The 108,569-nt window shown below is 42.3% G+C and overlaps 2 protein-coding genes and 1 long non-coding RNA gene across 9 annotated transcripts; 1 reads left to right on the top strand and 2 right to left on the bottom strand.

Annotated features, from left to right (window-relative positions):
- Window positions 1–20,470: 20,470 nt before the first annotated feature.
- Window positions 20,471–58,428, top strand: ANKRD10 (ankyrin repeat domain 10). Of its 5 annotated transcripts, XR_005102362.1 has the most exons (9): window positions 20,655–20,817; window positions 26,607–26,759; window positions 27,812–29,697; window positions 35,053–35,144; window positions 37,814–37,939; window positions 43,436–43,600; window positions 49,944–50,179; window positions 53,748–53,843; window positions 56,780–57,215. XR_005102362.1 is itself a non-coding variant. In XM_037375747.1 (6 exons), the coding sequence occupies exons 1-6, from the start codon at window positions 20,617–20,619 to the stop codon at window positions 57,238–57,240; spliced, it is 1,257 nt and encodes a 418-aa protein (XP_037231644.1). In that variant the 5' UTR covers window positions 20,471–20,616; the 3' UTR covers window positions 57,241–58,428. The 5 variants fall into 5 exon arrangements, 2 of the variants coding, with proteins under 2 accessions (XP_037231644.1, XP_037231645.1); XR_005102361.1 differs by having other exon boundaries at window positions 27,812–35,144; window positions 43,469–43,600; XM_037375747.1 differs by lacking the exons at window positions 27,812–29,697; window positions 37,814–37,939; window positions 43,436–43,600 and having other exon boundaries at window positions 20,471–20,817; window positions 56,762–58,428.
- On the bottom strand, window positions 58,141–61,691 carry LOC119142635. The gene is made up of 2 exons (XR_005102364.1): window positions 61,347–61,691; window positions 58,141–60,939 (listed from the first exon to the last, which is right to left on the bottom strand). It is a non-coding gene; the product is annotated as an uncharacterized LOC119142635 (long non-coding RNA).
- A 33,883-nt stretch (window positions 61,692–95,574) lies between these two features.
- ING1 (inhibitor of growth family member 1) lies at window positions 95,575–103,028 on the bottom strand. 3 transcript variants are annotated; one of them, XM_037377855.1, is made up of 3 exons: window positions 102,908–103,028; window positions 101,986–102,677; window positions 95,575–97,205 (listed from the first exon to the last, which is right to left on the bottom strand). In XM_037377855.1, the coding sequence occupies exons 2-3, from the start codon at window positions 102,125–102,127 to the stop codon at window positions 96,502–96,504; spliced, it is 846 nt and encodes a 281-aa protein (XP_037233752.1). In that variant the 5' UTR covers window positions 102,128–102,677; window positions 102,908–103,028; the 3' UTR covers window positions 95,575–96,501. The 3 variants fall into 3 exon arrangements, with proteins under 3 accessions (XP_037233752.1, XP_037233751.1, XP_037233753.1); XM_037377854.1 differs by lacking the exon at window positions 102,908–103,028 and having other exon boundaries at window positions 101,986–102,859; XM_037377856.1 differs by lacking the exons at window positions 101,986–102,677; window positions 102,908–103,028 and adding an exon at window positions 100,392–100,560.
- Window positions 103,029–108,569: the final 5,541 nt, after the last annotated feature.

Raw genomic sequence — 108,569 nt, 5'->3', positions numbered from 1 at the left:
ATGCTGCAATAGAATCATGGAAGTTAGCAACCCTGCATTTTCTGACCTCAGCATTAACTCGAGACCAAACTGACATGAGACGACAGTGCCTGTTGGCTCTCAAGTTTGCCCTGAATCCCAACAGTTCTGTTTACAAATAAGGAAGCAAAATTCTCTATTATGCATAACATGTGGAATACAAATTAACCATGCCAATAATCTTTTCATTTTCCCAGTAGCTCTGTGATAAGTATGTAGAATTAGCCACGGTAACATGCGTAAGTATATTCAATTTAGTATTTGTTCACTGACATGACACATTTGCTAACTGGATGACTATATGATAACTTAATAGGCTAGGAGCTTCTGAGTGGGGAAAACAGGCAGGGTCCTGTGAGCACTGCTCTTACATATTCAGACTTAGAGATGGTCACTTTATTCCCTATGCAGAATTCATGCAAATCTGAATGCACACATTATAAAAATGGCCATTTTTCCTGCTGTCCCCATTTTTCCTGCCGTCCCCAAGTTGAAGATATAGTGTTTCAGATTCTCCTCAAGCTTCCCATGTCACACAGTGGCTAAGCTTCAACAAGAATGATGAATACTTTTGCCCTGAATTTGGCCTAAAGCCCATTCCTATAGGCAGTAGATGGACATCTGACTTCTCATTGTGCACGTGCACCTGCACCTTGTGATGTGTGTGCTGTTACTACCAAAAATCAATGTAGTGAGATTCCTTCTAACGACCTGGATATAGTATTTTATACAATATTATATATATATCAATAGAATTGAATAGATTGATTTTTCCCTAACTTAAACCTGCTGATTTCTCTATTAATGAAAGTAGGATTTAACTTAGGTCAGTAAATGAGGATGAAAACTCCTCCTTTCTTGCATAACATGAAAAAATAAAAATTCAACACCCCCTTAAAAACTAGATAGATTCATATCTGTTAGCAGGTGATTGTTGAATTCTGAAATACAACTCCCTGGTCATAAGATTTAAGTCACTGAGCCCTCACCTGGGTAACACTCCCATAGATTTGTTCTGGGGATTTACTTAAGTGCTCAGTTTGGTATTTGTGTAGACACACTTTACCGTGCAAAGCCATGCTTTCAAGCAGGCTGGAACACAGCCAGATTTCTTCATACGATATGGAAACATGGATTTCCCAAGGGAGAAAATCTATTGCCCAGAGTCTGACAAACTGTTCCAGATGCATGAAGCAGTTCAAAAGCACAGGTGTGGCAGAGGGGCTGGGAGAGAATGACAAACAAAGGATGATGAAAATATCATGGCAGAGACGTGGTCAGGAAACAAGCCCACGTGACGGTAGGACTTCAGAGTACATGGCAAATGGCTAACAGACTCTCACACAGAAAAAAATTAACAGGAACTGGCATTGGTTCCCATTTTCCCATTCATACCCTGTGCAGGGCTCCATCAGAATAGCAAACACAATGCCTCAGCTCTAAAACAGTACACAATAGCCCCATACCAGGCCTGTCGATCTCAGAGAGCCTTTAGCTTCTGCAGTGTCTTGATTATGTCCCTGATTAGGCATTTTTCACAGTGCTAACACAAAGACGTACTTTTCTACCCAGCGAGTTAGGCTATGTCCTCCTCTTCCTTATACCCACGGCATGTGCTTTAAATATTAAAAAGACAAAGAGCCTGAAAACACTTCTGAAGCGAGCACCATAATTCAACACCATTGTGAATTTCATTATTTAAATAAAATACTATTAATAAGCAATTCTCACGTTGCTCATGAGACTATGCACCAGCTAGTATTTAGTCAAGGTAATTTTTAGCTGAGCTGAAAGAGAATAGAAAACAGGCTGGTAAATACCAGAAAGCTGGTACCGAGTTCACAGGGCACTTCACACCAGTACAATATACAAAGAACTAAAAACCTATGCTTTTATGAACCAGCTAATGAGGAGTGCTACTGAACGCACACTGCTAGTGAGCTCACTTCGTGATTGACCTTATAATCATCAACTGTAGAAACACGTGTATGCAGTCAAATAACGCATCCATAAAGAATCAAATTTTAAAAAAAACCCAGGGCATACAATTTTGGCCACTCTAAAAAATGACAGAATTTTAAATACTCAGGAATTATAGTGAAAAGGTTAAGGGGGAACTGATGTGAAAGCAAGATGGAACTGGATCCAAAAGGTGTAAGTGAATGACAATGAGAGAGATGACTTTTCAGTCATCAGTCACCAAAACAGTCTTGGTAGTGAGTGAAAATAATGATTACCTGACAGCTGTTTATTACGACTTGTAAGCGAACCACCCCAGCAGTGTCTAGCCAAGCCTCCACGGGAAGGTGCATACACTACCACGTTCTTGTAACATTTGGTATCGTTGCTGCCAGAGCATCAACTACCTAAAGATGAACTTTCCCGTTTGCCACAGAAAAGGCAATCTTCAGAAGCTGTCTGAATGTGCTGATGATGCAGAGTGAAGACTGACTGTTGCCTCTGTTTTGTACTGGCTCATGCTGAGGGCATGCAAGCACCTGTAACATTCTTCTCAGGACATGGCAACTAACAAGCCAGTTCCTTCAGTTTCTCATCTCACACAAAAATACTCCATCCCTCTCTCAGTTCATTAATTCCTGCCTCTCTTTTCCTTCAAAGCCAAACTCCTCCTTTACTCTCATGCAAGAACCATACAAATTCTGCAGATGAGTTGCCTTAACTCATAAAAATCTCCATTTCTCAATTTCTTAATATTATCCAGTAGATTTCTTGTGTTTATCACAGTTTGCTATGCCCTTATCTAACACACTAGCACTGATTTAAACCTGCTTGATTTTTAAGTTCAGATGGATAAGAGTTCAACAGATACATGCAAAGGCAGATGATGTGTAAAGTACAGACTGTATATTAGCAAGCATTTCTAGCTGTAGAAAAATGCAGGACAAAAGTCTTGGTCTAATTATACATATTTCTCTCTCCTTGTTGCAGTACACATTTCCTTGCCAGCTATAGTAGCCTAGGCCACTGCCTTTCCCCTAAAAAGCTAGTAAGAACTAGTCAGGTTCCTAAACATGACTATAAGAAGCCATACAAACTGTTCTCACTCAGCCATGTGATGACTTCTGTATTCCGTAAGATGCATTTGTGACAATAAAAACACCTATGATTCTTACAGTTGTTGGCAAATATGTCAAAGCCTTAAGAAAACAAGTTCAATTTTCTACTAAAATACATATGAAATTCTGGTCTAAGATTATATAGGTTTATCTGAGCAACTGCATTGCAGATTTCTCCAACTTCCTGAATTAATTTTGTGAAACCCAGCTGAACCAGAAGAACTGTGTTTTAGTCTCTTACTAGATATTCCCAATAGAAAAAAAAAAAAAATAAATGGAGTGATTCTTCTAATATGCTGATTACTTTGTGATCTCTCCCTCCTCAAACCTCTCATAACTATCTGAACACCAAAGCAGCCATATGTTGATGCAGAATGTTCCTTTATTAAAAAGCTGTCCTTTCCTCTAGATTGACTGCAGGCACAGAAGTTCAGCCTAAAAAGCTCATTCAACATTTGTGTCTAGACATACACTTTTCAACATATTCCGCATCCATAGATGGGCTTTTGGCTCTCCACACTTCTGAACATCTGTTGGGAGGGCAGGATGCCCACTGATAAGTTAGCCAGAATCTGTGTCAGTTGCCAAAGGAAGGGGATATATGGTCCTGCAAGTGACATCTGTTTCACCAGAAGCCCTTTTCTCTCTGAACAATGTTTCTGTTTAATCTCAGCCACACTTGTTAAGAAGTGTTTGAAAGACAAACTAATGAAAAACCCTGGGAAGTATTGGAAGGGAAGGGAAATGTTACAATGGTCAGCATAAGGGTACATTTCACAGACCTATGGAGAATCCTTTCAGTAATAAAATGATGGGAATATTGGAAGAAAATTGTAGGTGCTCTGGCTATGCAGGCAACTTCATGGCAGATGAAGTCACTGAGGGATAAAACGAACCACAAAGGACTCACTATAACTTAGCCCAAGACAACAGCTGTGCTCTTAAAGAGAACACTGGAGGGAAAGGCACAACTGAATGATTAATAATGCCTTTTCACGTGGATGAAAGATAGAAAATAGAGCAAGCCATTATGTACTCTTAGAAAAATGTTACTGATTCAGTGAGACACTTGATAGTTTGTGTGTGGGAGGAGGGATACCAAGTGATGCCGGCTGCCTGTCTTCTTCTGCTCATAGCCTTAGCACGTTGAGCCAAACCAGCACATCTAGAAGTTGAATCCATAATGTAAAGCAAAAACTATTCAATCCATTCACATTCATGAGGTTCCTGCAAGAGAACATGAAGTCTCTGACAGTTATGTCCCAAACAGACCTGAGAAGTATTACCCACAAATGGGAAAGAGAAACAACGACAAAGGAAGAAAAGAGGCAGAGATCACCGCGTACTCATTAGTACTTACAGAAATAAAGAGATGAGTATGATTCATTGACTGTTATTCCCAGAACGGTCAATGAAAGGAGAGAATATAACCCAACAAGGTACAAAATTGGTCTCAAAGCACCATTGACTGTATTTACTCAATCTTTTGCACATTAAGCACATATCTTGCATGTAGAAATATCTACACTATAGACATCTAAAACCTAGCTCTGAATCTGGAGCTGACTCCCACTCTAAGAGTTCCGATTCATGATCAGAGGTGACTTGTCCTGGATGTATGTTTCATCCGAATCTGTAGCTGGGTTAAGGCTAGGACATGTACTCACACCAAAGAGCCTGGAAATGCTCCTGAGCTTCTCAGCCCAGAATACAATATAACTTTTCCCATCCAACACCGTGACTCTTTTGGGTCATTGATAAAAGTCCTGTTTCTCCTCCCCCAGAGATTTTTGATCCTGTTGCAACCATGTCTTGGTCAGAGCACCACTGCTGAAGTACTACAGCTGGAAGAACAATGTTTTAAGGTAAGCCAAAAATTATTTGGGGTTACTTTAATATGCTTGGCAGCAAATCATAGAAGTTCAGCAGCTGTTACATGAGCAGATGAACTACCTCTGCACTGAGGGTGGGAAACTGCATGTCATGGGATGGAAAGGACAGCTGGGAGCAGAAAGTGTCACAGCCATCACTAGGTGAGCATTACCACTTGTGAGTCAGCACCCTCACTGCTCCTATTCTTGACATACTGCTCTTATAAATACATAGTTCTGAGTGATAGGGTTTCCCACTTACATTTCCAGCAGTACCTCATCTGTAGAACAGCAACTCTAAAGTCTAGGTAACACTCTAACACATATATTGTGCAAGAATTACATCAGTATTGCACAAAAATAAAAATCATAAAGCATTTTACAAACTCCTGGCAGTTATGGGTTCTTTCTCATAATATAAGACACAGGGGAAAACTGAGTTACTCTCAGTTAAAGTGCCTGGCAGTAAAACCATGGAAATCCTGAATAAAACTTCTTTTAAAACTTCTTTTAAAAAACACTTCTCAGAAACAGCTATGTATGTCCCAAATCTAGACTGTTAAATTAAACTCAAAAAATCGAACTTACTACACAAGGCCTGCCCTGGCAGAGCTCTTTAGTATTTGGTCAGAACAGTCCAAACAGGTGGCTAGAGGTGAGAAACATAAAGCTAGGCTCAAATAAGCATTAGCATTTTCCTTCCTGATTCTCATTTCCAGGGGACATCCCATTCATTTGAGACTCTAGCACTGTGCCCATTCCCAAACCGTCTGCAAGCCGCAGCTCCCTTCAGAAGCTCTTCTCCTACATTCACTATAGGCCTGATCCCTAATTATCCTTACAATTCTCCAGTGAATTTTTTAATTCATTTTCCTATTTTAGTTAAGCTTTTTCCCGAAACTGAAAAGTTTAAATATATTCTCTTCACATCCCAAGCCCTATACACTTTGGAAAGTAAGCAGATTCCCTGGTAAGGTTCCAGATACACATGGTATGTGCATAACTTCTGAGGTCACACACCTTAACACATTTAGTCAAGAATCTTTAAAAACATCAAGAGCAGCATGCATCCTTTTTTCTTTCTAGCATTTTCAGTGAAAGCTGAAGGTTGAACAGACATTGGCAATGAACTGTGAAGATTTTAGTCTTTGGTCCAGGCTGAGACAGACTAGCAGGGCAGTGATTCTCAACACTGTGGTCCAGCTGCTTTCTGCCATTTCTGTTATACAAGGGATGAACTTGATTCCTCAGTCTGGTACCATCAAAAACCTTAGACACTAGTTCTACAAACTGAATTAGAGGGAGGACTACAACATAGAAGCTCGGATGTTTTTAAAACAAATAGGTGCCTTGGCTCCTATACACTGCAGCTTGGAGTGGAAACCCAAGTCAGAGCGAGCAGTTTCAAACAGCAGATTTTCTCCTTGCCCTCACTCAAGAGTGGATATGGATCCACTTGATCCATGGTAGTGGCAGCTGGACAAGAGCAACCTGGATATAGACTGGAAGAGTGCCACAGTATAAATCTGTTTACATTGGAATTCAAAACAGACAGTAAGCTGAATTTGGACTGCCTGAACTAGCCAGTAGTGATGCCGGGGGAAAAAGCGTCACATACATTTTACACCATACGTACGTCTGACATTGATGGGCCTTAATCTGAGCTCCTGTGAGGTGAGTGCCAGTAATTAGTCACCTACATTGTTCCTTTAAAAAGGCCGCAGAAATACTTTTAGAAGAGGAGAAAATGCAGCATACTGTTTTTCCTTTGGAAAATAGCTATCACCTGGTGAGAGAGCAGGAAGCCACTACTTCCAGGTCACACATTTAAAAAAAATTATCCAGACACATGATTTTTTAAACTGAAAAATATTCCTGCTTTATTCTGAAATACAGGTGAACAAATAATTGTTTAGGTTATGATTTATGAAACTTGAATACAAATCATACATTATATTAAGTTACGAAAACACATTAATAAATTCCATGTAATGTTGCACTTGTGGAAATCAAACAACTATTGTTTTGTATAACTGCATATATCACAGCTGCCTGTAATTCTTTCAATACCAATTTGTTTATAGCACCAAATTTTGGGGTTATTTGAGCCAAATGGCTCTTATCCACACACGGGTCTTTATTTTCCTAGCATTTCATTGAGAAAAAAAGCAAAACATTTCCCAAACATACAACAGATTTATCGCTTGTACTTTGTTCTTTTTTTGTGGTAATATGCCTTATGATATGAATATATTAGAGTACCAGTATCAAAGACTTTTCATGGTTGATATATTAGAGAAACTTGTAAGCTTTTGCTTGTGTATTTCTACGCCTCTGGCTTTTGCAGTAGCTGAGCACTTCACATAAATTATACTTAGCCTCACAAAGCCTGGGGAATGATGGAGTCCCAGCAGCTCTCCTAGTCTTTATATTCTGAATGACTATGGACCTAGGTGCAGACCCACAAAAGTTTTCAGGAAAGTAACTGCTATTTGAAGGGGTTTCAACTGCTGTCAATAGGAACAAGAAGCCTTTGTGGATCTGGACCAGTATGGCTTATCCAGGGTAACATAAGAAACCTGTAACAGTGGATGAACCAAACCTGTTCTACCATAAGGCAGGCTGGTATCCTAACTACTTGGATATTCCTCAGCTTCTCAAATGTTGGAAAGTCAAGGCTGATTTGCAAGTTTGGTCATCCATTTCATTACAGTGATAAGCAGAAAATTATTCCCCACGCAGGGAGAAAATTACGTGTTTCAAAAAAAGGTAACACATTTTAGACATGGTACTGTCATTTTAAAATCTGGCATGGCTAAAGATTTCAGTAACTTTCATGCCAACATGTGATATCAGACAGTCTCTCATGTCCTGTCTGATTGCTTAAAATAACACATTGCCATTCCTTTGGGGTTACACAATTACTTTATGTTGATATAAAAATGGCTGTGGTTTAAGCTTCCTTGTAAGATGCTCCATAAAACTTGCTAGGTCTGATTTCCCAAACTTCTTCAGAATGGCAGCACCAAAACTAAATAAAGCACACCTTCTTTTCTCTCTAAAATGTCTGTGTATCTGTCAGAGAAAGTCTGGTCAATAAAAAAAATATCTGCATGTTAGGCTACCAGATTTTGATAGAAGAATGTCTCTACTGCAGCTGGAGTGAGAGCATCTGCTAGAATAAAAAATACTATGTGGAGATGCTTCCAGGTTCACATGCTGGTTTGCGCTGCCTTAAGTTTTTGCTTTCAGGCCAGCACTTACTTTTGGTTGTTTCTGCTCAGAACTGTGTTATTTCAGAAAGTATTCTAATATGCCTAGCAGACAGAGGAAAATGTACTGAAGTTGCATATAAGGCAAGGTCTTCACGATAACAGACAACATAGCTGAATCGGGGCTGTAACCATCTCTTCAGTCCAGCCAGCTAGTTATTGCTGACATAGATTTATCTAGTAAAAATACCAATCTAGTTAACAAAGTAGCATTTTAGTTTAAAGCTCTTCTATTATTTTGGTGAGGTCAGTGAAAATTCATCTCATTCCAACTAGATCAGAACCTGGACTTGGATACTGCAGAAGACATGGCACTGGTGAAGGACAGGCTGGTGTCTGCAAGAACCGAGGGCGTTCAATAGGCTTTTAGCAGTGCTTAGCTGGTTTAAATGTTGTCTAGCGTCTACTGGACATGGTAAAAAATATGCTGTGCTTCCTAAGATCAAATTTAAAGTCTTATAAAAAAGAAAAAGGAACAAAAATTTACTTGTTAGAATCTAATACCAAAGCAGATGACAAAACGAGAAAACACTCATCTGGAGGTGAATTCACAAGAAATATCACCGGTGAACTTGCACCACTCTCACACTGTATATTCAGTACTATGCACGTGACATCTGAGAGCTTTTCAGAGTACAAAAGGATTTCATATTCCTGCATAGATGTATGAAAAGTCTCTCTGTATCACAAGGATTTTATTTTTAGCAAATCAGTAGTTTACTACAGTTGTAGCAAAAGGTTTCAGTTAAGTAAATTAGACATTCATTCAATATGCCAAAACGGAAAAAGAAGCAGGGAGACAAATAGTTTCTCGTTTGGATGAATTTCCTGATAACAGCATTATAACATTCTCTTCCAGATTCTGCCATTTAACTATTTCACAATATAGTTTAAAAATGCTTTCCTTACTGTTTCTAATAAAACAATTTCTGATTGCAAATTCAGTGCAATCCTAGTTAATAGGAACAAAAATATATATACAAAGTACAAAGGTAGCTTTAAGGCTGATCTGCTATAAGCTTCCATAAACAGTGGATGGCAGTGATTCATACCTAGGGAAAATCTTACCCTGATTCTTGTTTATTAATATGGAAGTGCTGACCTAAGTAAAAAAAATGTATCTATGACTACAAATTCACTTAGCAACAAGAAATTTCTGGAAGTTGAATCCAGGTAATTATAATAAACTCAGTTCAGTTCTGTTAAGTGAGGATACACTGATACTTTTCAACAGTTCTTGTAAGAGTTTAGACATTAGAGGGAATGTAATATTTTAAAAATGTATTCTCTCCCAAAAAGTCCATTCTCATTTGAACCTCTTTTAACATCATTAAATTCCACATTTCTTAGAATGCATATTTATTCCCCTCAGAATATAATACATATGCCAAAATTCTTCACTTGTACATTTCTTAACATCAAAAAATTGCGCAATTGCATCAGCCTGGGATCTATGTCTGATTTCAGTTTCACCAGAGTAAATCCATGTTTTTGCAGAAACATAAAAAAAAATAAGCTTTTGCTTCAAGTCCCACTTAAATATGTAAAGACAGAAGTCAGGCTGTAGTTCTTGATAACTGGGGTGGCTCTCTTCATAGAGACCTGCTTTTTTAAAGGAGACTTTTTGCATCCTAACAGGTAGGGAAATGAGGCAGGTTAACTACGCAAGCAACTGCTATTATTTTAATTGGTATATTTAATCCATTAACTTTCAGGATCCGGTACATTTAAGGACTTACTTTCCTATATAGCAGATTAATTGTATCAAAAATAAGCCCGTATACATTTTGTCTCTCTTATGCCATTGCACCGAATAATCATCACTGTCATACTAGCATCACTTTTGGAGGGAAGATACTTTAATTTACTTGCTTTTAACTGATTTCCCAAGCAAGAATCCTTTCCTATTTCTTTTATTACAGAGGCTGTCTCTCATTTACTAGATGCAAGACAGAGAACGCTGATTAAAATAGAAAATAAACATCTATGATTATGTCTGAGAATTATTGTTGTTCACATCAGTTCAAATATAACCTTACAGAAAGAATATGTCAAAATCTGACACGGTATGATACCTTTGATTTCCATACTTATGTTCTCTACTACCATGGTGTTTTGTTCAATGAAGTGATTTTCTCAAACAGTGAGATGCCATCTGACTTTTTGAGCTTATTTAGAGTGACACTGGAAAGAATTTTTCCATCTCAAGAAAAATGTCCTTTTTCAAAGTCTTCTTTATTTTGGGAAAAAAAAAGTAAAAATACCAGTAAAAGCTTAAAAAATGAAAACCAATTTTAGCAACTTCTTTAACAATTTAAAAACATTTCATTTTGATGTTTTGAACTATTTTAATAATTTTAAAGAAATCAGATTTTCACGAAAAAATGTTACATTCCCAGTTTTAAAGCAAAGAAAGCATATTCTGAATGAACCCACACACACATTTTCAGTTAAAAAGTTGGATTTTTCCCCAGTTAATTGGTATTCTCTGACTGAAAATTCTATCAGGTCCAATTTTAATCCAATGGCTCAAATACTTTCCCAAAATATATTTTTACATTGTCTTCCCAAACTAGCTGTAGTTAAAACTATTAGTAATCCTGCCTCTCCTTTTCTCAAAGTTTACCTCCCACCCCAGCAGGAGTAAGTATTAGTCTCATTTCAAACCCCAATTTCAAATTTTCCTAGAACAGCCTTTTCTTCAACTCCAAGAAATACAGTAAACCTCAAACGGCACGTTCTAAAGTAAGACTTTGCTTATCTGTTAGTTGTAACATGTGAATGAATTTAACTATAGATCTCATACATTTTTGCATTCAATCAATATTCTAGACAAACAGCAATCAAATCAAATTTGTAACATTTTTCTATACTTTCAGCAAATGATGGTGATCCTTGGCCTTGATGTTATGTTTAGTTACAAACAAGTGTAGTAGATACGTGGCTACCCAAGTTAAATCATACATAAACTTATTCAGCATTATTAAGGAAATAGAACAAAAATTATGATTGAGGCTTGTGTTTATAGATAACTTTTGGTTTAAGTTTTTTTTTTTTAATATACTTAATTAAATTGATACAAGCATCAGTGCAGTGAGCTAATCTATATAAAATAAAATTGCTGACATCTACTCAGGATTGTGTGCATTAATCAAACTCTAATACTGGTAAATGCCATTGTGTATCAGCAAAGAGGTGAAGAAATCAGAGTGATGTATCACCTAAACGTTGTCTCTCCAAGTCAAGTTTGAAATCCAGGAGCAAAGGATGGGGATGCTTCAGTTCTGTGCCTGGAATGCACAGAGTTCCCAGGGATCCCATTTTAGTGAAGATCATTAAAAAAATAAAAAAAAATATCACTTGGCATTCATGTAGAAAGCAATTCTACCAAGAGTCACATTTCAGAGGATATCCTGTTGATTGCAGCCTAAAGCAAAATTACGAGTGTAGATTGAAGGTCTAACCGAGAGCTCAGATGACTAGCAAATATTGGGGCAGGCCGACTAGTAAGGGACATAGACTGAACATACAAAGTTTAATGCTGCATGAATAAATAGATGGGCTATTTCAGTTCTGAAGATTTGATAGAATCAGAAATCTAATAGAATGAAAAAAATCCTGTGAGTGAAAACATGTATAAGGTCAAGTTTTACTCAAAAGGTAACACTTCTTCAAAAGTAGAAGAAAAATTATCACAGAAGTATAGACACATCTTTAACTTCAGATTTTCAAGGCAATGTTGCAGCAGCATCTTATTTGCAAAAGAGACAACCACAAGATGGCTCCTTTCATATAATCCCAGCTAAAATAGAAACCTGTTCTGATAACATACGCTGCTCAGTCTTTTAATGAACAACTGAAACACCAGACACCATCCTCTTCGACAAAAAGATAGTGCAACAATTGCTTTATTATATCATGGTTTGGGGAGGAGCATGGTTTTTCTTAATTAAACACCTAAGGACTAAAATCCTCAAAAACAAGCACCTAATCTCACTGAACAGGGTGTAGGTTTCAAGAACACTTGTCAGGCTCAGACACAGACATTTCACACTCTTCACCTTTCTCAAGATTTTTTGTTTGTTCTTTTTGTAAGCAGATATGGCATTTTCCCCTTTATTAAATATTTTTCCATGGAATGATTTCCAGATTATCAAACTGTAAAATTATTACATGATTCATTTACTCCACATCCATGTAGATGCAATCGAGATATGCATTTGGTTGTTGTTTCATTTAACATTTGAATAAATATTACATAAATGTACCACTTCAGGGTTCCAACCCAGTGCAACACAAAATAGTACACAGAGTAATTACAGGGAATATGGTTCTTAGCATAAGAAAGTCTGGTTTGGTCTGAAAGGTTTGTTGTGCTGAATTACATAGATTCCATACCAGCAGCCATGAATTCCCAGAGTCACAACGTGCAGTGCCCCATGGCAGCCCTTCCTGGCGTGCGAAAGCGCTGACACTTCTGCAGTATCCTTTGCATTCCTCACATCTCAGAATTCCTCAGAGCATAACACCAATGACATGTGGCCCTTGCCCTGGTGGCCAAGCAGGCCAGTGGGATCCCGGGGTGCATCAGGGGGACTGTGGCCAGCAGGTTGAGGGAGGTGATCCTGCCCCTCTGTTCTGCCCTGGTGAGGCCCCACCTGGAGTGCTGGGTCCAGTGCTGGGCTGCCCAGTTCAGGAGAGACAGGGAGCTACTGGAAAGGGAGCAGCACAGGGCTGTAAAGATGACGAGGGCACTGGAGCATCTCCCTTGTGAGGAAAGGCTGAGGGAGCTGGGCCTGTGTAGCCTGGAGAAGACTGAGAGGGGATCTTACCAATGCGTACAAGTATCTTAAGGGCAAGCTGTAGGAGAATGGGACAAGGCTCTTCAGTGATGCCCTGCAACAGGACAAGGGGTAACGGGCACAAACTGCTACACAAGAAGTTCCTTCTGAATATGAGAAAGACCTTCTTTACCTTGAGGGTGACAGAGCCCTGGGACAGGCTGCCCAGAGGGGCTGAGCAGCCTCCTCTGGAGATATTCAGAACCCACCTGGACACAGCTCTGTGCAGCCTACTCTAGGAGAACCTGCTTTAGCAGGGAGTTGGACTAGATGATCTCCAGAGGTCCCTTCCAAACCCAACCATTCGGTCATTCTGTGACATGAACAAGGATCTTCCCCCATTGCTGAAGAGCAGGCTACAACATGGCAACTACTTACTGCTGCATGACAGTTCAAGATGACAGCATCTCTAACGAAGTATCTATCATGAGGAATTCAAGAAGTCACGGTGTGAATTATTTAAACAGGAACTTGAGACAGACTCCCCCACACATTTGTGCACTTCTTCACGTAAAAATTATTTACTGAATGCAAGTAGTCAGCAAGTCAGATTTACATTCAACTTAAATGTAAAGCTAAGTGGAGAGATATCATGAACTTCTGGCAGTCCTGCAACTCTGTTGAGAACTCCTACTTCTTTTTCTTTTTTTCCTTTTTCTTTTTTTACAATCAGAACACAATTTGAGATGAGGATGTTGAAGGATGTTTTTATTACTGTGGTTCAGGCTCAATATAAATGGAAAATGGAAATGGTTTGTTATTGATTTCTTACAGAACTGTTTTTTACCACAATGCTGGCCTTTTGCCTCTCAAGAAATGTTAATTTTCAGTAAAAACTGGTAAGAGATGTGGGAAAAAGAAGGGTAGTTTGTAAAAAAGCCAACAACTATTAATTCATTTCCTTACTTTTTAGGTACGAGACCTCTCGGATAAGCATGGCCCAGATGACTCACATGTATCAAGAAGAGCTGCATGGATGCATAATTGACAAAACCTTATGATGAATACAGTCACTCTTCCCAGGCTCATGAACGACGGCAGCTTTACAGCTGTAGTGTAACAAATCTGTTTTTATTTACTACGCACAAAGTCGCATCGTTTCCTAAGTAGTGAAGTTTTTAAAGAGGGCTTCTTTATGCATGAGTAAATATTTTTCTAATGAAATCTTGGTTTGTCTTGCAACCCAACCCTAGTTTATTTAGTAGTGAGATAGCTTTCTCCAGAAAAGGCAGTCAGAAATGGGGGATGGAAAAGGGAGAAGTTGGCTCTGGCTACAGGGCGCAGCTGCTCTTTGCTACTAGCCTGCAATGGGGTAATACATCAGTAATTATTTGAAAGTCAGACAGATTCCCTGCTTTCCTTGCCAGACAAAACTCTGAGAACTGAGGACTGGAAAGGAGGATAAAGGGCTTTCAGTTTACTGTTTTTCCACTCACAGCTTTTTTTCCATGTTAACAGCTACTGCTGCTATTAATTTTCTGATCTTTGTGCCTTCAGAGGCCTCACATACTAGGCAAACAGTGTTAGCACTTCAGCAGCAATGCTTTTAAGTTTATTAAATTAATTTTTACAAAACATTACAGTTGTTTCTTCCAACAACTTCCATCTAAAAGAACAGCATTTATTTCCTGTTCTGTTTTAGGAGGGATTGCAACAGAAACCTTGGTTGTCACTGAAGAAAGGTGAAAACAGCAAAAAATCCAGGTAAGAACAACATACTTCAAGTGGTTCACCACTCAGTTGTGGTTAATTTAATAAAAAATAGGAAGTAAAGCTAATCTTTGAACTAGTCCCTGAAAATGATGAGTCAGCCTCTATTTACACTAGGAAAATGATAGACCGTTCCCACGATTGCTGAAGTAAATTCATGGCATCTAAAGAAATGTTGTTTTCAGTTCACCGAGAGTTTCAGGAAAAAAAAAAAAAAAGAATAATGTTTGAATAAGTTCGCCCTTTTGCAAAATCCTCCTCAAAGATTTTAGACAGAAAAACAAAATGAAACACAAATAGCTTGTATAAAGCCCCACAGACCCAGAACTGGATTCAGGCATAATACAGGAGGCAGCCAGCAACTCTGCAATAAGCTCCTCCAAAGGCAAGAGGGTTTATGGGATTCAGGCCTGGACAAAGAGTGAGGAACTCCTTATGTGACTGGGCACATCAATGCAAAAGACATCTATGGAGGATTCATGTATCAGAACGTAGGTGCACGCAGCAGCCTAAGCAGCCTTCAGCCTCCCAAGGCATCTGTTACCTCTGTGTAGGCAAGGCAGAGGACCGCCGTAAACTGATACCTTTCTGCGCCAGCAGCTGGCAACAGGGAAGAATATCACTGGGCATCTCAAATGGCACTAGACATGCATGTATATATGGGCAACTAAATAAAGCCCTAAGCGTTAACCAATGCAAGCTTGCTTCAGGAAGAACGGAAGGATTGGAATGAATTATGCATTCAATGAAATTCTACCATATATTTTTACAAAACCAAGAAAATCCTGACTTTGTTCTGCACAAGGTATTATAAAATGCTCCATATTCGACCTGTCTGAAAGGAAAAATGGGAAAATACTATTTATTTATATCAGAATGGCACTGAGAGGAAGCTGAGTACATTACAGTTATGCAGGCCAGCAAATACTTTTTCACAAAACACAGTTTTAAAACAATGTATTTATTTTCTAAATTTATACTTATTAGACTCTATTGAATATTCAAGTCTTCATTTGCAGACAATTTTATCAACCTTTAGCCAAAAGAGAACATAAAAGCAAACTTAGCTGAAATAAAACCAATCTCTTCTTCTACCCTGCTTTGCTTATAAACTCTTCTGTGTCTTCTTCTGTTTCTTTCTTAGGGGAAATCCAGTTCTGTTAAATGCCCCCCCAAAAATGAAGTCTACCTCTTTGATATAGCAGAAACAGAAACAAAGCCTCTGACTTCCCTTAAAAGATCAGGATCAGAACTGAGGACAAACTTAATGCAAATAGGCCTGCAAATAACTATATTTTTCAAATATGCAAAAATGTGGGCTACTAAATTTCGTAAATGAACTGGGTGAACTTTCTGAGTCATAAAAAATCGAGAATTTATTTTTTGTGTAAACAATACTGTAAGCATACTACGTATTGCATGCCATTAAAGACTTTCAGTTTATAGAACATATTAAATGCTAAAATCTGTCTTCATATAAACCAGACAATGCAAAGAACGTGAGATGTTATGTATTAATGCTTCCCTTTTTTCATAAAAGGTTGTAAATTATAGTTAAACCCATGACTGTCAATTTCCTGAATTATGCTATGTGCAAACAGACCATAATAGCAAGCTATGTTTGGCTGGGAAACCAAATTATAATCTAGAAAGAAGGCAAAATCCCCTAACAGATTTATATTGTATGTATCTGGTCTTTTGGACAGAAAGGTTGTTGAAAATACCTTTAAGATTTGTATTGTTCCATATAGAAACTAACTATAATAATGACAGAGAAGTACAAAAGATGAATTGTAATGTAATTGTAAGGAAATGTTTAAAAAGTTAAAACCAGAATTCCCATGTTCCCAGTTTCACAACATATGAAAGCAGTTTAAAAATCCCCAGCATTTTAAATGAAAATTTAATTTGATTTCTAGTAAAAGTAATTAACTTCTAAAGCCCATTGCCAAAATATATTAAGGAAGTCAATGGAAAAGCAAAATATTAAAACATACATACTTTTATATTTATCTGTACAATGATTCACAATTTAAAAAATAGAAACGAACGTGACTCTCCAAGTCATATGCCAACTAGAGACTGATTAAGGAATCACTCTCATATGGAGAGCACTGTGCTTGTCTATTTTGGAACTTTTGGTGTAGACCACTAGCAAGGAAATAAAAAAGGTTGACCTCATAATGAGGAGTCTAGTTATGAAACTGAAGATACCAAGGTTCAGTTCCACATGCAGCATTCCTGCACAGCATTGTTAAAGCCTCTTCCCTTATCTGCATTCTGCTTCCCCCTTTCTAAAAGGAATACAACAGCACTTTTCTATCTTGCAGGGAGCGCTAAAAGGTAAATAAGAAATGTGTCTGTAATACGTACAGATGTCTATAAGGAAAGTAGATAGACAGCTGCCATTATTTGATATGGCATTTTCTATACCCCAGTAAGAGATAAAAACCATGCAAATCTTGAGTATTAATCTTCTCAAGTTCAGGAATATTAAATTCTTGTTTATCTTGACTACAACCCACATGTTTTTGATATTTATTCCTTGTTATGCTAGTTATAAACAAGTAAGCAACCATTGTCAATGCTTATACACAACACCATAAGAAACAGTGCGCCTGTTTTCAACCTAAGAAACTGTATTCTTTAATACCAGGTGTTCTGGTAATGACCATTTTTATAACATATGTTGTGGGTTTGGGTGTTGTTTTTTGTTGTTTATTTATTTGTTTGGGATTTTCTCCTTTTCTTGTTTCAACTGTTCTGTCATGTGGGACCTTTATTATTTCATCCCAAAACGAGGCATACTGATGTAAAGCATTAGCATCTGCCTAGCTGTGTGTGGGGCAAAAAATGCCATATAACCCGGAATCATAAGTGCACATAGGATAGGAAACTCTTAGAACTTGTGAAAACAAAGGCCAGAACCAACATAATACGAACGTTTTTGTAAGGCAAAGGCCAAGGCACTGAACCGAAAGTTGCTGTAGCTGAAAGTACTCCCTCCCCTGGCCAAAGTATTTAGCTCTCCCGTGCTTCAGTGTCACCATCTATGTAAGGGTTTATTTGTAATTCATCCTCCTTTATACATTATTCTGAGATCTACAACCTAGTAGCCTTCTAGAAATCCAAGTATTATTTTATTTTGGGGAAGATACAATAATATCTAGAGGATACAAATATTAGCTGTAGTAACTCCTAGCGTTGAAATTCCTCGTCTTTATGTTCATATCATAGTGTTACGTTTTTCCTCAAAGCACTTTGATAAATTGAGCTTCTTACCACCACTCAGGACATAATTTTATTATTCCCATTTTGCCAATAAAAAAACCGAATGAAATGAGCCTCTACAGTTTAAATAATGCCACAATGAAAAAAGCAGCTGAGGTCAAAACAAAAGTTTGTGAAAGCAAGCTTTCTATCTTCATATTCTCTGACTTGATACTGCTATAAAAATACATCTATATATAAAGTTAATAATTCTTACAAATTTCTAGTTAAATGTGATAGTTCTTGTTACCAGACTTGTGCTGCTTTTCTTAAGTACAGACAGCCGTATGTTATTACTTGACTGTCCAGATCAAAACAGGACTTTGAGAACACAAGTGTTTTGTTTTGCTGTAATTTTTACAGTCTAAATCCACTGTTTCTAGCTCAGGCCATCACTGTGATATTTTAAGGAAGACCTTAAGACAAATACCCTGTTGGCTGCTGCAAGAGCATCCTGGAAAGCAAGCACCTCCTCCTACATGAGAGCAGTACAATCCAACCACGCACCCACTCAGTATCAGTACCTTTCCACAGTGAATGAATTCCCTAATCACCTCCTTGAAGACTACAAACCTACCCCATATGATGTCTGTCTAATTCCCTTTCTAAGATTTTTGCATATGTATGAAAAGACTATTTGCTATGGGATATGTCAAAAGGGCGTATTCTAGGATGCAGGTCTTTCTGTTTGCAGGTAGGTGGTTTTGTTTGTATTGGAATCTTATCTCTGAGGACTGGATATCATATATACACAGTTTAAGCTATGCCAAAATCCAAAGAAGCCAAATAAATGTGAAGAACACCTATGTGTTCTGTCACTATACATACTTGCTGTGAGTAGTATACAAAACCATTATCAGGGACACTTCCTTCAAAAGCTGAAAACATTGACATGTCAGCCCAACAGTCCAGAGATCTCCTTCAAAGAGTATATGGAATAAATAAAAAAAAATATATTAAAAAATTAAAAACAAAACCCCACCATCTTTATACATTTAACTACTAGTTCAATCAGAAAAGTAATTAAAAAATCCATTTAAACCAAATAATTTCAGATGTTAGCTTCTACCCACCACAATACAAAATCAACATTTCCCATGCACAAAATCTAATCCAAAACAGTTACAAACGTTTTGATTATTTTTCCTAATTATTGGGGTTTGCTTCCATAAGAGAGAAAAACAACATACTTTCTGAGAAATCAGAACTCTTACATTAAGAAAAAGTAATTTCACAATACCTTGATGATCAATTTAACCTGATGTTAAAGAAAAGCTTTCAAAATTCTAAGGTCTCTTGGTACTTTTAACAGAAATTGATACTTTCTTTGCCCCCAAACATAATTCCTGGCTTGCATCGCTTAATATACTGAAAAAGGAACAGCCCTTGATTTTCAGGGGCAGATGAATGTACTTAAACAAACATATTATCGATTTAATTTACTACGGTCAGAAAATTAGTACACAAATACTTTGGACAGAAGGCAATTAGCTACATGGGAAAAGTAACTTTGGACAGAAGACAAAAGTTACATGAAGTTTCTCTGCAGTCATCACTCAAGGACTGGGTTTTAGTTGCAATTAAAAATTCGGCATCGTCACTTTAGTCAGACACTAAGATCATCCTTTGGTTTGCAGTACATCATGCGGCACAAACCCATAGAGACCTCCCCGTGCTGAAGTCCGCCTGAGAGCACTTACACAGAGTATGCGAGCACCACCGCTGAATACTGGGGTGCTGGGTCAGGGCCCCAGCGAGGGAGCGTGCTACACGCACACCAACCGGCCCTGGGAGCTGAGGGCTGCCTGCTCAGAGGAACGAGGTCCCTTGGTGTCTGGGGAAGGGTTTGATCAGGGATGGTTTGTTTCCATCAACCCTGCTTCCCTGTGTGCTTTTACACAAACATCCTGCCTGCCTACCTACCGCTGCTAACCGCACAGGCGCTCTGGGGAGCGAAAACCCCCGTAAAATGGCAATTCCCATCTACACCCATACTACATCCCCGAGGGAGGCCGATCCCGCTACCCACAGCAAAGGCGAAGGCTGGGGAACGCTCCGTGCCCCGCGGCTGAGCCCTCTCGCCGGCCGGAACCACGGGCCCCTCCCCTGGCCCCGCGGCGCAGGGAGAGCGAGCAGCACGGCCGCGCCGGCTGGCTTTCCCGGGCGGGGAGGCCGCTCCCGCCCTGCGCCGCCGAACCGGCCTCCTCAGGCGGCCGCGAGCACCCCGCCGCCTCAGGCCGCGGAAAAAACGGGCGGCAAGGAGTGGGGGGGGCGGCCGCCGCGCGCCTCCCGCCGCCCCCCGCCCTGCCCCGCCGGCGCTGCCCCCTCCTCGCCCCCGCCGGCGCCCCGCGGGAACCCCGGCCCCGCCCGCGAGGGGCGGAGCGGCGCGCTCGGCCCCGCCCCGCTTCCTTTGTGTTCGGGCAGCGAGCGGCAGCCGCAGTCGCCGCCGCTTCCAGCCTGGGCAGCGCGCCTCTGCCTGATTCTTCTCTGTCCCGCCTTCCTATTCCCCCTCCCCTCTCGCCGCTTTCCCCTCGTCCTGCCCGCTCTCCCGCTCGCCATGTCGCTGGGAGCCGGCCCCGAGGCGGGTTTCTCCAGCGAGGAGCTGCTGACCCTGCGCTTCCCGCTGCACCGCGCCTGCCGCGACGGGGACCTGCCCGCCTTGTGCGCGCTGCTCCAGAGCTCGCCCTGCTCCGACTTGGCGGCCGAGGATTCCTTCTACGGCTGGACGCCCATCCACTGGGCCGCGCACTTCGGCAAGGTGGGGCCCGGCCCGGCTCGGCTCGGCCGGCGGAGCGAGGGAGGCGGCGGCGGCAGCGGGGGGGTGAAGGGGAAGGAGGGCGCCAGCGCCGCTCGCTCGCAACGCGGCGCCATCTTTGCCCCTTGCGCGCGCTCTGCCGGGAGGCGCCCGCCGCGCCCCCACCCCCTCCGGTCGCCGCTCCTGAGGGGATCGAGGAGCCGCGGCCCTTGGCTTCTGTCCTGTCGCCGCGGTCAGAGCGGCAGCGGTGGGGCACATCACCGGGCCGGTGGCACCTGCCGCCCCCGAATCACTCATCCTCGCCGCCGGCCGGAGCGGCCTCTGGTCCCGCTGCCCGCCCGGCAGGCTGCCTGGCTTGCTGACAGGGGTGGCCCTGGGTCGCGCAGCCGGGCTTTCAAAAAGGCGCCCGGGTCGCCGGCACAGTGCGGCGGGAGCCAATGGGCAGGAGGAGGGGCAGGGGGCTCCTCCCACGCCGATCCCCTCGGGGCTTGCCTGGCGGGCGCCGGCCGGGGCGGGAGGGAGCGCCGGGGTCGCCACCCCCTGCGCCCGCTGCCTCGCCCGTCCCCTGGCCGCGCTTCGTGCTTTGTGTGCAGTCTAGTCATGGCCCTTATCGCCCTCTGACTCCGCACCTGGAGACTGTTCTGTTGTGGTGCCTGTGTTATGACTACCGGCTCATTAGGAGCTTCGGAAGAAGGTGCTTGGGCTTATAAAGCGCTCCTCTGTTGCCTTCAGAATGAAAAATAACTTTTTTCACGTTTATACGTGAAATTATACGGGGGTTTTTTTTGCACGGTTTATATGCGTGCAGATACGAGAACAGAATTAACTGCGTTGGCATCGCTGCAACGCAGAAATGATTGACATAAGTAGCCACGCTAACTTCAAGTGTAAAGATGAGTGGTATCTTGATTTCTTGATTTTATGTAGGTAATGTGGTGAGTGTTCTAGCCTGTGCAGAATTCTGGGCTAGAGGGTTGGGGTTTGGGGGTTTTCCTCATTGTTTGTCTGGGTTTGGATTTTGAGGGACTTGTTGTTCTCCCTCGCGTTGCAATATTTTTCTCTTTGTGTGTTGATTGTGTGCCAGGGGAAGAATATAAATGCAGTTAGGCAGTTGTCATTGTTCATAAAAGTACATTAAGAGATGGTTTCTATATGTTATGTGATCTTAACCTGCAGTGCTTGTTTGAGAAACATAGCTAAGAAACAACAACAAAAAAAAGCGCCCCACCCTCAAAACCTCCGAAACTAAATGCTAAATCGGTCTTTTTTTGTTTCAGAAAGAAGGTAATAATCTACACTCAAAAAAAAAAAGTGGAGCGCCTTAAATTTTATCATGAAGCACATTCATAGAAATGTGGAGATACTAATTTGGCACTAGAGTTCTGTTTCCTTTTACCATCTTGTAATTTCTCTCCAGTGCATGCTTGTGGCAGCCTTGCTTTTGTCTTGGAAGTGTGTGTGGTGGTCTGTGTTTTTCTTTCAGCATCTTCAGCTTTCTACTAACCATCCTAGTTTATGTGAGATTTCTGTGTACATTCTAGTGCTAGTTCCTGTTGAAGAGACTATTGCAGAAACAGCTAACAAAGGGAATAAGTTAATCTACAAGATACTGTTTATACTTGCCATCTGCATTCTTGGGTGTCAGCAAAATTTGATACATGTTTTTGTGGAGGTTGCTGCATGTGAGGGGGAAAAATCTGGCAAGAAAAATGAGACTTGTGAAAATGACATAGGCTATAAATGGGTTTTATACAACTTTTTATATATGTACTTTCCTAAAAGCCTTGTGACGAGAGTCAAGGCAATTTCAATTTACAGAAGTTACCCATGTGTTTTATAGTCTTGTTGGCTAGTATTCCTTTCTCTGAGCCAGACAGGGTAGAATACACTTGAAAAAGTTACAGTAATGTATTTGGAACCCAAACTCAAGTGACGCTGTGTTTGTGTGGTATAGTTATACTTTTATCTTTTACCAGTTAATAGATGTTTGCCAGCAGTGGAGTAGCTGCTCTTAGGGGACATTCATATGTATGTTTTATCTTCTTGTTTATGTTGGGATTTTTTTCCAAATACAGATACATCAAAACTTCAAATGGAGGGTTCTATTTCTCAAGTATCAGAGTTTTAAAACATTAATTTTTGAAATGTTCATCAGTAGTTACCAAACAAGATTCTTTTCACTTCTCTTTTTCTGGATTGTGTGGGATTGTCATTGCATTTGTATTTCTTTTCTTGAAAGAAATTAAATGGTGACAGAACTTCTTGGCTGCCCTTCTGATACAGGGCCATTTAGCAACAGGGTCCACTATACATGTATTGTTTCTAACTGCAGCTCTGTAGGAGGCTGAAATGACAAAACTGATTTAGTTCCATTCTGGAAGAAGTCCTTGCAGACCAACTTCTTTAGAGTGAAATCTACAACAGTTCATACGTGTATATATGCGTCTGCATGTACATACAGTATCAGCCTAGGGCTGGTTAACTTCAGCAGCACAGAGGTGTTTCTTTCCCTTTACCTGTTGCACAATTTGAACGCAGAACAAAGAACTCATCTCAAAGGAGAGTACAAAATCATTTTAGAATAAAGCTATGTATGACTACATTCTTGCATGCAGTTGTAGATGTGCTGCAGTAAGGAAGTAGTAGCAGCAGTCAGGTTCCATTATGAATTAATATGTGAAAGAGAAAAGGGGGGGGGGCATGATATTGATGTAATACTAGTACCAATAAAAATGAAAACACAGTATTTTTTAATAGTTTAGTCTGAAACATACTTCTACAGCTTGCAATGAATAAAATACTAGCAAAGTCGATTGCAAGTGATACTACAATTTGTGTTTCTGGTTGTAATACCTGTTTTATTAATGACAGCATGGACCTCCTTTTAGAGAAAGCAGTAAGTTCAAATTGCTGTGTTGAGTATCTGTGGTAGAGTTTGTGTTTTCAGGACATTACCTGACTGCAGAGAAGTGCTCATATCCCGAGATGTAAACTAATTCCCATTAGAGTTGCTGTATTCCAATAAGAGTTAATTATATAGTGCCCTAAATTACCCTGGCATTCTGTACATTCCTGAGAAGATGGGTTGGAATGTAAAATTGTTAACAATCTAAAAAGCTGCCAGGGAGGTAGAAAATGAAGGTTTTGCATGAAAAATGAAGTTGCTGTTAATTTGCTTTCTTAGACTAACCTTAATTTAATTTTTCTTTTTAACCACTTACATGCATAGTTTTATTTTTTTCTGACCACATCTGTTTGCTTGTACTCTTCCACTTCTGTTTTTGCCCTTGACTGTTTATGTTACAGGAAGCAGAAAGTAGCAAGTACCTTGTTTCTTCTGAAACAAAAGTAGTAGAGAGAAATGCCTGTCTCTTCCTTGGTATTTTGCCAGTATTGTGGCCTATATGGAGGCCTGTGGTTTTTTCTTCATTAAATCAGTTTAACCTCTGCTTTAGGTATAACAGTACATTGGAAAATGTCTTCTAAAAGGCTATTTGATGAAAGTGGACTTGTGTGTCTTGATCTCAAGCATAAATAATCAGTGAGGTATTGGTTTTTGTTATGTTGACTTTCCCTATCCACAGAAATAACTTGCCTCAGTTTTCCATCATGTTGGAAGAAGCAGGATTTTGACAGCCATGATGCAGAAGACACTTACCTCAGCTCTTACTAGGATGAAATGTTATGTTTGTTGTTAAACCCCTGTTAGAGAGAATTAAAAAAAAAGTACACAAGAAAACATTTAAATTTGAAGTTGTATAGGTAATGGTGGCATTCTTATGAAACAGTTTAAACAGTGCAAGGTGACACTGGTGAACCAATGTTTTTCCCCTTGCAACTGATGGGCTATAATGCCTGTCTAGTTATGGAAATTTGTTCGGTCCAGTTTCTGTGCAGGAAGTACTACTTATTCCTGAAGTTGTAATGCTTGTCTGAAAGTGTTGTCAAAGTAATTCTATTAAAAGTCTGTTTTAAAAATTGGCTGAACTTTTAATTGTTGTTTGCAGTTACAGGAGAGGGACCTCTTGGTGTAACTGGAGTTTTATTTCCATTACATAGTTGATTAATAATTACAGTGTTACTAAGGTTTAACAGCACTATTGGGGGTGCTAGCATGTGAACAGAAAGGAAAAGCTGAGATTAGCAAATACAAAATGTATTTGGGTGGTCTACCATTAGAATTATAAATTTTATTACACCATTTTTTTGATGTAATTTTTTTTTTGCAGAAGTAGTACTCGATTGCTTTTGAAAAGGTACTTAACCTAACTTTGGAGCTAGATTCATTAATACTGCCATATTTCAGTCAGTCTCACCCTTGCACATTTACTTCATGTAATTAGTGAGTTAATGGTACATTTATGTCTAGTGTCAAGTCTATTAGAGTCCAAAAAAGTACTTAGGTATATCCTAAGGGATAGGGTTCATATATGTGTGTTTGAACTATATGGGGGGAGGAAACAATTGAAGTTCCCAATATATTTGGAAAGCTAATACAAAATAACTCTCTACGGTGGTTGGTACTTTTCTCATGGATGTAATTCATCAAGATCAGGAATTTACAGGTTAGACAAAAAAAGGAGAGACTGACATGAAGCAGTAGAGAAGCACACTGGAGTTGTGGTATTTGTGCTTCTGAATCAGGCTGCCAGCTGACTCTTTGATGCTTTTTAAATTGTTCCTTTATGAACAGACCATTCCACAGCTGTGGTATGGCTAACAAACATTTTCTTTAACTGTGAGAGACTGACCTGTAAATTTTTGTTTTATATGAATCAGTTCCCCGAGTCAGTGTGGTGTTTTTATTGTTTTGCTGTGGCATGTGTGCACAGTGTTGTTTGTTTTCTAACTGCAACAAACGGAAGCCTAGGCTAAACTGTTTATTTTAACATAGTGCATTCCTTTTCCTATCAACAAAAAGACAGTGTTGCTTTGTGACAGGAAAGGAGCAGTTTTTTGGCTATTTTTGAAAGTTGAGGTCATTGTGGCTGTGGTTTGCCTGGCTTCTACAATGTGATGTTAGGAACATTTAAAAATAGTAACTGGATATCTGACACTTCTGGTTAGTGTGATGGGAAAATAAAAGTCAGAATATAGTGTGACAAAATACTGCAATTTTTTAAGACTGAGTGCTTTTCTTTTTTGGTATTGCCGCAAACATGCAACCTATTTTGTTCACTGCTCTTCAGCTGCAGTAACAGGAAAATGGTGGAAAGAATTTTTCCTTTATAAATTTAGCATAGTATTAGCAGTACTGCTTTTCATTAGTAATCTGCTGCTGTCTAGGAAAACATTAAAGGAATTTAAAATCTTGTGTTTTTCTGATATCCTTTCTCTAAACTCTTCTGAGAACACATCCATGTATCTCCTAACAATACTCTTGTTTTGGCAAACGTTATCTAACAATGTGGGTTTAGTATCATGTTTGTAGTTTTGCTGGATCAGAACTTCTCTTCTTTTTTTCTTGCCTTCTTAACAGAAGTGAACCAAATAGTTCTTGTAGTCAGAACTGAAGTATTTATGCCCTCTTTTCCCTCATCCTGAAAATAAATGTTGGAATTCAGTTTTAGGGGTGAGAATTAAGTACTTCTCAGGTATGCTCTGTGGCCAAAGGAGGGAGGAGTATAAGGAGGAGGGGGGAAAATGCTAAGGTTTGTATTCTGTCTTGTATTACATCCATGTAATCTCACTAGTAAGTTTAGCCTTTCTAAGTTTTATGTATTTAGTACGTGCTTATTGTCATAGCACATCTGTGTAATATTTTTTGGTTTTATTCCCTCATGTCTTTAAAGCTGGAGTGCCTAATGCAGTTAGTAAGAGCTGGAGCTTCTGTAAATGCCAGTACAACACGTTTTGCTCAAACACCAGCCCACATTGCTGCTTTTGGAGGACATCCACAGTGCCTGAATTGGTTGATTCAAGTGGGGGCCAACATAAACAAACAGGTATGGACTTGTGTGTATTTCATGTCTGCATATAGTTTTGGAAGGAGTGTCTTGGTCCCTTTTTGCTACATGTATGATCCTTACATTCACATACAGATATGTTATTTTTAACATCAGCTGAAGTCAAATGACTTAATTACCAGTTACAGACCTCTTTGATTATAGTAGAGATAGGAGCAATAAATGTCCTTTAAGCCACTAAAGGTTTGGAGAACATTTGTTTTAGGAAATGACATCTTGCTACTTCTTGAACAAAATGGTGTGCTGTGCTGGTGTTGGCAGCATTAGCAAATACTCTGACACTGTAATGCCTCTTTAGGGGAAAGAAAAAAAGACTAGTGAAGAATATCTTACTTATTTAATATGCTAAGAATTGGAAAATTCACCATTACCTACAGAACCATGAGACCTTTGTGGTACTTCGTGATTAGTCATACATCTAGTACATACATACATGGCATACAATAAGGTCTGCCATGGTTTATTTTAAAGGTGCACCTGGTTTCATACTGTTGTCCATTTTAGATTACTTGCAAAACTTTTCTGGTAACTTCCTGCAAATAGATCAGAAACATGTACTTTACTAACAAAGAAGGAATGGGTGACTTTTATTTTTTTTTTTAATAGTTTTCCATTACTTTTACTGTATGGATAATGATTTATCTGGTAGCAGAGAGTGCAATAATACAGCAAAATTCCTGTAAAGGAGTGTTGTACTCTGGTACAATACCAGAATCAAGTGCTTAAAACTATCATGCTTTTGGGGAAAATATTTGCAGTACTGAATGGATCTATTGTGTATGCAGGGCATACATAAGGTATGCCTTTGAAACAGTACTCAAAATTATGTATAATATTCTATGAGATTAATACTGCAGCATTTACTAATATGGCACAGCACCCATAAAATGTCTGGTCTGTTAAATCTTGCATCATACTTTTTATAAAATATTTAATGGCCAGACTGTTTCATATGCAGTAGAGTTAAGCTAAGTCTGCTGAAGAACTTGAACATTTGCTTTTCTAGAGTTTGGTTCTTTTTCTTTTTTAAGCTATGCAAAAATAAGAAATGGGGAAGTTTGTGTTGAGTTTTCAGAAAAGAAGGCTGGTGCATTGAGAACAGCTGTGAGACACCAGGAGAATTGTAGAAACAATGAAGGTGACTGGATGCAGAGGCTATAGATCGCATCTTCTCCTTGATACCTGACAAAAGTAACTTATGCAATAAGTTATTGCTGCATAGTGGTAGAATCTTCAGAAGAGAAAATACAAGAAGTATAAATGCATCTGGAGACCAGGTAAGAATGTAAAGAAATGGTGATTAGAGAGGAAACATGGCATGCACAGAATAAAGATGTACAAATATCTGCTAAATGAGAAGAGAAGAATGAATGAAAATGAATGAATGAGAAGAATGAAAGTTTCCAACTATGAGGATAAAGAGAAGAACTGACCAGTGAGGTTGAAATGGAGTCGAAGAACAAGCTTGCTGTCCTGGAACATGAGGGGGGGCGGGAGGGAAATCGCATCTAGTGGGCAAGGTTATAGTAAAGAAGAAAGTAGCAGCGGGCCCCCCAAAGAAGAGGAGAAGAGTGCAGAGAGATGTCTCCATGGGCTGAGGGCAATATGCAAATGACTGTAAAGGAAAGCAGAAGGCAGTATAATATGCAGTTAAAAGTAGGCAGGAAACTCATTCCAGCCTGAAGTAATCACCAAGACTAGCCAGTGACTCAGGAGTCTTTACAAATTTATGGCCTGTCACCAGAGCAAATACAAATAATAGATCTGTAGTCTTCCACAGGAGGAAGAGTACTGTGATGCTCAAATTTTCTGATAGTGGTGACAGTATCATATAGATTTCTAAAGGCAGATTTGGATGTTGCCAGGCAAAGGACACCAGTATAGATGATACTGGATGTTGACACTGTGGAAGCCTTGTATGTTGTTAATGGTAGGCTCAAGTTACACTTCAATGTCATTTTTTTTTTTGCCCCCACAAAATATTAATTGAACATACAAGCAGAGGCAGTTTAGATTAAGTTCAACATTAAAATAAGAAGATAGTTTTGGTTAATTAAAATGGTAGTAGAAACAAAAAAGTCTCTTAAATTCTTTGTTAGGATGCAACTGGTCAGTCCACACTGGTTTCACATGCATGAGCACTGAAAGCTAGGCAGTGTGCCTTGGTGATACCTATAGCAGCAAACTCATCCCACTGCTATTTGGAATGTTTCATACATGGCTATGTAAAGCATAGTGCATGCTTTGCTCTCCCCAGTTCCTCCCAGCTGTTTATTGAATTGCAGTCAAATTCTAATATTCTTGTTTTATTTGAATTCCTTAATAAATGATCATGGTTCTTTATTTAACTTCCAAGCACTTCCAGGTGACCATCTAGGGCTTCCACCCACACTTGAGCTTTTGGAGCACTATTTCCTGATGTGTATTTTGTTTATTCCTTCCAGCTCGCTGACTGATGCTGTACTTCAAACAGACATAGTCACTGGCTAATGGTTGTGTGAGGACAAGTGTTCCATGGACACTGGATACAATACACATGCTGAGAAAGATCTGGGAATACTTGATACTTAAACTAGTAAAACCTTGCTTCCAAACTGACTCCTGGTCACTGGCTACAGACTAACCCATCACCTCTGGAAAAAGAAAAGGATAGCTTCTGAAAAGGAATCTACTCGAGTCTCTCAGTCTTAACGTAAACTTCCGGTACTCAGTAGAATTTGCATGCACGCTTTCTCATATCTGCCCTGAGGTATGGTATTGTAGCCTATGCTGCCTGCCCTGAAGTTTAGGGAAAACTTGAAAATGCGTGTCTCAGTGCTGGTGACAGTTGCCCAGGACTTTTCTCAGGCAGCAACAGTGAAGGACAAATGCTGAAAACTGCTTGTCCCAACTGTACCTTGCTCCCCAACTAAGTTCTGTGAGTATAACCTGTGATGCCCAGCCCTCTTAGATAACTCTATGTGCTGGCTAGAGCCATCTATCTGTCTTAATGATCAGTGGGCAGTTCTTCCCCCACCCCTGCCAGGATCACCATAAAAAATCACAGGAGAAAGACAAAGTGCCAAGCAATGATCTGCCTGTTTCTACCCAGCAGTGGACTCAAAAGTCCTACTATATTTATATTTTTTTCTTTAGCGGGTAGTACCTGCTAATTGTTACTAATAATGTGACTCAAGATCTGCATTTGGCTACCTGCCTGCTCTAGTTCACTTTCAACAATGCAAAGCAATTACACTGCTGCTTTCCCTGAGATTTTTTTTTTCTGATATTTTATCCTTGTCACAATGCAGTTTATTTCTGTGCTGTTGTACACATTAACATCAGATAATCATGAGTACTTTTTGATTAAAAAGCCTGTTACTTCATTTAAATATATTTTCCCTCTAGCCTCAGCCTGTTAAACATTTCTGTTGTATGTTGACTGTGTTGATTGGCCAGAAAGAGTTGTGTGGCCTGTCTTAAAGAGAAGGGATAAGAAATACTGCATTCTTACAGGTGATGCAACCTTAATTGTCATCTAGCTGGTTGCCATCATTGGCAGTGATGGCAGATAGATGTAGGAGTGTTATACTACCTGTGCTAGCAAGAACTGTAAACACACTAATATCCTTGGTGAGGAGAAAGAAAACGCTCCTTCCTTTGGTATGTTATAGTTTTGCATTTTAAGCAACAATTTGGACTAAATCCAGATAAAGGTATTCCATGAGTTCTCACCTGTACTCAAAATTCAGAAGGAGAAACAATCGTGAGTTCAAAGTGTTTTGGCAAAGAATGAGGGCGGAAAGAATAGTCAGTATTCTCCAGCTTCTACTTGTTGGCTTCAGAAAGGGTAGGGTGCTGGATCTAAGAAATCTGAACGGTTTTTGGTAGTGTGATGAGTTGCTAGAACGTGAAATTCAGTCAGTTGAGTTACAGAATGGAGTTAGTTTATATTTCTTGTCAGGTAAAATAGTCCTTCTGTGTCTTTCTTAGATATCTATACTAGAAGTATTTTACAAGTACTTGCATAGTGTTGTGGTTTAACCCTGGTCAGCACATAAGCACCACACAGCCAATTGCTCTTCATGCCACCACCCCCCCCTGCCCCCCAGCAGGTTGAGGGAGAGAATCGGAAGGGAAAAGTAAGAAAACTCGTGGGTTGATATACAGACAGCTTAATACGTAAAAAAGGAAACAAACCCAAGAAATCAAAGTGATGATAAAAAAATTTCTAAAACCCCCACACCACAACCAAAAAAATCCCACAATTGCTTGCGACTAGCCAACTGATGCCCAGCCAGTCCTGGAGCAACAACAGCTCTGGCAAACTACCCTGCCAGCTTTTCATGCTGAGCATGATGCTGTATGATATGGGATAGTCCTCTGGTCAGTTTGGGTCAGTTGTCCCAGCTGTGTCACCTCCCAGCTCCCTGTGCACCCATAGCCCACTCCTAGCTAAAACACTGGTGTATTACCAACACCACTTTGGTCACGAATCCAAAACATAGCACCATACTGGCTACTGTGAAGAAAATTAACGTTATCTCAGCCAAAAGCAGTGCAGGTAGTTGAAAGCTTTCATTGTAAATGTGGATGGGGCCTCTTTATTTTATAAAGAAATATTTACAGGTAAGTAAGTTTTGGGTTTTTTAGTTAAATGAAAGGGGTGTAAAGGTACCAGTGAGTGAAATGAACTGAATCATACCCAGGGACTTGGAACTTGGAGAACAAAATGGAAAATTTGCTCTTAAGTTCAACTTGACTATCCTAAAGCCAACAGAAATTTGGATCCCAAAAAGAAAGAGGGGAAAACAGTTAGAAATGGCTTTAGACTGAATGAAAAAATAACCATGTCTAAAAGAGGCCTGAGAATAAGCAGAGTTTGAGGGGAAAAAAAAGCAGAAGAAATGTCTTTTGAGGTTAGCAGCATAGTGAGGAAATGCAAACCGATCAATCAAGCTGAGATAAATTTACTGATTTAATCCAAAAGACTCTTCAGCTGCATGAATAAGGAAGGAAGCTAGATACTTTTGCAGTAAAATGGAAAAGAAGTCAAAGGTTATCTAGTCAACAGCCCAAAGCTAGAGATGACGTTCCTTGTCTTTGTGGGAGGGTAGTAATGCTTCTCCAAGGGAAAGGTGGGAGGTGTTGGACAGTGGCAGTGAGCTGCAAAAAGTAAATGTGTCTATGGTGCCTCGTGCCTCTTCTTGTCATCTCCAGGACCACTGTACACAAAATACTTATTGTCTGCAGAAGCAAATGTACATTTTATCTTGAATGCTAAATTAGTAAAACATGATTGGTCTTTCTGCTTATTGGTTTACAATGTGAATTCTGGATTGTGATACACATCTGGGCTGTTGGTACAGTGTTACATCAGAAGGGTAAATGGGACCCTGAAAAGTTCTGTTCTAGATGTGAAAGGCCCGTGTAAGTTATGGATGTTTTTTTTCCTTGGAATATTATTACTGAAGCACATATGGGAACTGTGGACAGTTAGAAGGATTATGAGATATTATCAAGGATAATTAGGAGTTTGTAAGAGCCCCTCAAAATAAAATAACTTTTTTTTTTGGCTATACGGAGCAAACAAAAAAGATAGTGAAGAGGTGTCTTATCCATGAAAATGTGCTAGCCATCTAGACCCTGAATTGCTTTCAGATGCTTCTTGGAAGAACCTCTGTTACAGTGCTTTTTATGTTTGGTGCAATCCATTTCAGTTGTTGCATCAAAACAGAATTGTTCTGGAGTTCATAGAGTATTTTCCTCTGTATGCGTGATTTGAGTGTGTTGAAAAATTAGACATTTTTCAGTGGGAGATATTTTTTTTTTCCTTTCAGTCTAGCTCATAACCCAGAGAGGATTTCTTTGTAGAGCTAGGAGGCTATTTTAGAAATTGTTTCAGCACAAAGAGATTTGTTCCGTAGGAGAACTTCAGAAGTAGGTAATGTTAATGATGACTGAAATTTAGGTGCTGTAATTAACATGAATGCTATAAAAATCAAAATCCATATAGTCCGTCATTCTCTTAAGTATTTGCTCAATTCCTTAGCTTTTAGAGAAGAACACAAGTTTTTTTGGGCCAGTGATTGAAAGAAGCCCTTCTCGAGACATATATTCTCTTATGAGCTATTAACCTTTTTCTGGTTGTTGGTGACAGGATGGTTAGCTGCTATAAGCATAGCTTATTCTTGTAGTGCAGTGGCAAGGAGTCCTTTTGCAAAAGTCTTTTCTTATTCTGGTGTTCCCTCGCAGCAACACTTCATAATTCAGTTCTCTAGATCTTACTGTGTGCAACATGCTAGGCTTATGGGGCTGATGGAGATTTTTGCCGTATGCATGGCTAGTTAAGCTAACTTGCCCTAAACTGAACTTTATGTTGAATTATTATCTTTTAAGTTAGAGTTGGGTTTATAAATACTAATGCTGAACGAAGGAGGCAATTCACATCTTTTCTGCACTTTTACCTCTTTGACAAAAGTTGGGGAAAAGGAAACTAACAAAAAGATGAATCGAAGACAGCTTCTGTGATGGGAAGACATATTACACTATGAAGAAAATTTTCCTGGACAAATGAATTTCCATGTATAATGGAATTGTGTCCTCTGTTAAGCATGTCTGTAACATCAAGAAAAGTTATAAATAGAAGAAATTATATAAACTTCATTGGAAAGCAGTCTTCTATTCATCAGCTACAGGCAACCATCTTGGAAGGGCTCTATGGCTCTTTTCTAATCACCAAGGGCTCCAGGGAGTTTTCTGCTATTTTCTTTCTCAACTTCATGTCATCCTCAGCAATTTTCCTTAGTTTATAAGAAAGTAAACTTTGATACTATTGTTGTTCTCTGCTGGGGGGCACTAGGTGGTTTGCTATTAGGCTGAATATATGTCTTAAGCACTGGTAAACTGGCTTACCCTCAGTGAATTTGTAACTTGTTATAAAAATACTTTACCATGAGCTAAAATTGGCAAGGAGAAAACTGAGAGTATATAACAGATAATTCAAAATTAATTTTCAGGTTACATTTACGTGGTCTGAAAGATGTGATTTAATTTCTTAGAAGCTTGGCAGACAAAAAAACCTTGTTACCTTCTATCTATCAAGATGGTAGTACGATTGTATTTTGAATACATTCACATTGCAAATAAAGCTAAAGTGTAACCAGTATTGTGGAGTTAGGTGTCAACACTGTTGTGGATAAAGACTGGTAAGTCAGTAAAGGTGCTGTGTTACTTTAATAGCTAGTGTTGATATTTTAATAAAAGGAATGGAGAAGCAAAAATGAGGCACATACAGTTAGAATATGCCAACTATCAGTGGAGCAGACAAGCAAAGTCTGCCAGAAATCTGGAGAGAAAGAAAGAAGGTGGGGAAGAAAGGAAAAAATCCAACCTCGCTATGCATTGGAAGTGTTGAGGGTTGTGATAATTAAATCATGTAACAAACCAGTAACTGAACATTTACTTGATACTTCAAGGCCGTATTTCATTACAGATTCTTCTCTGTGGTTCTTAATACTGATGGTTAATTGCAAGTACTCAACTTCATCTGCAGCCTGTAGATCGTGATGCATGGCATTTACCCGCAGCTTGCCAGTTGCATTTGTAAATTCTCCCTGTTCTCTATGAAGATAGTTTGTAGAGAGGAGTTGCCCGGAAAGTGATACACTTCTCCGAGTATGTTTGCACATAATACAAAAAGATTAAATTATTGGATGTGCTGGTTAACAATAATGGAATGTAAATGGGTAAAAATAACCAAAAAAGAAAAGCATATGGCACATGCCTCGACATGTATATATCTCAGGGGAGATCTGGCCTGTCCTGGTGAGTATTTGTGATGCATTACAGTACTGTGTAAATGTGTCAACAAGATTTGAAAGCAATCTAGTCCCACAAACTTGGCCAAGCTGCTTCTGATTTCAGGATGACTTGCTCAGCCCAACATACTGGGAAATAAAAGTGCTAGGAAATAAAGGTGTTGGAGTATCTTCTTATAGTGGTATATGTTGTGGGGTTTTAGCAAGTTTTGCTGAATATGACTCTGCTGATTGCTTAGTTGTCGAATAAGGCTTATCTTGTGAGTTAGATGCCCTTAGCGTTATTTTTTGCTAAATATTTAATGTACATGACACTCTATTGCAAATTTTAAACAATAATAAAGTACCTGATGCATTTGCTAGCTAATAAATGCTGCTTTTATGTATCTGCTTTCTTAACTAAAGTGAGTAATATAAAAAGATTTTAAGTTTAAGAAAGATTATGCTTGACAAAATGCAGTTTGTCTTTACAGGATTATGTTGGTGAAACTCCTATTCATAAAGCAGCACGGTCTGGTAGTATGGATTCCATAAGTGCCCTTGTGGCTCATGGTGCGCAAATAGAGTAAGTGAGGTATTTTTTTTTGTTGTTGATTGTTGTGTGTTTAGCTAACTAACTTAGACCAGTAAATGTAGATACTAATGTCAGAAAGAAAAGTCAAAACAGCAGACACCTGATTGAAAGAAAGCTAGACATGTTCTACTGTAATGAAGCCCAAGGTGTTTTGCATGTCTAGTAATACAGTTTATTTTACTTAAGTGATACCAGTATGCTACGTTACTATTGCATTTATATCTGATATATTGAAATACTTACCATGCTTCTGTCAAATGACCCCAAATAGTACACTTTAACTAGTGTGTAGTTAGTTTTTTCCAACAAATTTAAACACCTTGCACTGGTGAATAAATATAAAAAACAATGCGAAAGCAACATTATGTGCAAAAAAGCAACTCACACACTCTTCACAGTTAGTTTAATACTGTTTGCTAGTGTATTGTATATTTGCCCTGTTAACTTTTTTCTTTAAAGGTTTATGTACTGCAAAAACATTCAGAAAATCTCACAAACTTTTGCAACTTTCAGCATGGACAAAATGGATGCAGTTTTCACCTAGAAATGTTGAGTATAAGCTCTATGGCTTATAATAATGTAAATATTTTAGCAATTTGTTTTAATTAGAACTAGCTTTATTATCTTAAATGGTAACTAGTTACTGTATTTTAACCTGCAATATGAAATTTTTAAGTTGTGAAATAAGAATTATGTAATTAATTTCTTGTTTTACCCTTTGGTTTCCATCTTACTTTTTTTGTAATGCTGCCCTGATAAACTTACCATAAAATTTAACTCCTTCAATGGTATCCTAGAGTATTCAGGAAATACTGTATCTTCTAAGTAATAATAATTTAAAAATCACTTGATATGAAGAGATTGCTTCATAGAAAAATGACACTGAAATAACTAGTGCAGCTGTCTCGGTTATTGACAAGCTCATGAAATCAGTCATAAATTGATACATTCCCATTTTGTACTCACTTCTGGATATCTTAACATAAACCTGGATTTAAATTTACTGTGGAATTGAGCAAACCTTAATTATCATCATCAATTAGTATGTAATCTTCTGATTTTTACGAAGTATCCAATGAAAAGAGAAGTTGTGGAACTGCAAAAACAATGTGAAATGAGTGAGTTAAAGAGTCTGGTAAAGAAGAGGATGTGTTACGTCCATAGGCCTTTCAAAAAAAGAGCTGATAAACTGAGGTAGGAGACGTGGCTGCAACTTTTAACTTCCTGAACTAAAATTTTGCCTTTTAAACATTGTATTCGCAAGCCATAGACAAAAATTTCTGTAAAACTTGGAGAGTGATACCTGTCTTTGGTCACAGCTATTTGCAGCATAAGTACCATAGGTTTACAGCAGTTTTATTGAACAGGAAATAATTTGAATTCTCAGTTTTCTAACTTTGAATTCCATCTGTGTTTCAGTAGGATAGACTTGTCACAAGTTCTATAGGTAATTAAATATAAAATTCTATCCAGGAAATGGTAAGATCAGGGATGCAAATGTAATAGGCTGGTGGAGCAACCTATGTTTAGTCTTTTTAGGGGATCAGGACTGTCATCTGAGAGAGCTAGCTGTTTGACTGATTGGAGTGAGGATTTTTTCCCCATAGAACCTAGTTTACAGGCTCAGTCTGTTAAATTAGGCCAAATCCATGTATGTGATTTTGGCACAGATTAATTTTGGATTATCTGGGTTTGAAAACTGGCCCCATATCTCTTAAGTTATGTGGATTTTCTGATTTTTGTAACAACTTGAAAATGTAGATGCTCTGAAAGTTTTGACTCCTTTATTTTATGGCTTCCATTAGAAGAAAAGGAAGAGGGATTTTATGCATATATTTGAGTTCTAATTTGTATACATTAACTGAAATGATAATTGACTATATAGGACCAAGGCAAAAATTTCAGTAAATACAGAACTAAGCACTAACTATAACTAAGGTGCTGATCTGTACTGATGGTGAATATGGCCCTTTTTTATGGGGATTAGATATTCTAATACAGTGTTTTCTTTATTTATTCATACAGTTATGGTATCAAAATCTAGTTAATGTGAAGATGCAGAAAATACCCTTGTGACTGCAAATAGTCAAATATACTGCTTATATGTGGTACTTAGAGCATACATAAAGTATTGCACATCCCTAGTTTTTTATAGCTAGTAGAACAGGGATGTTAAGATCTCGTTATTACACAAACACTAGTAATCAGTAGTGTAATATGGCAAGAGATGTGTTTTTTATTATCGAGTGATTATTGAAATACTGCTGTTAAAATGAAGTAACTTGGACTAGTGTAATCTTTGAAATCAGTGTTTACTGTATTCCTACTTTATTCACTCCTGTGGTTGTATTGGAAGCCAAAGAATACTGACAGTAGTCAAGTAAGGATAAAAGTAAGAATTTTAGTTTGAATAAAGTTGCCTCACTTGAATTGTTCTCATTAATTTTAGGCTTGTTAGCTTCTTGCTTCTTGCTTTAACAGAGAAATACAGTATGTTGCAGTCTCTAAATTTCATGAAGTTGTTGCATTGTTTTCCTAATTGATGAGAGAGAATTTGGGTCTCTATTCCTGTGTAAATTTTTAATAATATTAAAAAATAATAATTGTACCCTAGTGAAAATATTTTGATTTTTTTTGTGGTATTTACCTTCTCATTTTAGCTGAAGCATATTCTGTGCACAGTATGTCCTACAGCCATAAAAATGGTTGCTCCACTAACTATGGTATTCATGGACCCTTGAAGAGGGGGAAGCAGGTGGTCACAATGTCCTCATATGAGTGAAAAGGTTTGCTGTGTAACTGACTTTTTAATGTGGATAGTACCTTTTAAAGTATCCATAATAACTGCTGGGTTTTCACTAAAAGCATAATTATTCAATTTATGTATGGTTAATTGTGTATTATTTATCATTGTGACAAACAAGTGTCCACAGCTTGATGGAGGAAAAGCCACCTTGGTGCCATGTTTTGTTTTGCTCTTGCACACAATTTTTTTAAATGTTGGGTATTAATATAGTTAGGTAGATTGCATCACAGCATATATAAAAAATATAAAATTCATCTATAAACACAGGACACTTGAATAAAAAAAAAAGCAGTTGCAGCTGTTAATTATACTGATTTGAACTTCCATTTCATGTCCCTTTGCATGCAGTTCGCTTGTGCATTGTGTCGACTTATTTCTAAATAAAATTTCTGCAACTGTCACAGTTGCATATTCGTTAGTGGCCTGATTTAGAGTTAAGAGAGGAGTTTTGAACGCTGTTATTATCCTGGGATAATGTGGAATGGGTTGTAGCTTGGTATACACCCATCCAGTTGAACACAAGGACTTGCTTGCTTCAGTTTTGTTGATCAAGATGCTTGAATAGTAGCATAGGAAAGCTTTTTGTTTGCCTGCCAGAAATCTGAAGGTTTTGGGGAAAACTGGTTTGTGTACCATTATGGGATGCTACAAGACCCCAGAGAGGTATGGCTTTTTCTAGTTTCTTACACTCTGGTCTCCAGGTTTGGGGAGAATAACGAACATGCTGGGATAAATATACCAGTACATCTGTTTCTACCAGATGACAGATTCATATTGTGATGTTGATCTAGTTTAGACAGACACTTCAGCCACTTCCTCATAAAGGTGTCTTGCATTCATTTGAATGTGTAAATTCACTCCTCCTGTAATGCCAGAATGTCCCATCTCTGGTATTCAGTTTTTCAGCAAAAACTTTTATTCTCATTCTTTGACAGTGGCTTAATTTTAGTTCTTTGCAAATTCATGTGTCATGAACTGCATTCTGTTGTTAAAAATAAAAAAAATATCTGTTTTTCTTCTCCACAATTGCTCTCCATCCTCCATAACAAAAATCTGTCCAATATGAATGTTTTAGTGCCACTGGATTCGACCTTTGAAACTCTCGTTATACATTTCTGTTTGAAGTGATGTCCGTTTCACATTTTTATTATGACCATTCCTGTGATAGCTCAGCTTTTGTTCTTCTCATTTGTACTTCTGAGGCTTCTTGATTTTCTGAAATTTATGCACCTCTAGTGAAGAAGCAGAAGAAGAGTGATGTGTAGATTTCATTACGACAATGTAGAAATCGGCAATTCATTTGTGAGATAAACCCTCAATTCCTTTTCAGTCTGGAGAGGAAACTTTCGTGGCCTATTCTCTTGAAGGGTCTCGGGGTTCAGAGATCTCCTTTGTTAGTTTCTAGGCTTCTTCCTGATTTCTTAAAATCTTAGCAGATACTTGCAGGTTTTCAGCGTTTGTCTTGTTTTTCTTACCTGGCTAACTTAACTACCAAACTTACAATACTAAACTGCAGTCCATTTCTGGTGTTAATGTATTTGTCAAGTGCCATTACTGTCATCTTTTTACCTTAGAAGCTGTACTGCTGCATTGATTTAGTGTAGAATTATCAACATACTACTTTCTTATGGTCATTAATCTCACCTTGAGAATAATCCTTCAGGCTCTTACTGATCGTTTGTCTAGGATAGTTTTTAAATACTTTTTCAACAGAGGGGTTCTTACCTGTTAATTAGTATATTAGTATTTCTGTAATCTGTTTGGTACTTTTCAAACTCTGACCACTTCATACACAATTCTTTTGGGAAACCTGATGGCCTGCCCTCCAGAGAACAGTTAAACTGCTGGATTTGTTACTGTTGCATTGTTAGACAGTGCAGTATAGATAGGGAAAAATGTGGCTGCTCTTGTTTAATTGTATATAACAAGCATTTTAAGGACCATTCTGCAGTATGGAGGCTACAGGTGTTGGAATTGGTTCTTCCTTTCCTGCCTTGCAGGAATTCTTACAGAAAGGCAAAGTGGTTTGTACATATCAGTGGTGAAATTGGTGATTCTCCTGCAAAATAATTACAAGTGAAGCTTGCTAATTTCTTTCATGTTCAGTTTCACACTTGTTTGCCATCATTATAGAAGAACTTAATGTGGTTTGGGGGAGGTTGTGACCATGAAGTAAGGCAGTAATTTGGATTTAGTCTCAAAGAAAGATTTGGAAATACTGAAGGAGAACGTAGGTGCGTGGATAATTGAAAAATCAAAAAGTGGGAGAATCTCAGTCTTGCAGTAAAACAGAATGGAAAAGGGTAGTTTTCAGTTACAGCTGTTCTGAATAATTGCAAGAAGCTGAGGCAAACTCTTACCAGTGAGTTCCTATTTGGTTTGAGAGTGGATTATTCAAAGTGGGGGTGGAGTAACAACAGTAGTGACTGACACCAGTTCAGAAATGGAGAAGAATGTGAGAAGTTGCACTTCCTATGAATACAGTTAAATCCCTCATTAAAGCAATGATACTTTATGACCTTTTTGGAACATAAAGGAAGTTCACAGGGTATGGGTCAGCTTAATAGGGGAGCTTACTCATTAGTGATGAGCCTCTGTGATTTATAGCACTGGTTTCTCGGCTTTTCTTCAGTCCAGAAGAGCTGAATAAGGAACTGTGAAGGATTTGTAAGACTTTTATATTAGGATAGCTGAGATTTCTGATAGGAATGTTTGGATTTTTTGTTGGGAGTGATCTTCCTTCACATATGATACTGGGCTAATATTCACTGTGCACCTTCCCTTTGGATAGGTTTGGGGTTTTTTTCTGTAAGATAAGCTATTATTGGCAACAGAAACGTGAATGCAGTTAAGGCAGGTGGAGACACCAGAGGGTTACGAAGTAGAACTTGGCCAGAGCATAAGTTGGATACAGTGAGAGAAACAAGGGTGGGGTATATTCCCAAATACAATAGTCTGGTTAGTTCTGATGGTTAGTCCAGACAGGTGGTGGTGGTGATCTGCACGTGTGCTGTGCTTGATCTTCTGATAGTTTTTGACTGGATGTGATGAGAGAACTGTTAATTGCAGTGTGTTTGCTCTAACTTCTGTTATATTGATTTAGATTTCATTTCTTTTCTAGTTTGTGTCTTTTTCAGTAAAGTTGATCATAGTTCAGCTAGCACTCTTTGAACCTGGACAAAAAATGAAAGGTAGTTGTGTTGTGGGCCAGAATGTGTTCAGGTTCATCAGAAAAGTTTTCTAATGTGTGTCATGTGCTACAGGTTACAAGATGTATCTCATTGCATGGAGGGTTTGGCAGCTATAACTTGGGGAAAATATTACTCTTCTGTTTCAGCTTCTGTTTTCTTCTTTCTGTTTTGCTTGGTGTTGCTTATATATGGTAGATAAATTTTCTTTTAAAGGGAGGAAAATCTAAGTTGAAAAAACTCTTCTGTGAAGCTCATTTAAAGTGGTTTTATGCACCTCAGTGGTTTTTTAATCCAAAATATCTTCTGTCTGCTTGAGTAAGAGCATAAAGTTCTTTTTGTCACAAAAAATAATTTTGTGTGGTTCGATAGTCTCCCCCTACATGCCTACTATGGGAAAATAATGAAATAATCTAATTCCTTTAGTCCTTTCATTATGGGTTTTTATTCCCCTTTTGGCACAAAAATACTTGAAAATTAGTTTACCTCATTTCTTTAGTTTTATTCCTAAGCTTTTACTGTCCGTGCTTTTTATGCTGAATCTCTTAAACTTTCTTCCATGTTCAGCATGTCTGAGAGAAGCTTGCTTTCTTAATTTTTCTAACTCTAAGCAATTACTGGTTTTCAGTTGGTGTGGTGAGGAGAAACAGTGTGATTTTATTTGCTGCTAGAGGCATCTTGGTAGCATCAGTGTTGTAAGATTATTTTATCTTTTCAAGTCAGAGTTTGCACTGAACCTTTCCTTAATGGTCTTCCATGATGCTTTCCTCATTGTAAGCCACTTTATCTGCAATTCCTGGTCTGTTTCTACAAATATGATAGCAGCAGTAAGGTTAGTTCTCATTTTCATAAAGTTAGCTGGCTAAGTAACTCTTATTTAGTTAATCTGGATTTAAAGTGGCGGCAGTACTAAAAAGATGCTTGTTTGGAATTAATTTTTGTGAGTGATCTAGGAAATACTTACTTTCACTTTATGAGGGAATGTCTTTTCTGTTGTGGTTGTATTGCAATCACTTTTGCTTTAAGAGTTTCAATAGTCTTTCATACATTCCTTCTGTGAATTGTGTTTAGGAATCACTTCTTACGTAATCAGATAAGAATTTCAAAATATTGCTGATACCAGGTGAAGTCAGATAGGTCTATATTGTTCAGACAGAAGTTTACTTGGAAATGTGCTTTATTTTTACAAGAGATACTGAAAATCAAAATCCACTGAAGTCTTTCAAAGCATATGAAGTGGAATACAGATGCAGCAATAAATCACCACCTGATGGTGATGCTTGTAGTAATTCTAATGTTGCCTACCATGGATAATCAATTCTTTCTTCTGCCAGCATTTGCTCAGTTGTGTGAGTTGAAGTATCTAGGAGCTGATTGTAGGTGTGTAATTCATAGTGAACCTTTATTTTTATGTCAGAAAAGTGGCTTCACAAAGAAGAGCTTCCTTCTTTCCTAGTATATTCTCCTTGTTACAATTTTGGAGGATGTTCATAGAAATTCTACCATTGTTTTTAAAAGTCTAAAACAATTTCAGCTGCCACATGTTTTGTTGTGAAATAAAAACTTGGCACCAACTTGTGCTTTTTTAGATGCCCAGTATGTAATTTTAGCATGAATTTTTATAGCTGTCCCCAGCAGTGACACACGTCTGCTTAGTTAAGAATATTTCTCTTGGTATCTGGAAAAAAAAAAAGTTTGAAACTTTCGCATCTTTTGTATTTGGACACCAAAGGGTTAAAACACTTAAAGTTTAGTATTTTAAAATCATTTTGCTTTAGAAATTTTAGACTAGTATACTGATGTTTATATAGGAAACGTTTTTTTTTCTCACTGTGGGCGTTTTAGTGTTCTGATCTCTTTTTCTCTTTCTTTTGTTTTGTTTTAATCCTTGTATCTGCTAATTTTTGTATAGGAATAGTTACTAATTCTTTTGAAATACAGCCTACTAAATTTAAAGTAATTGAAGCCATGAGTTGACCGGTAATTTTAATCCAATCTATATAAATTTCAGTGAAGAACTGACAAATTGGTTTCAGGATGAAAGTAATAATGCTTTAAAGGCATAAAAGGCTTAGTATCTTGTTGTTAAGGTGGTCACATGATAATGGCTTACATATTGAATAATGTGCTACAGCACTTCATGTATGTTAATGTAACTTTTAATCTTAATGTTGCCTGCAAATATGTGATCCCTTATGATATAAGTTTCCTGTTTATGCACCATTGCCCGTTTAAATCAAACAGAAGATTCTGAAACTGTAAAAACTACACATGTCAATGTTTTACAGCTACGTAATTCGAATTGACTTGATTTTTTCAAGTAATCCTAGAAAGGGGGAGCATTCCATATAGAAACTGCTGAAACTGCCACAGGTGCTTCTCCGAAAACCTTACAGTTGTGGCATTGAATGTTCAGTATCGCTTCCTTTCTGCACACAAGGCATACTGTTGAGGTATTTGTTGCGGTGATTGGTTTTAATGCTAATCTAGGAATTCAGATATAGAATCTATAGATTTGCATGCTTTGCTTACCCTAATTTACAATTATCTACATTTTTATTTGTAAACTAACAATAGATAAGTTGAGATCAGTATTTTTTAACAGATATTACATTGATATACGAAAACTGTGGTTTATTTTCTTAGATTGTCGCATGGCATTAACAAAAACACAGTAAGCTGTAGGTGATGTAATCACTGTTTAAAATTAAACATGTAGGGGATTTTTTTTTACTTACATATATGTTTTTTCAAAAAGATTTACTGTTGACTTTTTGTAGCAAATGTTTGTTTTTCAAGGTATGTGACATTATAAGTGGAAGATAGTGTATTTCAAATGTATTTCTATGTTAAAGACACATAGAAATGTACTTGCTTTTTTTCCTCTAAGTATGAAAGATACAAACAGTTGAAACAACTTGGAATCAAGGTATTTTCTAAGTAAATTCAATATAATTCATAATTCAATGTGAGAGGCACAAGTGCCTATCTTTTCTTTCTACAGATCTTTCTAAGAGTAAATTTTATAAATTATCTTGAATTAAATCTTTCTTACACAAGTTATATTTAAAGAATTCTAACTTTTGGGTTTTTACTTTCTGTAACTTAATCATGGTGGAAGTGTCTTGTGTATTTTTTGAGAGCTTGCCTCAGATTTTTTTCTTTCCTTTAGTGGACTTCTCAGAACAACAAATTCTGGTTAGATTGAAATAATAAAAACATCCTGCTAAGCTGAAAGTTAACTTTATGTCCACGAATCCTACTTGGTCAGATAACATACTTATTTCTTTTGGTTTTGAATAACAATTGATTTAAACTCACAGTCAGCATTTTTAAAAGCATTTCAGAAGAAGGGAATATCTTAAAGCATGTGCTTCATCAGTGTCCTCTTTATAGCTGCTTTAACTGATACCAGAACTCTTAGTTGAACTGGGCCTTTAAAATGGGAGTTCTGGTGATGTCAACTAGAGGGAGAAAAAACATTTTAAAATAAATAAATAAAAAAAAGTCCTCTTCATACCAAGATCTGAAGACTGCCTGTGGACATCACTTGATGGAGGAAGAAAAACATGTTATAAGAGTGTTGTTCTAAGCACTGTAGGTGTGTGAATAAATGTATGTACAAAAGTTAGAATAACAGTGCATGTTTTGAGTTTGTTTATAAAATGCCTGTCACTAGAGACCATCTCAAGTGTTAAATGTCATCTGTCAAGGAGCTTCCAAGATCATCTGTTTCTACTCATCCATATTCAGACTTTCCTCAACTTTTCTCAGGATTTTTTTTCTATTTAGAATAACTTGGTAATATGAAAATATATCTTTCTGGTTACATTTGTCTGTCTTCTGCTTTGGAGTTAGCGTCTTACACTTCTGTACGCTGAAGAAAACAATATGTCTTTATCATTCCCAGCTCCTGGATTTTAGACTGCAAGAAGGCTGAGGGTAAATAATACCATGCTTCATGATTCTTAATTTGTTTTAGTAATAAGAATTACATGGAAATAGTGAGTAAACTATAAAGCAAAACAATACTGCCTAGCAAAAGATTCTTAACAGGACTTGAATTGCTTTGGAAATTTTTTATCTGTTTTCTAAGCACAGAGACACTTGACTTTACAACCATGTACCAAAACTGTGTTTAGTCCTGCTCAAGGTTAAGGAATTTCTCTCCTTTTCATCAGTTCAAACCTTCATGTATTTTTCTGTCTGGAGTAGGTGCCAAAAAGGGAATGGGATTTTCAGAGCTTTAGTTTTCAGTGTCTGTCCTTCAGTTTTTCCACCTGTTCTATAGCTGGACTTATCTTCAGATATGTCTTCCGGTTTTGGGGGGTGGGGGTGGTGTTTTGTTTTAATTTTGGTTTTGTTTTCATTTTTACTGGAGACAGGGAATCAAGTTCTTGGAGCACAGCTGTCAGTTTTGAAAGTTAGTCAGCCAGCCTTTTAAAAAATACTGCACCAAGTCAATTAGTACTACTTAATAAAAGACTGACTAATCATAAAATGCATGTAACTTTTCAAGACTTAGTCTGATTTTATTTTCCTTAATGTAACTTTCTTTAATGTGACTTTCTTCCATCCTTCCACACCTTCCTTACTGGTAGCTTCCTTTATAAGATCATCTTTGAAAAATACAGTCTATGTAGTTTGCTATTTGCTTATGCTTGTTTCAGCTAGGTAGCCTACCTTAGAGAAAAACCCTGAAAAGAAACATAAGCTTCTCTTCAAGTCTGGCATCTTTGTTGGGGAAAAAACCCAACTCCCCAAACAAAACAAAAAAACAACCTAAAAAAAGGGGGAGGGATGGGGGACATGCCCAAACCCACAAAACCTGCATGAAATTTCCTTAGTCACTTTTAAATTCTGAGTAATGCAGTTACTGAAATAGAGCTGTCATATTTGCTGTATGATTAGCAGTAACAAAGAACAGATTGCCTGAAGATTTAGTATCAAACAGTGTGTTCTGAGCTTCTTTGGAGCTTCCGCTATTTCAAGGTATTCAGGGCAGAAGATCAAAACTAGTACTGAAGGGATTTTTAACTTACTAAAAAAACTCAGATGTGAAATTTTATGATATTTCTGTCTGTGGTGTCCAGTGGTGTATGTTTTTTTCACTGCTCTTCTTTCATCGCCTAGGTCTTGAAATCGGTTTCAGTTCTAATATTCTTTACCTATCCTTTTTCTTTATGTAGATAAAGTGAAGTACTTAATAACGGAAGTAGTTAAAAATTTACTTAAATATAGTGGTTACCTCTTGAGTTTCCTGCTTGATGATTTATTTATTTATTTATTAACCATCCAGTCCACGTCATGTATAGTCTATGTAATAGCCAAATGAGTCCTTGGTTACTGCTCCTTCTTTTTGCTTGATAGTTTATATGTAATGGCAGTTCATAACCAAGGACTGACATAGGGATTGACACGTAAGAGGTGGAACTCCTCTAAGCTTTATGTGTAGCTGGAGCAATGAACCATTTCTGTTCTCATTCCTGAAATGGAGTCTGTTTACATTAATGGCTTTTATATTCTTAGCTCGTGGACTAAGCTGAGGTAGCTGCTCCATTTTCAGACATTGGCAGCATTTGAGGTAGGCCATACACTGCAGATACACTGAAAGGTGGCTTCCCAGTAACTTGTAACTACTGCTGTTAACAGGGTACTTCAAGTCCAGATTAGCACTTCTAAAGAATGGTCTAGTAGATGCCCTAGCTCTATAATTCATTCAAGTACTTCAGGGTTTCTAGAAAGGTCTGTATAAGACTATATTTTTCTCTTATGCGCTCAGAAGCCACATGGTGATGGCAGTATTTCTACATATTTTGGAAATGCCTAAAGCTCTTCAAATCTGGTAAAACTATTGTGATACTTGTTAAGAGCATTTTCTTTCCTACTTTGTGCTTGTGTCTGAGTTAGCCATTTTTTTTTTTGATTACTTGCATTTTGTTAGGGTGAGCCTAGTATAGCATGGCTAGCTCTTGCTACCTTCTGTGTTTCCACTGACAAGATTTTTTTTCTCCTAGAGAAGGGTAGAAAAATCAGTAAAAGTACGTCTTTTATCTTTCTAGCCTGTTTTTTAGAAAGTGAGAAGAGTTTGTACCAATTTTGTCAACTTCTGTTCTCCTTCGCGTTAGTATTGGACTGCAAACCAGTTTAACTGAAATTTGAAAGTCCCGGAATAACAAACTTTGATGAAATTAATGGAAATTGGCAACTGGATGTAGAAAATACACTAAATGTTCTCACTGAGAGGGAGCAGAGAGATTTAACAGTATTTAACTCTTTCGTAGCAGTTAGCCAACCAGTTTCTAGAGTCATCTAAGTCTTGTAGTCTTTTACCTGATTGGACTTTTTTTTTTTTTTTCCCCCCTCTCTTTTTGTCATTACTATTAAATACAGGATGTTCTTTTGTAATTGATAGGCTAAATTCAGGCTCAGATATTTGAGAGAGATTTCTAAACTCAGAAGTAAGAATGCTATAGCTGATGTGCTTGATTCCCTTGAAAACTTAGGCAGTGCTTCCAAAATACTCCTGTAGAACGTACATCTTCGCCTACCTGTAATTAAGCTGTTCCGGAAGACGTGGGGACAGATCTAAAAATATCAAAATCAGTTACATCTTAAAATCTGACAAACACTGACTTAAAGTTCATTTGTTTCTGGGAAACTTAACTTTTCTTTTCCAGAGTTTGGTCATGTAGCCTTAGACACTTGCATTTTACTTTGTACATCTCCACATGCCTCTGGCAACTTACGTTAACATTCCTTTGGGAAGTGGTGACTCAACTACAGTCTGTCTTATGGTCCTTTTTTTCAAAGCAAAATTATAGTCCAGTAACATTTGCGAAGTAATGGAATTACTTGGAAGTTTTGTTAAATGAGGTAGTCAGTCAACACCATACTGTTCTGGTCATTTTTTTATATTTCCATAACTTTAATTTGCTGTTATATAGATTTCCTTTACCGTCTTCTTGGGGCTTGCAAATGTAAAATGGATTTCAGAGAACTGAGCTATTCTTTTTGACCAAAATGGATATGTTGAAATCTCTGGTTTTGAAGTTGTAGTTGCATTGTGTTACATCCATATGCTACGCAAGTAAATTAGAACTACCAAAAGAGCATTGAATGTTGGTTAGCGGGGGGCTCAACAAGCTATCTAGTTCAGCGTGGGAAAGGATTGAAAGTATTTTGCAGAATTTCTGAAATTGTAATCTGCTCTTAAAATGAGGGGGAGAAGAGGACCCTCTGGAGTTTTGGCAACCTTTATACTCTGAAACTTTCTCCTAATGTCTAACTTCAAATATCCTTAGTTTGTACATACACTGTGTGCACTGGATGAACGGAATGGATTATTCTCTGCAGTTGTCTTTGAGGTATTCAAAACTCATACCTCTACCTTGAGATTCCATTTTTTCTAACTAGGTTTTTCAGTCTTCTGAGATCTTACTTTCTAGACCACTCGTGGCTGCTGTTCTCTGGATTTTTCACTAGTATTCAAGTGATTACATAGAGTACAGAATGAAATCAACCCTGATCTAGCCTAGTGGTTTTTCCGATTCTGTGGTGTTTTGATTTCATCTTCTAATTTCTATGTAGTCTGACGGTATCCATTTACGGAATTAGTCTTGCTGTACTAGTCAGTGTCTAATTATTTTTTTAGTCTCATTTATTTAGGAAGCAGATCTGTGCTTTGTTCTTTCTTCACATGAGCTCAAGTGAGTAGTTTTCTATTTCGTATGAGTTTCAACAGATTCAGGTCTTTTAATCTTTGTGAATTCTTACTCTGACTGGTCCGTTTCTGGATTTTTTTAAGTAATGGACTTGTCTATCTAGCCAAGAAACAAAAATTCTGTTTTCTGAGTAGTTACATCTGTCTGGAAAGGTGAAAAAGCTTTGCAAAGATTTATTGGCATCTTTCACTTCACAATCTAGTTTTGTCATTTCTGTCCCTCTTGTCTCCACTTCTATGCACTTCCTTATGAAGTTAGCCTGTATTTCTAAGCACAGATACGCCGTATGTTTGTGTAAATGCATGTGATGCAGCACTTTTTTTCAAATGAAACTTCTACATCTGTACAAGTCCTACCTGACTTCATTTATAATCTCCTTCATGCATTAGAATAGTCAAAATCTGGTGCTATTCTCTCATGCATGGAAGCATCTTGGTTCAAGTAACAAAGCAAGTCCCAGCACTTATGATGTCACACACTTTGAAACAAGAAACAAAAAAGGAAAAAAAAAAAAAGCAAAGCATAACTAAGTATAGCATCTTTTATCTATCTTTTCCTATATATGTATATATTTTATTGTTAGGAAGAATAGTGATGATGATGTTACCTTAGAAACCAGAATGCCATGGACAATTGCCAAGTCATGTTAAGTTTGTTTTGAGTATTTGATCTTTTGCTCAAGTTAAAGCAGTAGATTGCAGAATAGACTGCAGAAGATGGTAAAATTCAAGGCGTAAATTAGTCTGAAGTTTATGTAAAGATCAGATACTTCAGACTATTTTAGAATAAAGTATTTTGAGACTCTTAAATAGGAAGATGGAGATTTTTAAGGCACATAGTATATTGATTTTATTTAAAAGTGTATTGTCTCCCAAATTTTGCTTTAGAAGCCAGATATATGTGCAAAAAGTTAAGCTAGTTATAAAACTAAGATTGATAACTAATTTCTTAATGGAAATTTGCTAAGTGTATGTTTTCTCTCATCAGCAACAGATAGATAGTCAGTAAGGGCAGCAGCAGGAGCAAGCTAGCTTGATGAATGAGTGTAATTCAGTTTCTTTGCATTGTACAGCTTGAGAAATGCCAGTGGCCTGACAGCAGCAGACCTTGCACATAACCAGGGCTTCCAAGAATGTGCCCAGTTTCTCTTGAACCTCCAGAATTGTCACCTGAATCGTTTCTATAGCAATGGCACCTTAAATGGGGTTCATCAGAATGCAGGTCCCAATCCATTCAGTGGTGGGACAAGTCGAAAGAGATCCTTTGAAGATACGGAGTCTGCTGGAGTAAAGAAGGCTAGAACGGAAGGTGAGACCTCAGAGGTAAAAGGGATGCGGTGATACTGTTGCGGAGAAAGGGAAATAAACATTTTAAAGCCTTTCAGAGTGGATGTTGGGTATTATTGACAAACTCGCCTGCATATCTGAATTACATATTAATACAAGAAGCAGATGAATACAGTTACTCCATGCCACAAGATCTCATTCTCACTGTCATCATCTTGGTATCTTCAGAAACTTCTATTTCCAGAAAGTGCTAAAGTTACATGATGCCAAGAATAATATGTGGAGGAGTAGGAGCTGAAATTAGCTTCTACTCCTTCCTCGATTTCTGCCCCTTCAGGAGTGCCAAATAATGTTGCCTTAATTCACAAAGATGCCCGGATGTTCTGATGCTAATTTTCCACTTCAGGATTAATTCACAACTTGAAAATGGCTTGTTAGATGGATGAAAGAAATGTAATGGAAAAAGGGTTCTCAGGTTGAGAGGGATTATGTCTGTGACATTAAGTTAACAGACCTTAAGTTTCCAGGATCGTGTTCCAAGGAGAACTGGTACCTTACAGGAGGATGCAAGTCTAGAATGAACCTTAAGGATTCAGATTCATCCTTGTGTATTGAGGATACTACTGCTTTTGTCTGCCAGCAATGATGCCATAGATATTTTTGATGGCTGTATCAATAAATACCTTGACTAACATGACAGAGAATATCCTCTGCTTCCTTTCTGTCGGTCATCCCATTAAATTGTTATTAAAAGGAACACAGCACTGCACTCAAACCTTGGTTCTTTTTCCCATGTAGCATCAGGAAATGGACTTTGTAGGTCGTCACTGAAGACACCAGTTAAAGTTTATATTGTTTTTAACAGGTATGACTTCCAGTGAGCCAAATAATTCCAGAAAATGAGAGGGGAATTGAAACCAAAACAGTGTTTCTAAATATGACATCGACAACATAAATTGCATCACTATTGACATCCTGCAGTATTTGCTTGGCTATCCAGCCACCATTTCAACTACACTATTATTGGAGACCCTTATGCGGTACTCAGCTGATCATAAATGGGATATGTTACTTTATGCGGTTTGTCTAAATGATAACTAATTCAGGATGAAGAGTGCCCGTGCAAGACTGCTTTTCAGAAATAATGTCCTAAGTAGCTACATAGCATGAGGAAAACTTAGGCAGTATACAGGTGCCCAAATACAGTATACAGCTACAGAAGGCTATCTTCAATGCTGTGTTCTGTTACCAGGAGGTGCTGCTTCAAGTCAGAGATGTGTATCTCTTGTTCTGATGAGCTGTTCCTTCTGAGTTCATAACCTTTTAGTTTCAGGAAATGGCTCCAATCTAGTCAATAGGTAGCGTTTCCCCACAGGCTGTGGAAGTGGCGCTGAGCTAGCTCTTTTTATTCTACGTGTTGTCATGAAATAGCAGTATCTGCGTTACCTTTCAGCAGAAACAGTTGGCCCAGTGGATAAGTAGGATCAAGCAAACAAACAGACAATATGCTCAAGTAAATGAGAGCTAAGCAATTACAGAAACAATCAGAGTAGGTAATCTGAATTTTTTACCAGTATGATTTTTATAACACTTGCAAACAAAGCCAAAAGCTTTGCTGCATTTGCTTGAGGGATTTCAGAAAAATGAAGAGATATATCCCATGTGCAGAAGCTGAAGTTGCTAATCTGACGTGTTTTCCCTCAAAGACATCAGCATCAGTAATACCCTGTCAATGTAAAAAGTCTATTGGCGTGAGAATGAGTCACTGTTCTCAAGGCAATTTGTAAACAGAGCTGAGTAACGAGAAGTCATCAGTACATCTTTATGCTTAGCTAGCCTTCTTACAAAACAAGCCCGATTTTGTGGTAATTTTGCCCTTGCCAAAACCACACTGGCCTGTTCAGATGTTGCACGGGACATTCCAGATATTCAGAATGTGCAGGTAGGCTGTACTTGCAGGGAAGAGTCAAGCTTTGATGGCTATACCCCAAATTAAAACAAATGCTGCTTTGGAAAAAAAGCTGCTTGTGACCAGGCACAGTATATGCCCCTTACAAGAACCTGTAAGCAGTAGAGTTGGAAGAAGAGAAATACTTAGCCTGCCCTTTGTCCTCGGGTAGCTAAGCTGAGCAGAGGGTGGGGGTTACTTAAAATTATATGTATATGCACACATATATCTGCTGTTAGATGCATAGTTACTAAAAAAATCATTCGGCCTCACAATTAAGTTGCACCGATCACTTTCTCAAATGTAATGCAAAGATGCGTTCCAAAGGCTGAACCTGAGCTTAACACAGTGGCCACTTTCAGAATATACCCCAAACAGCTTTTAATTTTGACTTGGAAACATGAGCTGGATTTTGTGTCTGTTTTTCTGAAATCAGTCAGAGAAATACCATCCCGCTTCCTGGGCTGGCTGGTAAGAGGGTGGCGCGCACCAGCCCGGCTGGTCACATGGCTCTGCGGCACTCCTCGTGCCAGCCCCTCGGGTTGTGGCCCTTGGCAGCCTGGCTTGGGCACTGTGCTGTACGTGCTGCACACGTCACTGACCTGCTGTACACAGCCGGTGACCGACGGTGTTGGTATTGCGAGCCTCGGCACGGCAGCTTTTAGATGTGCGTGGGGAGGTGGGGGTGGAAGGCATGGCCAGGTGTACCCTTGAGCTGGCCAGCTTGAAACTGCACTTCCATATTCCTCTAGGTAACCAGAAAAAACGCCTTACCCTTCCTGGTTCAGGGTAGTTTGAAGCCCACTGATCAAGGGCCCCCGTCTCCTTTAAGCACTGTGCAATCTCTTTGGCCCTGAAACTCTTCAGCTATTGCTTAAAGTTCTTTAAAAGACAAGTAGTTTGCAAAAATTTCTACCTTTCTGTTGTGCCCAAGGTAATGAGAGCTGACTTGCAGTCTACTGAAGTAGCCCTTCATAACGTAACCTTAAGAGTGTGTGCAGTGTATGTAGGAAGGCGTGTTAATATCAGTGTGACAGCAGCAGAAGATCTGCTGGGGTAGTACTGGAGCAGTGATTTGGGTGGTAGATACAAGAGGTAGTGGAGTCAAGCCCATCTTGCATGTTAAAGTATTTCCCACAGCAGTCTGACCACTTGACAGCTTTTCTTGGAAAACCAATCTGCTCGTTCAGCTCCTGAAGGGTTCCCTGTAGCGGTCTGGTATGAACAGGGGGTGGATTCCTGGGAACTGGCCCTTGGGAGTGAAAGAGGGAGCAGTCCAGACACGGTAGACAAATGTGAGGTGGAGATTGCTTTTTATCTATCGGGAGCACTAGCTGCAAAGCCTAAATGTAAGTAACTTAAATTGCTCCTAATTAGTATATCAGACTAGTAATTGTTTGGTATGTAGGTGCAAAGTCTGGTAGGTACACTGGTAATTCTCCATTTTTGAGGAATTAAAATGAATGTGCAGGTACTTAGCATTTACTTACTCTGCATTTGGAATCTCAAGCACGTCAGAAGCTTTCAGACATGAAAAATTTACATTCCTTTGTAAAAAGCTTTTGCTTTTATAGTCGTCTGTTCGGCTGAGTTTTCAAGTGCGCACCAGTGACTAAACATGACTTTTTTTTTTTTTTATCAGTTTACAGCTTTGATGGCTTAATACCAATGATGAATGGAGGAGTTGAGGACGATGCTGACAATATGCACGTTGATAGAGAGTTTGCTGTTGTATCAGGTGGGAGTGGACAGTTTCCTGTTAACTACAACAACATTCAAATGGTTGAAGACACCAAACAACAGGAGAGTTCTTCTGTTGGACCAAAAGAAATTGAAATATACACTGTTTCGGCAATGCAAACTCCTTGTCGTTGCAAGAATCAATGCACATTTTATTTTTAATTTAAGTATAAAACTTAGTCCTTTATTTTTGCACATTGTTGTCTGGAGTCTTGAAAACTTGTATTGCTGTAACACCCGTTATATTGGGGTTTAGTAGGTATGGAAAATCAGCTGTTTCACACAGTATATTTTAATGGTGAAAGAGAAGGTTTATTAGCAGTTTATTATTATTTCAGATAAACAGAATTCCACAATGGCTGTTTCACTTTTAACCTGAGGCTTGTATTACGTTGTGCCTTGCTTTTAGTTGCTATAATTTCAGGTTAAAGGAAATTCAGAGATAATTTAAATTATTGATTTAATTTCCATTAAATAGATTTCATTGCTAATGAGAAGACTCGATAGGGAAACATATCTTAGTGCTTTTATAGCTTTGAAAATAACATGTTACAATGAAACTATATTCAAAATAGTTCAACAAATACTATAAAGAATAGCCTAGACATACACCATGTCTTCAGACTTTGCTCAGCCACAATGATTTAAGTGCAGGATCCTGCTGTGGGGTTTTTTATGTAAATAAAAGACTTGACATCACAGGTCTTAAACTAGTATTTGGAACTAAAGTACCTTGGAAAACAGTTTTTGTGGTTTGTACTGATCTTCATGAAACAGTCAAAATGTTACTAGTATTACTGAAGATTAATGCTCTTAAGTTTTTTAAGGGCTGCTTAATCAAGATTCTTTTGGTAACCCCAGGATGTGTATAGAGTTTCAATTAAAACTGTCTTGGGTCAGCTTTTTCCATGTACTTTGTAGGTAAAGGCATGGAGTTACTATGATAGTGCACTATTACATTCAAAAATTAATTTCTTTCTTTAATCCGTTTTGTGATACATATGTTTATGCTTTGTACCACAGATCAGATTCACCAAAGGGAATGATAATTAATAGATACTTTAATATATTAGGAATAAATATATACATACATATATATCAATACTTTAAACGTAGACTATGATGTTTTCCAGTGATAATTACTAAGTGTTCTTATTTATGGAAAAATGATTGTCTTTCATAAATATACTCTATTACTATAGGTGCTAATTTTTAACAAATAATAACATTCTATAATTATCACTAGAACTATTCATTACCTACTTCTGCATATTAACTAACAGTAGTTCCATCTTTAATAAATTTGATTTGCCAAAGCCAGCCTATAAAGATTTATTTTTAAACAGTTAAAATTTTGCACTTTTAAGTTAATAAACCCTATATTAAATTATTTCTGTGTGTTTTCATCACTGAATTAGTAGCTTTGATATCTTGATGGGTTTGGGTTCTTTTTTCCACTTTCAATAAGAGTTTGTGGTTAGTGAGTTCAGCTGATACCGTTATTTCAACTTGTGTAGGAACTAACAGAAAACTCCAGTTAGTACATCCAGTGAGTTACAAATCGAACACATTTCTTGGCATTATGTATTGCTGTATGTATCAGTATCATAATCCATATTTCAGATAATACCCATGCAAAAGACTAATAGAGACAAAACTTCGTATTCTTCCTTGTCAAACAGTGGTACTCATTATGTGTCACTTAAACAGGAACCCAGCGTTTTACAAATGTGGGGAGTTGCCAGCAGACTTACTGGCTTGAATTGGAAACAGGCGGTAAATGCAATCCTATTTTGCACATAGGTTTACGTATTCATGTATACATAAACATATGTGCATGTATCCAAGGATAATAACAGAATGTAAAATCTTTAAATGTCACCATATAGGTCTGCAGTGTCTACGTTTGCCTTACTCATCTTTACCAGTAGAGATGTAAATTTTAGATGTCCTTTACTGCTAGGTATTTTTAAGGCAGAATACATCACCCATTTTTTGTGCTAGTACTTTGAGTACCACTGCAAAAGCGTACATCTCAGACATACTGATGAAATCTGCTTATGGAAATAAAAACTGTTGTACTAATTACTAAATTCAAAGGAGAAATTGCTTTATAACAGTTGTCAGTGGTTTTTGCATGCACATTTTTAGAATTTTGTTTCATACTACTAATCTTTTTTAGTCTTCTGTGCACTCTGCTGTTGCTATTGTATGGCATTTTGCATGTGGATTGTACAGATGTTATTATAAACTTACCATTAAGTACAAACTTGCCTAGTACGTTCTCTAGCATGCTGCCAGTTAAGTTGAAGTACTTTCTGAATAAAGGAACTTGGAAACATTTTATATTAGCACCTCAGCATAACATTTCTTTATTTGACCTATTTCAGTGTATATTGTGCTGAGAAAGCTACCACTGAAAAGAAAAAAGAGCCACGGATAAATTACAGCTGAAAAAACCAAAAAAAGCCCAACCAACAACACTTCACTCTCTCACAGATACTCAGTTCTTGTGTGTACATAATCTTTCATCCCAAGAGGGCGTTACAGTTAAGGTGGAAAGATACCTTATATTCCACTTTTCAAAACACTGCCCGGAACGTTTTCTGCTACGCTTACTTTGTACAGTTAAATAAAAAAATTCTGAGAAGTTCACATTGTGTTTGCAAAGATTAATATAGGCATATTTACACATCGAATGTAGATAGATAGTTGCATTTTCAACATAAGAATCCATGCTAGAAGCTTACAAGATAACAAGCAATCAGTTCTCATTACTTTGAACTACCTATATTGTTACAAATACAGAAAGGGTAGATTGCATTTCCAAGCTGTGTACGGCAACATTTTTAAATAAGCGGAGTATAGTGGAGACATTTTGATGTATTTTGATTTATTCTTAATTGTTGGTGACAGGTGTATTTCTTAATGCAGATATGAATAGCAGTAGCTCCATATTGAATGCACTGACAAATGGATGTGCCATCAATGGACATTTGGATTTCACCACCGCACAACAGCTCAGTGGGATGGATGCCAGGCGCGAGGAGTGTTTAACACCTAACGGAGTAATTCCCGGAATAACTTCTCCCAGCAGGCATCGAATTCACACCAGTGGTGGCACCGAGGAACCAGAAAAAGCCATGAATAATTCCACCGATATGTGTGGATCTCTACATCTGAATGGCAGCCCGAGTAGCTGTGTTTCTAACCGGCCCTCATGGGTGGAAGACCCTGGCGATACTTTGCACTATGGACACTACCATGGTTTTGGGGATACTGCTGAAAGCATCCCTGAACTTAGTAGTGTCGTTGAGCATTCCAATTCGGTCAAGGTTGAACAGAGATACGACAATACTGTCCTAGGCACAATGTATTTGTATCACGGTTCCTAAATGAACGACCTTTATATCAAATCCATATTGAAATTGCTACCAAATGAAACTGGGGGGACAGAATCCTCACAGCATTAGATTTGAAGATTGCAACTTACTGCTATTTTTACACTTCGTTTATATGAAAAGTAAACCTTTTAATTTGACAGCCTTATACAATAGTTGTAGTTTGTCGCATGTATGGGGCTTATTTAGTGATAAAGTAGGGCTGTTATGATGGAATGTTTATTATTTTAGGTTTTTTATTATGGAATGTTTCGGTTTTGTATTTTTTTATTTCTAAGCTTGTGAACACTATCTTTCCCTTTTTAGAGCTGTTTTCCCTTTTATTAAAACAATGTTTAACTGAATTTTGTGAAGAAAACGTTACGTATGTGCATCACTTAGAAGTAAAGATTTTTCTTTTCCATATCTTCTGCTGAAGCTATGGTAGCAATATCAATGCCAGCTATCACTATGCAAGGTTGAAAGTGGCAATCTTCTGGAGCTTCTCTGACTTTATAGTTTGTACATTTGTTTGGCATAAGTAGATGTTCATCTTTAAATTTTTTGAAGTTGTTTAAAAACACAGATACAAAATTGGAAGGAGTTACCGTTTCACTTTCTGTAGGGTAGAAGTGCTTTTCGTTGTTGTCAGGCTCTTTGCATTATCGAGTGAGAAAGTGGGCTGCCTTCGTTTGGTCGCAGTCGAGTGTGCCTCAGGTTAGCTCTGAATTTGTGGCGGTTTTCTTTGGCTTCTCTCCTTTATATGTATGCTTGATATTTTACCATAGCTCACAGACCAGAGGCATGTTGGCACTGTTCTGCTTTGTACGCAGTTTAAAATTGCTGTTACTTGTTATAGAATTTGCCAAGTCAAAATATTTGAGTTTAACTGTCTTGGATATACATCTGTTGTCCTTTTTTTTAACATAATGCTTTGGAAATGTAATGTTGTGTACTCTTTGGGCTATACTCACAGAAAAACCATTGTATTTAAAGCTTAATACACAAATCAAAATTCATATAAGTGCACTATATGAGCACTAATAATATAAGTTGCTGCTTTGTGTTATAAGTGAAGAGTGGGGAAGAATACGGTAAATGAGATAAGCCCTCTGAATTGTGTTGATTTTTCTGTTCTTGTTTTGTTTAAAAAGGGACCTTTACAAATTGGATTAAAAAAAAAATAAACACATTGTATCTGAATATTTTGTTTAGATATTATTATTTTATTGGCAACTTGAGCAAGTCTTTAATAGTTTTAAAGTCACATTCCTCCATAATCTTTTTTGGTGCAACTGTGGAATTCCTTGATTTTGTCAGTATATGGAAGCCCACTAAGTTGTCCTTGATTGAATTACAGAAACACATACCGGATAGTCTGCATACGAAGGATTATATCAGCCTTGAACTCCAAAAATGAGTTAAAATACTGGCTTTCTGATTTTCATGAAAATTAGTCTCCTTCGAAAATTTTTAGGCAAATTTCTACGGACTACAGAGAAGTCGGTGTTTTAAATAGACTTCACGCTCTATGTGGTTCACTGTCTGCATAGAATATACAGTGTATTCAGATTGCGAGTAGTGCTGATCGGAATATTAATCAGTCCTTTTGCAAATTAATTGGCCAGTCCGGCAAAACTCCACAGGGTCTTACAAGACCAAGTCTCACCTGAAACAAGCTGTTTCTGGCATGCAGAAACTGCCTGGCTCATGCTTGAACAACGGCACCAAGGCCCTGTTCTTGGACAATTTAATTTGCCCATGTAGCGCCCAGAGGCACATGTGCTATTGCCATCATACTAACATGAGATGTTAGCTTAAATCTGTTGTAGCGTTTGCTTTGGGGATCGTTTTAGTATTTGCCAAGCTTGCTACATATGCTTTGTTGTGCTTCTTCAAATAAACCCAAGCAACTCGTAGTTATAATAAGCACTGCCATCTTACGTACATGGCTATAAACGGATTCCTAAAGGATTTTCTTTGGGTAACAGTGAAGTTTGCATGTGTCTATTCTGATGGTAAAAAATTAAGTACGTAATTTTACAATGACAAGACTTACACTGTGTTCATAAGGCAAGGTTTTTACAACTGGTGTAGGCTTGGTTTGCATTCACTTGCTTTTCACATCTTTCCACCTAAAAATACCTTGGAAGACACTGTATTTCAAATTTAAAGAGAGAGCTTACTGTTTTATTTTAAAAAGCACTTCTACACACATGTTTTGTCTGAAATTTCAGTTGATTTCTTTTCTGGCTTAGGTAGATGGTTTTGTCCTAATTCCCCCCAAACGTAACTTCCTTCCTATTTTGCTTTTCAAAACCCATCTGCGAAGTTTTGGCAGAAATATTAACAAGTACAGATTCAGGCAGTGTTTTGATACAGAATATTTCTGATGAAGGAGTTGAAGTCTGGCAGTGTTGGAAGAGGGAAAAGGGAGGTATTGCACAACTCCGTACATGGTTACAGTCATTAATACTGCTAACAACTGATCCTCTGATTCCAGATAAAACATTAGCCTGAACTTACAACAACAATGAAAGCAGGCTGTCAGTTGAGATATATTCTAGATTAAGATGAGATGCTGCTTGGCTTCAAGACCCACTGCAAACGCTTTCAGACCCTGTGAACTTACCTGAACATTGGTCTTGCACCTGACTGAAATCCTGCTCCTTATTCAGACTGGCATTCCGTAAGCTAGCAAAAGACTGGCTGTAAGTCTATTTTATTAAACCTCTAACAACTATCATCCGTCTGCAGTCTGAAACTGAACCCCAGCTTGATATTTATAGCCAAGTTACAAACCACTAAGGAGCTTCTGCCATTCTGCTTACCGGTGTAATACATCCAAAAGAGCTGCCTCGCAAAACGTCAAGTCCTGAGCACAAAACAAACCTGGAATGAAAAAGGAATCCCGGCTCTCCCATATGCTGGAACCAACCTACGGCACAAGCTTGTATGAGTAACGCACGCTCTCCGAAGTACAGCCTTGCACACCTCTCCCCTTACTTTCTGTCCAGCAAGTTTCTTCCAGTCGATGAAAAACTACACGCTTCAAGGGGGGGGAAGCACAACCAAAAAAACCCCACCCAGAACCAAAACTGGTCCTTCACCAGCACAGTCCTGCCCACCTTGCCGTGCCATGCTGGCATCGCCAGTGCGGTATGTCCGCATCGCATGGTCTCCCGGGCACGTGGGGCACGGGCAGCAGAGGGGGCGGCAGCTGGCCCACTCCTCCCTTGCTGCTGCCACTGGGTGTGACACGCTGCAGCTTCCCACCGGCATCTTCAGATCCCAACACATTCTCTCCAGGGCGGCTACTACCCTAGTGAAATTCTTTAATTGAGCTTTCTAGAGGTCTTTGTGACAAAAGAACCCCACCGTCTCTGGCATTCTAATAAGCGACTTTTTCTTGGTTTTTGCCTCTAACTCTCAGGTATGGTTTCATGCAAAGCTACAGCTAAAATTGAATTCCTTGATGCTCCAGGGAGGAGGTCCTGCATGCCTTGGTTTGGGGGCAGGTGAGCTGGGGGTGGAGCAGCCTTGCAGATTTCCTACAGGGATAAAAAGAGGCAGGGCAGAGGAAGCTCCTTGTGCTGGGCACTGCCAAGAGCTGCAGCGATCCCACTGCAGCAGAAGAGGGAGATGGCACCCTGGGAGCATCCCACTTCACTGCTGCCACTGGCCTGGGGGATGCAGATCCATCGGGCAGGAAATCTTTGAGACCCAGGCAAACCAAGGGAAGAAAAGAAAAAAGGAAAAAAAAAAAAAAAGAAAAAAGAAAAAAGTCAGTCTTGTGTAAGCAGGGTTTACTATTCCTGGCAACTGGTAACTACATTTCTGCTACACTGCTTAATGACTCCCAGATATTTCACACCTCTCCTTCCATTCCCAGAGTTTCCTGTCTCGAAGTGGTGACTGGCTGTTCACAGGCAAGGATCAAAAGAGCTCTGCTTTAAAGCAGATGGTTTATTTTAAAAGCATAGCTGGCCGTCATATTTTAAAAAAAAAAAATAACACTACAATAGTTCATAACAGTACCATATGGTTGGAGTACGTATCCAAATTAAAAGCTTTGCCACACTCAAAATCATAACCCCCCCAAAAAGCATAGTGAGTGTTACCTGTGGGATGAGAAGAAAAGTCAGGCATCCTCTCTCCTTCCAAAAAGCTCAAGTTTTAACGAGTAACTTCTCGTTGCTTCTGTGTGACTCAGCTGCACACACAAGACTTGATAACCGCTTCCGAATCGGTAGGAATTGGCCTCAACTGGCTGAAGCGCAAGCGAGGAGACACGCATTCGGCACTGCAGGCGAGTCCCCTGCTCAACCACTGGCCTGAGCAATGTTCCACAAGGAAAACAGCCGAATACCTAGAGCTGAACACCATACCCAGCTGCATAGTATTAATCATATTTCTTCTTGCCAGGCTAGAATTCTAAGTGAAAGAAGAAAAACTAGTTAGCCTGAGTTTCCCTTCCTGCAAAAGCAGGATGTAGTCTTACTACAGAGGAAATACCACACATTGATAGAGCTCTTCTCTTGATGTTACCAAAAGGTCAAGCACTGTTTTTCAGTGCTAGCTGGCAGCTTGATCTCACCCAAGACACGTGTGCTTTCCTGTGACAACCACAAACTTAATAGTGTCTGCGGTTTGTGCTGGGTTTTGTTTGGGGGAGGAGAAGTGGGGGATGGTTTGCTTTTATTTTCACTGTTTCTAAAAGCTGTTGTGGGTAGGATCAAGTCTTAACAACATTAGGCACATAGTCTGGAATCTCAGTTTATTTGGTTTTCTATTTGACATATTGTATAATAGAACATGTTTTATAAAAATCAGTACCAAAAGGGCAAATTGTAAAAATCAGGTAGGTACACAATGTAAGAAGAACCAAGTAAGAAGTATATTTGTGATGCAGAAAAGCACTTAAATGGTAGTTCCTGGGATCAAGCAACTCTCTCAACAATATGATGCCCAAGGAGAAAATTCTGTGAATTCTAGGAAATATAAAACCCTCAGTATTTTTGTATATATACCGTAGCTGATAAAATGGCTAACTTCTTTTATTGGACTATATTTGTAATTAATATTTCAAATCTGCATTTTCAGCTGAAATCCTAGTTTTGACAAATCACAGATATGTCTTCCATTAGCTGATGGGTTGGACACTGTCATATTAGAAACTGTCACCATTTTCCAGATAGATTTTCACTCTTCATCTTGAAGCATCATTCTGCAGATGCAGGTTGGCATCACTGACGGTAACCAACACTTGCGTAAAGAAATTATTGCCACATGGGCGGAGGGGATCATCACCCCTGGCAGACCACCCCTCCCCACCCTGGGACCAGCAGCCCCTCACAGTCCCCGGTGCTATGCCTTGCTTGCTGGGAATGATGGAGTCTCGGTGGGCACATCAGCCGTGACAGCCCTGCCCTCCCCAAGGTGCGGGTACGCTGCTCAGAGCAGCACTGCACAGCCCCCAGCCAGGCGGGTGGCAGCTGGGAGCTCTGTAACTGGGTTAGCATGGCACCCAGCCCCACATAATAAGCCCTGTTTATCAGTTCTTCGGTACTCTGCCTGTGGTTAAGCCTGCCGTGACCTCGACAGTAAAAGGCAGAATGGCTGAGGGAAGAATCCTGCTGAACTCAAAGACAGGAGGATAACATCGTCCCTCAAACTCAATTTGTGGAGTGAAGGAACTGCGATACGCACAGGTGACCTCTTGCACAGGACAGCTGCGTAGTGTGAGGCTAAAGAGAGCAAACACAAACATGATTGCCTCATCCTGGAAGAAGTTCAGAAAACGACGGACAAACTAGACGAGCAGTAAGGTGAAAGGAGCAGGAAGGCAGCATCCTTGATATGGGCGGCTCTTTGAGACACAGGTTCTCAAGGACTCACCAGAGATTTTCCAGTATATAAAGATACATCCAAAAAGTCCAGTCATGAGACAAGATGAGATCCAGGGATGAGAAATCCAGAGATTTCAGGAACCAGGAGAGGAACACAGGCCAAGCAGCAAAATGAGGTAATGAAAATACTCAGTCTGAGAACAAAGTAAGTAACTTCTTTGCCACAGATGACACCAACAATTTTATTATTGTTAGTGAGTTTTTAAATTCTTATGAATAAGGCGAGCCATCCTATAGCTGTCCTTTGTCTCTTGTAGAGCCCTTACTATGCAAAGCATTGAAAGATTTCAGTATAGATGTGCTCCCAATCTGTGTAAATTCAGGTGCTGGCCTTAAAATTCATTTATACTGAATCTGAGCGATTTATCCAGGCACTGGATAAATTCAGACATACTATATCATCACCCTGGTTCCAACAGGAAAACTACTTAAAATTGCAAAGGATGGACTGATCATAAAGCAAAACTATTTTTGAATGAGAAGGAATGAACCCAGAAATGTTGTTTAATTTAATGGCATTCCAGGACAGTGCCTGACACCAGTTGATGCACATACTCTCAAACCTGTATAGACTTGTACATACCTCTCTTCAGGTATATTACTTCTGGGAGCAGCAGAATGAGTAGTAAGGGGGGAAAAAAGGAAAAAGCAAATGCAAAGACCAAAGTGTGCTATGATCAGCAAGGTACAACCTTTCCAGAACTAGAGCAGTTACATATTTCACAGCCATTTGCTTTCCAAAGGCCAAAGTCCACACCTGATGCAAACAACACGCAGTGCCCATTTTACCTGATACAGATGTTTGGTTTCCCTTTTGCTTAAGCAACAAATAGATTTGCCTAATCTAAGCACAAGGTGGGCATGAGGAACTGCAAGTCCTGGCTCCTCATGGCTAGGAGCAGAGGTCTATGGGGGACTGACAGGTATCAGAAGGCCTCCAAACTCCAAGTGATCTGCTACCATGTCTGGTGTGTCAGTGTATCACTAAAGTATCTGAAAGATACACAAAATACTGTATACACAGTAAGTCCAAATTTTGTGAGGAGGTGAGGAGATCTGGACAAGAAGGTCCTCAGTGCCTTCAGGGAATCGTAGAATGGTTTGTGTTGGAAGGGACATTAAAGATCATCCAGTTCCAACCCCCCACCATGGGCAGGGACACCTTCCACTAGACCAGGCTGCTCACAAAGCCCCATCCAGCCTGGCCTTCAGCACTTGGGATGTTGGGAAGTGGGGACCCTCACTGCCTGGCCTGGCCCTTGTGCTGGGAGTGCTGTACGCTGGCTTGGGGGCCATCAGGGGAGGTTGTGCCCTCCTGCATCCCCACCTCTTCGTTCATCTAAGTGTCCAACCCTACGTGCCCCCTGCTAGCAGTGTGAAGAGTACACTCAGTGTGTTACGCAGCTGGATGCTTGCTGCTGTCTGAGCTTTCTCCAGGCATTGCCTTCCAGCCCTGCAGCATCTTCTTTGGCACTCACCATCAGTGTATCGCTGAGGGCATCCTCCCGTAAGGGTGAGATCTGCCTAGCTCCTCCTCACAGGTGGGCCCACAGCAGCAGCACAACACTAAGAAATTAAAACTATAACCCTGGACTTCTGTACTCCATGGTATGATGGGACCAAAAGCTGTGGCATGCAGCAGCACCAACATCTGGTGGCAGAAACGCTGAGATGTAGTTTTTTCTCCTCCTCTTCTACACACTCTTCACAGGAACATGTTTGAAAATATTGATTAATATGACTGTTGTGGATTGTGTCCCATTGTGATTATTTGCAAGAAAAGATTCATTTATTATACATTTAAGAACAGCCTTCTTCCACATCCCGCTCCTCTAGTATGTCAGGCTAAAAATCTCCTTTACCTTATCTCAAGTCTCATTTTCAGACCGGATTCTGACTTCCCAGTCAACACAAATGCGTAGGGTTCCCCATCTATCGTTACACCATTCCTTGTCCGCAGCCAGGAGCCCAGCTCTGCTCCCAGATCTCCCCTGGACTCTCTGTTCCGCGGCTCGGTGAGGATGTGCAGCGCATGGGTAGCACCCTACAACTGACAATGAAGACGCACCGGCAAAAAAAAAAAAAAAAGGGAGAAGCCAAAACTGTTTTTTCCAAATCTGTGGGGAAAAAGAAACCAGAACAAAACAAGGAAAAAAACTGCTTAAGAAATCAGCCCCAGGTTGCACAGCTAGGGAGGTGCAGGGCTGACAGAGGGCCAGCTGATGGGAAGGAGGTCTCAGTCCTGGCGAGGGCTGGGTGTTCACCTCTTTGTGAAAGCCTGAAATCTGCAGGAAAATTCTGGAGTGAGAAGCAGGCTCCACATCCAGCTTCCCACCTGGAAAGGTGTAACTATATCCACACAGGACTGAAAAAGAGGATAACCAGCTAAGACGTCAAAAGATCCCTTCCAACAGCTGCTTTGTCTCTCTGCCCCTTCTCAGTGTTTCAGCCCCAAGGTTCTTCCTACCCTCCCATGTGGCTCTTCCTAGCCAGATGCAGCACAGCTGTGTCTTCCCAGTTGCCTGTGACAAACAGGAGATGTTCCCCAGCCCTTCCCTGGGCTGCTGACAAGGCACAGTTCCCCTGCTCAGCAGAAGCCGGGGGCTGCCAGGAAAGAGTAGGTGGGTGTTTTGTAGCAGGTCAAAAGCAAGCTCCAGTCACTCCCATAATTTCCACCACTGAGGCTTTCAAGGAGCTGTGCTGGCACAATGAAATCAAAGTGCCTCCTCAACGGTGAGGAGGGTAAAATGGGAGAGGGTTGTGAGAACAGACGTTTGACACAGAGGAAAAATGGAAAAAGACAAAAGCAAAGTAGGGAAGGCAATTAATGAGGCCCCAGCAAACACTTTTCTCGAGCAGAAAGTCCGTGCACTCCCACACAGCGAGTGCCTTGCCTGCTCCGAATGGCGGGAGGTGGGTTTTGGTGTATTTAGGAATCTCTGAAGGATTTTAATCATTGCACATCGTAGGAAGGGGAGCTCAGCATGTGCCTCGCGTGGCATTTAAAATGTGGGAGGCTTTTGTCTCACAGAATGCTACACGTTGAGCATACTGGTTGAGCTGGTCTGTAGTTGCACCTACATTTCCACTGTGCACATCAGCTCTTGTGCCCTCTTGAGAACCTTCTCCCCGAGACTACTTTGTACTGTCAGTGGGAACGGCACCGTGCCAAGGGTGCGTTTTCGGCTTGCACAGGGGACTATGGAGGGCTTCTTCTAAAGAGCAATTTGCTGTGCCTTAGAGCACATGGACCACGGGAACATGCGGGCCCCTCTGCACAATTTGGATGTTAGGAAAACAAGACTTTGTAAGGAAATAGTATGGTATTGGGAAGGAGGCAGACTAAGCACTGTGCCAGATCCCACAACAGAGCTATCAAATCAGGGAGCTACTGAATGAACTGCAAGTACAGTGAAATGGGGAGGAAAAGAAGAAGAAAAAAGCAGAATCTCATCAGATACAGACTCAATAAATAAAAACAGCAGGTGTCAGTTGGGGTACACGTAAAAGCCAAATCCAGAGAGAAATGAAGTGCAATTAGCTGAGGAGACTGAAGATAGAAATACGTTTTCTATTTTAATGTCCAAAATGAGAGCAAGTGTGGACACCTATTTCCCATGGCCACCAGGAACCGGTGGTGGCTCTCCAGCACAGGCACTGAAGCCAAGCTGCCTGGCGCCGTGAGAGGGGATGCACTCAGCCACCTGCCCGGGGCTTGGGTCTGGGCAGGGACCCCAAACACACTGCAGCATCCTGGCCCGCAGCTACGAGCTGTGGAGAGCAGATCATGCCAGCTCAGGACAGCTGACTGAGGAGGTCTGTCTCTCGCTTTCATAACCTTTATATAGTTCTCATGAAAGGCTGAATCATCTTTTCTCGCTGCTGTGATTAAATGAACCAAGGCAGGAGGAAGCCTCTTGTGGGGACCTCTGTAGATTATTGACTGCTCTACCCATCCTCTGACAGGTGGCTGTAGTAAAGCATCAGAGAAATATTTTTGCCTGTTCAGCAAGCTGCTAACTCAACTGGATGAATTTACACATACACCAGAGTCCAACCACATATCTCCTCGCTGTGTTGTGAGGACCACGCATCGCCTCGCTGCCTGAATCCCTTATTGTTATGTGGGCAGTTTAGGTCAGCCCCTATCACAATGAATTTATGTGCACTTTCCTGCACATTTCAGTTTCTGAATATTCAGTATTGCACATGTGGAAGGTATCTAAACGGTCACCTCAGTCCTGTGTATATTCACAGGAGGGACAGAGTACACATACTGGTAGATTGCTTTGTCCTCCAGTCTTTTGTGATACACCTCTGGTGGGTCCTAGAGCAACCAGAGGCTGTACGGATCACCCCAGCCTCAACCCCAAGGAAGCCCTTGACCTCCGGTTCCTTCAGCCCTCCATCCATCCCTCACGTGTACCTAAAGCCCTATCTTTCTGCACATCTTCTAACACTCTGTGAAGACGAGAGGGTGATAAATATCAGCCTGAAACAGCTGATGATGAAGCCTTCATAGAATTTCACTATCACATCAGCTATTGCTGCAAATTGAAATGAATAGATTTCTATCAAAATAAGGCTGGAGCTCTGACACTCGGCACTCCTATTACTCCTGCAGCTGGATTAGGACAGCCACTGGAACCAAAGGAGATGGCCCAGATGAAAGTCCACTTCTGCAGCTTTCGCCTGTTTTTTGGTCTGCTGAACCTCTTGCTGAACCTGTAAAGAGGTTGTAGTCAATTCAGAGGTAATGGAGACAAAACTCACCTTCTAAAACCTCAATATAAAGACAGAGCCTGGGATGTATTTCTGCTACCTGATGTATATATTTGTTGGAGAGAAAGCTGGATGTGAATTGAAGACTCGAAAGAAATTAAATTACTTGAGAGGGTACTGTAATTGAAAAGAAGAGAAACATGTGTGCTTGAAACAAATTTATTTACTACCATGGGAGAACTGTAATTGAAAAGAAGAGAAACTTGTAGAGCGGAGCATTTGGAATTGACTTGAGAGGGAGAGAAAGTATGGAGCCCCTGCACTCTGAAATGAATTTCTTGCTTGATTTGTAGTACCAAACTTTGGAAACATCTATACCAATTAACTTGGAAGTGTAATGTTTTGCCCTAGGGAGTCAGGCATCACTGTGTAGGGACAGAAAAATATGATGCTTTAAGCTTGTTCCTCAGCTCTTACACAAAGTGGAACAAGGCATTGACTAAGATATAACCGGTGGTAGTGCTACATCTAGATTTCAGGTGCAACGTGTGATGGGAAAGCCCAGTTGTACCTAAAATCTACCTGGGGGTAAAAATGAACATGCATCATCCTGAAATGGCTCATGAAAACAGAACTGTCTCAGAGAGCCCTATTACATGAGCAAAACAACCCTGTTTGCCAGCATCTGGCTAGTACTTCATGGAAGAGTTGGTTTGTCCTTCTTATACCAGAAGATGATAAAAAGATGGGTGTTACTGAGCACCATAGAGACTTCTCTGTCGTCAACAGTTGGGAAAGTCTCTCACACCCTTCCCAACACGCAGTCCAAACAGTGGCTGCTCTGCACCAGAGGCACGCTGCTGCCTGCCCTGCAGCTGGCAGCCACCAGCCCACTCCTGGCACCATGGACCTTTATGAAACATCATCATGGGACCGCAAAATAACCAACAGCTCTTTCACTGTACTTGCCACTTGCAGCCTCTTTGGGGAGTTCGCTAAGTACCAAAATGTGGTTCTAGGCTGAAAACAGGTAAAAAATGGCCTTGCCAGATCTGTGCTTGCTGTGCTACAGATCCAGTACCTCGGGTCGCTCTGGAAAGCCTCTGTGCTAGGTTTTGTCAGCCACAAACCCTACAAATTCAGGCTAGGACCATAGGTCTGAACTTGATTTTCTTCTGCTTCATGCATCACCGAGTGCATTCAGGACCATGCAGGGCATTGAAGGTTTTCATTGACACCTCTGCAGCCCTGGGGCAGGTGGGATTAATTGTCTGTGTAATAGGAGCTTGCAAAAGGAACCAGCTGAGGATGCACAGGTGGACTGGGTGCCTTAAACTACTTTCTTTCCCTTGCAATAGCTCTGCGGGGTAGCCATGAGTCAAGTGCAGTTACAGTTTCATTTTGTCATAAGGCTCAGGTCACTCTCTGGCTTCGGGGCTTCTTCTCAATGGGATTGTGCTCCAGAATCCCATTTTTCATTGAATTTACTTTTTTTTTACTGCCTATATTTATTTCTTTGTGAGTACATATAAAATAATAAATATGCATAGAGACTGACTGAGGGACAATCTTATGCAGTATCATGTTTTCCCTGATAACAGCTTTCTCACCTCTGACAATTTCTATCTAAAGGAGTTAGGATCAGAGGGTGGGATCATTGGGCAATTCATGTTGGAAGACACCTCAGGAGGTCCCTCATGCACCCCTGCTCCAAGCAGGGCCAGCTGTGGGATCAGACCAGGTTGCTCAGGGCTTTGCCCAGGTGGGTCTTGAAACCCCCCAAGGATGGAGCCTGCCCACCCCCCCGGGCAGCCGGTCCCTCTGCCCACCCCCCGGCCTGCCTGCCCTCACGGGGGAGAGGTTTCGCACCCAGCCTGAACCCCTCTCGTTTCAGTTCACGCCTGCTGTACCTTGTTGCCCTGCTGCCCCCTCCCCATCCCCTCCCCGTAGGCACTGGGGTGGCTGTGAGGTGCCCCTGAAGCCGTCTCTGCCCCAGGCTGGACAAGCCCCACTGCCCCAGCCGCTGCTCGCAGGGACACCCTCCAGCCCTGAGCATCATGGGGCTGAACTCACCCCAGGTCGTCAGCACCTTTCTGCGCTGAGAAGCAGCAAACTGGCCACAGTACCCAGATGTGGCCTAACAATGAATGGCTGGGCAGAAGGGACAACCCCTGCCTCAACCTCCTCACTGGGCTTCTGCTGATGCAGCCCCAGATGCTGCTGGCCATCTCTGCTGCCAGGGCTCGCTGCTGGCTCCTGCCCAGCTGGCTGCCCCAGCCAGACCCTGTATCTGCCCATCAGTTTTCCATAGCCCTTGACTGCCTGCCCTCTATTAGTTTGTTTTGTTATTTTTGAATCTGTTTATGATTTCGACTTCTACAACATTCGTTGCCAATGAGCTCCGCAAATTCAACACACACTGCGTAAAAAAGCATTCCTTTCTGTTTACTGTCTCTGTTTCATTTGGTGACCCCTGGTTCTGTGAGAAACAGTGAATAATTTTTTTTATGCAGCACACAGTTTCACAGAGCTATATCATATTTCTCCTCAATCATCTATTCTCCAAGCAGAGGAATCATATTCTGTTCAGTACTTTTTATGAAGTCGATCTATACAGCAGATTCTAGTTATCTCTGTACCTCTTTTTCATTTTGCCTATAACCTTTTCAGATGAGATGACAATATATCAAAAGATGATGCACCATAAATTTATAGTGCAATGATGTACCCTGTTTTGTGCTGCCTTCTTTCTCCAGGAATTACCAAGAGTCTCTTTACTACTTAACACTGAACTGATGTTCTCAACACACTACCAGATCTTTCTTACGCGGCTAGAGGAAATGGAGGCCCCAGCATTGCATATATTTATATAGTTAAGATTGTTTTCCCTGTGTGAATTACCGTGAATGTAATAACACCAACTTTAATCTTTGACTTTATTTCCAGTTAATAGGTACCATGAGATCCTTCTGCAGCTCTCTGCAGTGGGTTTCAATTCAGATAGCTCTGGATAATTTTGTATGACCAACAAACCCTCTTACCTCACGATGGATGCTTTCCTTCCTGCATCACTTACAAGTATTTTGAATAATGTAGGTCACAACATAAATTTCTCCCAGACCTCACCCATATTCCCTTTCCAGCTGCCTATTTATCCCTACTTTTAATCCCTACTTTTAAAGCTGCTCTCAAAAGTTTCCTATATCCTCATTTCTTCAAAGATCTTGGATAAAGGGCCTTATCAAGAAGCTTTGAAAGCGTTGGCTTGACTAAATACACCTGATGAAACATGATTACTTGCCCTACAAAATCCACATTGATTCTTTCCTGTAGGTCTCATTCATCCATGCGCCTCCTGCTTCTGTCTCCCATTAGCCTGACAACCAGACTGTCTTCCAGAAAGTCATCTCAGCTCTGTGATCTCCGGGCTGGCCATTTTAAAAAGAGATGCCACATCAGCCAATGCCATCCCCGTGCAAGGATGCCTTGCCTCACCAGCGGGTGACATGCTGCAGGGATCTGACACCTCCATCCCTGAAGTCCTTGTCTTTCCTGCCGGAGCCCCAGCTATCGGTTTGGTCTAGATTTTCTTCTACTGGCACATTAATCTGAGACAGATCCTTAGGCAAAGAAAGGGTTCAAATTCCCCCAAGGGAGTTTTCTTAATAGATTTTTAAATAGTTTTTAATAGGTTTTTTGCCCTCTAATTCTAAGGAAATTTTTTATGCCTGCCATGCTGTGGTTTTCCATTTAGTCTGCCAGAGCTCATCCTTTTTTGTATCACCCTCATTGGGAGATGCCTTTCATTTTCTGAAGAAGTTTATTTATTTAATTAACTTCTAGTAGTGCTCTTTAAAAACACAGAAATGTAGCTTTTTTTATTATTATTTCTTTGAGCGTCCTTTAAAATATATTTTTCCATTCATCCTCTGATGCAGTGTCCATAAAGTCGAAGTCATTTCGGTCCCATTAGGTAGTTTTGGCTGTACCTTTTAACGAGCTTTCTCACTTTGACATTATTCTAATGGACTTTTTTTTTTTTTTTTACCCTTCCTTTCCTATACAGATGTTTAAATTTAATACGATCCAGGCCTAGTGTACCATTCAAGATTAGACTGAGAATTGCATCTTTTGAGTTTTCTGGTGACTTGCTGTGGCTAGCCGTGCATGCACTTACGCTGTCTAGCACTTCAGTCTCTGCACCATGCTCCATCGTGATGGTTCCTTGTCTGCATGGGGAGCACTGAAATACTTTGTGTTGCCCATCCTCCCTGATCTCCCTTAGTTTTTCCAAGTCCCTATTGACATCTTGGCCAGACGGTTGCTGGCAAAGCCCCAGCACTGTAACTTGTGCAGCTTAGCTATGGCACGGCTTCCCGCCGGATTCTCCGCTGCAGCTGAGACACCCCCACCCAGCTTCCCCCCAGGATATTGCCTGATATTTCCAGCACCGTTCCCCAGCTGGAGCGAGTTCTTGCTGAGTTGTTCCTAAATACTTTGTACCCTGAATCACCACTGACCAGGCCCCAGCGTGTGCATATGTGCCTTCTGTGGCAGCACTCAGGGTACTACAGCACCCACTGGCAACATCCCCCCTCCCTCCCAGCATCTGAGGTCCCTGCCGTGTCCTCACTGGCATCACCCCAGCTCTACAGCCTTCCGTTCCCCTTTAGTCCCTGTTTCATAGTCTTGTTAAAAGAAGACTCTAATTATTGTAATTGTTTTCCGCCCACTTTCTTTGCTGAATTTTGTCAGCTTCTGTCCTTTTTATCTCTCCATTCCCCTCCAGGATACAGAATTTTTAATATCTTCATCCACTGAAGCCACAACACCATAACCTCTGCACTTTTCCCCACCTCTCAGCTTCCCCCTGGCCTTTTGATTAAATTGCCCCATGCCCGCTTCCACCATGGCTTCAGGGAACAGTTTTCTTCACCAGGCTGCCTGCACAGCTAAACTGAAGTGAAAGACACAACAGCTGCTTTGCCATTAACAGTTACAACTTTGAATATTTCTACGGTACAGTTCTCCGGGCTGGAAGGTGCCCCTATTTATTTATCGCTCATCAGATTAAAGGATAGACACTTGGTAAGTACTTTAAAGAGTAGCCTACAGTGCTTGTTAGGGGTGATAGGCTTGAGTCTCCCTCCCTGACAAACTGTACACAGGGGCATCCTACAGCTCAGGACACTGCAGCATCTCTTCCATGCCCACCCTACAGGCAGAAAAACTGGACTGTTAAGCTAGCAGCTGTGAATGGTACAGGGAACAAGGATGTGGTCTAGTTTATTTTAGTGCTTTTTTTTCTTGCTTGCTTTTTTTTTTGTTTTAATTGATGTTGGAACAGTTAATAAAGTAACAAGTGGTCTATCACAAACTGCTCTGCAGCATCTGTTGAGAATATGGGTTTCTACACACTTGGAAAAAAGAAGTGCTTCTTCCCACTTCCACTCAAAGCAGCTGGTTTCCCACAGGAGCATTCCTGGCCAGCTGCTGCTCTAGAATGGACTTTGTGCGACCACACTGCTCAGAGCAGTCTTGCCTTGCATTTCCTTACCAATGTCACGGTTTGACTGTACTGTAACATGGGCAAAACCTCCTTCATGGAACCACCGGTACTCTTTAAAATCTCTCTCACGGTTAATGGGTGCGACCTAGGGGTAGAACCTAAGAGCAGCACTGCCCTTCAGAAGGCGGCCAGTCTGCATCAGATGTTCATAACATCAGCCTCCTTCAGTTATTAGGAAACTACATGGAACCACCCTTTGTCAAATAATGAAGGCTCTAAACAAATATTTAGCACAAGGTTGTTTTCCCTGGCATAGATGAGAAGTGACATTACATCAGTGCCACCCTGGTAAGAGAAGAGCTTGTACTTTCCCTTTGGGCTTTGCACATAAAAACCTTAGACAGAGGAAAACCTCCTTTAAGCAAGCTGTGCCTGTCAGCTACAGGGTGTGCTACGCTGTTATGCCTTGCGCGGAAGCAAGGGCACCTGCTCACTGGGTCTGCAAAGAAAAACGGTCTCATCCTCTGAGGGAGCAGGCTGTTTGTAGTGCTCTGGTGGGGCTCTGGGATGCCCAGTTCTGTACTGGAAAGCACCATGGGGTGTCCCAGCACAAGCCTCTCCGCAGGCGATTGAGACGTATGGCTTTGTTAGGGAAGAGAGAGGGTAGCCTCTGCCTGGAACAAACCCACCGTTTCTCCATAACTTACCTGAAATGAAGGTGGACCTGATGTAAATGCTTCGGTTGTCTGCCTTTCACTATAACATCTGAGAAATGGTTTTATATATGAGCAGACGTATCATCCTAACAGGGAGAAGTTGCAGGTTTTAATTGAAAGCCAGCCCTAGAACAGCTCTGAAAGCCTGAAGCAGACGGCTGTTCACTGACACAGGCTGGAACCGAGTGGCTGTCACCCTGTGGGTCACCGTCGTGCCAGGTAACTCCTCTTCATGAGCAGAGCAGAGCAGGAGGACTAGGGAAGACGAGGGAGAGGGAAAGCTGGAAGCACGGGAGCTGAGGCCATCCCCCTGGGCTGTGAGACAGACTTGCTAGAGCCGCAAGACCTCTCTGCTCTCAGCCCTAATAACCCTAGCCAGCGGTGGCCCTGACACCCTTCTGCCATGGCTCCCCGACGGGGGTACCTGGGGGGGCACCAATGCGCTGGATCCGAGACGGCTCCGCACACCCCCCGAGCCCAGACGTGCTGTGGAAACTTGTACTTGTGCACACACGAGATCAGTCAGCCCCTCCATCCTTGCTCCAACAGTGTCCTAAGAAAGGTACGTGAGAAAGCTGGGAGAGGATTCCCGAAAAATGTCTGCTGCACCCTCACAGTGTCATCAGTCCAAGGGCAGCCTGGTCCAAGACAGGGTTAAACATGAAGAAGCATGTTATCCACTCACTGGACTGTCCAGCAAGCCCGCCTCCCTCACATGTCCCCTGGGAAGTCAGAATAAGGGAAGAACCACTTGTTTCTTCATGCTGGACATGTGCGGGACACAGACACCGATGGTCCTGCTCCTCCAGCTTTTCACTCGGCACAGGGCACGAAGACCCGCTCTTCATTAGGCAGGAGCTCCAGATGTTTCCAGCCCAGAGCAAATACAGCATCCCCATCCCGCACACATCACGCACTGTTTGCTCCTGGATCTGGCTGGCAGCAGCGGTGAGCCAGCAAACACGGCTGTGGTCCATCACTGGTCTTGGATGCCCAGTGTCAGGGGGAGCTTGAAGCGTGAGGAATTTCTTGAGCTACTCTCCACTTGGATGAAGTTACCAAAACAATAAAGAAGGTGCTGTTAGCCCAGCGCCTTTCACAGCACAGACATAGCAGCTCATCCTCCCTTTTCTTTTTTTGCCTGTTGTTTCTCCTGCAGCCTAATCTAAGGGCTGCAGAACTCGACTCTGAACTCAATGCTCAAAGTAACTCAATCTCAATGAAGGAGATCTGCATCTCCTCCAATTTTTATCACTTTGGTGGGAATGATTACTGTGTAAGAGGCACAAAAATCCCTTTAAATAAAAAAATCGTTTTACTTTTTTTTGTTTGCCATCCTCAAATTATATTAGCATTGAATTTTAAGGTCAGGGCTGGAGCAGTACAACTCACCACGTAGGCCTTTGCGAGTCTATTATTGCATCAATTTCAGAAGGACAAATCTGGAAAAAATTGCCAAGGGAGATCAAAACTGGGCTGGTGACAAAAAAAGTTGAAATGAAGCAATGAGGCTCATTGTGATGGTGACTTCATTAGTTTTTCCATTTCCTCCTAAAACATGTTTCCCGCACGAACCTTAAACACCAATGCTCTGTGAGAGAATCCCCTGGCACTTGGCCTGGCAGGTCAGACCCATGCCACCAGAGTCATGTGCAGCCCCTGCAGATACTGAGGGCATCACACGAATTGAACAAATAGAAACATGTCAAATGTCGGGCACTTCAGAGTGTATAAGTGTCAAGTTTTCATGCAGCTCACAAAACGGTTCTTGTCGTTTCTGGGAAGACAAACCAAAAAAGTGCTGCCCCAGAGGGCTCCTTTGGTATGCGTGATTTGTAAAATGTTAGGAAGTCAGCTGATGGCGGCAAACTGTTTGACTCTTGAAAGATAAGAAAAAACTGGCAGATCGAGGACTTTCTACTCAAAGAGCTCACATTTTAAAAATACTTCATTAGTATTCTCACATAGTAGTGTAGCGCATGGCTAAGCATCAGCATGATGCAGAGGTGCTCTACATTTGTAGAGCAACATCCTTTGGCACTTCAAGAGCGACCAAAAACTGTCCATGTGCAAACAGGAATATAAAAGGTGAGAATAGGATTCCTCACTAAAAAGGTGTTGTTTGAAATAAAGCAAGGCCGAGCAGGGAGAACAGCTAAAGCACAGGATGGGCAGCAGGTGTAGTCTTTATAAGTGGGCTTAGAATTTGCACTCGCTTAACGTTTTACTTTGATCAAATAAACCTGTTTTATTTCCACTTTAAGTCTTGTCTAGTAACAAAGTGATCTCATAGTGAGCCAGGAGATGGTGATGTTCCTTATAGAAACAGCAAATGGCTGAACAGGATGGCTTGGGACAAATCAGCAGTGCACAAGGCTCGGCATGTGTGTTGGAGGATTTGACACAGGGATGTGTGCTTTCATAAGTCATCTGGCAAATGTAAGAGCTGGTAATATCAGGTGATAGCCAAAGGAGAAATACTTCCTCTGACAGGCTCTTTGGCAAAAATCTGCTGCTTTTCTTCAGTGTTCAATGAAATAATAAATAAAAGAAGAGCAGATGAAATGGGAGTCCTGATACATGTGGAAGACTTCACTGCTTAAACCTGTGTGTACGTTGCCTTCACCCACAAGTTCTGCTCACCCTCTGCTCAGGCTTCGCTCAGCAAAGAAGTCCTGGCAGTCAGCCCATGGCCCTTGCAAACTCCGATGAAGAGTGACTTGCCAGGGAGGGTTTTGTGATCTAAGGAGATCACTTTTTACCTCCTTGACTCTATTCACGTTGATTTATACCACCAAAGGATTTGGACCATGCACATGTCTGAGGAGACCTCTGATTTGATGACAGTTAATAGCCTGACCTTGCTGACCTTGATATCCACACTATGGACTGTGATGCATTCAAAGGGCTTGAGCACTTCCCTTTGGTTTGGGGGATTTTTTGGTAGCTATTTTTGAAGCCCTGATAGATGGCTGAAATATCGCAGCTTTGGGTTTTCCTGCCCTGTGTCAGACAGCTTTTGCACTCTAGTGCTAACAAATCACTGCACCACCACTTCTGAACCCCGGCTTAATACAAACGAAAACAGAACCACGTAACAACTCCTGAAGATGGATTCATGTTACGATACTAGTGTCATGTAATTCTTTCTAGGTCAACTTTGAATGGCATTTGTGCATTTGTAATGTAGGAACGGCTGGCTAAAAATGAAGTCCTGGACTTATAAATGACTTGGCACAGCCTTCTGGGCCTGAATGTCAAGTCTAGCTAAATATGTCTTCAGGGGTCAGATTTGAGTTTTCAGCCTTCAAAAACGTGTTGTAGTACCAACATCCCTTACGCTTTTGTTTCCTGGGGAATTTGGAATTATCAAGCTTTGCCAGTGTGATATTTTACCTCCTAAAATCTTCTGAAGGGGTAATTCCATCAAATGCAATGATGTTGTTGGCTTTTTTAAAAAAAAAATATCTTTTTTTATTTGGGTACTTTTGAACCTTACACTGCACTTGTTCACTGTGTATGGGTCACACTGCAAAGTACCACAGTTAATATGTGGTTCAGTCTCTTTGGAATTCCGTCCAATCTATTCAGACTCAAAAATCTTACTAGATCATTCTCATTTGTGCATATTATAGCAGACCACATCTTTGGTGACATTGGGATGGATGGAATTATCTGATTCACTATTTGGGAATTGTGAACCTACTGTATCACATCTCTGAATACCACCATTCATTTTGAAATGCCCTGAACTAGTGGTACTAGGAAGACTCATTAGTGTGCTGTGATTCTAGGTGTGCTACATCAGTCTTAATAATTACATGCTTGATTTAAGATTAACATACTGTGAAACACCCTTGTGTTAAGACACTGTTTGTGACAAATGAGGCATCAAACACAACACCACTGCTCTCCACAATGTCAGAAGGCTCATCTTTTCTCTTTTTCCTATAGGGCATGCTAAATCACTGTCTTCATTACTTCAGTGCTGAAGTTTTGTGACATTGTTGGAAAGTCAGAGGGCAGCAGGATTGCATAAAGGAATGTGTACATTGAATGGAATAGATAGCAATAGTACGAGTTAATTCAGCAAGAATGACTCGTCATATAAGAAAGGATATGCCACGGCATGCATAGGTTTAGCCTGGATTAAAATTAAAATAGCTGGGCTGGTCTCTCTTCAATGGGATCCATGAACAGAAAGTTATTTTACTTACAAGAATAAAAATGGATCATACTTCAGAGTGTGGTCACAAGATAAGTACTTTTCAAAGCTGCAAAACTCTGCTCGTGTGTCCTTTCTGTTTAGAGAAGAGCTTTTCTTTTTGCTTGACCGGGTTTGTAATAGCAAATATCACCATCTTGCTGAAAGGGAGGGCTTGAAAATCTCCCTTGAATTTCTCCTGCAAGCACGGGCAGCTGGCACCCACGGGCACACACTGTGTCTTGAAGTGTCTGCCACCCGGAGTGCCCGTCCCTTTGGCGTGGAGAGACGTGGCACCTGAGAAGCACTCGCAGAAAGCTGGGCTGCGCGCTGCGGCTGAGGCGTTGTGCTCAGCTGAGCCAGCAGTGCTGCCCACGGCTGAGAAAAGGGAACTAGTCCCACTTCTGCTACTAGCCACACCATCCCACCACCTCCTTTGCATGGCTACCACCTTTTCAGACCTTCTCCTGTGCCCATTTACCTATTGAAATGGCAAAACCTGCCTACTGCTTTTGCTTAGAGAGAAGCCCAGAGCGTGGTGTACCTGGCAGAGGTGGTGGTAGGAGCTTTGGTCAGGGGTTGGGGCAGGAACCATCCCCTTTTAGCAGTCGTGAGCCGTTATGCTGGCTCACGCCATCTTCTGAAACCTTACCCCAGGACAGCTGCAAAAGCAGGAACAGCACAAACAGGAACCAGGAAAGGAGAAAGCAAAGCAGCTTCTTCCACCTCAGCTTGACTTTTCCTATGTGACGGCCGTCTTTAAGAAGCTGGTGAGAGGAGAAGAGCAGAAAGAACGACAGCAATGGACACAGGTGCCTGATCAAGATGTAGCACAAAGACAAAGAGGCAGATTGAAGCCCCGTGTGCCATCTCTAATAGTGTGTCTTTTCAAAAAGAAGCCATCTGGATTCAGGAGTGAAATATATCTTCCCATATGTAGAGAGAAGCATAAAGACGAGTCCTCTGGGTGACCAAGAGCTCGTGGGACTGCCCAGGACAGCATTCCTGCTGCAAGGGCCATGTGTGGATGCATCATTGTCTCCTTCTCGGCTCGTAAGCTGCAGACTTTTGGTACTCTGGAAAACAGCCCATGGGACACCCGTGACTGTAAGGGCAATGGTGCATGCGGGTCTGCAGCCAGCTCCCAAACTGCTCCTCAGGAAGTCGAGGGACAAAACCTCAGTCAGAGTTAGAAATCCCTTAAGACCCAAGGGATGCTGACTGTAGCTTTACTCCTACTCTTCTGCTCTCATTCTTTATCCCCCTGATATTTCTTCAGTGGGTATTGATCCACTTAAGATGTATAAAGCAAATAACTGTATTTAACAGTCCTAGTTGTGAGCAATCAAAGAGCTCTTAAAAATCTCAAAATGTGAATCTACAATGTTTGCCCTCAGGCAGGAATGTCATTAATAATTTAAGATGTCTGTATGCGATTGAACAGTAATAGTAATTTTCAGCTGCAAGGGATCAATCCAACATTGTATTCCAGATCTATGTATAGTGTGGAACAGCACTTCTCTGGGTAAATGCCAACTTCTTATACAGTGAGGTCTGAAAAATTACAGCCATTTTTCTCTATGGTTCATTTATAAAGCTTTCTGGAATCCCAGGAAAAGCCCTTATAATGTGTCCCATGGCTTGCATGCATATCATTGCCTTGCACAGCCAGCAGAGCCGCTGCTGGCTCGCCCTGTAAGTCTGATGCTTCTCAAGTGTCCAAAGCCTCAGAAGTCAGGGGCACTGGCTTCAGGTGCCTTCCTGGGGAGCAGCGCCAGAGCGTCTGCCAGGTCCAACCCAGGGCACAGTTGCACATCGGACATGGAAGGCTGAAGGGTGCAGTTATATCTCAGAGAATGTGCTCTTTCTGCGAGAAGACGTCTTTCAGGAGGATGCCTGGCCACCAGTGGGACCAAGGGGACAAATCTGCGGTGGGTCCGCCTGCAGGGTCAGCACCTCTGTGCCAGCCCGGTAGCCCTCACAGGGAGGATTGGTTGGGTAGGTGTGGAAATTGCTCCATCAAGTCAAGGCTGTAAACCTCTGCAAAAAATATTCTCAGGAAGGGCAACAGTCAAGAAAACAAGTCAGGAAATAGAAGCACAAATAAATCCCACAAGAAAGAAACAGCTGTAAAAACAGCTGGTGGCAGCTCTCTTGCTGCGGAGTGAAAGAGGGCAGCGCTTGGTCCAGAAGCTCCTAAAATCTTTGTTGATGTGTCTTCCCAGCAGGTGGACAGTGCAATCTTTGCTGTGTTATATATAAAATGCCATAACATCCCCTCCACAAGGAGTACACCATGAACTAAACCTCGGTCTAAGGTCTCTGCTGTGGCTGGAGGATGGCACCCATCCCTGCCTTCATCCTCCCTCACACGCTGCTGGATGCTTTCCATATTGGCTGTCCCTACCTGTGGCCTTAGAGCTATGGAAATTTCACCAGATGTGTTTGGCACTGTAACAAGAAAAACCTGCCTGATGGACAAGGCTAAGGGGGGGGGGGGGGGGGGGGCGGGGGATAATCAGTTTTTACTGGATTTCTCTGAATTCAGCCTCCCTCAACAAGGATTATTACAACTAATTAGGCAGAGCTCACTAACAGTGCTCACATTTGGAAGTGTGGTTTCTTGATGGAAGAGGAAATTAAATAGGATGCAATCAGAGAGCTGCACACAAAGGGAAAATGAGGCCAGTCCAAACCAGTCAGTTTTCATCAGAGACTACATGAATGGATTAGGTAATTTGTTTTGTTGCACCTAGAACATTAATAAGTGTTACATAGTACTGTAATTTGCATTTGCAGTAAAAGCATCTGATGTACCATCCTTGAGGACTTTGTTTCCCTCCTACCCTCAGCCCTTTCTTTGCTTGGGAGGCAAGGGTGCACAACTCATTTCAACCCTTCCAACAAGCAGAGCATCTTCAGGTGATGCTGAAATACCTGGAACGTCCCCTGAAGCAAGGGAAGGGTGGTAGGAAGGCCAGCAAGGAAAGGGAGATGGGAGTCTGGCGGCCGGAATCTCTGTGGGAACTGCGAGTCTGGCTGAGGTACCTCGGTCCAGGTGGTCAGATGCCATCCTGCTGTCGGGCTGAAGGCTACAACCTTGTGGGACCGGTGCCTGTGCACATGCAGCCCAGCCACCAGCTCCTGCTTGCCCTTCAGCTAAGGAGAGCCCCCCTGCACCAAACCTCCAAGGCAAATGTAGGTGTTCAGTGCCCAGAGTTGTAAAGCTGGGAGGATGCCAGGGCTCGGCAAGCTGAGGAGCAAAACAAGGAGAGGAATCATAGAATCATTTAGATTGGAAAAGACCCTTAAGATCATCGAGTCCACCAAGGAGCTGCAAGGTGGATATTGTGACGGGGCACAGCAAAAGCACTGGAGGATATGACACAGTCAGTCATAACCTCTGGTGTCTCAGAAACACACCGGCAAGATTTCTGGAAGATGTTTCAGCAGCAAAGTTGCTTTAGAGAGCAGAAACTTGTGCTGTTTGGTTGTTGGCAGGTGTGATCCCAGCTCTAAGAGGCACAGCTCTGGCCTGACTATCCTGTGAAACTACATCCCAAAGGTTGTAACTGCTCCTGGGAACGTAGATCTCCAGGCAAACGTCTTTTTTCTATCACACTGCCATATCAGAACTGGGAAGCATATTAAAAAGTGGTACCTTGAAGTGACAGTACCTTTTTCTTGCCTGCTGTTGGCAGGGTCCCCGAGGCAGTCAGAGAGACGAAGCAACTCGCCGTGCAAGTGGGAATCAGGGTCTCTGTCATGCCCCTTCAGCATGAGTAAACAGCAGGACTGCATCTCGTAGTCACTGTTTGCAGTCATGGTCAAACACCAAACACTTGCCTGTGTGCTGCTAATGCAGAAAGCGGGGACTGAAAAAAGTGCCACTGATTTAAAGTAATGCCAGGGGAAATTCCTCAGGCTACGAACTCTGCGCAGCACACGTTGGGGGAATGTCATCCAGCAATTCCTGCTCACACTCTCCCCCCACCCAAATTGCTGGGCACTTGGCTCCGAACACCCTTCTCGGGCAGTGACTTTCCTTCTATGAGCTGAAAGAACAAAATCATAAACAGGTATATGAGAAAACTATTGCCTCAGCAATAACCTCTCCATAACCAAGCTAGCGGGAAGGAACTGTGTACAAAAAGGACTCTACAGTGAGAGATAATGGTCGCCAATAAAAGCTTCAGGCCATGTCACTGAAGCTGTATATTATCCATGGAATTTACAGAATTTATTTTAATTTAGCAGCTTCCCCTAGAATAAGGATGAGGCAAATAAAAGGCTCCAGAGGAGGAGTAATAACAGCAAAGCTACAGAGTTGTCCGAGTGGGGACCAGCAGCTAAAGCCTGAGGCAAGATGATAAATAGCTGAAGATCAGAGCCCAGCAGCATGTGGTTTCCCCCAGATGCCTCATGCTGCAGCATCACTGCCTGCAGGAGAGCCCGGCTGCTGCCGCATAAGGAGGCTGGGCAGCACGTGGGGAGAAAACTATCCCTAGGCTGAGGGAAACTCCCTAGGGCTGCCAGCCAACCCTTTCTGCAAGTGTCCTGCTTGCTAAACAGTGTTTTAAATTGAAAATATAGATGTATTTTAGCCAAACTTCAGGATAAAGGGAAAAAGCAGCAACAGTCCCATTTATGTTGCCTGCCTAAACTTAAGCCTTTTTCTGCTCTGCCCTCCTCTGAAGGTGCTACAAGACCCCAGCTTGCTTCATCTGCAGCTTCCCATCAACTTGCTGCGCCACCCTGATCACATCAATACCTCCTCTGTACTTCAGCCCTCACTTTTACACAGAGATGGGATGATAAACTTATTTTTCCAGACCACCCATAAATTCTCAGGTAACAAGCTGTTGGTCTTCAAAAACAACTACTGTATTTTTCAGCTCTTCTGAAAACAGTGGATTTTATTTGTCCTAACACTGCTACTATTTTTAAAATTTTATTTTCCTGGCACATTGCAAAGGAATAAAGAGGTAGAGACACGAAAAAAGCTGCTTGAGCAGAGCTGGACTAACATTGATATTCAAAGGGGGACCTGGCTGTCCAAAGCCCAGTCCACACACATTTCATTAAAGCACTCCTCCTGATACTACCTGTTTGTTGAATTGCTTATTTTTAAGAAAGGAAAAACCTACATAATACCTAGTTCAGACTAAGAAAATCTGTACAAACAATTTACAGGGATGCATCAGTAGCTCAAGCCCGCTAGGGTGGGGATTGCAGCCTTGCAGATCACCATTGCTTTGTGGGCACAGAGAGAATGGGGAGAGCTGAATGTTGGCATTAAGGGAAAAGACTTAGCAGACATCTCTGCTTCTGGCCTGTCTCCATGCCACCCAGCCTGAAAATTAAAGATGTGGTTCATAAGAGACTATGGGTCACTTGAAAATACTGATTACATGGGTCAAAAACCAGCTGAGCTGTGTCCTCCACACAAGGGGACAGGGGCTGGGGAGCAGGGGCCGGAGCAGCTGTATTTCAAGAATTAAGGTTGCCACCAAACCTCAGGAAAAGTTCTCTATGTCTAATGTTTCTGTTAAGGGCTCTGGCTTGACAACAACTTGCTGGTGCTCTTGATGTGCCGCAGAGCGAAATTTCACTTTTCAAAAAGGTATCTTCTATGCCATGGAAAGATGGCTTGCAATTAAACAGCTTACCAGCTGCAGTGCCCAGCTGAACTGGCTGACAGCACGTGTGCACATCTAGGATGCTGGTTATCCCAGGTTGCAGAGGTCCCGTGTGATACCAGCATCCTGGTGGTGCCACAGCTGCTGGCCTTCACCTCCTTATTTTGTGCCTCAGGTACCACAGCTCAGGGGAAAAGGAGTAGGTTGTGCTTTGCCTGCACAATACCCAGCAGTGAACACAGAAAAGGGGCTGGGAATCTGCTCCAGCAGGCTGTTTAAATGATTATTTCCTGCTGATGCCTCTCTCCACAGCTGCTGTATCTGTGTGAAGTCAGTGTGGACGAAAGGTGCAGTTCACTAAGGCAACCAAACTGCAGGGAGCGATGGTACTGGCAGCAGACAGCAGCCTCGGGAGCTTGCGAGCCCAGAGAAGAGCCAAGTGAACACTTGGAAGCGTACAGCGTCCTCTCTGGAGGTCTACGGTGCCTTTCTAAAGTGGGATGGAGACAAATCCTAAGAAAAAAAGGGAAGGATAATCCTTGGGGCTGCATGCACTATAGTACAGCTGGAACTTCTCGCCATTCAGAGGTGCTTCTCTGTTGCAATTGAAGGATATAAGGAGTGCTCCTTAACCGATATGAAGGAGCTTCTTTCATGTGCCAGAGATGTGTACCACGGACGTCTGGATAAAGGCTGAAATCAGCAGGTTTGCCCAGGGTGCTCCGACACCCCTGCTGCAGCATCCTTCTACAACTTCCCACCTGTGGAGACCTTAATCTCCCTTTCTTTCCCTCTTTCTCTGCCACTAGCTGCTAGCTCTCTTTCATTTCATAGCTTTCCTAAGGCTGAGTGAGAGGTAACCCTTGCAGATCTCATTCCTGCACAACGGCAGATGAGACAACCTTATTATCATTAAAAGTATCAGCCCATCGTCCGCAAAATAAACACAAGCTCTGCTAGGGCAGCGGCAGGGAAATGTGTAACAGGACTTCTGCTCTGCGTGTGGGGGGTCACCACGTTTCACCTATGTTTGCTCACCCAGCTCCTGTGAAAAGGAGAGCATGGGTGGCCCCGTGGGAAGGGACTGGGGTCTGCCAAAAGCTTTTCCCTTTGGGTGTCTCCAGACTCTCTCCTAACTGTGTGTGAATGGGGACTTCCATGGGCCCAGTACGGACTGCAGGCAAGTCTGGTTTCGGCAGAGGTCTAGCCTTGAGCTGCAAGACGCAGGGAAAAGCCACAGCAGAGGAGGTGGCTGTCATTCCCTGGATGGCGTCATGGGAAAAAGAGTGCAGATGCCTGAGCGTGGTGGCTCAAGGGGGTCAGTGTCTGGTCTTTCTGCCAGGAAATCTAGGTCTTGGATCGCAATAGAGTGATGATGACTGGAGAGGTTTTGATGCTGATATTGGAAGTCAATCTGATGTATGGCAGGTGACTGTAAACAGATCTTTGCTCTGGTGGGTAACGGGACACAGAAGCAGAGACAAGTTTTTTGATACAAATGTCTCAAGGTATCTATCTGCCTCAATTCAGTCTTTGTTTCTACCCTTTCATAAACAATTTTAAAAATTCCTATCACCCTAATATATTCATATTTTTTACATTTTAACTAGCAACGCCAACTTACAGACACCAATTTATTTTCCTTGTTGGTATATTTAGCAATTGTCTTATACTTTTCCCATGGTACGATTGGCAAATCTGCACTTACCCAGTTACTGTGGGCAGGACATTCCACATTAACAGAGGGAATTATATGGAGTAATTTAACGTGTCCAGTCCCATAAAAGCCTGGCAACATTTGTGTCATGGGAATGTTAGGATAAATCAAGACCCGCTATTATAACAAAATTAATCCCCAGTTGTACTGGATCTTGTGAAAACAAGACTTACTGACTTAAAGTATCATGCAAAACATATTTGAAATTCCAAGAGGCTTTGCTAAAAGCTGTAGGGGTTCACCTGACAGCAGAATTGGGCACAGAAGGATTGGAAGGATGGACTGGGTGATAAGACACCATCCGTGTAGATAGTCAGAGATGTGAGATATGAAATCAGTAGGAATTGGGCTTATGTGTGTGACCAATTCCCAGTCTCCTGCAGCAGCACCTGTTCCTTGGGTTCATTTCATCTTCACTCTTGCTTCTTACAGTAGGCTTCCAGTATACGCAAGAGAACTGGTTCATCTTGCTTTGGGCTAAATAAATTCAATGTTGCAGAAACAGCTCCCTATCAGCATAAAGCAGATAAATTGCAGCAAATCGACAAACTGTGGTTTCGCAGGCACGCTACCACGACCAAGAAAAACCACCCACTGACGGTCTGCATGCCCTCTGGGCCCCGTGGCCCTCTGGAGCACCGTGTCCGTGAGCTGCCAGGGCACACAAGGAGAGAGGGACTCGCCCACTCAACCCTTGGCTCATGCCACCCCACTACAAAGCTCACTGCTGCTATTTTTATAACACAATCAAAGTGCCCTTCCCCTGCTCCACAACCTGCCAGCCATTTGTATCTCCCCTCTGGGATCCTGAAGCAAGAAAGAGACATGATGCCCAGCAGCAAACTGCCACAGAGGGATTTTTCCCAAAACAGTCCAAACTTGCCTTTGTGGCAAGTTAACAGTCAGTAAACCTGTTGTGTGGGACAGCCCCACCATGCTTCTCGTATAGACTTTGGCTCACAAACATGGCCATTCATGGTCAGTGCTTGAGCCTTTCATGTTCTTCCAGGTCCCAGGATGTGTCATCTGTGCACTGAGGCAGATGACACCCCATATATGTCTCTTGGACCAGGTCCAGACCTGTAGGAAAAGCTTTATTTCCCCCCAGAGCCCGTAACGTCAGTGTAGTTTGGGTAGGTGTGGTACTGCTGCTGTGCCCAGCTGCACACCCCCAGGCATCACAGCGCCAGCAAATACGGCCACGCCAGCCTGGGGGTTCACGCACAGAGAACAAGGTGGCAGAAGCACCAGCTCCTGAACCACAATATAGGCCTGTGCACAATTTTATGCTGTTTTCTCTCACTCTTTTAATCAAAAACTTCATCTTCCTTTCCCATAAATATGGTATCTTCACTACAAATTTCCTGTTTCCTGAGGTACAGGATATATAGAAAGAAAATTGCAATTATGAAAACACCATTCCAAAAAAAGACAAGTTCCGTGTTGCTCCGGTCACATGGACAGCTAAGATCAGAAAATCCCATTGCTACCAAAGTTTGTTTAGGAAACTCAGAATTATGGAGTGTTTCAGCATCAAACTTCTTCCTACCGCTATGAGCCTTTCAAACAGCTCTGTTTGTACCTGGGTGCTAAAGTAGTAATAAAAGAACAGCAGCCAAAAACAGATGCCAGGTTTTGAATTTGTCTAAAATGGATCAGAAATAAGATGTGGGGAGCTGGGAACTTACCTGAGGCACAGCAAAAACAAAACACAGATCTTCAGATAAATTATATAATCCAGGGACTCCCCTCTCCTGCACCCCAATTAAGGAGAAGGTTTAGAAAAGCTGGTGATACATTTTCATTCATTTGTATTTGACAGAAAATAAAGCACCATGGAATACTTTTCTCCAAAGGGAAAAAAATAAAAAACCCACACTGCAAGACTCGAGGGCTGTAAACTAGTGTCAGGATCAGTTAAGGATGGGTTAATAGGGTTACTCTGCTTGTTTAATTTTTTTTTATGGTGCTGATCCCCACGGATGAAGCAACAAGTTTTTCTCCAATGCTTCAGTGAATTCTTACATTCCAAGTAAGAGTCAGCAGGTATTTCCCTGTGGAATTCTGGAGAGCTGCATGAATTCCAGCTGCCCTTGCTGAATTGCACAAGGTTCCTGTCAGCCCCCTGTGCCAGCCTGTCCCACTGGATGGGAGCCCCAGCACAGAGCCTAGTGACTGGTACCACCATCCCAGTCTGGTGTCACCAGCAACCTTGACAGGAGAGCTCTTCACCACTTCCTCCAGGTCACTGACGATGATAAATGGGACAGGTCACAGGACAGACCTGCAGTACTCCGCTCATTACCAGCTCCCAAGAAGAAGGTATGTGACCCATCAACCACGACCCTCTGAGCCCAACCATCCAAAGAGCTCTTACCCATCCAGTCGTCCAGCCATCCAGACTGCAAATTCTCAATTTAGACGCATGAATATTATGGGAGACAACATTGAAAGCCTTGCTAAAGTTTAGGCGAACAGCATCCACTACGTTAAAGGTGAAGGAAATGAGACCCAGTGCTCTCCCCTCATTCACAGTTCTAGTCATTTTATCACAGAAGGCAAACAGGCTGGTCAGGTACGATTTGCCCTTGGCAAAGCCATGCTGAAGGCTCTCGTTCATCTTCATGTGCCCAGAAATATGCTCCAAGGGGACTCCCTTCACGGTTTTCCCAGGGACCGAAGTGAGGCTGACCTGCCCATAGTTCCCCAAATTGTCCTTTTGGCTTTTTTTAAGACAATCATACATAACAACCTTTTCCAAATCATGCTATATACAAGCAGTCATCTGCACACCCAGCATAATATATGTACAGTCCTTTCACCTCTGTCCTGTGGTCATCTTCTTGATTGTCCCAGTTTACCTAAAATTATTTGGGGGAGTGGCATGAGAAATGTTCATATCCCTGTGAAGGGAAATCCCCTTCAGACAGCTGGCTGCTGGGAATCCCAACCCTATAGCAATCCTTTCTGCACCTACAGCAGAAACCCAACCAAGTTCCAGCAGTGCTGACAAGGAGAAGTGACTATAGTTACTACTGTCACCTTGTCCTGGAAGCATGTACAGACTTTCCCAATCCATGATGTGCATACACTACCACAGAGGACCTACTAGAAGCAATTGACAGGTAAGGAGATAGACAAACTTTCAAAGCTTCATTCAGCATATTGCAGAGAGTGAAACACATCCACTCAGCATGTGTATTACACCTCTCTGACCCACCCCCACACCCACCCCCCCTCAAAAAAAAATGTGAAAAAAAGAGTGAGTGTGAGATCCTCGTTTATCTACTAGAAGGACATGTCCTGGGTGGTTTCCATAAGAGTAAGTGCAGAGACCCCAGAGACAAAAAACTTCGTGAACCAGTGTGTGCAAGATGCTAATAAAACAGCCTCCAGCAGCTGCCTGATACAGAGCAGAGATGCCTCACCTGTATTTTCATTGGAGGGAATCTCTGCTGACCAGATGAAGGTCCAGCATACAAAGGAGCAACCCGCACTGATAGCACATCTGAGTCTGTGGCTCCAGTTCTTACACTTCAAGCAAGAAATTGATCTAAAAAGGCCTATGATAGGAAGGATGAGGCAATGAACCCTCCTAAAGCTAGACGAAGCAATTAAAATAAGATTTACATCAGGTTTACAAATAAAAATATACCTGTTCTTCCTGAACTTTGGTCCAAATCTTTTCAACTAGTCCTCCAGAAGTTCCTTTGTTTTCACCTTTTATACATTAGTAGCATTAGATAACAGATCTCTCCACTTAACGCCTGAAACATTTCCTGAAATACAAGCATCTGACGTATGCCTCAGTTACCTACAGGAAAACAAACAGTTTACTCATGGGGTTAATATTTGTGCTTTTTTGAGAAACTTGCTTAGTTATGGCTTGACAGTGAGTTCAGGTCAAATATAATTTTGCCCACTTCTGCTCCGTTGGACACAGTAAGTGGGCCCTTGGCCTCTGACTTGCACAAAGGTTCTTTGGTTTCCCTTGAAACATCCGTGGATGAGGGTGCTACCTCCTGGCCAGTGATGCCTTCTATAAAATAACATCTGTAGGTGGTAGGACACCTTGGTAACCCTCTTCTAACTTCTTTAATATTCCCTTGTATGGTATGACACAGTTCTGGCTTTGCAAAATGTTACTGCTGCCCCTGCACGTAACAGCCTCCAGTCCTTTCACCGAAACTAGCAGAAGTGTCACATACTTTTGTGTTCATCTTTTTGAGAAATGTGATGCTCTATTTCCTTTGAAGCTATTTAGATAGGACCCTTTTAAATCATTTATAGCCCAGGAAGGATTACTTTTGATATCAAAGTCCAGCTGTTTACCTTACTTCTGCTTTTCACAAGTCTCTCCCTTCCTCTTGTAAAGGTTTGTGTTGATCCTAAGGGCTCAGCATAAGCAAATTCTCATGACACCTTCTACATTCATAGAAAAAAAGGTATTATTTATATGAGTGTGGATAACAAAGATTGAGAGAAGTATCAGTACGTTTAATTTAAAAATATTACTTTTGTCTTCTTGAAGTTGTCTCCAATCCAAGCAGAACAGGATCAGCAGATTAAAAACTGAGACAAAACATAAAATAAATCAAATCCCGATAAAGCGCGGAAATGCAAAATCAAGCCAGCTAAACAATCATATTTCTGTTCTGCGGTGACACTATGCCAAAACAATGTGATCACAATCAAAGTTTTTAAGTGGCTGTGACCATAGATCAGACTTGATTAAAGTTCAAGACATGTTACATTCATTTCCTTCTATTTTCAGTGTCCTCCAGGGACACCTACAAACTAAAGCATTCAGACTCAGGGGACTTTTCTGAAAGAATTGCCCTTAATCTTTTCGTTGTTGAATAAAATCACTGCGTGGAACATACATCTAACAATTCATCTTTTACTGATACGGCTCTCAATAAATCATCTGTTCCCAAAGTTATAAGACTGAAGAAGCTATTATGAGAACAGATCATTTTATTTCCGATGAAACCATGCAAATCTCAAGGAGAGAGGAGTCTGGCAGCAAGAAAAGTCTCCTGATATATATCTTTTAATTAACATAGCAAAACATTCCTTTCTGTATGCAGGTAAATCATTTATGCACAAGCCACTTGGGTTTCTCTTCCTTATCACTAAAACCCTCTTTTTTCCCAAAGTCTGATTTATTTTGAAAAAAAATAAAAATGGAACTAGCAAAGTGTCTTGTATGATGAGGAAGTTCAGGAGGGGACAAGTCATTTAAATTGCATTAATTCTTCCACAAAGGGAGAGTATAAAGGTGATGCTATCTGTCTTGCCCAAGTTTTACAAAATTCACATAAAAGATCCAACTTTATGTTGTGTGTATATAAAAAAAGAAATATATATATATTAAAATATATATTTATTTTTTTTACAATGCTGAGTTACAAGCCCTAGATACGTTGTTCTCTTAGGGCTTTACCTGACGTGCGAGCAAGCCAAATGCAAGAGATCACTCCAGTTTCTTTGCATTGTGATCCTTTCCCCAAAGCATGAAGCAGAAGCAGAAGCTGAGGCCCAGTTCAGCCAGCACCCGCATGGACAACTGACCACCCCATGAAGCGACCTGCTGCCTGCGTCCTCTGCAGCCCCCGCAGGGTCCCTTCCAGCCCTCAGTCTCAGCTGATGGCCATATAGAAAGGCTGACTTACTAAAGTAAGCTATTGAGAAGAAAAGTAACAACCTAAAGCAGCTTTAGAAATTAACATTAGCGTCAATACCCTCAGGACTATATTTGATAAGCAATCTGAGGAATTGCCTTGAAACTTTTGGGGGGGGGCTATAGACTCAGTGCGCAGGCACATGGTGCTTACAGCACAGTGGTATATAAACTCGAATTACTGTACTGCAAGGAATCCTGACATTTCAGACTCATTTTTTGCTCCCTGCTTTACTAGTTGCCTCAAATTTGGATGGAGGTTAGGTTTTCACCCCAACAACTGAAAGGAATTTTGATGTCTACACAGCGTCCATCCATCTGACTGGGGTTACTTCCACACTCTTCATTACTGCAGCACCTGAGAATTCATGACCTTATGTCAGATGGATGGTATGCAAAGTCTTTAAAAATGGTTAGCTGAACTACCAAGGTATTTCAGCGGGGACAGCAAAGCCAGCAGCCCTTCTCAAGGATGTTAAGCCACAATGTTTGCTTACACTGCTCAAGTAAGAGCTGGAAATTATAATGTTGGTACTTGTTTTTAAAAGTTGGTATCAACCACCTTTTGTCTTCTTCCAGCAGAGCTGCAAGAGTGGTGAGGTCTTGCACAGAGGACAGTAACACACACCGGGACGAGGGATGGTAACCACCATTGGGAAAGCTGTTTACAAAGTGAAGCAAAGGATTAATTTAACCCAGTAATCAGGCTTTGGACACCAACAACCAGAAGCCCGCAACTGGGGAGAGCCACCAGCCCTCCATGCTCATGTCCTAGCCATACCAGAGCTCCCTTGCTGTGAGAGGGGACAGAGGTACCTGAGCCTTTTTGGATGACCAACAACAATAATTGCTTACTGGGAAAAGTAATCTGGGCATCCTGAACTCAGGGGAAAACCTTAATACTGTGTCTCAACACTTTCTACGCGCACTCCGTTTGCTCCAGTGCTCTTCCTTACAGTGTCGTTCCTCCTCCTTGTTATGTCTGGGACTTCAGTAGCACCTGGGAAATTAAGAAGCTGCGTGAAGCATTACTAGCTTGATCATTTTTTGACATTACATTGAATACTCACACTACTTTTTGATACTCAGAAGCAAGAAATTAGCTCTTTTGAGCTATGGCTAGCACAAGGGGGGTTTTGTGTACACAGAGCAAATAGGCCGTGAGGATGATGATAAGTCTAGCTAAAACAACAGAATGCACTCCAAGGAAATTCAAATATGTTTTCAAACATTTCTGTTACAGAGAACTTTTTTTGTACTATATTCTGTGACTTCATTTACAATATTTTGTCTCCCTTTCATTATTACTAAAATGTAAAAGATTAACTAAAAATACCCTACCAAAAAATAAGACCGGTGGAGCAGTCCAATTCAATCGTATTTATTCTGCACGCTCCACAAAATTAGGACACAGTTAATCAGCAACTGTGCTTAATTAGTAAGAAACCTATTTAAACCTAATGATACACATGGCCAGAGTTGCTGCCGCTTAATGGAGACAGTAGTTCTGCTTAATTGGGATGCTTTCAGGTGATACAACAGTTGAAACTGATGCTTTGCTCTGCTGTTTCAGGCTCACGGTGGTTCTCCCTCCCTGTCCTGCCAGGAACATTTTGCAACTGGAGCTGACACAGCAGCCGGTGGGCTGCCTCGCTGCCACCTTTTGCCTCTGAGCTCGTGCCTTCAGCACCAGCCCTTCACCGCCAGCTGCCCCGCTGCAGAACACATCTGCCGTCCAAGGACGGGGCGATGCAGGGTAAGGTCTGCTGCCAGCTCCCTTGACTTGAGTGTAGGAATGGCACTTTTCAGTAGTTGGAAAGACTTTTATCATCAGCTCAAGGTTTCAGCGACAACAGTGTGGACCTACCTGTGACACCTATCACAGACCAGCAGTGATTACAGCTGCCTGAATGTTTTCAATGAGAAATTTAAGTCGGCAATTCCTGCTGCTGTGGCTTCCTCAACAAACACCTGCTGATTTTTATTCACTGTATTAATGCTACCATATGATAGCCGCTCACTAGCCTGTGGGAAATGAGTCAGAAGCCTTAGCTCAGCTCCTGGAAGAGCCTTTTCTCACTCAAGGCTTTTGTTGGCAACCTCAGTGGGAAAGGGTCACAGAGAGATTCAGATATTTCCTCAAACCTGCAGATGATCTCCCCGAATCACAGCACTGTCACCCTGCCAGGCAGTATAAGAAAGCTGGCAAATTAGCTGGTCTGTCATGCAGAAATAACAAAAATCGGCTCAAAGAATGACAGCTTCTCATGGCCATTACGTTCACTGCAAATAACTAAGAGAGTAGGATTTATAAAGACAGCATTTTAGACAAGATTTCAAAGCCAGAACAAAGTTTGCACAGTACGCAGCGCTTGGCAGTGTGTCAGTATAACATGAGATGGCTTCACTTCCATCAACAAAGAGCTCAGTGCCACAGCAGAGTCCCTTACACCTAACTAAAGTAATTAATTGTGCTCATCCACTGAAACTAGCCCTCTCAAATGGTACCGTGCCAGTCCAGTCAGCCCCGCGGGTGAACACTGCAGCCTGTAACAGGGTGAGCTGAGAAGATTACACAAGTCTTGGAAAAATGTGGAAAGGGATGTAACTTCAAGCTGTTTTGCAGATCAGCAGCTGCCTCTTGCACTGAGATACTGAAATACAGGAGGCCACAGCCAGCCTTCAGTAGCTGGAAATATATTTGTTTAAAGGCAGTATAAATATCACTCTACTGATCCACCTTCAGCTGAACTTTCTTACCATACTCCTTTCCACCTTTGTTTCCTTCTGGCTTTTCACATTCAAAACACCCTTTTTCATTTCATGAAAAAGGCTTCATTTGAAACGATGTCTGTACCAGTTCCTAGATAATGTTTCACTGGGGTTTCACCAGTACAATCCTGCTAAGTATCAGTGTTCTCAGCATAGGCTGGTGGGAGGACAACAGAATGGCTGAGGCAGAAAAGACCGGGAAACTCAGGATTAGCCACAACAGCAGCAAGTAGAGGGAGGGAGGAGCAGAAAAGACTGGTAAGCGCGTAGGGAGAACAGAAAACCAGAAGGCTTTAGGGAGGAAAAGAGAAGGGTAAGAGAACACAGAAATTCCATGCCAACCCTAAACCACCTTCAGGAGCAGATGTGATTTGGAGTGGTCATCTGCCCAGGGCAAAGATGGTTCAGTGTAACATGACAGTCTGTAGCGACTGAAAACACGAATGCACACACACACACACTGAGTGCGCCTATTTACAAGTAAAATAGGACTTGTCACTGTGGGCATTTCTGTCTGGCAGGGAACATCCATGCAAGGCGATGTGGTGCATCTTGGAGCTTTGCAGTACATCTTTAGAAAACACTGAGCCCCTGCAACTGCCTCGTGTTCAGCTGCATCCAAAACCTTGTCCCCCCTACTTCCAACAGGAAGACCCGCTGGAATATGTTGGGAAAAAGCAGCATCATAGCAGTATGATTTCGCTGTCCAGGAAGCAAAACAACACAATTCTAGATTTTAAAGGAATGCTGTCTTCCAAAAAAACTCAAGCCAAGCTTCCCGTATTCTTACAAGACTCGTCTGACCCACCGGATTTCACAACCTTCACTTCCACAGCCTTCGTACTGCTGGTCCCGTTCCCTTCCCACTTGCAGTGAAGGCCCGCAGCAGGACGAGGAGACGAAATCAGCTCAGCCAGAACGCTGGACCCTCCAGCCACACAGGTGAAGGAAACAGTCTGACCAAGCTCCGCTATAAAGCTAAGTGACAGAGGACTGGGACACCCAATCTAACACACAGCACCTCGATCACCGCTAGCAGATTTTTGTATGAGGTGACCCTGAAGAATAAAAATGCCTACCCTGGAACAGCTGCAATAGTACTTTGAAAATGCTGCAACACAAAAGATCTTTCTGCTGATAACAAACATGGAATAACTTATATCCATAGCATAAAAGCATGAAAACAACCAAACGAGACCAGCTCTATGCTATCAAATTTTAGATAAATGTCCAGATCTGGGAGTGACTGCAAGCACAAAAGGAGTAGATTTGGAAGGAAAGTTAAATGCTATTTTGGCTCTCCTACGACCTTGCTGGCCACACGGTCTATGAAGATTCATTATCAGAACTGTAATTTGGTTACCACTACAACAGTTTCAGGCTTCCTAGAGGCAGCTTGTGGGAGCTGCCAAGGTTAAAGACAATTTTTTTTTTTTAAGCTATATGAATGATCATTAAACATGATTGCTAAAGCAGCAAACTGTCAAAGTTGTTTCATTTATTTCTTAACATCACAGCTGTACAATTTTCATACATACAGCAGGAAATGCACATTGGTTACACAATGGCATTTGGCTGCATTTCCAAGTATAATACAGTAAGTGCAACTACACTTAAAAATGTACATTTATACAACTTAAACAAATTAAGGATTGCTACACTACTATCTGTGACAGTATAAAGCTTCATTTACGTTAAGTCTCATTACTAAACCACCTCCTGGTTAAATATAAAACATACTCAATCATTTTAAAATGGCCCTTGTGGTACTTGGCCAGCATATAAAATATTTGTTGTGTAAAATTTAACCATTAACTTTTTTTTTTTTAAAAATAATCTTCTGAGCCTATTTAAACATTTGCTATTGAACTGTTATACTGACACTTTGTAGCAGGAACCAAATTTTACCCTCTTTTTGTTTGTTCTTGCATTGCTTATCACAGAAAGAAGTTACATTTGTAATGTACTGCGGCTTTATTCAGATACAACCAGATGGCTAAACTATTTAACAATTTTGCTCAAAAGGTAAATAACATTTTTCATTAAAGAAAACAAAGTTACATTTCAGAGATATTTGTCATCAAAATTTTAATGGGTAGAGTGCTACCAGCACTGAAAATAAAAGGAGAAAAAAAGTATTAATTTATCTTTTAAGACCATCCAAATGTTCAAACTCTTACAACTTTACTTTTGGAATACATTGGTCCACAGACCACATTCTTGTTACAGTTTACCAAATGAAAAACAAAATTGTTTATTGCCGTCCCTGTAACAGGAATGGTTCAGTTTTAAACCTCCTTTAAAAATATACATTTTACAATCCTTTCACCTCAACAAAGGTGACACTGACAATAAATACAATGGTTTGGTGGTTTCAGTTTTCTTCACTATGAAAAGTCTGCAAACTACCTGTTGTAAGCCCTTTCTTTTTTAGACTTCTCCAATGCCTTGTCCATAGTTTTCTCGTTTTCTCCTCTACATTTGGGGCAGTACCATTTGCCCTTTGGCTTATGATTGAGTCCCACACAGGAAAAGTGAAACCACTCAATGGGGCACTCATCATTATCACATCCTATCATTTCTCCATAGGAGACTTGGTTGCACAAGCAGTATGTTGGCTCGTTAGGGTCAATAGGAAGGTCTGGGGGAGATGCTTCCCTCTCTGCTTTAGCCTTGGACCGTTTTTTCTTCTTAGATGTTTTTGCTTTCTTCTCCTTCGGTGTTCCTGAGGTGATGTCATCGTGATCGTGATTATTTGAAGCATTTTCTCGATTCTCATTATTCCTTTGCCGCCTCGATCTCTTATTGTTGGGCTTTTCAGCCTGTGCAATTGTCTCATTCTTTGACTTATCTTGGCTGGCTTTCCCACTGTTTCCAGTGGTATCATTAGTCTCTTGACAAGTCTCAAACAGTTCCACGTGGCTGTCCACTTGCCTTGTTCTGTTCTCAACGAGCTCCACCATCTGACTGACTATTTGGATCTTCTCATCCCCCAGTTCCTGACTCCGAATCAAGGCTCTCTGTATGCAGTGCAACATTCTTCTCTTCTGCACAGCATCTGTCTCTCGTTTAAATTTTTCATAGTAATCATCCAGGTCCTTCAGAATCTCTGCAAGGAAGAAATAAAAACTATAAATATTTTCAACAGGGAGAATGTTGAAACAAAGCCTTCCTGTATTTTTCCTTCCACACAGCAACACCCTTTTGTAACGCACAAAGCTGACCAATGACAGATTCTCCAGAGCTGATATCTGACAAGTGGCTCATGAATCCAGTGGATTACTTTTGTTCCAGCCGGTCGTGCAGGAATAGAATGCAAATGCTGATTTAAAAAAAAAAAGTGGCTAAATATAATTTGATGCATGTTGACAATTCTTCCCTTTAAACTTCACAGTAATTAAAAAGAACTATCTAACTAAACAAATACACACACACTCCCCCATCAAAAGTTTCAGACTTAATTGTAAAATTAGAGGGGAAATTAATAGATTGTTTTCCTGGACATTTTCTGTATAACAACATTAATGTTTTCAGTAAATGACAGAGTGGGAGAAAAAGAGTGGGAGAGAAAGCAGGCACAAACCAGTGTAGAAATCAGATGCTGAGTTATTTAATAATCACTATATCATACTTGACAGCTAGTGCAGAAGAACTCCAAACACATGGGGCTGGACCCTAAGCTATGGCAATTTCATCCAGCACTCCTGCGTTACTTTTGTTGAAAATGTGAGGCCACTGAAATTCCTAGGACTGCAGAATCAGGATTACAATATCCAAGATGTCTAGATGATTTCCTCTATACACTTCCTATAAAAAACCCTGTTGCTTACTTTTTAAAACACAGAAATATAATCTTCATTAAATATTCACTGCTGAGAATGAGATGAAAAAGTTGGAAAGTAACATTAAAGATTATATACAACCGGGGCAGCTAGAGCTTCCAATTTAAAATGCTAACACTGAAAATATGTTAGACCTTGAATCGCACCTCAAGGACTGTTCCAACAGTTTATAAGGGAGAACAGTGCAGAAAAGTGTTTAAAGAATGGTTCTAGATACCTATTTTTAAACACTGTTTTGAGTTTCACTATGATACTCAAATCCACTCAAACATACAGGACAGTTAGCATTTTGCATACTAAGTCCTCAAAAACATGCAGCGTGTTTTTCCTGCATCTCCTTTCTTCTCTGATTTTCCCTTTCTCCCAGAATGTTAGAACATTCTGCCTTGGAGGAACAAAATATAATGAGATCTAAAATCTAAGCTCAATTCACCTAAGAGAAACCAGGATCTCTTATACTTTTTTTTTTTTTTTTTTAAATAAGTGAATACAATACATATACAACTAACAGTTATCCTATGATTTAGGTTTTGTCTTGCCTGGGCAGATTTGTTGAAGACACATGCTCCTAATTTCTAGTGAAGACATGGAAAAATTATGCAAGTTTTACTGTAGTTTTTAGAGCTGCAGCCTACACTTCTCATATCGGTTAAGCATGATCTGTCAGCTGGTACTGCAATATAACCTATCTGACCAAAATTAGTATTTCAATGTGTTATTGACTATGTTAAGCAAATGCCCTTTTTTCTAACTACAAAAATAAAACCCCAAAACAAAACACACACAAACCACCACCACCACAAAACCTCCGAACATACAGAACTTTAAGCATTCAGGAAGGCTAAACCGCCTTAATTTTTTATTATTATTTATTATTTTTTTAATTAATAAAAGTATTAATTATTTTCAATGGCTGAAATGCAGAAGTTTTACGTTCTAAGCTTTGGCACTTGACCGATGTCATAATCTGAATCTGAATCTTTCACTAAGAATACTCTCTCTCAATATCACAAAATAATTAACGACTTAAGTTAGACATTACGAAAACTTCAGTTCTAGTATCTCATATATACATTAACCCTACAGCACCACACCACCTCCCCAAACAGCTGGAACATGCAGGGGAAGCAGTCGGCTGCAACGGTCTTGAATTCTGCAAAGCCCTGCCGAGCGCGTCCTCGGGCGCTGCCACCCCAGTGTGCGACACCGTGCGCGAACGTGCCTTTGCACCACCGCCCGCAGGCGGACCGGGCTGCGGAGCAGCGGCGACGCGCTCGCTATTCGAGCGGCGAGCCAGCTAACAAGCAGCAGCGTGACAGCCGCCTGCTACGGCTCGGAGGGGGCTGCACCGCCGCCCCCCGCACCAGCGTGCTCCGCTCAAGTCGCCGGCCCTAAGGGGGCTGCGTTTATAGCAGTTCCAGACAACTGCTCTCCCCTGGCGAGCTGTAACAGAAAGACAGAAAAGCATAGTTTTGCGCGATGTGCGTGTTACAAAACTGTTCGCCAGCGGTGAATGCGCAGCCCCAACGCCACCGAAACGACAAAAAAAAAACCCCAAACCCAATATAAAAACCAAGGTGCCGTGCGTTGTGAAAGCTTTATTCGCGGCACAGTCCCGTAGCCCTGGGGGCTGGCACCGCCGTCACGGGTGCATGCCCACGACGCCCGGGAGCCCCCTCCCGCCCTGCCGCCAGGGCGGCCAGCATCGGGCGGCCGAGGCTCCCCGGGAGGAAGGCGGAGGCAGCGACCAGCAGGGCCACCAGCCACCCCACGACGTCCGCACTCCGTCGTCGTCGCCGCCTCCCGGCCGGCTGGGCGATACCCGCCTGGGCCGCCGCCTCCTCCGCCGCTGGACACCGGCGAAATGAGGGAGTTCCGCCGGCCGGGGGCGGGCCCGGGCCCCTCCCCGCCCCTCTGCGGCGCCACCCGTGGGCCTCCCCCGCCCCCACCGCCGAGCCGGGCTGGCCCCGCCCCGGCAGCTCCGCCCCGCGCCTGGCCCGGCAGCACGCGTGCTCCGCCGCCCGGGGGGGGCGGGCGGGGAGAGCACCGGGTGCCGCCGCGCCCGGGCCCCCACGGTTCTAACGCAACGCGGCCCCCGCCGGCCGGCTGAGCGGGAAGCGGCCCCGTCCCGCCGGGTTGGGAGGCCGCCTTCTCCTAGCAACCAGCGCGGCGGCCACGCCCCGGAAGTGACGCAGCAGCTATTGTTCTCCGGCAGGAAACCGGCGGCATCCCCCCGGTTCGCAGCGTAACAGCGCAGCCAGAGGAAGTGGGGGAGGAGGGGCGCGGGAGCCAGCGGCGGCACCCAGGCGGGGAGGGGCGGCTGCCCGCCCATCCTCGCACCTGTCAGAGCTACTGCCGGGGACAGCCCGCCCCGGCTGGCCCGCTGTTCCCAATCGGAACCAGAAAGAACCAGAAAAATATATATAAAAATATTAAATTAAAAAAAAACCAACCAACTGCAGCGGGCAGAGCGAGCTTGCGCCCGCCCCCTTCGGCACCATCGCGCCATTCACGAGCAAGAGGAGGCGGGAGGAGCGGCGCCCCCAGTCCCGAAAACACGTCAGTCACACTCCGGACGCCCAAGGTTGGCCTGCCCGCTGCTGCCGCCCCAGCCAATGGGAGCCCGCAGGCCGGGGCAGGCCGAGATATTCAAATCAACCCCACAGAAAAGTTGCTTCTGGAAACGTCATGAGGAGGCGGGGAAAAAGGCGGAACGGTCCGGCCCCACGACCAATAGGCGGGAGGAGGCGGGCCGCGGCCGACCCGTGGGGAGGCTTCCCCCCTATCAGCGGCGCCGGAGGCGGGGCCAGCCGCGCTATGCTAACGAGGGGCATTGATAAAAGCCGCAACGCCGCCGACTCCCCGGCAAAGCGCGGAGGTGCCCGCTGGCCGTTGTGATGCGTGCCCGGAGCGCGCGAGAGGCGCGCTGCCCGCCCTGTCTTCCCCGCCCGCGCCCCCCGCGGCAGCCACTGTCTCCCGAGGAAGTTTCCCCCGGTCCCTTCCCCTGGGCTCCCCGGCGGGCCGCCCGAGCAGCGGCTGGGGGAATGGCGGGGCTCGCTGCCCACCTCCCCTAAGGCCACATGCACGGGGGCGCGGGGCGGCGCGCACGCCGAGGGAGAGGGGGTCCTCCCCGCCCGGCACCCCGGCTGTCACCGCTGCCGGCGGCACCGAATAAAGCCCTCCCCTCCCCCCTTCCCGAGCGGACACAAGCAAGCAAGTGACAAAGCTGCCCCGACCCCGCACAAACTGGCCTCCTCTTCCCTCCGCCCGTGGGGCACGGGGACGGCGTGCCCCGAGTACCGGCGGCACGGGGAGGGGAGAGGAGCGGGAGGGAGGGACGGAGGGGGCACTTCAGCCTTCAGCACAACCGTAAACCCGACCGTATCCTTCCCCCCCCCCGCCTCCGCCAGTCCTGTCCTCCCCGCCCCACGGAGCGGGGCTGGTTTACGGGGTGAAATGAAACCCACCGAGAAGGGAGCGAGGAAAGCACACCCTGCCCCCCCCTCTCGCCACCCCCCCCCCTCCACCCTCCCTCCTTCCCTCCCTCCCTCACTAGCTGCCTCTCTCCCCTACTACAGCCATAATGAATACTGTACATTCCTAAATGTTGTGCTGTAATCTCTCCCTCTCTGTCCACCCAGCACTTTCTTCCGTACCCTGAAACCCTTCCACCTCAGCCCCATGGCCGGGGACGGCCCCCCTTTGTGCACCGCACACCCCACTTCCCTGCCCCCGCCTTCTTGGCCAGCAATTTACACAGAAAAGCAGAGTCCTTGCTTAATAAGAGAAGCTGGAGACCTTTTGTTCCGCCCCATGACAAGAGCTAACGCTGCAGATCAGCCCCTCTCTCTCCTCGGATCTCTCCTCCCGGCTTTCTCCCTCCTTTCACCTCCCAAAAATAAAACTACCATCCCTGTGGGGTGCAGAGGGGCAAACGGAGCCGAGGCTCAGCTCTGAAGAAAAGAAAGGGAAAGACACCCTCCCCCCCCCCCGAGCCCCATACCACACACACGGACACGGACACACACATATATAGAAAGCACTTACCTTGATATTTGGCGTCAATTTCCCTCATCAAGGAGACATTTCTCTGCAGATCGAAGGGCATAGACTCGATGGAGTCCAGATAATCCTCCACATAGTTCACTAGGTGAAGCTGGTCTCCGTTTGCAGGACTCAACATTTTCATCCGGCAGAGAAAAAAAAAAAAAAAAATCCTTCCCCACACCTCTCTCTCCCTGTCTGTGAAAGCAAGTGCTGCTCCCTCCAAAGACGGTAACCCCGATGAAGGGCTCACTCCCTGCCCACCTCTCTCTGTAGCTCCCCCAAAAAACCGAGAGAAGCTACATCTGACTCCTCTTGTGTGAAACAGAGGGAGAGAGACACACACACACCCTCCGCTAGTCCCCTACAGCCAGCAGCAGCTGATTGAATGGCTGTCGTTGTGGGTAATTCACGAAGGAGGTGGTAGGAACAATCAGAGGGATTTGTGTGTGTGTGAAGGGGGGGGGGGGGGGGGAGGAGAAAGGAGGGGGGCTTAAACCAGCTCCTCCGAAACAATCTGGAAACAAAATGTGCTCTGCAAAGTGTCTGTCAGAAGCAGCGGCAGCCCCTCTGCATGCGCCAGCGCCGCTCTGCTCCGCTTCTCCGCCGCTCCCCCTTCCCCGCTCTCACCGCCGCCGCCGTCGCCGCCGCTCCCCGGTGATATTAACGCAGCCTCCTCGCTCCTATACGCCGCACTTGATCCAACGTGGAAAACCCAAATACCAGTTTCAAACACTTGGGAAACATTCAGCCCCGCCACGCACGGCGCATGCGCACCCCTCCCAGCGCTGTATACACACACACTCTCTCTCACACACACTGGCACACTCACCGCGCACACACACACTCTCCCCCTCCCCCTCCCGGAACCGCGGCGGGGCGAGCGCTCCTCTGCATATTCATCGTCCCTCCTCCCCTTACTCACGTTTGGGGAGGGGAGGCGGCAGGGATGCGGTCCTAGCGAGGGGTGGGCGGCTCGGTGCCGGCGTAGGCGTGGGGACGAAGCCCCCGCGGCCGGGCGGCGGCGGGGAGGGAGGGAGGGAGGGAGGGAGGGAGGGAGGCGGGGGGGGGAAGGCGGAGGCTCCGGTGAAGTTGCGCGGCCGCTGCGGAGAGAGCGGCCCGCGGGGAGGCTGCGGGGAGAGTGGCGGCCGGCGGGCTGCCGGCGCCTGCGAGCGGGGCAAGTTGGATGCTTTTGCGGCAGGGCACGGACTTTGGAGGAGTCTCTCGCCTTCTGCGAACTGGTGGCGGAGGCCGCGCTCGCCCCAGAAAGGAGCGGCTCCGAGGGCTTTCCTAGGAGGTACAGGGAAGAGAGGGGCACTGAGAACCATGCGACGCCACGGCAGTGCCTGCGCCGCCACCCCGCTTCGGGGGCCAGCGCTGCGCCCGGCGCGCCGCCGGACGCTGAGCAGAAACGCTACCTCCCTCCTCAGCGGGCAACGGCATCAATCATCCCCTCAGCGGTTGACACCTGCCCCAGCCAATCACCTCTTCTCTCGCTTTCCGCCCCGCAGCGCCCTCGGCCAATCCTCGCCGGGAGGGCGGGCGCCGCTGTGACAACGCCGCCCGGGATACCGGTCGCGGCAGAAGGGGCGGTAACGGGCGGGGGGAGGGGAGGGGAGAGGGCGGGCGCGCGCGTGCGCGCTCCCCGCGGCGCGAGGAGAAAATGGAGCCGTTGCTAAACGGCTCTCGACTACGTTTCCCAGCGGCCCCCGGGTGGCGGCGCATGCGCGCGGGCCCCCTCCCCCGCGCGGTGGTGAGGGAAGGGTGAGCGGCGCGGCCGGAGCTGGGCGCTTGGCGTTGCGTTAGCGGAGGAGCCCGGCGGCGGCGGCTGAGTGCCTCCGGGGAGGAGGAGAAGGGGCGCCGTGTGCAGCCCTGTGCCACTCGAGCTCTCCCCCCCGGGCTGGCCCGGGGGCCGCCAGGAAGCACCCCGCTGCCGGTCGCCTTTCCCGCGGCCGGGGCTCGCCGGGGGCGGCCTGCCTTTGTTCCCTCAAGTTGCTGCCGTGGCCGGTCGTAACCCGCAGCGGGCCGGCCGGCAGCGCGCCGGTCTGGGAGGCGCGGGGAGGTCAGACCCCGCCCCGGGCTCATCCGAGCCCCCCGGGGCTGCCGGGTCCGACCGCTTCACCCCCGCCGGGGCGGCAGCAGGCACGCCTCGCGGGGCGAGGGGCGGTGGCAGGGCCGGGGGACCCTCCTCTGCCCGCCCCGCTTCCCCGCCCCGGCGAGCACAGGGGCTGCGGTCCCCGGCGCCGCGCTCCGCCGGCGGGAGGCGGGCCGGGCTTGAAGGGCGGTGCTGGGGGGCGGTGGCGGCGGCCCAGTCCCGCCCGCGGGGCCGCGCAGGGCGGGCTGCGGCCGCCGGGGCAAAGCGGCGTTGCCCGAGCGCGGGGCGTACCCGGCCCCTCGCTGGGGAGAAGCGCTCGCCTGTACCCGGCGCTTCTGCTCGGGCTGTGCCCGGAGCCTCGGGCACCCAGCTCCGCCAGGGTCGGCGGTGTCGGGCGGGGAAGGCGGGCCTGGAAAACCTACCTCGCCCGCAGCGAAGCAAACCAACGCAAGCTTTCTGCCTCAGTTGTCTTTTTAAAAAACAAAAACAAAAACGTCACCGGCAATCCCCTAATTTAGGGGAGACTGACTCATCATTCCTAAACGCTCAGACCTGCTGGTACAGTCGCTGTTTATTAAGGCGGTGATGTTCTGCTGCTCGTAGGGAGCAGGGGGAGCGACAGCCTGACTAAGGACCTCAGCATCTTAACCCCCTTTGAGTATTTCTGCTACTGTCATCAGCTTGGTGTGTGAACGCCCAGAGTGGGGTTTTCAGGGGAGTGCAGACAACTCTTTACCAATCCCTCCAGTATCCAGTGGGAGCCAGCCTCTGAAATGCTTCTGAGGAGCGGAGATGATACCATAGACTAAACCTATTTTGAACTGACCCTGCCCCACCGCTTCAGGCAGGTTTCAGAAGGCACTTGCTCATTTTTCTGAAGATACCTGGAAGTTCTGTTCTTTTCTTCCCCTCATTTTCCGTTTCCATGAGTTGCTGTACATGCCCATGTAAACCTCGAAAACCTGAGATCTTATGTATGTAAATTATGGTGAGTACTACAACATCCAGGCAGAGCTCCAAGCCAGTGTTTCTCGAGCTGTGCACTCTGGTTTACAGTGGCATCGAGAACGACTTGTGCAATGGCAGTGCTAGCCTGGGAACACCTATTCTAAATTTTTGGCACCACCTGGGTAGTTATAGCCTGTTTCACTCTTGCCTTGAAGAAGCTGAGCCACTGTCTGCAATTGAAGGTAGTTAGTCCCCTGGCTAGTATAAGAACCCAAGCTATTAATTATGACTCAGTAGAGGCAAGACATCTGAAAAGAATTCAAATGAGTTCCAGAAAGTCATTCTTGCAAAAATGTTAACCACCGTTCTAGACACACAGTAGTAATTACACATACTAATAAGAAATCGGTTTGTAAAAGTACCTGCTAATTCACTAAACAAGAATTTCTGTCCCTCAAAAAGAAAGGTACCACTTTCAAGTGTAGTTGTGGCCTGATAGGCTTCTGTGATTTGCTCAAAAGTATTGTTAGGCTTGGATGCACTGAGGACAGAGAGCTTGGTATCATCTGCCTCTTAAAAGTGCTGTCTACTAGATCTTCCTCTGTTAGCCTCTCATGTTGCCAGAAGAGTGACTGAAAAACAAACATCACAGGACATTGCACAAGTCCTAGGGAAAGAATGGGACTGAGCTCACCTGAGAATGCATCGGGTATATGCTCTGAAGGTCCCCTTTCACCGTTCTCAGAGATTCTCAGTGCTTTGTGTAGTGCTGTAATCAAATATACTTGTACCCAGAAATACCTATTTTCTGCACCCCCTCTAGGCAGCATGTCAGCCATCATTTTGGAAAGCTGCAGGAGGTGGGTGTGTGTGTGTGCAGAAATCAGGTATACATGCACATCTCCAGGTTGGAAAGTTTTGGAATATTTGGAGGTAATGCCCATTGCCCATCTCTCCTTTTCTTCCTCATCTGCTTTCTTTTTATTTTGGCCTCCTGCCTCTCAACTGCAGTAGGAGAGAGATGGGAGATTCTGAATGGAGTTTCAGTTCTTTTTTTTACATATCAGGGGCCCATTTCTTACTCACTTGTGGAGCACTCACAAGTAGAAGCATGGGGAATGACTGTCATTTATCAAAATTATCAAATTATCAAAACAAGAAAGCAAGCTGTGGGCTCCATTTTCTTCTCTTTACAGGAGGACAGATTCTAACTCTTCTCCTTCTGTTCCCATGCCCCTTTGTTCTGATTACAGTACATCTTTCCTGTTTAGAAACCCAAATCTCTGGGGTTTTCAAAAGTTCCTCGAAGCTGTTACCTTATTAAAGATCTAAATTCCCAGCAATGGGAATCAAGGGAACCTATAACCAGATCAACAACTTACACAACTACTGTGTAACATACATATTATGTATACATCTATAATATTATATAAACTTATTTCATATAACATATACGTATTCTAGTTATCCCAGCTCATCAGCATAAAGTTCAAAATTCTTAATATGAGCAGCATAAAATCCCAAACCTCCAAATATGTTCCACAAATGCAGACGCTGAATATGTATGAGGATAGTTGGTACAAGGAATTTTGGCTACCTCCTTTCTCTTTCTCTGCCTTGGTTCAGTACTGCTGTATGAAATACTATGTAATCACTTCAGCTGTGTGTCTATTAGAAAAGACAGTGTCTTCTGATCATTAGTCGTTACACTTTATAGGTACAGACGAATCAGATTACTTACTCCTCCTAAGGAGTTGCTGTTTCTGCACGACTTAATAACTTAATCCTTCCCTTCTACAGTTACATATGGTGGGTTTTTTTTTTAACAGAACAGCAAGAGGTTAACATGCAAGATGAGCAGAGCTGAGGTTTGCAAGTACGGAGACCAGCAGCCAAGTCCTATTTCACACTTTCATGCAATATGCACTGTCTGTGCAGTAGACAGTGTATACTATTTACAGATATTTGGGCCAGAAAGTTACCTGTTGATATTGGCAATTATGTGGGATTAATGGCTTCTAAAATCTGGAAAACAGATCTAGCTGAGTTTATCCTTTTTCTGTTTCCCATAAAGGCTCAAGAACTTTCCAAACACTTACCTAACATAGGCCTGCCATTCTAAACTTCTTATCTTTTTTTTTTTTTTTTTTTTTAAAAAAGTCAGGTCCTACTTAAGAAAACATCTGTTTCACTGGATACAGCTCCTCATCTGTCCCTCAGCTTGCCCTGAGCCTGTTGCACTCACTGCCTCTTTTCACACCTGTTTTCTGGCAGCTGCCATCCCTTTTCTTGCACCAGCTGCACCTAGTGAGCTTAAACAGCACTGGCATTATAGGTGATCGAAAAATTCTGACTGGAACTAGTAACTGTGCATTGCAGTACAGGGCCAAGGCAGAAGTACATCTGAGTTGTTCCAGCATGCATATCAAAGGGAGCTTATTCCATGGGCTGCACGTTCCCACAGTGAGTTCAAGAGAGACACCTCAACAGTTGGTAACCACTGACAAAGACACTGATCTGAGCCCTGACTGAATTGATACCGACCCTCAGGCTCGTTTCTGTAGACTGCGGTGCATACATAAACACTTCTGATGAAAAACAGGCAGCATTTGTTAGAGCAGCTGATGGGCAGGTTGTTTGAACAATAGTAGATGGTGTTGAAAACGCAGGGTCCAGTCTATGAGGCTTTTGATAAGAGCGGGAAAGTTTATTTTGTTCTTCATGTCCACCAATTAAATTTCTTTTGCAGTTTTATTTCATTTCCCCAGAATCACACTTTTAGAATAGGTATCTCAACGTGATTTCTCTTTCAGAAAACATACTCCTTATTTTGTGATTATTTGGGAGAATGGCCACTCAACATTTACAGTATTTCTGACTCAAGCATTTGTGATAAGCTTGAGACAATTTTTATCCTCCTTTTAAAAATTAAACGAGATTCTTAGACAAGCTGATAAGCACCTAGGTTTTGTAAAAGTCAAAATGTGTCTGTTATTGCAGACCACTATGGAGTGCCAAGAGAAAGTCAGTCCCCTGTGGTGGATTTAGCTCATCTTCGCTTTTGGTTTGTAGTTTGTCCTTACAACACTTTTTCCTCCCTTATTTTCTCAGGGTCAGCTTCCTTGTCAGGTTCCTGAACTAGAATCTGACAAGAAGAGCCACAGATACTGGAAACGTGCTTTTGATAACACAACAAATGCAGCCTTCCTGCTCTGTCAACAATTCTAAGATGGTGTGGTTTAATTCTTTAGAAGAAAAATGCAACACCTTTAATAATAGGGGGAAAGCTGTAAAACCTTACAAAGCATGTATCTCTTAATAATAAAGAGGAAGGAAAAAATGAATTTTTAGCTTAACTTTCATTTATTTACTTACAAAACATGCTCTGGGATTTGCCCATTGATCTTACTTCTGGGGACATATCTTTTAAGTAGTCCTGGGACTGGAAGCTGGAAAATACAGGAGGAGCCAGGTGAGCCAGAGCCCCCAGAGACCTTCCCTGCCCACCACAAAGGTGTTGCAGAGCCTCTGGTGGTGAGCACAC

This window comes from Falco rusticolus, chromosome 2 (assembly GCF_015220075.1).
Source record: "Falco rusticolus isolate bFalRus1 chromosome 2, bFalRus1.pri, whole genome shotgun sequence".
Taxonomy (NCBI): domain Eukaryota; kingdom Metazoa; phylum Chordata; class Aves; order Falconiformes; family Falconidae; genus Falco; species Falco rusticolus.
Note: the sequence above shows the minus strand (reverse complement) of the source record. Positions and strands in the feature narration are given on the sequence as shown.

Coding starts and splice junctions, on each gene's coding strand:
- ANKRD10 (XM_037375747.1), top strand. CDS start 20,617: ATGTCGCTGGGAGCCGGCCCCGAGGCGGGTTTCTCCAGCGAGGAGCTG. Junction 26,760..35,052: donor GGGCCAACATAAACAAACAG/GTATGGACTTGT, acceptor TTGTCTTTACAG/GATTATGTTGGTGAAACTCC. Junction 53,844..56,761: donor AGAGTTTGCTGTTGTATCAG/GTGGGAGTGGAC, acceptor TGTTGGTGACAG/GTGTATTTCTTAATGCAGAT.
- ING1 (XM_037377855.1), bottom strand. CDS start 102,127: ATGAAAATGTTGAGTCCTGCAAACGGAGACCAGCTTCACCTAGTGAAC. Junction 97,206..101,985: donor AATTGACGCCAAATATCAAG/GTAAGTGCTTTC, acceptor TCTTCCTTGCAG/AGATTCTGAAGGACCTGGAT.